A 144,179-nucleotide genomic window follows, 5' to 3' on the forward strand; every position below is an offset into this window, starting at 1 on the left:
CCGATTACAAAAACCTATCACTAGTGATTGAGACAAAAATCAATTTCCTCAACAAGTTGAGGAAAATAAAACTTTCTAAAACAACTACTCAGAATAAAACTTATTCAAGAAAGCAAAAACGTGAGCCAAAAACTTGAAACAACAAAACCCAATCTCCAGTCAACTTCGTCACGGATGTTGTCTGTAGATATTTCCAACATTCAAGGAAACACGTCCAGCACTCTTCAAAACAGCAATGTCTTTGTAGAATTATTTGTCTCTGAAATCTCGACGTGCAAAAGTGTATCAGTTATGCAATCATGAAAACCTCCAAGCGAAGAGTGAAAACCATATAAATCGAAAAAGCTCTCTCTTAAAAGTTTGCGTGAATCCTCAAACCAAGAGCTCTCTCCAAAGTGCGTGTATCAATAATCGAGAAGGCTTGTGCACAAGAGAGAGAGAAGAGAGAGTGAGAGTGAGAGCTTCAACAATGTCCTTGATCTCTTATTTATAGATGTGGACTTTTATTCTTCAAGGAAACCTATTTTACAAGGAAAGTGAGAGTTTAATTAGAAATAAACTCCTTTTAAACATTGATATCATATCTCATTAAATCATTATCATAAATATAATATCTAGAAAAGGCAAATCCAATATTCCACACAATCTATCAATAGGAAATTAAATTTAAGTAAGATATTATATCACAATAAAATCTTAACATAATTATCTAGAAAGGCAAAATCATAATTAAATATTATACTCAATCAAATCAACAAGAAAAAGATAATATTAGGGAAATCAATTTAATATAAAAATTATATTTTCCTTCACTAACCACCATCCGATGATCTACCGTTGTACCAATATTTTGATATTGGATTGGATAAAAAATAGATCTAAACAAATAAGATCTTTGATATTGTCTAATAAAAACACAATCAAAACGAGATATAATATATATACACGGTTCTGTGATTTAGTGAACGAGACTTAAATTTTGTTTAGACAAGTATTTCAAAAATGTTATTAGTAAAAAAAAAAATCAAAGTATTTGTAGGACAAGATTTTTGTAAAAAATTTATGAAAATATATTTTAAAAAATTGTTCTCGAAGTATAATTTTAAGAATAACTGAAAGATATTTTCAGATATTTTTAAAATAAAACAGGGGTTAAACAAGTAATAAATCGCAAACAAAAAAATGAGAAAAATAAAATTACAATTAAAAGATTTTTAAAGATATAGAACATTTGTTAGAACACGTATTTATTCTTAAAACAATTTTTATAATATCTTATAAATTTTTTATAAAAAATATTTTTATAAAAACATTTTATTTATAAATATTCATACTTCAGTATTTTTAAAATAATTTATTAAAAACACATAGTTTTAACAAACTAGCCCAAAGAACTAGCTGAGTTTGAGCTCGCGAACCTGAGCCTAACATCCTGAAACTCCAGCTCGGCTTAATAAGCTTAACAAACGATTTCGAACTAGCTTTCTACTGAGTCGAGCTCTGAGCAGCTCGAGAACGATTTGGTTCGTTTACATCAATAGCCGCAAAGAAGGACCAATTTCCCAATGCCTCAACCAAGAGTTGAGCACATGCCTATCGGTATACTCAGGGTCTATCTCGTAAGACTATCGAATTGAGCCGATCGAATGCTTTGTAGATTCGGCAGCTTACCTTCTTTTAGAACTGAGCATCTTCCACCATAAAATTCACATATGCATATTACAATGTTAATAAAAGAAAACAATAGAAATATGACAAATAATTAAATCTCCAAACAAGAGGATACCTCTTGTTTTTTTTATCAATAATATGTCATCTCCTCATTCTCAAACGAGCATTCCAAGTAAATTCTAACAAAAATGGCTCAAATTAGACAAGTGATTGGGTAGCCGACACCGAAACAATATACGAAATCGAAGGGCTAACCACACACTCCGATTCAGCAATACAGAAATGAAAAGCACATTTGTTTAGCCTGTTGCAAATAACAAAACACGATAGATCGAGATAAAGTCTATACAGAGATAATTTAAACCTAGAGTTGCGCATAATTTCATTGAATGCGAGACTAGTATCAGCATTGTAAAAGTAAAATATTTAGAGTGCTGATGTATATGCACGACTAAAAACATTATGAAAGATAATAAAGATATGATAAAATGGATGTGATGTGTTCACTTGTGAGCTATTTTCACCAATGCTGGCAACATCTCTAACAACATTTTCAGTCGTGAATTTTTTTTCTCTTACTGTAGTTTCTCCAAGTAAATTTTCACATCTGACAATATCATAGAGTACACGGAAAGATATAAAACTTGTTTTGTCGCTAAAAGCTTTAGACATAAAGATGACATTGATAATAAAGATAATTTTTCTGCGGTTTCTTTAAAAGACTCTTTAGGATTATAATGGCTTTGGTGACACATTTCGATCTTAAATTTAATCAGATGAATGTAAAAATGTATTTCTAAGTGGTGACATTGATGAAATGATTTATGTGATATCTTGTCGCATTGCCTAAAGGTACGAAGCTCATTTGGTTGCAAATGGATATTTAAAACTAAGAGGGATTTAAAAGGTAATATTGAAATATATAAGGTTCGTCTTGTCATTAAAAGCTTTACACAGAAAAAAGATATTGATTATAAAAAGACATTATCTCTTGTTTTTTCGAAAAACTCTTTAAGGATTATAATAGCTTTGGTGACTCATGAAGACTGCATTTCTAAATGGTGACATTGATGAAACGATTTACATGGTGCATCCAGAAAATTTTGTGTCCAAAGACACAAATAATATGGTTTACAAATTAAAGAAATTCATTTATGAGCTCAATCAGACATCTCGACGATGATATTTCAAATTTCATCAAATGATCATCTCGTTTGGTTTTGAGCTGAATTTGGTCGATGATTGTGTGTACCATAAGTTCAGTGGGAGTGAGCATATTTTTCTGATTTTATGTCTTGGTAACATTCTACTTGCTAGCAACGATATAGATTTGTTGCGTGACATCAAGAGGTTTCTAGCTAAGAATTTTGATATGAAAGATCTTGGTGATGCATCTTTTGTATCGGGTATTCAGATACATCGAGATCGCTCTCGAGGTATTCATGGATTATCTCAGAAATGATATATTGAGAAAGTTCTCAAGCTATACGAGATACAAGCACTACAAGAAAATATTGAATATACAACATTTAAAAAACAACGGGTTTACAAAAAAATCGTGTCTTTTACTTTTTAACAACGGTTTTAGTGAAAATGGTTGTATTTGAACATTTTTTTAAGCAAAGACAACGACCCCTTAGCGTTTTTTGGGGGATCAAAGACAACGATTTTATAAACCGTTGTCTATTAACTTGTTTTTTGGGACAAACGACAACGGCTGTGGATTAGCGTGTTTTTTGGACAAACAACAACGGTTTTACTTAAACCGTTGCTATATTTAGCGAGAGTTTTGCTTAAGATCTACGATAAATGTTTCTCTTAGACGATTTTAGTTTCGATTTAGGATAAAAATTTTCGCTTCAATTCTTGATAAATTTCTAAGTGTTAGTTAAGATCATGAATATTGTTAGCTTAGTGAGATTGTAAGTTTTTTTTGTAGATTTCTTAAATTATAAAAGTAATTTTTTTTTATTTTACACAAAAAATTAGCGACGGATTATGTTTAAATCGTCGTTAATTAGCGACAGTGTTTCTCTAAATCGTCGCTAATCACTGTCGCTAATTAGCGATGGCTTAGTCAAAAACCTTCGCTAATTTTAGCGACGGTATATCTTAAACTATCCCTCATTAGCGACGTTTAGTCAAAATCCGTCGCTAAAATTAGTGACAGTATATCATAAACCGTCGTAATTAGTGACAGTACGATTTTTGAAAAACCGTCGCAATGTGATAACTACGACAACGATTTTAAACCGTTGTCGTTGAACGCACTTTCAATAACACTGTCAGTTACAACGGTTTTCTGGCAGCTACGACATCGTATAATATTTGTTGTCGTTTTCTGTTTTTGTTGTAGTGAAGACTGTAAACCAACGTAGATCCATGTGGCTAAACGAGACAAATTTAGTCTCAAACAATGCCCAAAAATGATTTTGAGTGAAAAAAAATGCAGAAGATTCCCTATGCACATACAGTGGGGAGTCTTATGTATGCTCAAGTTTGTACATGTCAAGATATTGCATACGTGATAGGAATGCTGGGAAGATATCTAAGTAATTCAGGAGTAAAGTATTGGAAAGCAGTCAAACGACTCTTATGGTATTTACATAGAACAAAATATTACATGCTCATATCTCGGAGATTAGATCAGTTTGAGATTATTTGTTATACTAACTCTGATTTTATGGGATGCCAAAATAGTATGAAAAAACTACGTGACAGTAGATTTTATGGATTGTTATGTTGCATCCAATCAAGTTTCTCGTGGTTAAAACAATAGTTCATAGTGGGTAGTTGTCTATAAATCACCCCGGTTCAAACTCCATAATTGTGGATTCAATTATTAAGGGACTATCACCCAAAAAGTTTTTGTCCACATTATTTGTATGAGTGTTTGGTCAATTAAAGATATTAAGTTTCAGTGGGAGTTCGTAATTTTAAATTTATAGACATGTGGTTTATGTAAATTTATTTTCTGTAGAAATAAATTTCGAGTGAAGTCACACTCCGATTATAGTTTAAAGTTTGATCTCAATAAAGTTAAGGGAGGACTAGTTAGAAATAGGCATGTTATGATCACATTGTATGAAATTTTCATGCTACACATCCACTTCATAATTCATGTCATTCAGTCGCGTCGGCATTTGTGACTACTGATGGGTCTAGTTATCTTGAGTATAGTAAAGACTGCTCTAATCCTATGTTGATGTGATTGATGGACCAAATTGGTTATAGATATATTTCGGAATGGCAACATTTTATAACTCATAAGGTTATTTTTACAAACATAATTATAATGTTACACATATAGCTTTAGTGGGAGATTGTTAGATCAATTTTATTTATATGAGCTTATATGTGAATGATTATGCGTTGTGAGTTGTATATTAATTTAAGTTCAAAATAAATTGATCAACTAATGTTATGGGTTTGGACTTTAATGTATTTAATAGGTTGTGGGCATATAATGAGTAGAAACACAAATTTAATTTTTGTTTTATGATGAGCTAAAACAGAAAATAATAATATACATTATCTATATATAGACAATGGTCCTCAGATCGCGGGTAATCACGTTTTCAATTCTCTTTCCCATTAAGAAATTAGTTCCGAAGAGAAAACTAAACGATTTTTTCAAGAAAAGACCGTGTAGATCTGGAAGATCAAGACACGTTTTAAAGAATTCAGAATGTGGCTTTTCAGGTATACTTCCGCTTATGTTTTTAATCAAATTCTTAATGATTTAGCATGTTGGATACTATGGTTTATGAATTTTCCTCAACAATATACATAAACCCCCACGGTTACGTCTTCCTGGAAATGAAGAATAGAAAGAAAGTCAATGGGATGAGGCATGATCAATAACATATATGTATGTATAGTTAAAGAAAAACAATAAAGAGAAAGATATTGATTTTCTGTAGAAAGGAATTCATTTCTCATTGATATGCAAAAAACACGTTTACAGTATTTATGTACACAACAGTGTCACTAAGATTTTGACACCTGTAATTGAATCTAATAGTTTGTTACAACAAATTAACCAATTCCTTTGTTCTGGAATGATCCTTCGATCGTGTAGTTTATTGGATCGGGTCTACAGCTATTGTATGAGCTTGCTATCTTGGATGGGCTTGGGTTAATGGGCTCATCAATTGTTTTGGGCTTTGCTATTGTAGATCCTTTATCTTGCCCCCTCAAACTCATCGGGGAGGAAAAATCCATGTTGAGTTTGGATCGCAGGCGTTGAAAAGAAGCAGCAGAGAGTGGCTTTGTTAATATGTCTGTCGTTTGATCAATCGAGGGGACATGTCTAACTGACAGAGACTTCGATGAAACCTTTTCTCGGACAAAATGAAGATCAAGTTCAAGATGTTTGGTGCGAGCATGAAGCACCGGGTTTGCACTTAACGCAATTGTACTGAGGTTATCACACCAGAGCACAAGTGTAGTGGAGAGAGAGACATGTAAGTCTGATAACAAGGATTGGAGCCATAATAATTCAGAAGTAGCATTGGCAAGACTTCGATATTCTGCTTCTGTACTTGAACGAGAAACAATCGATTGTTTCTTAGAACTCCAAGAAATTGGAGAGGCACCAAAGAACCAGCAGTAACCTGATGTAGAGCGGCGATCATCAGGATCACTTCCCCAGTCTGCATCACAATTAAGAGTAAAATTGGAGGTAGCATTGAGGCAAATACCGCAGTCGAGTGTGCCAGCAATGTAGCGTAATATTCTCTTAACAGCTTTCCAATGAGAAGCAAGAGGATTCTGCATAAATTGGCATACTTTATTGACACTAAAGGCAATGTCAGGTCTGGTGATTGTCAAATATTGAAGAGCACCAACTGTGCTACGATACAATGTTGGATCTTCAAATACATCCCCATCTTGTGAAGATAATTTGAGACTGGTAATCATTGGTGTAGGAAACGGTTTGGCTCGAAGCATCTTGGTTTTTGAGAGCAAGTCCCGAGCATACTTGGTCTGTGTAAGCAATAGAGAACTTTTGGCAGATTTGTGTACTTCAGTACCCAAAAAATAAGAGAGTTCACCAAGTTCTTTAAGAGCAAATTTATTTCTGAGCTGTTGAATAATATCTGAATTTGTGTACCGTCACTGCCTGTAATGGGAATGTCATCGACATATATAAGGATATAAACAACAGAGTGAGCATCCTTTTTGATAAATAAGGAAGAATCAGCACGAGAGTTGGTGAACCCCATAAGATTGAGTGTTTCATGTAATCTGTCAAACCAAGCTCTGGGGGCTTGTTTCAGCCCATAGAGAGCTTTGTTAAGCTTGCAAACAAGTGGTGAAGAGGTGGTGATAACTTCGAACCCCGGCGGTTGGCACATGTAACCTACTTCAGTGAGATTGCCATGAAGAAAAGCATTGTTTACATCGATTTGAGTGATATGCCAGCCATGAGAAACTGCAATGGTAAGAACCAATCGGATAGTTGTTGGTTTGACCACAGGACTGAAAGTTTCTGTATAATCAAGGCCAGGAGTTTGAGAATAACCCTTGGCGACAAGTCGTGCTTTGTGGCGAGCAACCGAGCCATCTGGATTTGTTTTTGTTTTAAACACCCATTTGCAGCCTATTATGGGAGTATTAAGGGGGGTTTTAACAAGAGACCAGGTGTGATTTTGTAGAAGAGCCTGATATTCGTTCTCCATAGCTTTGCAACATTCGGGATGAGAGTGAGCTTCATGAAATGTAGAGGGTTCCCAAGGTAGAGAGCTCTCTGTTTGGTAGACTTTTGGTTTGAAAATACCAGCCCTGTAACGAGTAGTCATGGAATGGAAGTTCCTATCAGAGTTTGTCGAGTTGATGGGTACAGAGACAGTGGGTGATGAGTCAGGAACAATTGTGTTAGAGGCTAGAGAAGATTGTGGACTCATAGAGACAGTAGTGGATGGTAGGGAATTGGAGACAAAAGGAGATAAATCTGAGGATAGTGGAGCCGAGATTTGAGGAAGAAATAAACTAGAAACAGATTGAGATTGTAGTGTAGAGGCTGAAGAGTTATTGTTCTGAGAGAAGGGGAAGTTATGTTCGTCAAATTTTACATGGCGAGAAATGTATAATCTGTCATCAGAACTCAAACATTTATACCCCTTATGTTTGGCACTATATTCAAGAAATGTGCATGGAGTGGATCGAAGAGCAAGTTTATGCTTATTGTAATCTCTAAGACATGGGAAACACAAACATCCAAAGGTTTTGAGAAATGATAAATCTGGAAGTTTGTCATAGAGCTTATGAAGAGGGATATCGTTATCAAGAACATAAGTGGGAAGACGATTAATGAGGTAAACCGCAGTTAGGAAGGCATCATCCCAAAAGGTCAAGGGCATGGATGCATGGGCAAGAAGAGATAAGCCTACTTTAGCAATGTGTCTATGTTTACGTTCGACAACACCGTTTTGCTGTGACGTGTGAGGACAAGAGACCCGATGATTAATCCCATGGTTTTGAAGAAAAGATGTTAAGGCTTGAAACTCCCCTCCCCAATCAGTTTGAATGGCTTTGATTTTTCTATCAAGTTGAGTTTCAACATGTGTTTTGAAGTGTAAAAAGGCTTTGGTGACTTCGGATTTATATGTTAGAAAATATATCCACGTAAATCTATTAAAAGCATCAACAAAACTAACATAGAACTTGAATCCATTCCTAGAGACAGTATGTGCAGGCCCCCAAACATCAGAATAAACAAGCTCAAGAGGTGCTGTAAATTTGGTGTGTGATCTGGGAAAAAGGAGATGATGGCTTTTACCAAGAGCACACGCTGAACAAAATGTAAGTACTTCATTTCTGGGAATAGAAACATTACAACGTAATAAAAGTTGTTTCATAGCAGGTAAAGAAGGATGGCCTAGTCTAGAATGCCATTGATTTAACATGCTATTAGACACTTTGATTGAATGCTGTAAAAGAGTAGGGGACTTTGCAGATGAAAGATTTGTATTGAGGCAGGCTGTTGAGGAGGACAGGGCAGGGAGGGGCGTCCCAAGGTCGAACCTATATAGTCCATCATGTAAAATTCCTCGGAGAAGAACCGTCTGCGTTGCTAGGTCCTTCACAAGACAAAAACGTGGATGAAATTCAAAGAAGACACAATTATCATGGGCAAATTTGCTAACACTGAGAAGATTTTTGGTAATATACGGGACACAAAGTAGATTTTTCAGTAGAAATGAATGTGAAGAAAAGGGTGGTCGAAATTTAGAGTGTCCAATATGTGAGATCGACAAACCTGCACCATTTCTCATTTGAACTTTACCATTACCAGAGTACTCTGTCCCAAGGGTGAGATTTCCAAGCTCGTTTGTAACATGATGCGAGGCACCCGAATCAGGGTACCACCAATCTTCAGTTGCTGATTCAGAGGAGGTAGTGGCAAAAGCAGCTGCTGGCAAATTTGACAGAGAAGACCTGTTGAAATTTTGAGTTGGCTGTCGAGATTTTGGAACAAAATCTTTTTCAAAACGGTAGTAGCATATTTCAGCAACATGCCCTGGTATTCCACAAATTTGACATATTGGACGTCCATTGTTGTTATTCCACCCTCGTCGACCCCCTCTGGAATTTCTGCCACGGCCGCGTTCTCGAGAGTTTTGAAAAGGTTGTTGGGTTTCAGTCTTCTTTTGATGAAAAAGAGTAGCTGCATTGATGAAACTTGATGTGTTATTAGCATTGAGATTGTAGGCATCAAGTCGTCCTTCATGAGATAACAGGAGTGCGCAAACTTCTGGTAGAGATAAAGTGTCTACTCTTGAGGTGACGTGCACTACTACGGAATCATACTCCATGCCTACACCACCAAGAACGTAAAGAATCTGATCCTCGTCTGTAACGGGATGGCCACATGCAGCTAAGAGATCCATGTATCCTTTCATCTTACTGAGATAATCTTTCATGCTTAGTGTGCCTTTTTTCAGTGTTTGAAGTTGTAATTTGTACTGCATAACACGAGCTTTTGATCTGGTTGCAAAGAGTCGCGAGACTCGAGTCCATATTTGGGACGAAGTGATGCAACCAATCATCTGAGCTTGCACAGCTTCGGTCATGGAAGCTAGCAGAAACGAGAATAATTGTTGGTCATGGCGACACCAAGAAATAAAAAGAGGATTGATGGTATCGTCTGACCCATCTTCGGTGATGATGTTGGTAGGAACATGGGGATTTTCAAGGATGAATATCTCAAGTCCCAATCCTCGAATACCGGCGAGAATCTGAAGCTGCCATAGGAGGAAATTATCATCTCCTAGTTTCACCGAATTGATCTGATTAGCAGGGTTGATGATAATGGGATTATGATTTGCGGAAGCAACTGTGATATTACTTATGGAGGTAATATGGGATGTTGCGTCTGCCATTGAAGTGGCTCTTGATACCAAGTTAAAGAAAAACAATAAAGAGAAAGATATTGATTTTCTGTAGAAAGGAATTCATTTCTCATTGCTATGCAAAAAACACGTTTACAGTATTTATGTACACAACAGTGTCACTAAGATTTTGACACCTGTAATTGAATCTAATAGTTTGTTACAACAAATTAACCAATTCCTTTGTTCTGGAATGATCCTTCGATCGTGTAGTTTAATGGATCGCGTCTACAGCTATTGTATGAGCTTGCTATCTTGGATGGGCTTGGGTTAATGGGCTCATCAATTGTTTTGGGCTTTGCTATTGTAGATCCTTTATCTTGTATATTGTATATAAGTATATATATAATAAAAATATTACCAGATTTGAAGGATATATTAGCAAAAGAGGCAAGATAATCTGCCTTCTTATGTTCTTGAGCATCATTTTTAGATGATCTTTTCTGGGTTTTCTCTCCTAATAAGCAACATGAGAAACATCCCAACATTTTCTTTTCGATTCTTCGTTATTATCTCAACTCAAATTAACCATTCTACACAAAAACGCAATCAATCCATTGATCCCAGAAATATAGAATCAAGATAGGGTATAGATTTTTTTTGTTAATTCTTCAAAAATCATTCTTTTTTCGTGGAATCCCAAGAAACCAACGTTGGATTGTTTTGAGTCGTTTCCCCTTCCTTTAAAACCAATGTGTTTTTCTACTTTTCATTATCTTTTTTCCTCTTCCAGATTTAGCATATGGGATGGTGGTCGTCATATATGGATAAAAAACTAGAAAAATAAATTATATGAACTCATTGCAAGAAAAAAAACGACACATATCAATTTAAAAGGAGAATTATTAAACGTGTCGAAAATGGCGACGGTAATTGCCTACATCTTTTGACAAAATATGCATACGCCGCCTCAACTTTAGAAAATTCATACACGCATGCTCATCCTCTTTTTGACAATCAAGCTCCCGCAATCACTCATTGACGATATGAGATGCCTATAAATACCAGCGATTGAGGTCCCAAAGCACACAACTCATAAGAACAAAAAAACACAATCTACAGAGAGTTTGAGTGCTTAGAAGATTTCAATAAGAAGAATACCAAAAAGTTACAAATTATTCGATGGCCGGAAGTAATGCTCGATCCGCTTCCGCATATTGTTTATCATGATCATAGTTGTGTAGAAACATAATTTTGTTGAAAAAACTCTAACATTTTGTATCAGAGCCGTGACACCTCTGTCTTGAAAATAATTGTTTTCATTTTCTGAAATTTGAATATCATGAAATAGAAACTTGAAGTTTGAAGGTCATACATAATAATATTAAGAAACTTACCTGAGAATTTCTTCTGAATATAATTGGTAGGAAAACTTATTTCTCAATTGAAGTTCTCTATTAAACCTTGAAGTCTTGAAGATGACAATATTCAGTTTTCTGATTTTTTAAAATTTTTGAGAAAAGAAATTTTCTAGACGAAGGTATCTGAAAATTTTATAATGAACACTTTCGGAGAGGTTGAAGACGATGTTCGATATAATGTAATAGACAAATCAAATGTCTTCATATTTCAAGAATTTAATATGAATCCAACATATCACATTAAGTTAGAAGATGAATTAAATGGTCTGCAAAATTTATATCATTTTTATATTTTTTTTAAAAATATTATTATTATGAATATTATAATAATATATGGTTATGAAATGAGAAAATGTGAGATAGAAGCTGAAAATTTCAATTATGAACGCTGACATATTTATGAATGTTGATCAGAGCCCAACCATCATATTGGGTATTTGGCCAAAATGTTTTGTCGATAAATTTAGCTATAAGAAGTCCGTTGGTCTCTCCGATAACTTTGCTCTATCTAGGAGTTAGGTATTTAAAAGGCCTTAACACTACCTATCTTTCTTGATAGCATTCTTGGAAAGTGTTGATTGTATCACTAAATAATTATTATATGAAAGCTGAGTTCGTATCTTGTTTTGAGGCAACCTCACATGGTGTATAGTTGAAGAGTTTTAATTCGAGGCTTAGAATTATGGATTCTATATCTAGGTCATTAAGAATATACTGTGACACTTCAACTGCTGTTTTTATGGCTAAAAATAACAAAAATGGTAGTCGAAGCAAGCACATCGATATTAAGTATTTTGCCATACGAAAACATGTTAAAGATAAGAAATTAATCATCAAGCACATTAGCACTAAAATGATGATCTCATATCCTTTGACTAAAGACATGTCACAATTGAATTTTAAGGATCATACAGAAAGAATGAGACTTGGTTCCATTATGTAATTTTGTTGTAAGAACAAATTAATGAAACTATGATATGATATTTTCTCATATTTATTATATACACATTAATTGATTCGAGAAATATCAATAAAGTTGGACATCGGATAAACATAAGTTTTATTCATTAAGTTATATAGATTTGAGAGAAATAATGAATTGTGATACATGGAATGTAATATTTGTTTTAAGATGACATATCGCCATGATTCATGTATTTTTTTTTCTCATATGAAAAATGAGATATGATCTAAGTGGGAGAATGTAAGAAAAACAATTGCACATATCAATTCAAAATAAGAATTATTAAACGTGTCGACAATGGCGACGGCCATTGCCTACATCTTTTGAAAAAATGTGTATGTCACCTCAACTTTAGAAAATTGAGACACGCATTCTCATCCTATTTTTGACAATCAAGCTCTTGCAATCACTCATTGATGGTATGAGAAGCCTAGAAATACCAGCGATTGAGGTCCCTAAACGCACACATCATAAGAACAAAAATACACCATCTACAGAGAGTTGGAGAGCTTAGAATGCTTCAATCGAACGAAAACTGAAAATTTACAACTTATTCGATGGCTCGAGGTAACGCTCAATCTGCTTCTACATATTGTTTATCATGTTCATAGATGTGTAGAAACATGATTTTGTTGAAAAAAACTCCTACACTTAGTACTCAAGCGAGCTCGACTAAAGATATTCTTGGGAATTTGAGCTCGATCTGAATGATTTTTTTTTTACTAGTTTGAGTTTCTTGAATATCAATTATGATTCGTCTATTTTTTTTTATACTTTTTGATTGATAAAACATACAGTTGATTTCTAATAATTAAGAATAAAATATTAATTAAAATCATATTTTAAATATTAAGGAATTATATAAGGTTAATTCAAACTAGAGATTTTAATATTTAAAATACAGGATCTTATTCCACATTGTCGCAATCTCCCTCTTTTTTACCAAAAAAAAAAAAATGGCCTCGTTATATTTTTTTATTGAGAAATGTCATAAATTTTAAAAAAATTGTGTAAAAGTTATATTTCAAACTCTCACATATTCATTTTCAAAAAAAAAAAATTCAATTTCCTAAAAATATGCCTAAATATAACCTGGTGGCATTTTTAATAAAACATCATATTAACCTCAATATTGGCCAATTTTTTTTTAAAAAAAATATTATAGTTCCATGAATTTAATAGAATTGTTATATTTTTAAAACAAACTTTTTTATTTTTGAAATATTTTATTAAAATACCCCAAGACTAGCCGATTATAATCATAAATAATAAAAATATTGTCACTTGTTTCAAATAAATATTGCCACTCTCTCCATATTACTTTTTTAAGCTATTACTCAACAGATCCGACTCGCAGTTTCAGCAAAAGAAATCAGCTTTAGCATGTCTGATTTACTTTAGCTTATCAATTCCAAAATATTAATTTCATTTAATTTGATAATTGTTATAATAACCATTACATGGTAGAAACTGCAATAATCATAGTTCTCGTGCTTGTATAAATACAATACATCTCATCAAATTATCGTGAGTCCAAAGCCAAAATTCCAACATGTCTGAATGGATACATACAGTACGAAATTGTATGGGACTAACTTATGGGTAGAATCAGTCAGATTTCGGAGGGATATGGTTGCCACCATTTGCAATCTTGTAAAGATAAAATCCAGTCATGAGAAAACTGCAAACAAGAAACCAATGGTTAACAATTCTGCTTGTCTAGTTGAATCGAGATGTTTTCTACTGTATATTAGCAGCAGATAAGTTGCAAAGACAAATGCGAGAGGCGAGGGTTGACCCATTCTGTAGAACGATAAAGAAAGAACGGTGCAAATGGTATCTAGTGGAGGCGATACTTCGGCACATTCTAAAGGAAATGAGAGTAGGGTTGAACTATAATAAGGTTTGAGAACAGAACAGGGTCTCGTCCCAATAGTTTGGATAGGAAAAGAGTTCTAAATATTTACAAATGCATTTCCATCCATAGTAATCGGGTAAATGAGAATTGCACTGCAAGTCGAGGGGCAGCCATAACGGAAGACTATAACTAGAAATTATCCAGCTAAGAATTGCTAAGGTCATTAGGTGTGTGAGCTTTAATCTATTTTTAACGCACACCACTCTCTCTACGTTGGGTATCAGTGAGCCAAGAAACATAAACATCCAGAATACCATGAATAAATCAACTCAACAATGTAGGCATGCCATTGCAAATTATAAAGCAACAAGAGACAGCCAACTTCCAAGGCTGGCTAGCAAGGGCGATTTACCCAATAAAATTTTTTCTTGTAATCGAGTATATATTTTAATATAAAACATAGCCCCCGATGTCTGCCACATAAGAAATACTTGGTTAAGTCCAGTTTCTCACCAACCGGCTCATCAACTTAGGAATCACTTTCTTAGAAAGGGAATGGGCTGACATAACACTCAGCCTCTTCGAGTTCATCTATAAACTAGCTCAGATAATCATAGACGCTATTTTGTGAAACTCAATTACACTAACAATATGCACAAAGATTTTCAAATCAATACAAGTTGCAACTGCACATTTGAGTTTACTTCACCTGATCCCAGCAACCATACCAGCCGGCATTATCTTTGAAGTTTGCAGATACCTCTGGGTCATAACCCACGTTAGCAAGGCAGCAATAGCTGTTCCAAGAAACGTCAAAATGAATGAATCACTATGCAATGCAAAACCACAAGTATGATACAAAGATTGAACTCAAAAAATGACAAATATCAATATTTATTTCCTGGTTAATTAAGCATTTTCAATATGGTGACAAGAAGACTTCATATCAAAAAAGGGATATTTCTCAAAGTTGGACCATGAAGAGATTCCAAATTTAAGTCCATTCATTTTAATATGAGGCCCTTAATTTGTTATCAGATTCGTAGAACAATGGAAAATGACTTTGATACATATTTTCTTAATTTGAAATTAGAATCAGATTAGTACATAAACTATTGTTAATTATCGAGTTGGCAATTATATTATGGTTAATTATGATTACGATACATTAATAGTACAATTATCAAATGGATTCATAAATTATTGAAAATAATTAAATCCATACATATAATAATTAATTATTTATCCTCGTTTCAATATTTCACTTAAATTCAATTCACATACCAATTTTATTTTTGATCTAAAATAAATAAAATAAGTATCGATTAGAAAGAAGCATACCCGTCTCCAGAATCAACGCAAAGTAGGAATTTTTGCGCTTGTGGTAGGCTTGGAGGCTGAGAAAGCCGGCGACGACGAGCAGCAAACCGGTGCCGGCGCCACCAGCCAGCGACGCAGTGCTGCCTTTCTTCGCGTATCCAATTACGCCACCTACCACCAAAAGTAGCCCATACGGGATCGTGAAGCAAAAATCCAGCATTTTTCTGAACTGGGTTTCTGAGAATTTTAGGGTTTTCCAAATTTTTGGGATCAAATTTAAAAGATGGAGGAAATGAAGGAAGATTTTGAAAGTTTCAATGGTGACGGCTTCCTTGTTGAGTCGGTCAATTTGTTCATGCTATCAACTCCGTTGACCATAATTTTTTTAGTGTATTTTTTATTTTAATCTCGATCAACCATTTTTTTTAAAAAAAAATACTTCCATATTTAAAATATATTCGAAGAGTTCAATTTAAAAAAAAAACCTTGACTAAATTTTCTATCATGACTATCAAACATAGCCTAAGAGTATTACTTTTTATTGTGAATATTGATAAGGTTGACCCGTCTCACAGATAAAGATTCGTGAGATCGTCTCACAAGAGACCTACTCATAAATTTTCCCTAATTTGTTCATATAGAAGTTGACACAATGAAATTTTCATAGGAATTTAGTTGCTACTAAGCTTGTCTAAGATATTATTGGGCATCAAATATGTGAATGATAACCAGTATTTTGGTTTAAAGTTTTATAAGTGATGAATTATTAGTATAGTCTTCTTCATTTAAAATGTATAAGCTAGATTTATCAACAACACTTCTTCGCCAGTGCATATGATTCATTGGCTTAATTTGACCCAATGAGCCAAAAAAACAATCTCAAAAATACATTCTTCTTTTTCCCCCCTTCACCCAACTTCCATCCAAAATAATAAAAGAAATATGCATTTATTTACCACCCTAATCGGGTGTACAAATAATAACACGTCAAAGGGAAGTAATTGTCAAATACATGAAATGGGAGTTGAAATTACCCTATTTAAAAGTAGCACAAGATCGATAAGCCAAACAAACAATATGATGTGATTAGACCAATCGATTGAGGCGACTCGGCAGCATGTTTTGCAAATCCAGGGGCAGACTTACAAATTAATCATAAGATATTTAGAAAACCAAAGTTTATATTTAAAGAAATTAAATATAAATGTTGAATCTTTGAAAATTTATGAGCCCCGACTATTCTACTCATCATCTATTGAATCTGCCTCTCCTCAAGAATGCTCGATTGACAAATAATCACAACGCGAAAACATGTAACAAGAGTATTAATAAATGAAGCATACTAAGCAAGAAAACGAAATGAGGACAATCTGAAAAACATAATAAAAGTAAGAACCGGATTTCATGACAACAAAGTCTCAGCAAAGTGCACCTACAATGTAAGTAAACATTAAATTGCTTTTGACTGCAGATAAACAGAGCATACTCCTAAATCCTTTTGCTAGTGAGAAGGGTTCCCACATGTTCGCCGATATATGAACCACGAGAAAAGTAAACATACTCATTCAGCTGTCCAGAATGCCGCTCTACTCGTTCAAACACATATTTGTTGCTGTACGATCAGAAAGATTTCCGATCATGGAATGATTGTTTTGTTTTCTAAATCCATTTCAGCGGCATAAGTTTCTGGAAACTCAATCTCAGGTATGGAAATTGGTTCTTCTGCAATGTGCACCTCGTTCTCTTTCATATTTTCCTGTACAGTCTAGAGCAGGTTATGTAATCAAAGAAAGACGCGAGAAATCACCACTTCTATTGTGTTAAACAAATATATTTGCATAAGTTAAGGTTTCTTCTTACCTTTAAAAGCTCCGTCATCTTCCCGGTTTCGTAATCGAAAAAAGGTTTTGCACCAGACACATTTTGTAAGGACTCAGATGAAAAGGGATCAATGGTATTTCCCAAGTCTTGTTTTGAAATGCCATCTAAATCCTCTGATAAGCAATTTGATGTTTCCTTACTGTTCTCCGTCTGAGTATCCGATGTTTGCGAAGAGCCTGATGTATCGGTATCTATTGATTTCATTGGTTGGTCACCTTTTTCTAGTCCGCTGTCATAGACGCTGGGGGCACTTTCTTTAACAGAACTGGTGTTAATCTGCTCACTAACTATGGAAACTTGGTGGCTGTGATGAGGCGTTGTGGCCATGAACATCTGGCTAACTGGTATAGATCGATCCGGTGGTAACATGGCTAAAGGTTCAACCATATGCACATCATTGTCTCCAAATTCCAACATGTGACCAGATTGGGGTGTGTTTAAAGGTATTTGATCGGAAGGTGATATCTCATTCGAAAAATTGCCGGGTTGAAGTAAAATAGGAACCACAGTGCCTTTCACATCGACTGGAGGAACACGAGGAGCAATTTTTGGCGATGAATATTTGTGTTTTAAAGGAACTATGGCACCTGGTTGAATAGGAAGTTTCTCGCGCCGTGACCAACCTCGTTTTTCAGTAGGCATGCGGACTTCATTTCTCCTGATCATTTTCATATGCGGGGCCACATCGTTAGCTGCTGTGACCGGAATAACATGTCCAGGTTTGAAAACAACACCCCTTAAATTTGTATCTGAGTTACCAATTCGAACAGTAAGCAAATAACCAGCATCAAATGTAGCCTCAACAACGCCAGTCACTGGCTGGCCAACCATTATATCAACTCCATTGGTTTGATCAGCTCTCTGAGAAAGGTATTCTTTCGTTCCTACAAAACCAGGTGGTGTGTGAGCAGCTTTAGCATGCTTTGAACTGGGATCTTTACGTGGACGACCACGTTTCCGCTTGGCAGGAAGGACTGAAGGGCCAGCAGAGCTCTCCCCTTGATTAAGTTGATTCATTTTGGGAAATAGCTGCAAAGTTTATTTATTTCCTAGTCAATTCAAATAAAGAAAATTCTTTAAGTAATAGCTAGCGGTCAGGCCCCAAACGTAAAGAAACACTTGATTGTAGGTAAGAAAATAACAATTTGTGCATTCTTTCATGATTAATGATGATAACAACCAACAAACATAACTTAAATAACCAAAGGATATATTAATATGGAACCGTGTTTAGGCACTTTGGTACCATGAAATTTATCACATAATTAATTCTTGTCATACTTCTTCAGGGCAAGAAATTCATATGCTCAACTTAAAGACTGAACGTTATGTTAAACGAGGTTATTATCTCAATCTTTCTTCCTTAATATGGTGCTCCTAGAAACTTATTTTAGGTATATTCTCTCTTGGCATTAATTTCGTCTAGATTTTTTTCCTCTATTATAGAAGGTCCTAGAAATTCTCATATTCATCGACATACTTTCCACTTTCAGCCGTGTTGGAGAGAATAAAAATACTTACACAATTTAGACCCTTCAGCAGATTTATACGGCAGAAAAACTGATACCAAACAATGAGTACAAGGAGACTGCAGATACCAAACACATAAATCCCAATATCAGCTCGGTTGAAGTGTTGGTAATCAAGAGTTAGTCCTACCAGCCATTGCAATTCCATGCACTCACGTGAACAACTTTATTTAATCTTCTTTTATATAATATCATGTTTGAATATATAAAGTAACCATACATACCATCAAAACAAAAAAATATACTCATTCTCGACTTCACTATGAATTTGGTGGTTGACATTTCAGATGCTGGTCTTGGAGAAAACATTGAGATCAATAAGTTCATTATTAAACAAATAGCTGCAAATAATAGAGTCAACAAAAGGATTAAAAAAACTATAGTTTTATGAGTTTATGAATAAGCGCTTTAAAACAAGTGTTGCTACCAGCACAGGAGAAAAATGAATCATGAAACTTTACGCTTAAGTATGTTATAACATGGGGTGGCAAGAATTGCAGCCAAGTAAGGAATTGGGTCATTCAGGTAGCTTATTTTATTCAAAAGTTTGAACAGCCAAGAGCAAACTGCTATGAATTCCCAACGAGATAGCCTCAACAATGTTATGTTAATCAGTAATATGAGGTTTTGGATTTATATTTATAGTCTTGGCTTGGATTTAGAAATTACAACCCCTCAGACATTCATTATCCAACATGCATCTATATTTGATATGGATCAATTCCAATACAGTGCACGAGAATGACTTTCTTTCACTCTTTCTTATGAGAAAGATTATAAATTTAAGCCTCTTCCCTAATTTCATAATGGAACAAAATCCCCAGACTTTTCCTAAATTTCTCTCCATGATTTTTTCGAGAATCACCAAATCAAATGTATAAACCTGAGTGTAAGAAATGTAGATAGCTCCTGTAATCTGCAATAGCGAGAAATACTCGAGTTTTAAAGGGATCGTTAACGAGCTTATTCAGACGTGGAGTATGATGCTAATAAATATATTAACCTACTATTTCTTAAATTCTAACCTGAGGGATTGAACAATTTAGTGTTATGTTTTATTCATTGCGTAGTTATTTTCATTTGAACACTTAATAATATAGCTTAATAAATCAACTAAGTCTGCATGATTAAAGATTATTTATTTCCAAAAAACAACATTGAACAAGCTCTGAAAAATCCAGCTATGTGCCAGCACTGAGTGCCATTCATGTCATCATCTAACCACTGACTCACTTTTAACAAGATTAAGTAACTGATAAAATAAGGGGGTAATGGGGCATGCAATATGAAGACAATGATATGGAAGAAGACCAATAACACCAATTAAAATCCTCCTTTCCAAAGGCTGGTTGAGAGCATCACACCATCAGGCATCAACATTATTTTTATAATCTATCATAAGGTGGAGAAAGATTATAGATATAAGCATCTCTCCAAAGTATACAATTATACATACTTCAATGTTTAAACTTCAAAATTGTAAAACATTGATGTAAACGACCTCTCCCAGTCCTCAAAATATGGCAGATTTTCAAAGTCATTGCTAACTGTTTCTAGTAATGGAATAGAACAGTTTACAAAACTTATAATTAAACAAATCAAGTAACTGAAGGCAAACCAGCACATTAAATAAATATGGAAGAGTATACCTTGACGAGCGTCTACAAATATTTCTTCGAGAGAATAGGAAGTAAAATCAAAGAAACTAATAGAAGAAATTTGGGGATCTGAAACAAGGATTATGAAAATATTGCCATGAATAGAATGACAAAATCACAGTGAGGGCACACAAGTTTATAGCTGGAAGAGACAGACTTTTGAATTAAATTTTTCACCAGCTCAAGCGATAAAAGATGCTTTTGACACTAGAAAACAATTACTATTATGAGTAGGTCAAAAGAAAAATTAATGTGATGACGTCTCAAATAACAGATGTTGAGTGCCATATCAAATTTTTAGCCACATAGTATTTTACCGTCCTTAAAAAAATAACAGATGCTCAATGTTGTGTTTTTTTTTTATTTTATTATCAATTTATTTTGTTAGTGCATGCTAAATACACAAAAAGTTTGTCATTGAATTATTTTTGAAGCAAGTAAATTAGCTTTGAGAAACACAAAGAAAATGATAAAAAAAAACAAAAATTAGTACAGAAAAATAAAACAATAAAAAGTCGTCCTTAACAAGAAAACGGAAACTCAATGGACACATCCGTTAATACCAAACTTAAGTCATTTTGCATATTTCCATGAAACACTTACGAAAATCCATATTATATTTGATAAAATCTCGATTAGATTTTGGGAATCTTGCAATGGATTTGAGATAATTCATCCAGTGGACCTGGAAAGCTTGTGACAAGTAAAAAAAATGAGGTGGTTTATTAAAACTTGCTATTGATATTGCAAATTTCATTTTTGAACAATATTTCACTTTCATTTTAACTTATAAACATTGATATTTAATAGAATATGATTGTGAGTAACAGGACAACAACCGAAGGGTAGTAGCAAAGCATATAGATTAGCTTCCAGAATTCTGAAACATTAGAAGGGAAGGGACTCGATGTAAACAATTTATCCAATCGGATTGAGTCATTGACACATGCCGGGAAATTCAGCCTGTTTCCAACATTTTCGCTCGTGCGTTTCAAAATAAATATCAATTAATTAGCCAAATGGCAAAGCAAATGATATTCCAAACTTAGATCCCAAGTTCGAGTTGCACCAGGACCAGGTGCACATGCGGCTGAACAATTAAACTAGAATATGCCAAGCAATTGTGCTTTTTCACCTGATTTAATATCATTTTACTATATGATGATACCATGTAAGAGACTGTAACTTATATCAAATTGTGTCATCAAACTTAACCTTCGTTAATTAGAAAATGTCAATGGATATGAAGCAGCGATTTGCAAATTCACGATTCACAATTAAACTAATATCCACATTGCATTAGTATTTGCACCTCATTGCAATAAATAAAACTGATAAAGCATTAAAAAGAAATAATCAAACGAATCAGACACTAAAAAAAGTAACAAGACTCTAAAATTACACGTCAACTCTATAATAGTTATAAGCATCAAAATCCACTCTTTCCATTTTACAATTAGCCATCTTCACACAAAAGCAAACCAGAAAAAATCTCACAAAACCATGCAACAACTAAAATCAATAAGAAACAAAAAAAATTAAATCAACTAAACTAAACCAGCAACGTCGACCACATCTGATAAAAAATTTCGCAGAACAGAAAAATTATTACCCGTGTAAAACAACGAAATTTCATACAACTGATAAAATATTGTTGTGCAAAAAAAAAAATTAAAAGAAACCAATTTTGAACAAAATAAATTATGCAGGCTGGTGAAATGGCAGTACCTCTGAGCAGCATTTGGAATTATTTCTTCTGACTGAAAAATCTGAAATCCAGAATGAAATTCTGCCCGTTAAACCCTAGCGAGGGATTGAATTCAAAGTTTTTGGGGGCTTAGAGAGTATTAATTATAATTTGGCAGAAGATTATTTTTTTATTACGAGCATAATGAACAAAGCTTTCTTTGGAGCTCGGCTTATTACGACCTGACCGTGACAGGACTAAAGCACAGACGTATTGTAATGTGAAACGTGTCTTCAATGAGCCGGGTTTAATTTTCATCTGGCCCAACTATATAAAAAATGGGCTTCGTAACAGATTAGCCGAATTGAAAATATTTCGGTAGCCCAGCCCAGTTTAAATTAAACAAATAAATAAATGGATTATAATTTTAATTTTGGAGAAGTAAAAATATATATTCCTAAATATTTAAGCTAAGTTTATTTATTTTTTTCTATGAAGTTTGAGTTATTTGTTTTTAAATTTTGTTACAATTACATTAAATTACCGATTAAAGAAGTTGTATTTTGATTAATTAATTTTATTGAATAAACGAACTACATTTTATTGCTCGGAATTTTATTTTTTTAAGTTTTGTTGGGATGAAATAATTTCTTTTGCTGGTTGGCCATTGTCGAAATGTGGAATTTAAGATGTCATAAAATTTAAAATAGATAAAAACTTGTGTAAAACGGTCTCATGGATCGTATTTTGTGAGACAGATCTCTTTTTTGGGTCATCCTGAAAAAGTATTACTTTTTATGCTAAGAGTATTATTTTTATTGAAAATATCGGTAGAGTTGACATGTCTCACACATAAAGATTCGTGAGACCGTCTCACAGGAGACCTACTCTTTAAAATATTATAGATACATGTCATTATCAGTTATAGTTTTTGGTAAATTATGTCCATTCTACCCGATAGTGTGTGTATATATATATAAAGGAACTATTTATTTATTTGTATATATAATAATAAATTAGAAGATGAAGCAATAATTGAAATACCAGACGATGCACCGGCGGAATCAAATGGATCCAATGAATGTATTTAATTTATTGCATGTGCAAGCCAATGAATGTACCATATATCCTAAAATTCTTGGATGCTCTGTTTTATTTATTTAAATAATGTTTTCTTTTACCGCTATACAATAAATTATATATTAATTGCAACTTAGGACTAGTTTCTACCAAATTCATTAATTAATTTTTAATTATCTCAAATAATTTAATGAATGGATAAATTAATAAGAACTCCCAATATTATGGAAAATATTAAAGAGTATTAGTTTAGTGAAACCATAAAATAATACATATTGGTAGTCATGTACATAATTTATATTAATATAATTAATTTTTGTTTTTAATATTTTTTGGCGCTAAGTATTTTCTATTCAAAAAAATTAAGATTGTAGTAAAATCGAGACCACTACAGATAAATTTTTAATATATTTTTATAATTAAATATTTAATCATGATATTTTTTTGTTATTTTTAAATTTATTTTGCTTTATAATAATTTTTTTAATGTGATATAATATTTTTTTTTTGCTATGTGTGATAGTCATCCTTCTCATCTATTATAAAATTAAATAATAATATAAATTTTTTATTATCCGGATGTGGTATAGTCTTCTTTCGATGTTGTTTTCTCATTTTTTTTTAAATAATTATTTGGAATTAGCAGTTTTTTTTTTTTTTTTGACAAAAGAATTATTAGATTTTCTGTGTTTGATACTCACGAAAAATTTAGGGACCGATTCCAGCAAGTGTCACTAGTCCACACACAGGTTTTGAAATTACCATGAGCCTGAAATCACAAATAAAATAGTTAGGAGGAGGCCAGGAGGGTGTTCTGGCGTAGCCCCTCCGACGCTCAAGTCAGAGACTGATGATATATGAGAGGAGTAGCTATGGGTGCTGCTGAAAACAATATAGTGAATGAATCAACTGAACACTCAAACCTGATATTTATAGGAGAATACATGGGCCCTTGATGGAGCCTGTCTTCCACTTGGGCTAGGGATGGGCCAGGGGTAGTGGGCACATCTATGGGGTATAATCAGTCTCCCCCTCCCGAGTCGAACTGAATCGTAGGTTCAAAGTTCGATTAGTTGCGTTATCATCGGTTTACAACATGTGAGTTGTGCATTTTCTCCTTGCCGTTCGTCAGTCTCCAAAGATTTGGAAACAACTTAAATAAAATTCCTCCTCTGAAGAGCTAGACCTGATATAGACCTCCCCTATAAATAAGGGTAATCTTCTTGCTTCATTCTCATTTCTCCCATTCATCCTCAGCTCCAGACCATCTCGCCCATGCCTACACATCACTAGCATGCACCTACCTGCCAAGCCCTTGCCTCTCACCCTCGCCCATACACCATCTTACCAACAGCCACCCTCGCCACCTCGCCTTCGCCTCCCATGCCTCTCGCTCGCACGCCCACCTTGCGCAGCACCTCGCCTGCGCCCGCCTGCCAACCCTGTCCCTCGCCCCCTAGACAGCCCTTGCCACCTCGCCCTGACTGCCCCTCGCCGTGCACGCCCCTCACCTAGCACAGCCCCACCCTCGCCTCGCCCTGCAAGCCTGCACACACTCGCCCATAACAGTGGCGTCGCCTCGCCAGCCCAACACCAGCAAGCCCTCGCCCTCGCGCAGGTCCTCGCCCATACACCACCTCGCCGAGCCTAGCACCTTGCCTTTCGCCCTCGCCTTGCGCAAGTCCTGGCCCATACGCCACCTCGCCGAGCCCAGCCTCGCTCGTCCCGCCGAGCACCCTCGCCTCCTCGGCTCGCCACTGCGCGTTTGCCAGCGCACCTCCCTTGTCCCCACGCACAAACCCTCGCCCCTTCTCGCCTACTCTCCTGCGCCTTCGCACGCTCGCCCGCGGTCCAGCCTCTCCCACAACCTCTCCCCTCGCCCATACGCCAACCACCTCGCCACTTCTCGCCAAGCTCGCCCAAAGCTCCTCTCGCCCAAAGCTCTCTCGCCTCGCCCCTACCAGCTCTTGTGCTCGCCCAAGAACAATCTCTTGCTCGCCCAACCACCACCGCCACGCTCGCCACTCGAGCGCTCGCCCATCACTTGGAGAATTTTATTACGAATGATTGTGTGCTTTCTGAAAAGCTTTTGGGGGCGTTGCCCCCAAACCCCCACGACCTGACCGGGCAGGTCGATCCCCGTAATTTTCGCAGCGGCAAACGTTGTTCGTTATCGAAAAACCAAATATATTTTTCTAACACGGTATTCCCTCGTAGCCCCCATCTTCAAGGTCCTCTACAAAGCTTTTGAAGGAAAATAATTCTCATTTCCCCGTACCCTTGACTCCTCTGCTAGAGTAGTCTTTAGCAGGAAAAATAAAACTTCAACCTCCTCACCCTCTAATTCCACTGCTAGGCGATGCCTTAGCGGGAAAATAAAACTCTCACCTCATCATCTCGTAACTCCTCTGCTAAGCCGAACCATAGCAGGAAAAATCAAACTCTCACCTCATCATCTCCCAACTCCTCTGCTAAGCCGGGTCTTAGCAGGAAAATAAAAATTCTCCACCCTCACACTCTAACTCCTCTGCTAGACGACGCCTTAGCAGGAAAATAAAAATTCTTTTCCCTCTGACTCCTCTGTTAGGCGACGCCATAGTAGGAAAATAACATTTTTCTCCTCCCAAACTCTGCTCCTAGAAAATAAAATTTTTCTCCTCCCCAACTCTGCTCCTCTGCTAGGCGATGCCTTAGCAGGAAAATAAAATTTTTCTCCTTCCTCACTCTACTAGGCGATGCCTTAGCAGGAAAATAGAATTTTTCTCCTCCCCAACTCTGCTCCTCTACTAGGCGGTGCCTTAGTAGGAAAAATAAAATTTAATTCTCCTCCCTAACTCTGCTCTTCTGCTAGGCGATGCCTTAGCAGGAAAATAAAATTCTTCTCCTCCACTCTGCTCCTCTACTAGGCGACGCCTTAGCAGAAAAATTTAATTTTTCTCCGGCCAAACTCTGCTCATCTACTAGGCGATGCCTTAGCAGGAAAATTTAATTCTCCTCCTCCACTCTGCTCCTCTGCTAGGGGATGCCTTAGAAGAAAAATAGATTTTTTCTTCTCCCAAACTCTGCTCATCTGCTAGGCGATGCCTTAGCATGAAAATTTAATTCATTTCATCCTCACAATACAACAACATCCACAAATTTAATATAAGAACTTGGTTTTATTAAAGTTCAACTGATAACATAAGATAAATCCAGAAACGAAATACAGCAAAATTCAAGTCAAGATTAATATTCTCTAAGGTGGTAAGCGTTCCCGAGCCTATTTAGAGCCTTGCCCGGCGCATTCTCCGACTTTCATCTCTGCTCTTCTTGTAACTCCACAGGACAAAGTTACCCGCTTCTTCCTTTCCTAATCATGTTAAGCTCCACACGCACTCTTTTTCCCTCCTCGCTCACTACCCCTTCATAACACCGACGCGCGATTTTTTTGTCCCCGCACAAGACTCCAACTCCTTTTCCCACAGGAAACTTAAGCTTCTGATGATAAGTGGAAGCTATGGCTCTGAAAGCCTTCAGGGCTGGCCATCCTAGAATTCCATTATACGCTGAAAGGATATCCACCACGGTGAACGCTATCATTTTTGTTACCCGCCGAGGATCAGTCCCCAAGGATAGGGGAAGCACAATCTGATCCAAAGGCGGGATGGCGTGTCCTGCAAACCCATACAGCAGGGTGGAGACCGGGTCAAACTCAAATCCTTCCACCTTCATTTGATCCAACGTGCTTTTGAACAAGACGTTCACAGAGCTTCTATTATCAATAAATATCATTACCACATCATAATTGGCAATGGTGGCCGTCACCACCAATGCATCGTTATGTGGAGTCACAACGCCTCGGAGGTCTTCCGACCCAAAGCTGATGATGGGGTCTTGTGGTAAGTCTGCACCCCTAGATATCTCAAAGTTCTCCAACCTTCTCCCATGTGCTTTCCGAGCTCGCCCAGAGTCTCCATCAGTAGCACCGCCCGAGATCATATGAATCATTCCTCTCGTAGGGTGGTTATCCTCATTTGTTCCCCTCTTCGGCTCGACGGGCTCCTGAAGGATATCTTGACCTCGACCTTCCCCTCTCTGCTCCCAAACCCCCTGATCTATCCATGGAGGGCCTTGACCACGTCTAGGGGACGGGCGAGACCTCAGTCGACTCCCGGATGCGGATCCTTCTCGTCTGTCCCGCGAAGGCAATCTAGCACTGCACTCAACCCTTCGTGACTTCTCCCACCTCCCCGCGGGCTCCCTCACCTGCATCACCTCGTCACGACTCCTATCCAGGGGAACATTTGATGAGAATTGTCATCTACTTCTAGTTCTGTCCTCCTCTCTTTCCCCCGCACCTCTTTTCCTTCCTCTTTTTTCCGCTCCCTCAACTTTACTTCCTTCGGGCCGGTTCTCCATCCTTCTGTACCGTTGGGCATCTTCCAAGTTTACATATTTCTCAGCTCGAGCCAATAGATCATCATAGCTCGACGGAGGCTTCTTGACCAGCGACTTGAAAAACTCTCCTCCCCTCAGTCCTTGTGTGAAGGCACTTATCATGATGTAAGGGGTAACCGCTGGTATTTCCAGTGCTGCATTGTTGAAACGCTGGACAAATTCTCGCAAAATTTCATTCTCTTGTTGTTTCATCACGAACATGCTCAAATAATTTTTCCGGTGCCTCTTGCTGCTAGCAAATCGGTGCAAGAAGGCAGCTGAGAAGTCCTCAAAAGAACGTATAGAGTTGGGCTGCAAGATGTTAAACCACTGTTGGGCTGACCTCACCAACGTGCTCAGAAACACCCTGCACCTGACTCCATCCGAATATTGGTGCAACAGAGCCGCATTCTCAAATCTCTCCAAGTATTCTTCAGGGTCAGTATGTCCGTCATATTCTCCCACGTTTGACTGTCAGAAATTTGGAGGAAGTCCTTCTTCCAAGATGACCAATGAAAAAGGACTTCCTCTCTTGGGTACCGGCGCTCGGCTTTCTACCTGCTGCCTCAACATCCATATCTCCTTCCACATCTCATCTATCTAACTAACTTCCCCACTTTGGAGGGGATGCGTCTCTTCAACCCGGCTCTGGTGGCCCTCCACATTCTCCTCTTGCTCCTGGCGAGCGGCCTGCTCTTCTGCAAACATAGACTCTTGATTTTTTTTCATGGCCTCATCCACTGTCCGGGTGATAAATTGGCCCAACTGTTCTAGGGTCACTCATTGGGACGGGTTTGCTCGACCCTTGTCTCGTGAAGGGGCTGCTCGGCTCTTGTCTCTTGACGAAGTTGTTCCTGTCTCGTTTCAAGATGCAGTTGTTCTTGTCTTTTCTCAACATGAGATTGTTCGGGTCCCCTCTGATGACGCGATGATGCTGAGATAGCTCTTCTACTCCCTCTCTTGCCTACCATCTCTACGTCTCAACTCAAAGTTCCCACAGACGGCCAAGTGATACTCACGAAAAATTTAGGATCCGATTCCAGCAAGTGTCACTAGTCCAGACGCAGGTTTTGAAATTACCATGAGCCTGAAATCACAAATAAGATCGTTAGGAGGGGGCCAGGAGGGTGTCCTTGCGTAGCCCCTCCGACGCTCAAGTCAGAGACTAAAGATATATTGGGGGAGCAGCTAAGGGTGCTGCTGAAAACAATATAGTAAATGAATCAACTGAACACTCAAACCTGGTATTTGTAGAAGAATATCTGGGCCCTTGATGGACCTGTCTTCCACTTGAACTAGAAATGAGCCAGAGATAGTGGGCCCATCTATGAGGTATCATTGTTATTAGTAAAGTATTAGTTTATTATTTCATAATATTTTTTAAATAGACAAAATTAAAGATACATTATTTATTTATTTATTTCAGTTATTTTATAATATATTTCTATTTCATTTCACGTGTGTTTCCATGACCTTTTGTCATTCTCGATGTATGCATTTTCAAACTTTAAAATCCCTCACTAATTAATCAAAGTCGACTTGACACTTTATTACTTCCATACTAATTTTCAGGGGTGTTACGAATCTGAACTAAACTATAAAATCAAATCAAATTATATGATTTGGATGATTTTTTTTTGGATTGATTTTAAAATCATTCAAATCGTAAAAAATAGTTTGGTTAAAGTTTTGGATTAAAATAAATCTAACAAACCCAACATTAATTTTTTAAATATATGTAATAAATTTTTAAAAATTTATTGTGAGTTTTCTTGGATATATGTATGTTTTATTTGATTTTTTGTTTGTATTCTATTATTAATGACATTTATAACAATCCAGTTATACTGAAAATTTATTTATTGCAAATTTTAGTCCAAATAAATATAACCACCCTAAATGTTTAAGATTTTTTATAAGTCTTAAAATTTTGTGACATACATAAATATTTTAATGTATAGTTTTTACTTATAATTATTTTAGTTCACAATAAAATAAAATATTTATTTCACTTCTGTGATGCAACTTTTTTCGAAGTGCGATATATCATATGCTTTAATTCACCAGGAAACTTAAAACTCAATATTAGTCATACAAACCAAACCAAAATTCAAGATTTTAGGATGGATTGTCTGTAAAAGTTTAATGGTTTGGTTTGGATCGAATTTTTATCTATAATCGAATTAAACCGTAGTTGAATACCCTACTGACTTTATTTAATTATTTAAATGTAACTTCTCATAACCACATTTTTTCAATTTTTTTCAAATTAAAATTTGAGAATATACATTGTCTTATTGTGTAGAGAAAATATCATATATATTTTTAATTATCAAGTAAAAGATTCCGTTTCTTCCAAATTTAGATCAATAAATTAAATAAAATTTGTTTGTTATTGTTATAGTATAATACGATGCTATAATATATATTATTTGTGTTATGCATACATAACGACAACATGTGTTACTCGATGACTAGTGTTATTGAAATTTTAATATAGGCAAAACTCGTGTGAGACGGTTTCACGGGTCGTCTCCTGTGAGACGAATCTCTTATTTGGGTCATCCATGAAAAATTATTACTTTTTATGCTAAGAATATTACTTTTTATTGTGAATATCGGTAGGGTTGACCCGTCTCATAGATAAATATTTGTGAGACCGTTTCACAAGAGACCTACTCTTTAATATACTATTATTAAATTAATATTAATTGCAACAAGTGAGACCAGCGCACTAGCCCATTGATTCTCCCTTGTACTCCCCATGAAAATGGCAAGGATTCGATCTCTCATCCACTCCTAGATTAAAGTTTAAAATAAAAAAGCAAATGAATTTAACACTAACATTGATCGTGTTACTTCAACTATGATAAAAAAATAAATTAAATTAAAGAAGTAGTAATAATTTATCAAATTTCAAATTTATATTATAAATTGTATGCAAAAACAATTGTATACAATGAAGTGGATTAGAAGAATTTCATTCGTAGTTTTTAAGAGATGCAGTGTTGTTTCATGGATAGGCTAGCAAACGATGCAACCGCATTGCGTACGTAAAATAATGACCACAATGCATATGAATCATATTATTAGATAAATTAATTTTTGGTGGTTTAACAAAAGATCAACCGAATATCTTAACAAAAAGACAACTGAACGTAATTAACTGTCTCTCGATGTCTACCAAACTGAAATACATTTATCTTCAGAGACCTACTAAAATTAAGAGGATGATTTATTTACGAAGCCTGTCGTATTATAAACTAATCAATCAAACTTCTCATACAAACATTATCTGAAATTCATCGGCTCACTATGTGTTAAAGATCAGAACACAGCTGGATTGTTGGATAAAGTTTTTGTATTTTAGCACTCTTTGTTTTCTTATAGATTGTCAGAATTCTACAACCACTACTCTCAGTATACTATTGTCAGAAAGGATAATGACATGACCAATGACTACTCTATTTAGAACGGATATCAGATTTGATTTTACTGACTGGTGGATCAAAATATATAAATAGATGAAGATATCAGTCAGTTTATGTAAGGCCCGAGAATTTGATTATCATAATCTGATATGATTTGTGAATAATTGAGATGTGATTATAGACAGAACGGATCAGACCGGGGAAGCCGGAAAGAAGTTGGAATTATGTGCGAGGAAAAGACCTCGCGCATATGCGCGAGGCAGGCAGAGGACCTCGCGCATATGCGCGACATGGATCCGCGCATGTGCGCGAGGGTACCCCGAGAGTTGTGAAGAATGGTGAAGGACCTCGCGCATATGCGCCGAATGAGGGCGCGCATATGCGCGAGCTACCGTGCTAGGAACGCACCGAGACATATTGTCTCGCGCATATGCCCCGATGAAGGTCGCGCATATGCGCGAGACGTGCTGCCTTTAGGATGAGCCACCTCTTCTTACATGCATGAGAATTATATATAATATATTCCTTCCTCAGCATTCAAAAAGGAAAAACGAAGAAACGAGGGGAGAAGCTCCAAGTTTTTTACGTACAAGAATTTGAAGGTTACGCAAAATCCGTCTGTCTGATTTGTAATCCGACTTCAGTACTGTGTTTCTATCGACGCAGGCTTCAACTGGGCGTAATTTTTCTTATGTTCTGATATGATTTGAAATTATGATACTGCCAGAATCAGATATGATTGATATATGTTGTTCTTGACATAGTAGACATCGTATAATCGAAACCGGATCGAAGAACAGATACCGTATGAAATTGTTATGATTTTCGGAAGTGATATGATTGAGATTGCGCAGATTTGATATTACGATATGTTATTATTGAGATTATGAGTGTATTGATATCGATTAAGAGTTGTGATATTATATTTGTGATGTTGAGATCGACAGGATTATCAAGACTGTATTGTTATGCCGTCGAAACATCAGTAGATTGATTTTGATCAGATTCAGTATTGACTGAGATTGTATCATGATATCGTTGATATGGATCAGATTATATTTGATTAGAGTATTGATCAGAACAGGTCTTGAATTGAGTTATACATTGATACAATATATTCGATATTGTTATTTCCAGATTGATTTGACAGGCAGTGAGTTCGAGACTTCGATAGAGTCAGATCGACAGAACGAAACGAAATGTATAAATTGATGTTGATGCGGGATTGCACAACTCGAGTGTGATTCGACTTGAGTTTCCCAAAATCACATACTTTACCTTATTGCATTGATATTTGCAATTGAATGAGATTGATATCTTTGGTCTATTGATTTATGTATTGAGTCATAGGCGGATGCGCCTAGTCGTAGACGATTGATATCGTGACAGAGGTGCCCGATAGTGATGGAATCGTCATTGGGCCATTGCACATTGTCACAGAGGTTTGGCAGCTATTCCAGGGCGGAGGTGCCTAGTCTGTGGCTGATTCGCCAAGACGCCGGACGTTTGGTCGTATCGATATATTGGGGAGTAAAGCAGCTCCTATCGCTGAGATTCGATACGGAAAGGGCCAAAGTCCGTGAATGAGAACGTACCACCACCCCGATCGGGAGTGTAGGTGGGTGTATGTTCTTATTCAGATCGGGATCCCTAGATTAGGATGAGTCGAGTCAGAGTCATAGAGTGTGATTCAGAGTTTGTATTGATACATGTTTCTGATTTTGATACAGGTTACGAATATTTATTTCATGCTGTTATATCTGTTTATATGAAATGCATGTATACATGATTTATACTGGGAATGTAATTCTCACCGGAGTTATCCGGCTGTTGTCTTGTTTGTATGTGTGCATGACAACAGGTGGGACAGAATCAGGATCCGGAAGAGGATGAGAGATTATAGTTAGCGTGGATATCCGGGCCCAGAAGCAGAATAGGATTCAGCACTGGATGTATAGTCGTTGAACCTAGTTGAGATAGAGAAATGTAATACATGATTTGTACTTTAATTTTGACATGTATATCAGATAGATTACTGTTATGTTTCCACATTTATAATTTAAAAAGGAAAAAAAATTTAGTCTCACTTTTCTTAATTGTTATATTTGACATTAATAATGATTAAGACATGAATTAGCGTCCGGGTCCCCACAGCAGGTGGTATCAGAGCGATAGATTCTTTAGATTGAGATAGAAGCTAGTGAGCGGGGTAGATTGAGTTTTCTTTCCTTGTTTTAATTGCTAGCATGATTTACTGCTTTGTAATACATGTTACTTGATTTATCTGATTTTATTTGGTAATATGTATTATTTAAAGTGAATCAGAATCGATTCTTGATCAGCAGTAAGATGATCAGAGGAGGACTGAAATAGGTTTGTTGTATCTGGTTACTAACCCTTTTGAAAATCAGATTTATCTCCTCGAAGAATCCCAGAACAGGGATAATATCTTGATTGATCAGATGGATGTGTCAGAAACTCCGATGGAAATACAGTTGAAGAGGTTTCAATCATTGACAGCGCCGATTCTGAGGGGTACTGAGACGACTGTTGATTGTGAGAGCTGGATAGATGATATAGAGATATTGTTTGATTCACTTGAATACTCGGATGAATGTAGAGTTAAACTGATTGGGCATCAGTTACAGGAAGTCGCAAAGAGCTGGTGGATTGCAACCAAAGAAGCCTTAGGACAGCGTGGTACGATGATTACGTGGGAAATCTTCAAAGTGGAATTTTATCGAAGATTTTTCCCAGTTTCGTACCAGGAAGATAAGAGGGCAGAATTTGAAAATTTGAAACAGGGTCAGCTAAACATTGAAGAATATGTTGCTCAATTTTCTACCTTGCTACGTTTTGCTCCTCAAGTGACTGCGAATGATGAAGCTGTGACTGATCAGTTTGTTAAGGGATTGAATCCTGAGATATTGACATTGGTAAACACAGGCCGACCCTATAATTTTGCTGATGTTCTGAGTAGAGCCAAGAGAGCCGAAGCCAGTCTGATGAGACAGAAAGGAGCTTCGTTTGTGCCTCCAGCATCGAAACCCCAGCAACCATCTCTCGGACTTGAGACTGGTAGTAGAAGTGGTGGAAAGAAAGACTATTTGAAAGCCCGAATAAAACAGTTCAAGAAGTTAGGAAGCGGTTCGTCTAGTTCCAGTGGTTCTTGTCAGAATTACACCGGGGTCTATTGTAGCACTTGCGGAGGGAGACATCCCACTGAGCAATGCCAAGGAGTAACTGGTAGTTGCCGTATCTGCAAACGATCAGGATATTTTGCAAGAGTATGTCCACAGAGAGGTTCCCGAAGATTCCAGGGAGCAGAATCATCTGGATCAGTGACTCAGACTGATAGACCATCATCTGTTGTTCTCTCTTTCCAACCACCCCCTACTCAAACACAACCAGGGCCAGAAGGAAGGCAGAGTAGTGGCAGTGACCGAGGAACAGACCCAGGATGCACTTGATGATATATTGTCAGGTAACTGTTCTTTTATTATTATTCCGTGTATGTATTGAGAGATTCTCGTACATCCTATGTATGATTTCTGAATGAACTGCATTGATGTATGCTTTATCTGTTGAGTCAGTGTCTGCTGTAGTATTTTATTTCTTTACCGTTTGGGGAGAGTTTTGATATCAGTGAACTCTGTGAAACATCGTATACTACAGTGAGATGAGAATGAGACTGAGTTAGCTTGTATTGTACTTGTGTTGTCTGAGTATGACTGCATTATTGATATTGATATACTGAGCAAGTACAGAGTTACGATAGACTGATTCCGGAAGATGGTAAGATTCGGACCTGAAATAGCCGAAGAAGGAATATTGTACGGTAAGGATTCTAAATTTAGAATTCCTTTGATATTCGTATTAGTTATGACTCGATCATTACAGAAAAGAGCAGAGGGACTCCTTATGTATTCAGTTGATTTACTGAAGTTGAGTCCATCATTGGCTGATTTGCCAGTGACATGAGAGTTACTGATGTTTTCCCCATATGAGACTCCGGGTTTGATTCCAGTCAGGGAGATTGATTCAGCCTTGACTTGATACCAGGTACTGTTTTAATTTAAAAGACCCTACCGAATGATACCGATTGAATTGAAGGATTTGAAAAATTAGGTAGAAGATTTACTAGCCGAGAGTTACATCTGATTGAGTGAGTGTTTCTCTTTGGGATGTATCAGCTATGGTTGTGAGTTGATAAACTCTGTGTTCAGAATATTTTGATGATTCTCTGATTAGTTGATCTATGATATTCTGGTATATTCGAAAAATATGACTGATTTTGTTAAATATCTGAGTATTGTATTGAATATTCTGAGAACTGGAAAGTGGTATATAGAAACTATTGAGATGTGAATCTTGACTGAGACAGATTGTATTCAGGGCACATTACATCCAAAGATAGTATATCGGTTAATCTTAGCACAGTTGAAGTCGTGATCAGTTGGCTGAGACCGATAGCATTGTCAGAAATTACAGTTTTATGAGTTTAGCAGATCAGTATCGATGAGTGATGTTTCGAATCTGATTGAATATTGCTGCTGTCCTAAATCCGTGTTTGAAACAGATAGTAGACCGTGGAGAATGTATATTGTGCAGGCTGAATCAGAACTGATTTTGAAAATTTAAGCGGCTCATAAATTTGATCCGAATGTTCAGAATTTGCTATCGATAGTCAGAGCAGGGTATCGATCAGAATATCAGGTATGTGATACTGTATTATATATGAATAACTGATTTAGTGTGCCAGATATTTCAGATTTGAAACGACATATATTGTCTGAAGCGCACAGTAGTCGATTCAGTATTCGTTCTGGTGGCAGAAAGATGTATAATAGTCTGAAAGGACAGTTTTGATAGAAACAGATGAGATCAGATGTGGCAGAGTTTGTAGTGAAATGTCTGAATTGCCGACAGATGAAGACAGAAAGAATAAAACCAGGAGATTGGTTATATAGCTTATCGATTTCTGAATGGAAATGGGATCACATTTCCAAGGATATCGTGATGAAGCAACTGCAATACTCCCGAGACTGAGTATCAATTTGAGTTGAGAGTAACAGACTAACCAAGTCTGCGGGTTTTATTTCGTATATAAAAACGTACAGATATGACTAGACTACTGAGATATCTGTCAGAAAAGTGATCAGATTACAACGACTGCCGAGAGTTGATTATATCAGATCATGATTTTAGTTAGCCTTACACGTTTGGCAGAGTGTATAGCAGGTTCTTCCATATATCACCCACAGAGTGAGGGATAGTCAGAGCGGACTATCTAGATACTGGAAGATATAGTTAGAGCTGTAGTGCTTGATTTTAGCACTAGTTGACAAGATTCGTTATCATTGTGAGAATTATCGTACAACAACTGTTATTAAACGAGTACTGAAATAACATCGTTTGAAGTATTGTACGACAAGAAGTGCAGATTACCTTCTTTATTATAATAGTATCTCTGAGGTACCTGAGATTGGACCTGATATGATCTGAGATATGACCAAGAAAGTACCGCTGGTTCAGAAAAAAATGAAAACAACACAAGATAGACAAACCAAATATGCCAACGTCAGACGACGACTGTTGATATTTGTAACAAGAATTTGAATATTGAATTGATTTAGAGTAAACCAATTTGGTGGCCGGTAATGGTATTGACTTGCTATGAGCTTTGGATTGGTATATACGGATATGGTATAGCCAACATTCTGAGATTGATTCTATTAAAGTTACTTCGAGTTGTATTATGACATTATACTTCTTGAATTATTATTCCAGATGGGAATCAGAATCAATAGAAGAAAGATAATTCAGAATGAAGACTATTCTGTTGTTGAAAGTTCAGGGGAATTGTTATCGCATCGAAGAAGTTATCTGGGAGACTGAGTCAGACATGTGACAGAGATTCCCAGAATTATTTTATTGATGTGAGTATTCTTATTTTGCTTCTATTCTCCATTCCTTATTGTATCTGGTGGATATTTGATTTGATATCTGATTGAAGTGCCTGTGATTTCGGGGACGAAATCAAATCTTAGGGGGAGAGAAATGTAAGGCCCGAGAATTTGATTATCATAATCTGATATGATTTGTGAATAATTGAGATGTGATTATAGACAGAACGGATCAGACCGGAGAAGCCGGAAAGAAGTTGGAATTATGTGCGAGGAAAAGACCTCGCGCATATGCGTGACCCCGCCGGGCGCATATGCGCGAGGCAGGCAGAGGACCTCGCGCATATGCGCGACATGGATCCGCGCATGTGCGCGAGGGTACCCGAGAGTTGTGAAGAATGGTGAAGGACCTCGCGCATATGCGCCGAATGAGGGCGTGTATATGCGCGAGCTGCCGTGCTAGGAACGCGCCGAGACATATTGTCTCGCGCATATGCGCCGATGAAGGTCGCGCATATGCGCGAGACGTGCTGCCTTTAGGATGAGCCACCTCTTCTTACATGCATGAGATATATATAATATATTCCTTCTAACATATTTACTCAAGTGTGAAGTTGCAAACACAAGAAGCAAGCTGAAACTGAATTTTGCACAAACTGAATTTCTGGCGAGCTTCGGTATTTTGATGATATCTCTCAACTAGATTATCCAAATGATAATCTGCAAATTGGACTGATTAGTAAACTCAATTTGGAACAAATCGTATTTCACGTCAGTTGGGCAAAATCGGATGTTATCATGGTCTAACTTATCGCTCAATTACCAAACTGATCACACAAAAACAGCAATCAGTTGAGTTTGAGCAGCTGCGGTATTTTGGTCATATCTCTCAGCTCGGTTATCGAAATGAAGCGATTCAGTATGGGTTGGAAAGATAAGACGATGATCTACAAATCATCTTCAGAAATCAAAGTCTGAATCAAAGCTTAAGATGCTGATAAATGACGATAAAGTTACTGGTTCTGCACAAATTGGAATCAGCTAGGCGGATTTCAGCACATCAGCTGAAACTGAACCAACTGAACCAACTGCTGACCAGCTGACCAACCAACTGAACTGAACCAGCTGCTGACCAACTGAAACTGAACTAGACCAGCTGAAGACCAGTTGAACCAGACCAGCTGAAACTGAACCAGACCAGCTGAAGACCAGTTGAACCAGTCCAATTGAACCAGTTGAACTGATTGACCAGTTGAGTTGACTAGTTGACCAGAGTTGACCAGTCGAGAAAATGTCCCGGAAGACGAATTTGACCGTTGCAATTCCAGAAACAGTACAGAAATTTTCCAACGGTCATATTCTTGTGTCTAACGTATATATCAGTATTGGAGCCTATAAATACAATATATTGAAGATCAAACAAAAGCTTTGGAGTGGATTCAAAGCATGGGCAGTTAGCATGAAGATATCAGCTAGTTGAGAGCACAAGCCCTTGTGTGAGGATACATTTGAGATGTGCACTGTAAAAGATAAATTCCTCACACACACAATCACTCACACATATACGAGAGAGTTGAGCTTACAAGTTTAGTTGAGTGAGTCTTTACACAAAGACGTAAAACATTGTGTTTGTAGTCTTTGCATATGAGACATTAAACAATATGCTGATTGTGAGGTGCTGCCTACAATCTTGAGTGCTAGAAGTTCTAGTTGAGTGATGCCCTTCCGGAATGGGTTTGTACAAGTAGTTGTATAAATCAAAGTCTTCTAGTGGATCCTTCCCAAGGGGAAGAAGGGGTGACATAGGAGTGTTTGAAATCTCCGAACATCCATAAACAAATTCGTGTATATTTCTTTATTGCATTTGCTTATCATTTTCACTGTTTTTAAATATGCATTGTTGAAGCATTTTATGTGTTCTTCAAATACCAAAATGTTGCATACCAAGTCTTTGATAAAATGCTTCAACCAAAATATTTTTACTCATTCAACGTGCATATATTTTAAATGGTTTACAAAATATTTATTCGGTTTCTACGAAGGATTATTTCGAGTATTTTCCGCTTGGTTTGAACACCAAACTCGATTTAATTCATCGCTGTTCAATATTTCAAGAACCGAGCTATTGTAGCTCAACGATTACCCCCCTAATCGATCCCATCATGCCAGAATCAGATATGATTGATATATGTTGTTCTTGACATAGTAGACATCGTATAATCGAAACCGGATCGAAGAACAGATACCGTGAAATTGTTATGATTTTCGGAAGTGATATGATTGAGATTGCGCAGATTTGATATTACGATCTGTTATTATTGAGATTATGAGTGTATTGATATCGATTATGAGTTGTGATATTATATCACTGATGTTGAGATCGACGGGGTTATCAAGACTGTATTGTTATGCCGTCGAAATATCAGTAGATTGATTTTGATCAGATTCAGTATTGACTGAGATTGTATCATGATATTGTTGATATGGATCATATTATGTTTGATTAGAGTATTGATCAGAACAGGTCTTGAATTGAGTTATACATTGATACAGTGTATTCGATATTGTTATTTCCAGATTGATTTGACAGGCAGTGAGTTCGAGACTTCGATAGAGTCAGATCGACAGAACAAAACGAAAGGTATAAATTGATGTTGATGCGGGATTGCACAACTCGAGTGTGATTCGACTTGAGTTTTCCAAAATCACATAATTTACCTTATTGCATTGATATTTGCAATTGAATGAGATTGATATCTTTGGTCTATTGATTTATGTATTGAGTCATAGGCGGATGCGCCTAGTCGTAGACGATTGATATCGTGACAGAGGTGCCCGATAGTGATGGAATCGTCATTGGGCCATTGCACATTGTCACAGAGATTTGGCAGCTATGCCAAGGCGGAGGTGCCTAGTCTGTGGCTGGTTCGCCAAAACGCCGGACGTTTGGTCGTATCGATATGTTGGGGAGTGAAGCAGCTCCTATCGCTGAGATTCGATACGGAAAGGGTCAAAGTCCGTGAATGAGAACGTACCACCACCCCGATCGGGAGTGTAGGTGGGTGTATGTTCTTATTCAGATCGGGATCCCTAGATTAGGATGAGTCGAGTCAGAGTCATAGAGTGTGATTCAGAGTTTGTATTGATTCATGTTTCTGATTTTGATACAGGTTACGAATATTTATTTCATGCTGTTATATCTGTTTATATGAAATGCATGTATACATGATTTATACTGGGAATGTAATTCTCACCGGAGTTATCCGGCTGTTGTCTTGTTTGTATGTGTGCATGACAACATGTGGGACAGAATCAGGATCAGGAAGAGGATGAGAGATTATAGTTAGCGTGGAGATCCGGGCCCAGAAGCAGAATAGGATTCAGCACTGGATGTATAGTCGTTGAACCTAGTTGAGATAGAGAAATGTAATACATGATTTGTACTTTAATTTTGACATGTATATCAGATAGATTACTGTTATGTTTTCGCATTTATAATTTAAAAAGGAAAAAAAATTTAGTCCCACTTTTCTTAATTGTTATATTTGACATTAATAATGATTAAGACATGAATTAGTTTCCGGGTCCCCACAGTTTACCTCTCTCGCAATCTTTCATAAGTTAAAGCTTTTAAAAGCATAACTGGTCAAAGTTTCCTAACACACATTTGAGTTATTTTATCAAATCATTAAGGATATTTTGTGTAATATTTTAGTTTTGAAATACTTTTATTATGACATTAAAGGGTACTAAGCAGTTTATTGAGTGAGCTACCAAAAGTTTCAGTTAAACTGAAATGGACGGTTGTTGTAATTGTCAAAATTTTTCAGTGAAAACTTTCTGCGATGAAGAATAGATGTTGTCTCTGTTCAATATCTGATAGCCAAACTATTATTATCTTAAGCCATTTTTTTGTTCAACTGTAATCGGTGAGCTTTTTTTCTGAAGAGTAACCAACTGCAGATTTATTGATATCTTACCGAGGAGAGTTACAATTTCAGTGTTGTCAACTCAACCGAAATATTTTTAAAATTTGTTGAAATTATTTTTTCATCATCCTCCGAATCAATGTCTGATCTAACAAAACAATACGAGGAAACAATTCTTTTTAATAATAAACCAATAGTTTTTTGAGAAATTTCAGTCTTGCACTGTATTCAAATGAATTTCTTTTAAGCCGATGAATAACTTTCTCCTTTAATACCACCGGAAAAGTTCTCCGGTCCAAAATATATAAACGCTGAATGGAAAGTCATACACAGCTACAAACAACACTGCAAAGAAATATCTAAAAAAACTCAAAAAAATGTGAAATTAATGATATATTATAGTTAAAAGTCTTGGAAGTATCTGCCACCAATAATTAATTTAAAAAATGTCTTAAAACCAAGTTTTTTTTAAAAAAAATATTAAAGACCAATCCAGTTTTCAAGTATTCGGAAGTTCATTTTTTTTGAAAAAAAAATATTGGATAAATAAATTCGATTCAGTTTTAAAAAATCGGTTAAACCGATTAAGGTTTTCATTAAAAAAAAATAAAATTGTGAAGGCTTGAAATATAAAATTTATGTGGACCTTGTCTTAAAATTTTGGTACGACCCAAATCTGATGACTAAAAAGCCTACAAGTTTCATTTATACTAGTAAAAGATGCACATGCATTGCATGTGCTATTATTATTTTTAATTTGATAATTTGATCAAATAATACTAAATAATTAACACAAAATTATTTTCGATTTAGAAAAGTTGTTCGATTTGAAAGGGAAGTTTTGTTTTGATTTTTTTCTATTTAAAATATGGAGTGACTTGAAAAGATTTTTAGTAGAATAAGAAGGGTAATTATGGAATTAAATATTTTGGTGTCCTCAAAGATAGTTATTCTAAGGTCCTCACACTTAATATAATAGTATAGATTAATAAAAGATGCATATGTTGTATTTTTTTTTTAATTTGATTAAATAATACTAAACAATTAAAATGAAATTATTTTCAATTTAGAATAGTTGTTTGATTTAAAAAGAAATTTTTGTTTAAATTTTTTAAAATTTTAAAAAAAATAGAGTGATTTGATGATATTTTTAGTAAATGATAATTATGAAATTAAATATTTTGGTTTCTTCTAACGTGGTTCCTCTAAAGATCTCACACTGAATAATATATTATATATTCATATGTTCTGTGATCCAAAATTTATTATATAACAAAAAGACTGAAAATCCTTAATGTTAAAAACCTTGAAAAGCCTAAATATTTTTTTATGAGTTCGATTTTGGTCGGTTCGATTTATCGGAAAAAAATTCAATCAGTGTAATTTTCTATAATTGTGGTTTGATCTTATAATAACTGTGGTCACTTTGTAAATATATCTACGATTTTTTAAAATAATAAATAGTTGAATAAAATTTTAAAAAAATTAGCAAATTTTCTTTATTATTGTTATTATTACCTTATTAATTTATTACCTTATTGACGGTGCAGTACGACATCGTTCCTAAACAAACGCAATCCAAGGTTTAGATTGATTCCGATGCAGTAATGACTGGAACCTTGACCGTACAAATCGTCTCTCACGCAACGTATACTTTCCCCACCCCTCTATTCTCTTCCCCAGAGACATCTCCGGCCCCCCACCTCCAGTCTTGCGCTTCACACATGATTATATGTGAAAGTGAAACCAGACTGTAATGGCGGAGCCTGGACAGGGAAAACTATGAAGATCACCGTTGAAAGAGCAACTTTTACACGCAAGCAGCGTCGCCGGAAAGCGAGGATTCCCGGCGTCCGCGTGTTGTTGAGGAGGGAGGTCGGGGTTTCGTCGGTCAAACGGAGTAGTCGCCCGGAGACTCCTTTGCTTAAATGGAAGGTTGATGAAGGGAAGGAGAAGAGTGAGTCGGTGGAGAACGAGAAGTCGTCGCCTAAAGTTGGCCACAGGGCTGGGGAGGTAGTGTCGGCGAGGAAGCTCGCCTCCGGGCTGTGGAGGCTGCATTTACCCGAGTTTCAGATCAATGGCGGCCGAAGCTCAGGGCTTCAGGTAGTGTTCCTCGGTAAAGATTGGATTTTTCATGTTTTTTCTTAATTTTGATTCAATTGTTTTGAGCTCAAGTTCTTTCAAATGAATGAATGGGCGGATCATGCGGAGGGCGAGCTCCGTTGCTCATACTTATTTGAGAAAAAAGATTGAAATTTCATATATAATTCTTAAAAATCAGTATTTCTATTCCCAAATTTATCATGTTGCCCCTTGGTCCGTGCCGTAGAGGCAACCATGCATTACAGTTCAGGAATCACTGAATGCATTTGGGATTTCCTGTTTAACTTGTTTTGGATGGGATCGAGGTTGTCATAAACAATTTTTCAGTGTTAATGCGAACACAAATGTGGAAGAAGATTATGAACCATTTTCATGAGTTTGGTCACTGTAAACTTTGTTATATAATTACTTCGCATTTTTAATTTTGCCATTTATTTCTCACTCGAAGTCAGGAGATGTCGAGTTTAAGTCCGCAAAACGTGATCATCACCTTGCTAAAGATCATGCTTCTCCTCGAAAAGAGTTGGTTCATAGTCTGCATTCTGTGTCTGGCCAAAAAACTGGACTATTGCACAAGGTATACCATACTGTGTTTTCTATGAGTTTCTTTGCCATTGTTACTTTCACATGTGATTTACGGATCGAAACTTAGAAGTAATAGAATGAAAATAAAATAGCTAATTTCCATCAATTTCTCCGGAAAAAAACATTGATATATTTTAATTCAAGCCATAAAGTTTCATTGCAAGATACATGGCTTATTACATGATTTCAGATATCCTGATATTCTTGTTACTATATTTTTAACTATTAGCAATTAGTTATATCAAATTAATATATATGTGGCACATACTGAACCACCAATCAATACAATTAACTAATAAAGAAGTTTCACAATGCATCACCACTGTATTTGAATTGTAAACTTTTGATATTTTCTCGAATTTTCTTTTTCCTTTATTTTTGGTGTTGGCTTACCTCTATTTCAATCTTCCCTCTTTTTTTAGCTCGAGCCATCATATCAATATTCCAACTATGAAATGGAGGGTGTTACAAAGTGGGATCCTATTGGTTCGAAAACATCCAATGCATCAATGCAGGTATTTGGCCAACCAAGGCACCACGACCAACAAGCAAGTGCCGCCTTGTCCACCCTCAAGTCCGAACTTGAACAAGCAAGAGCCCGAATCAATGAACTTGAAACAGAGCGTCGATCTTACAAAAAGAAACTTGAACAGTTTTTGCGCAAACTCAGTGAGGAAAGAGCTTCATGGCGAAGTAGAGAACATGAAAAAATCCGTGCTATTATAGAGGATATGAAAGCTGATTTAAGCGTAGAGAAAAAAAATCGTCAGAGGCTGGAGATGGTCAATTCTAAGCTGGTCAATGGATTGTCGGATGCCAAGCTATTAGCAAAGAGATATAAGCATGCATATGAAAAAGAACAAGAGGCGAGGGAATTAATAGAGGAGGTATGCAATGAACTTGCTAAAGAAATTGGAGATGATAGGGTAGAAGTGGAAACGGCGAAAAGGGAGTCGTTGAAACTCCAAGAGGAAGTTGAAGAAGAGAGGAAGATGTTGCAGATGGCTGAGGTTTGGCGTGAAGAACGAGTGCAAATGAAGTTGGTTGATGCTAAAGTAATGCTTGAAGAGAAGTATTCTTATATGAACGCTCTTGTCACAGATATTGAGTTGTTTTTGAATTCGAGAAGTACAACATTTGATAGGGAGGAGTTGACGAGGGCGGAGTTCCTTCGACAGGCGGCCAAATCTGTCGATATACAAGATACCAGGGAATTGACGTACGAGCCTGCGAATCCTGATGATTTTTTCTGTGTCTTTGAAGATGTTAATTTTAGCAAATCCGACAACAGGGAGGAGGCTGAACCATGTGTTGGATACAGTCCAGCCAGCCGTGCACGAGAGCCTTCTGACATATCTATGGATCAGAACAGTGAACGTGAAGAAGACGCTAGTGAGTGGGAAACTGTAAGCCATGCTGAGGATCAGGGCTCAAGCTATTCACCTGGTGGAAGTGATCTTTCTGTGACCAAAAACTTTCGGGGCAGCAACGTCTCAAGAAATAGAGGGGAGTGGGAAAAAGACGGAGGAGAGGAAATGCCAATCGGGGAAATAAGCAAAGTTGGTCAGATGCCACCACAAAATTTGAAGAAGGTTTCATCTATTTCTAAGCTATGGAGATCATACCCGAGTAACGGTGATAATTACAATATTGTGTCAATTGATGGAATTAAGGGAAGGCTTTTGAATGGGACTAATATGTCTCCCGATCATGGTTTGGGAAAAAGTGGGACTTATCCCACGGATTTGACTGGACAATGCAGCTCGCCTGACTTGGGGGTTCCACAGGCAAATCGAGGGATGAAAGGATGTATTGAGTGGCCACGTGGCGCACATAAGAGTAATTTGAAGTCCCGACTTTTGGAAGCGAGGATGGAATGCCCAAAGATCCAGTTGCGCCAGGTTTTGAAACAGAAGTTTTAGAGGCAACAAGCACCCATTCTGCTCTCCCTTTGCTGGCTGGATCATCTTGAAACTCATGACAAACCTTGTAGATACACGCTTATAACCAGGCTTGGCAAGTGCTTCAACCATAAACTACGTGGAGCCAAGTCGTGTATGGGGCGAATTCAATGTTGCAGCAACAGAGGAGGCCGGAAAAACGTGTAACATCTCAATTCCTTATGACATTATTGAGATTCGTCTGTATTTGTAATATGAATTTTAGAGAGCCACTTCAAATGAAACATTTCTTCTCTGTCCCTAAATAACATTGTTGCCTGCTATAGTTAACAACCATGTTTGTTAAACGGTGAAAGACTACTTTGCGGGATAAAACACATCACTGCCCTTGACAGATTTGTGCCTCCCTCACTTGTATGTTACACAATCCAAAAAAACAATCAGCCCAGTTGGGTAAAAGAAAATTGGGAAAGACCAAGGATGTTGGACTGCTCTGCAAATCACGAGTAATCAAATATTCAATTTCTGTTAAATTGAATATGTCAAGCTTTGAAAATATTGTAAATGAATCATAAGAAAAACCTCTGAATATTCTTTGTTGACTTCACTTTTTTTCGATTTTGGTTGGGAGTCTTGAGACTGCAAGAAAATGACGAGAATTCAGTATTTAGTCCCAAAAACGAAGCACTAATTTAGGACACAATTGCCGAATTATAATATCAATAACTCAGTTCGAAATATTTGAGGTGTTTTAATATTATTTTTGGCAGCACAAATCTTTATCTTCTCTATGCAGAGAGTTTTCAGAGCTGATGTAGACCAGATTTCACATCAGTTCGTAAAAATTTGACAAAATGAATTATAGATGAACGTTCAAAACAGTATAATTGTTCATTAAAGTTCAATGTTTTGTGATGAAACGATCAACACTCATTTCACACACTAAAATAATGCATTATGAGGTAGGTTAGATGATTACAACTGGTGTGATGGTTTGAATATTCTCAGTAATCCTAGCTTCAAAATACAAATCACCATCTTGTTTTTATTCGTCAATCAGCAAACCAAACTACTCATACTTTAGCTAGAGCAATTGGTTCTTGAACTGATTGGGAAGGCCGAGTTATACCTTCGCCTTCCTTTATTTCTCAGGTAATTGTATCTGATCTTATGTAATGATATTTATGATTATGTTTAAAAAAAAAAAAGACTTGCTAGTAAAGACCTAGGACAATCTGTAATGCGAGAAGAGCTGATAATAGTACAGTTGTCGAAGTCGAAATGAAACAAGAAACGCCCTTCGAAGTACAGAACATTTGATCCCAAAAAAAAAAAAAAGAGTACAGAAGAACAATTAGGAAAGTTCTTTTCTAAATCAACCAAATTCTTCATCAGTCTATCCACCCCCTCTTGCTTCTTTCTTGTCTGAAAATGGATCGTAAAGCCAAAATTTAACATATCATATACGTCAAACTACACGACGCGTGCAGTTATCATGCAATATGCGTAGATAATTTTAGAACAAAGAAAGATCTAAAACATGTCTGTTCTACTCCATACGAAAAATACAACTTGTATTAATTCAATTATCTTGCACCTTTCCACAAAGAACTCTTGAACATCAAACCAAGTTTTCGACTAAGTTCTTGAAATGACAAATCTAAAAAAATAACAAGTGATGAACAACTCGATGGATCACAAGCGGCAGAAACAACATTCTCAGCATAAAATAACTTCACTCTCTGAGGAACATTGCTATTGCATAATGTGCAAAAATCCACCACTTATCCTCCGCTTCACATTGCTGCTTACAACAAATATTTGCTACACCGCAAATACATGTTTTACATCTTCAACCTACTCTAATGCAACACAAACAACAAGAAACGCCATACCAGTCAAAAATCCACGTATTATGACAGACGCTCTTCATGTCACTTGGTGGTTAGTCTACAAGTCCAGATATATTTGCCATCCCAAAATCTCATTGGGCTACTACCCTGCGAGAGAATAACATATGGAAACATGTTATCATTCACTCTGGACATGACTCTGGATGCCATTTGAAAAAAATTGTCCAAGTTCGGAACCAAGTTACTTCGAAAAATGTAAGCTGTGAAACAAATAGAACAGCCTTCTTTTGGAGTCGAAATGTCAGTGTCTCAGAGTTGCAAAGCCAAATCAGGCTGCTGCGACTCAACCAGGCCACCTGAAGAGGGATTTTTTCCGGGAGACCCTGGTGACTGAAAACCAACGTTTAAATCAGGGGGAAGGGACTCCAACATCTGTTTTGAGTTAGGAGGAAAAGGTGGAAACGCCATTGGTTGGTTTTGAAAGTTCACATCATTTCCAACTCTCATAGGTTGTGCGCCGCCTCGAGATACAAAAACATTGAATGGAAAATTGTTTCTATCTGGCCGATAGTGGATTACAGAAGCTGGGGACTCTTCGCGAAATCGTGATCCTTGAGAATGCATATCACGGGTAGAAATGTTGAGGAAATTAGCATGTTGGTTCTTGAAAGGATTAGTGTTTTCACCACTTGGTCTAAATCCACCGGCTCCAACAGACCTCAGTGCATGAGAGACAGCTGTGATAGTGTTATTCAAATTATCTTTATTCGGATCTGGAGATAAAACGCTAGGAGCATCAGTGGAAGGTTGATAAAACGATTTTTGTTGATTTTGAGCCTTTTCAGCCAGCATTCTCATCAGATGAACAGGGTCACTAAGACCCTGTCCTTGTTCCTGGGGATAATACCCTACTCCTTTTGCCAAATTAGAGGATGAATTCACAATTGTATTGCTATTGATCCTATCACCACTAACTTTGCCATTAGGCAATCCTCCAACAGCAACTTCTTTAATATCAGGCTGCTTAACAGATCCAGAAGATGTGAAGTTGATGTTTCTTGAAGTGAAGATTGACCTCGTAACTTCCACTTCTGAACCCTTTGAAACATGCCCTTGACCGATAAAATCAACTACATTTTTATTGAATATAGGTGGTCCATTCAATTCAACCTGTTTCTCATATTCGCCAGCATTCTTGGATTTTGATTTTTCATGGTGGTGATTAAGATTAGAAGTACCAGGTTTGCTACAAGGATCCAAAAAGAAAGATGCTTTCACTTTTGAAACATTCTCCCTATCTGGTTGTGCCTTCATTGGAAAAGTGATAGGAGCAGATGCTGATCTGATTTTGGTAGGACCAACAGACTGCGGATTCTTCTCTATGAAAGGCATAGTTCCCTGGATTTCCTTGGAAGAAATTGAAACAGTAGGTATCTTCTCAAACTTCCTAGTATCAACAGGTAATTTTTTCGTGAAAAATGGTGGCTCCTTCACAACGCAATTTTCCAGCATTAATACAGGAGTTGAAAGTGGCTCATACTCTCCAACCCAACCCCGCCCGTACTTTACTTCTTGAGGCAGTGCTTGTTCAATTCTCTTGGAAGAAATTTTCCAGGCAACAGGTCCAAGAGCAGCAGCAAAACGAGCCAGGCTTCTAGCATATGAATGCTCAGCATAAGCCCCAACCTGAGGAAAACTGCAACCATTGAGAAAGATAATCCCAAATAAGAAACAGCAAGATACACATTCCAAAACTATGTACCGGAACCAGCTGCTTGCTTTCTCCATCAAAAGTTGAGAATAGAGATTCCGAGCAGGCAAAAGGATGAGTTAAAGAAATGTCATAAGTCGCACGACGGTTTTCTTCATGTGCTGACAATTTTCTACCAGGTTTAGACAGAGAACTGTTTCCTGCAAAGAGAAGGCTAACAAGTTAAACGTACTAAATACCCACTAAAAAATTCATTTTGCTGTCAGTGAAACCACAACAAGCACATATGAAAGGCAAAAAGTCTGTTTCCTTGAGAATTTAGTACGTGAAAGAAAGGGTTTTCAACGGTGCATTACCGAACCATAGAAAATCAGTTAGAAACACTTTTTTTAAAAAAAATCAATTGAAAAAACTGAAAGATATGTGAGTTTTGAGTTAGCCAGCCAAACTCTGTCCTAACAGGAGTCAAGGAATACCTGGCAGTAATGCTTCTCCCTTGTCAAGATTGTTGTAATTTAAGAATGAGTTTCTCTCGACAAGTCGATCAACACTGCAAGGTCTTGAAGATCCAACAGCTAGGATCGCATTTGAGACTTGGTGGATATCTACCGCAGCCCCAACAGTGACTCCATATGAGAAATCAGAGCCGAGAGAGTCTTGCAGAGTCTGGCTAACTGGGTTTTTTACTTGCCTATTTAGAATGGAGCTAGATCTTATATTCTGCTCGCACTTGCTCTCCTTTTCTGAACTGCGACTATCCAAACATAACTCATAAAATTTCCTTTTCGCCAGCTCATGCATGACGCGTGCCTTTTGCAAATGAATAAATAAATTAACAATCGCTCAAACAAATTGGAATAGCGAAGAAGGAAAGTGCAGGCTTTTTACCTGCTTGTAGTATATGGTATCGGGTGCATTGTATTGCATTGCATTTGAGCATATGAGATAAACATCACTCTGCACGACCGCATGCACGAAATTCGCACAGGAAAAAAGGATATAATCAGTGGCTCTCCATGTCAACCAATTCAACCTCAACAGGTTAAATATCAAAAATAGCATTTTATAGTTCTTGCCAGTCATAATATTAGCTTACAGTATTCAAAATTACAGGTACCAAATTGCACAAGATGTGTTTTGTGTCAATATTGCACAAGAAGTGTTTTGAGCACACTTCATAAAGAAGACAATGAACATGTGCCAGCGATGAAAGAATTTTATCATTCAAATTTCAACGTGGAAAAAATATTAGCCAGCCACAACTGAATATTAGAAAGACTAAAAGTGGACCCAGAACAAAGATAACTACATTATTCTATGATAAACTACCGCATGTTTCAGAATAACACGGCGAGACAAGTAACTTAAAAAATACTGTACCAATTAGAGCAGTCAGATTCAACCTTTCTTTCACAGAGTTCTAAAAACAACTGTACAGTGTCCGGCTAGGAGCTACGGATATTAGATTCGAAGTGACTAACTCGTGTCGATCTTCAGATATGATAATCAAAAAATTCAGCAAAACCCATGTTGTCTTCAAGGGCATTGGGTGATGTACAGAACGTAGTCTGCTACGGTGCTACCACAAGCACAAGTTGAATTCAATGTTTAAGTACCTTGAAATTTTAATTCACCTACATCTTCTCTATAGTTTATTTTAATATGCATCAGGATCTATCATTGCCATTACTCAATGAATCCAGCCATACACGGGAAAATGAAGATTATGTTTGAAAATGTTGCCAATTTTTAAAGCTAAAATATTGTGAAGCTCGACCCTGATTCCATAATATATATCAACATAACTATGCATGCAGGTAAGATATCAGAACAAAAACATTTCAATGAAGATTTTACAACAGCGGAACAATTAAATACACTAACATGACAAAGTCAAGCATTGGTACAGCTTACAGGTAGAAGAAGTCCAACACTAATGCAGCAAACCCCACAAACTACCATGATTTACAAGAAACTAAAAAAAGAAAATTAATATATATATTAAAAAAAAAGTACTTCACCATACATCATATACTGGACAGTAACAAGGACCAAGCCCACACTGAGAGAAACTAAACTCACCTCAATTTGTTCCAAAGTTGTATATAACCCATTACTCAGCTTGTTCCTCACAGTACCAAAGTCCATAGGATTCTTTATCACTCCGTGATAATCGGGAAGCTATACAAAGCACCAACCAACCACTTAAGAAATTTTAACCTTGACAAGCTAAATTTAAGCCACACATTATCGCTATTACCTCTTCAGGATCAACAGGTTCTGCAAAGACACCATAAATATCTTTCCTGCTCAAAAATGAAACAAAACACTTCAAAATTTAAATTTTAAAAAGAAAATCCATTCGCATGCAATCTAATCAGTCAATTTATATATAACACGTACCTTTGAATTATGTTCAAAATCAACTCCAATGTCTTCTTGGCAGGCAACGGTAGCCCAGATGGAGCAGCCCTTGTCTGTGGCCCTGAACCATAATAATCATTTAAATTCAACAAATATCCGACCTATAGCATCAAAAAACTAAAATATGGGAACTCATTAAAAAGCCATCACAAATTTAAAAAAAAAAAAAAAAAACAGGCCTGGAGTCAAGATTTTGGCTTTGAATTCTGACTTCCTTTCCCGGACCTGTCAAAACCAAAGAACTCATTCAAACTTTCAAAAATAACACGAAACTTTCAAAAATAACACGAAACCCAAAAATAACGAGAGATTCAAAATCAAAAACAAACTTATAAATGACTACTCCATTTATACACAACCCCATTCCACCTCACTCCGTAATCTAGGAGAAACGAACAGAGACGGCGTGTTTATATGGCATGCGTGTGTGTATGAGTGCACTTCTATCACATTGGATGTGTGTGAGTGTGACGCTGCAAGAAAGAAAGGTGTGAATGAGAGAGAGGGTGGCATAATTAAATTCTGTGGGGGTTAGTTTATTTTGACAGTTACATATCCATACATATACACGCAAAGAAAAACAACTATGCCCCTCATTCGCCAACAAACACGCGGCTATACATACACCCACACCTCAATTTATAGACCCTTCTCTCATAACATACTATAAATATATGCACATAAATATAACAAAATCACTTCCCAGTAGTTTCAGTATATTTGTTTTCTTTTTACTTTATTACCATTTTCGCAAGTTTCCATTCAAGAATGAAATAATGGTCACCTCTACACGGTCGTCGTTACAGTCATCCCCGTAGCTGGCTTCACCATTTTCGTCATCAGTCCCCTCGTTCATTTTTCGCTTTTTAGACGGAAGGTCAACGTCGGAAGAGAACGACGATGACGGGCTCGCAGGGTGGTTAACGCGCCGCCCAGGGCGGCCCGGCTTAGGACCTGCTGACTCTGGTTGGGCGCCGCCGCCAGTGCCCTTGCCTTCCACCTTGAGCAATAGCTTGAGCTCCTTCTCTCTCCTCTGCTGGTCCTCGTCATCCTCGAAGAGCCCTAATTCGTCGAAGTAATCGTCAAGCTCGAACATGTACTTCACACTCCGACGGCGGTTGCTCCGCCTAGGCTCCCTTTGCGACGGGGGCGTGCCGCGGCCTCCGGGATCTACCTTTGCTGGCCTACCTTTCTTCTTCCTCACGATATGGCCCATGTCTTTCAGGATTTTTGCTACTTTGCACCTTTCTCTCTCTACACCAAACCCTCGGCTTCTCTCCCCTCCCCGGATGATAAATGATTTGCTTCGGGTGCCTTAGAAAATTTTCCCTTCGGCTAACATCGACCGTGCCTAGGTCAATACCTGAGGCTTGGGTGTTCTTTTATAGTGGGGTCTGGTCCCATCCGTAATGAATTTTGCACGGCCTCACTTGTCAAATCATTAATATTAATAATATCAAAGACCCACTATAATTCATAATAATAATAATTATTGTTGAAAAATATATTTAAAATGTGTGTATTGAATATTTGAATGTTGAATATTTGAATGTTGAAAATAAGAGTTGTAAATATTGAAAATTAGTGTGTGATGATGTAGGTAATGATGTATTTTATTTTTGGATTATTGAGTAGAGAGAAAAATATTATAAAGTGTGTAGTTTGGTAAATTTTGAGAGTTTGAGATTTTTACTTTTTACCATAAATTTTTACTTTTTCACAACACGTTATCAGCACGAAGCTCTAAAAGTCCTCCATCCTTTTCCAAGCTCCAAACAGAAGAAAAAGGTAACAAAAGTAATAATATTTATTTTACTGTTATTTATTTATTGTGTATATATTTAATATATAATATAATGTTATTATTAGAAATAATAAAAATAAATTTTTCAAAAACTTGTTATAAATCCTGGGAGGATGTTAAGACGACATCCCACACTCCCGGTAAGGGATACGACAAGTATAAAAGCCTATAAGGTTTTTAAAAAAAATAACTTACGACACCTCATTATAATAATGTGATATGATATACATAATTATTTAAACATGATTAATATTATATTCACCATATTATTACCATAAAATTATACAAATACATACATTTATTTTTTTGTACACCAACGGTAACAAAACGGCTAGTTTTTACCCTATAAATATCATCTCACAAACACATTCAATCACTCCAACTTTCTCTTCTTCTCTAAAAATTATTCTTCATCAAATTTTTCGAAGAAAAAAGAAGATGACTTTCTCAAAGTTATTTTTAATTATTTTGGTTATCATACTCACGAGTCTTGTATTTATCGGAGAATATCCTCCTCGTGCGTTTTCTTTATTTTTACAAATACTTGTACTTGTTGTTTATCCGTTACTTTGTATTGCAATAATTATTAACTAATAAAATGCATCGTAATTTTTTTTAGTACCACCATGTCAAATTTAACAAAGCTCGAATTTGTTGCGCTCGACATCACGGGAAAGAATTATATGCCATGGACTCTAGATGTAGAAATGCATCTTGAGTCATTGGGTCTAAGCGAGACCATTAAAGAAAATGGCATATGCACGTCACAAGAAAAGGCAAGAGCCATGATATTTTTGCGTCGACATCTCGACGATGGATTGAAATGTGAATATCTGACTGAAAAAAATCATATGGCTTTGTGGAAGGGATTAAAAGAAAGATTCGAACATATAAGAGAAGTTATACTTCCGACCGCCCGGGATGAATGGAATACATTGAGATTCCAAGACTTTAAAAAAGTCAGTGATTACAATTCGGCGATGTATAGAATAATCTCGCAGTTAAAATTTTGTGGACATGAGGTCACAGAATCTGAGATGCTTGAAAAAACATTTTCCACGTTTCATGCATCAAATATTACTCTACAGCAACAATATAGAGTACGTGGATTCGCGAGATATTCTGAACTCATCGCCTGTCTTCTTGTGGCGGAAAAAAACAACGAGCTATTAATGAGAAATCATCAGTCCCGACCCACTGGATCAACAGCATTTCCAGAAGTAAATGCTGTAAATAAAAATGAATTTAAACCTGGAAACCAAAATCAAATTCAAAGACAAGGTTTTGGTCGAGGTCGAGGTCGTGGACGCGGACGTGGACGTGGACGTGGACGTGGAATTGGCCGTGGTCGTGGTCAAGGCCGTGGTTTTGAAAATAATCGAGATAGTTATTTTTATAACTCATCTCAAAAGAACGTCCCAAACCATCCACAGAAAAGGCATCATGAGAATACAAGTGTTAATGAGAAGCACTCAAAAAGATATGAAAGTTCTTGTTACAGATGTGGTACTCCAGGACATTGGTCCAAAGTTTGTCGAGCCCCTGAGCACCTTTGTAAACTTTATAAAGAATCATTAAAGGGAAAAGAAAAGGAGACCAACTTCACTGAACGCAGTGACCGTTTGAGTGATTCAACTCATTTTGATGCTGGTGATTTTATGAATGATTTCTCTGGAAATGATCAATATGTTGGTGGGATAGAAATGAACAATATTGATGCTGCAGATTTTCTCAACGATTTCTCTGAAAATGAACAATATAATGGTAGAATATAAATGTACAATAATCTATTTTTCATGTATTCATAGAATAATGTTTTATTGTATAATTATGATTTGTGTTATATTTAAATATATATTGCAAGTAATTTATTTCATTGCATATTTTTTTTGAAGTTCAAATATGAAAAATGCTATGAGCAAAGCTGAAGTTTGCATACCCGATAGTGGTACAACGCACACTATCCTCCGAGATAAAAGATATTTCTTGGAACTAAAACCAACAAAAACAACGGTGAATACAATATCAGGTCCTGTAGACTTGATTAAAGGATGTGGTAAAGCACAATTTTTGTTACCTAATGGTACAAAATTTTTTATCAATGATGCTTTATATTCACCACAATCGAAAAGAAATTTGTTGAGTTTTAATGATATATATTCCCATGGGTATGATACTCAAACAATGAATGAAGGGAATGAGAAATATATGTGTCTTATCACATATAAATCAGGAAAGAAATATGTGATTGAAAAACTACCAATGCTCCCTACTGGATTGCATTATACACATATAAGTCCCGTTGAATCAAACATGGTAGTTGATAATTCTTCGATATTAACCAATTGGCATGATCGATTGGGACATCCTGGTTCAACAATGATGCGAAGAATTATAGAAAATACACATGGTCATCCACTGAAAGACCAGAAGATCTTTCAGAATAATAAGTTTCAATGTAAAGCATGTTCTCTTGGAAAAATTATTATAAGACCATCACCAGTCAAAATCCAAACTGAATCACCAATGTTTCTTGAACGTATTCAGGGTGATATTTGTGGACCAATCCATCCACCATGTGGACCATTCAGATACTTTATGGTATTGATTGATGCCTCAAGCAGATGGTCACATGTATGTTTATTATCAACTCGAAATGTTGCATTTGCAAGATTACTTGCTCAAATAATAAAATTGAGGAATCAATTTCCCGATTATACAATCAAGAAAATTAGACTTGATAATGCTGGTGAATTTACTTCCCAAACTTTCAATGATTATTGTATGTCTATGGGAATCATTGTTGAGCATCCTGTTGCTCATGTACATACACAGAATGGATTGGCTGAATCATTGATTAAACGTCTGCAAATGATTGCTAGACCAATGATTATGAAAACAAAGCTCCCTATTTCTATATGGGGACATGCAATTTTACACGCCGCTTCATTAATTCGCATCAGACCAAGTGCATATCATAAATACTCCCCATTGCAGCTTGCATTTGGTAAAGAACCAGACATTTCTCATTTGAGAATTTTTGGATGTATGGTGTATGTGCCTATTGCACCACCGCAACGAAAGAAAATGGGACCTCAAAGAAAGGTTGGAATTTATATCGGTTATGATAGTCCATCAATCATTCGATATCTTGAACCTCAGACAGGCGACGTGTTCACAGCACGTTTTGCTGATTGTCATTTTAATGAGGAAATCTTCCCAATGTTAGGGGGAGAACAGAAACATACCGAAAAAGAAATTACATGGTATGTATCATCATTGTTACACCTGGATCCAAGAACAAAACAATGTGAAAAAGATGTACAACAAATTGTACACTTGCAAAGAATAGCAAATCAAATATCAGATGCATTTGCAGACACAAAAGGGGTAACTAAATCATACATACATGCTGCAAATGCCCCTGCTCGAATTGAAATTCCAAAGAAACAAATGGAAGATACTCATGATGTCATTAAACGCCTGAAGCGTGGAAGGCCAGTCGGTTCCAAGGATAAAAATCCTCGAAAAAGAAAATTCATAGAGAAACACGATGATCACAAAATAAAGAATGACGTTTCTGAAGAAACACATGATGATCACAAAATAGAGAATGGTGTTCCTGAAGAAACACATGATGATGAAAATGTTCTGTCAGAACCACAAACTGACGAGAATCATGAAATCTCTATCAATTATATTAATACTGGAAAAATATGGAACCGAAAAGATATAGATGAAATTGATGATATATTTTCTTATAATGTGGCAATCGACATCATAAATGATAACGAAGATCATGAACCAAAATCTTTTGGTGAATGTAAAAATCGGCAGGATTGGATAAAATGGAAAGATGCCATCCAGGTTGAATTAAATTCGCTAAATAAACGTAATGTTTTTGGACCTATAGTCCTTACACCTGAAGGTGTAAAACCTGTTGGATACAAATGGGTTTTTATTCGAAAGCGAAATGAGAAAAATGAAATAGTAAGATATAAAGCTCGACTTGTTGCACAAGGTTTTTCTCAAAGGCCTGGAATTGATTATGAAGAAACGTATTCTCCTGTGATGGATGCAATTACGTTTCGGTATTTGATTAGCTTGGCGGTATCTGAAAATTTAGAAATGCGTCTTATGGATGTTGTTACAGCTTACTTATATGGATCACTTGATAGTAATATATATATGAAAATCCCTTAAGGATTTAAGATGCCTGAAGCACAAAGTTCAAAACCCAGGGAATGTTATTCTGTGAAATTACAAAGATCATTATATGGGTTAAAGCAATCAGGTCGAATGTGGTATAATCGACTAAGTGATCACTTGATGAAAAAGGGATATGTAAATAATTCAATATGCCCTTGTGTTTTCATTAAGAAAACAACATCCGGATGCGTAATTATTGCTGTATATGTTGATGATTTAAACATCATTGGAACGAATAAGGAAATTCAAGAAGTTGTGTGATACTTGAAGGAAGAATTTGAAATGAAGGATCTTGGAAAAACCAAGTATTGTCTGGGTTTACAAATTGAACAAAAAGAATGTGGAATGTTTGTTCACCAGACAAATTATACAGAAAAGATCCTTAAACGTTTTAATATGGATAAAGCAAATCCTTTAAGTACTCCAATGGTTGTTAGATCATTAAACATAGAAAAAGATCCATTCCGTCCATGTGAAGATGATGAAGATATTTTTGGTCCAGAAGTACCATATCTAAGTGCCATCGGTGCCCTCATGTACCTTACAAATTGTACAAGGCCTGATATATCTTTTGCCGTGAATCTGTTGGCAAGATTTAGCACATATCCAACAAAGAGACACTGGAACGGAATTAAACATATATTCCGTTATCTACGAGGAACGACAGACTTGGGACTTTTGTATTCAAAAGATGCTAATCCAAGTATAATTGGTTATGCTGATGCTGGATACTTATCTGATCCACACAAGGCACGTTCCCAAACTGGATATGTATTTACTCGTGGAGGCACTGCAATATCTTGGCGTTCTCAGAAACAAACGCTCGTAACAACTTCATCAAATCATGCCGAGATTATTGCACTACATGAAGCAAGTCGTGAATGTGTGTGGTTAAAATCAATGACCCAACATATCCAAATTTCATGCGGATTATCATCTGATGAGAAGCCTGTGATACTATATGAAGATAATGCTGCATGTGTTGCTCAAATGAAAGAAGGATACATAAAAAGCGACAGAACTAAACATATTCCTCCTAAGTTCTTCGCATTCACCAAGGAGCTTGAAAAGAATAGATGTATTGATGTTCGTCACATTCAATCAAGTGAAAACTCATCAGATCTCTTCACAAAGGCACTTCCTACGTCAATATTCAGAAAGCACATATATAATATTGGGATGCGCAATCTACGAAATTTGTGAAGAATTGTTCATGTCAACATCAGGGAGAGTTTACGTGACTGCACTCTTTTTCCCTTACTATGGTTTTTATCCCAATGGGTTTTTCCAAGTAAGGTTTTTAACGAGGCAGTATAAAAACACGTAATTAAGACAATCATTATGATCATCATCACAAGGGGGAGTGTTGAAAAATATATTTAAAATGTGTGTATTGAATATTTGAATGTTGAATATTTGAATGTTGAAAATAAGAGTTGTAAATATTGAAAATTAGTGTGTGATGATGTAGGTAATGATGTATTTTATTTTTGGATTATTTGTAAAGATTTCCTATAAATAGATCTCTCATTTGTGAAGAAAATCACAATTGAGTAGAGAGAAAAATATTATAAAGTGTGTAGTTTGGTAAATTTTGAGAGTTTGAGATTTTTACTTTTTACCATAAATTTTTACTTTTTCACAACAATTATTAATATATTGAAATGAAATGATTTTAAAAAAATTATTACATTTTTAAATTATTATTTGAATAAAAATGATATAAATAATTATTAGTAAATTATATAAAAAATGTTATTGGATATTTTTGTAAAAAATAACTGGTGTCACAAAATAGAAATACTAAAAACATTAGCATTTATATATGAGTAGGTCTCTTGTGAGACGGTCTCACGAATCTTTATTTGTGAGGCGGGTCAATCCTACCGATATTCACAATAAAAAGTAATACTCTTAACATTAAAAGTAGTACTTTTTCATGCAAGACCCAAATAAGATATCCGTCTCACAAAATACGACTCGTGACACCGTCTTACACAAGTTTTTGCATTTATATATAATTAAATTTGCATTTAAGTACTTGGTAAGATATGATTATTTTACTCGGCAACCGACATACTTAATGGTGAGATGAAGTTTGTAACGATATCAAATAATTTTATCTCATGTTCCGGTGAAAACATCTTGTTATCGAAATATTAATTTTTTGTTTCATTAAATAATTTTATATTTTAAAAAAATCTGTACATAATTAAAAAAATTATAATTACACATAATTAAATTTTAAATCTTATAAGCAATTTAAAAAATAAGCATAAATAAAAATGATACATAATTAAGAATGTTAATTAAATTGTACCGTAGAATGTGTAAAAAAAAAATACTGAAGATTGTGTGTGTAAAAGTGTGTGTAAAATGAAGGAAGAATGTGATTTGTTGATGGACAAATGTGGTAGGATTTTATAAAATATAGTAAATGGTATTTTTTTATATAATTATTCTATTTTTTATTTATATAACTTTTTTGGATTTCTTACAATTTTTTATGTATTAATTTAAACTATTTTTTTTATTTATTAAAAATTAATAGCAACCATATTTAAAAAAAAAAATGTGAAAACTTCATCGTGCAGAGGAGATTCGATATTCATCGACCATTGGAGGCCGAGGATTACAGGCTCGATAGTCATCGGCCCATGTACATGCCCTTACTCGACGAGTCTATGTTGATTGTATATACCAGCCAAATTCGGAATTCATATATGTGCGTGCCCCTTTTTGTGTATTTTGAGTTACAAAGTCAATGTACTTTTTATATCTGGTAAACCTCAAAAAGGATAGGAATTGCAGGTCATGGATACCCGGATTGTAGAAATCCAAATTTTCGAGGGACTTAAATTGCAATTGTTGTAATGTTGTTGATTGTTGCTCCAATTCAATTACCGGTGATACAAATAAATATGTACCAAACTATAAAAAAATATAAATTTAACAAACAACCAAATTATTCAAAATTTAACATATAAATTTAAGATTTAATTATCATCATGATATCAAATTATAAACTGTTATTAGGAAAAAAAAATAGAAAAATATATTTAGAAAATCATATATTATTTTTTCTATTAAAATTTTACAAAATAAATAAACATCTTTCAAAAATTCAAAATTATCTTAATCTATTAGATAATTGAATTTAAATTAGATAATGTGAGAATTTTGATTACGTAATTAAAACACAAATACAAACTCAATTGACAGTGAGTAATATATTTAATATTTAAGATTATGGTATACGCAAGTGGCCCCTGCACTGAAAACTGACCGGTAACTGGCGACCGGATAATAAAATGCTCCCATGACCGGTAACTGGCGACCGGGTAAAATAGTAAACGTCTGATCAGACTATGCCACAGTATACTGGGTGGTACAAATTGAACTGACCGGTAACTGGCGACCGGATTTAGCAATAATCCCATGATAGTGAAACGGCCACAAGCAATATCGCAAAATCTCAAAAATGAACATTGTATATTTTTATGCACGTAATATAATTAAATGGCACAATTAAATATCATGTAATAATTTACTGCTTGGATTGGATCGCTCCCAGGCTCGCTGCAACCTAAATATGCCATGAAAAATATGCAATAGATGTATGGGACCAAACTATGCACTAACATTCGAAAATGTGACAATTACGCCTAACGACTTCGTATTTAATCATGACTCCGAACCAACCCGAACCAACACCGAACCATCATGTAGTCATGATTAAAATACGCCTAAAATGATGAAATAATGCTCCTAAAATAGTGAGGGCCGAAATCTAAGTGAATGGAGGCCAAAACATGAAACGCTCTTTCGAGAGTCAATTTGACACATCGCACCGTAAATTCTTGTACGACCTCAAAAATGATCCGAATCACAAACGGCCAAAAACATGACCTTCCTAACTCGATGAGGCACTGTCCAGTCCAAGGCCATGGGCTAAAAGCCAACCGAGAACTCGAACAAGCCACTGAACCGTCACAGCAAGTTGCTGTCCAAAAATACAGCAGCTGTGCTTTGGTTTCCTTGCGTCGTTTGCGAGGTTAATGGCCATTGGGGCTTGAACCACCGACCAGAACCTCTTACCAACATCCTAAGGAATGATTTGAACCATGGCTAAGGGCCCTAGGCCAGCCACAATCCGAACCACACCAGAAACAAGACCACACTCATAGCCGAGAACGTAATCTGCGCACTTGGGGAGTTTTGCTTCGTTTGCTGTCATGGACCTTTCCAGTGGCCATTTGATTGACCATGGCACGATCCAGACATCTTGGGATATGGTATGAACCGTGGCTAAGGGCCATAGGCCAACCAAGATCCACACCAATCCACCAAAATTCGAAACACACATGCTGTACAAATGAAGAGCCGAAATGGGGAAGGGGCTGTTCTTGAGTTATTTTGTAAAAACCGATTCACCATGGACCAAGCCACCAAAAGGACGACTTAGTCACGTCTTAGAAATTCTAGGGAAGTGATCTAAGCATGGCTATAGGCCTTGTAGCAGCCATGATCAGATTCACTTCCTATATGACAGCAACACAGAATTTCGAACAAGACTCAAATGGACAACCGGTGTGTTGTTGTCATTGTCGTGTTTTCCAGCGTGCATGGGGTTGAATGAGTGGACCAACATGGTCCTAATGCATCCTAATACATGTCCAGATGTCGCCTTGGGAGCCTGGAACCAAACCAATACCTGAAACCACAACACAAAAGAAAATCGTGAAGCTTGAAAAGGGAGGGCCGAAAATCTGCATGTGCATTTTCTGAATTTTCTTGATGTGTTTCGGTTTTTACATGAAAGGATGATCATGAAACATAAAAATAATGATAGTATGACTTGATTGAAGAGTCAAGGAAGAATATATGCATGCCTGGTTTCGTTTTGAAAGAAAACGAAAGAATGAGACGATCCGGCGCGAAGGAGGTGGAGTGCTTTCTTTTCTACCTTTCTTGCTCTCGATTTTCTCTCTTGTTTTTCCCTTAGCACCTCACGATTTTTGTCTCTAAAATCCTCTAAATTTCGGTGATGGAGGGGGGAGAATGATGGTTGGAAAGGTGAGGGGGAAGATCCACTAATAAAGAGATTCAAATGCAAGACCAAGTCTACCACTCATTTAAATTTTGAATTTGATTGAACAAGTCTTCTTGGGGGAAGCATGGCCGATTTATCCATGATAATTAGACTAGGATATTGCTTACTAATAAATTAATTAAGGTTGATTAATAATTAAAAAGGTTATCATGCTAAAAATGACAAAGAATGGGTCAAAGGTGAGTTGGCATGTCCTAGCTTAATCTACTAAGGGGTGGCCGAATTCTTGGAATAAAATGAAGGGAAATGTTGATTATTTACTAAATTTATAACCCTTAAAAGCCTTACCTATCCTTTAAATAATTTAGTGAACTAACCCCTCATTTAAGGAACTTAAATGAATTTATTTTCTACTCACCTCAAGTAACTAAAATAATTCCTTAAACTTCCATTTAACTTAAATTAACTTATTAATTAGCTAAAATAAGTTCTGGGAATGTTTTCCTAAATCTTAAATTTTATCTCTAAACTCCAACTCCAGTCCGGCCTCTCTGAATTAACTGAAATGATAAAAATCTAAAAGACTACATAAAATAATAAAATAATTAAATTTAAATACTCATGCAATAAAATTATTTTAATTTAAATACTAGAATTATGCATGGCTTATACGTAGTCTAAGTTACGGGTTCTACAGTTGTGCGGTTGCCTCGGGACAAAAGGTTCATAAGAGAAATATGTCAGTTTACAAAATCAATAGAGTAAATAAAGAAAAACTAGCTCTCTTAACAAAGTGAGGGAGTAAAGTGTGTCCAAAACACTTCTCAAACTTAATAACCAAAACTACGGATGCAGTATTTGTGAAGCCGAAATTCTGCTTAATATACAAAACTAATCAATACAGTGATTAGATGTTGTGTATGAATATCTTTAACACTTCACAAAAACAATTCAATACGCTTTGGTTTGAGCACTTGATTTCTTCAATGTAAATCATCAATTCTAGTGTTTGCTCTCCTGCGGCGCCTCTCAATCTATTCTTCTCTATTATTTATAAGCTTCTTTTGTACTAGAGTTTATTACATAAAAATAATTCTACAAAATATGTAAACAAGAGTACAACCAAAAAATATTCACGAAGATGAAGAAATCGATTGCTATCTTCGTGAATATTTGTTGCTAAGCTTTTTGTAGTTTAGAGGTGAATATCACAAACCATTTATTGTTTGAAAAAGATCGGGACAACACAACGTTCTTCGTTTCATAGAATCGAGAGCGTGACTCCGTTTTTGATCCCGTTTGCTTTTCGTGATTGAAGAATCACATCATTTGGTATCAGAGCTTTAAGGTTCCCTTTGATTCAAATAGGTTTATCGTTTTTATTATCAGATCTGTGTTTATCATTCGTTTGTTTCCAAATCTGCTTTGTTCAATCGTTCTTATCTTTCGTGAATCTTGTGATTCTCAAAAATTTCGTGAGTCGTGTTGTGTTTTTTTTGAGTTGCAATATAATTGAAATTTCTGATGTATTGTCTTGTAACTACGTTTCCATAAATCATGTGGCTTATGAATTTATTTCTGAAAACATCTCAACGTTCTTTAAAGTTGACTTGCAAAGTGTCGTGCTGCTGCTGTATTGTGCATCTTTTTAAAATGTATGTTGGTTGCATTTGCTAATCCATGTCATTTTCGTGTTATTTCTCAATTAGCTCTATATTCTTAACGATGCTACACTATCTATGATGGGCTCTGCTTATGCAGGATCCATGTACACTGGAGTAGACTTTTGTAAGAGATTATGTGGTGTCTCTGTAATCAGAAGGTGGAATGATGATCCTTCTACTTGTTTCAATTTTGTTTTTCTGTGAGGATTTTCTTGTATTGCCTATTTGATGGTTAATGGATTCCATTCACGCCTTGAGTATTTATGGTTTTAGCTTTTGAAGTAATTTTTAACTTTAACAACGGGGAGAGCATGGAAAATGCACTGCGAGCATGCTGCAAAGGGATCAAGATCGGCAAAATTCTGATTCACAGGGAAGGCGACAATGGGCAATAAGTTGGTGAAAAGTCACTTATACTTGTGTGATGCCTGTGTTTTTGTTTTGGTTACACTAAATTTACTCTCTTTTCCATTCAAATGCTTTGCTTTTTTTGCGGCTGATCTATGAAAAATTACCAACAGATATTTCGGATAGACACCTCTTGTTATTGGATCCTATATTAGGCACAGGTTAGCCCATTTGTGTTGTAAAACCATTTAGTGTGCTAGTATATTTCATTGTGCTATCGATTTTGCATTTATCTCTAATTTGTATTTTTTATCAGTAGAAACTTATAAAGTTTTAGTGCACATGCGCAATTTTTCTACACACATGTTTCTCTCTCAAAGTGGCCTAAATATCCCACTCAACAAAATTCACACATCCTTCAGTACTCGTTTTTATCTGGTTTTTTGTGATACTGTTTGTTTATGTATATTCTCTTTATCATTCTGAATAATTGAATCATCATCCATTTGCAGGAAATTCTGCAATTCGAGCTATTACTCTGATTATTAAGAAGGGTGTACCAGAGTCCAACATCATATTCCTTAATCTCATATATGTAAGTTCAATGGATCTTATTCTGTTTGAGCTTTCCCTCTCTCCCTAGCTTTTTTCATTTTCCTTTTTTGCTCAATTTTCATCATGTAGCTATAGAGAGCTTTGTAGCTATTTTGTTGTTGGTTCGTGCAAGTACTGAGTTTGGCCGATCGAGTATGATGAACGATCTTTCCAAATTACTTTGTATATGCAGGCACCTAAAGGAGTACACGAAGTCTGCAAACGTTTTCCGCGACTAAAGATAGTGACGTCCGAGATTGAACTAGGTTTGAATGAAGAATTCCTTGTTATCCTTGGTATGGGTGAGTTTGGTGACTGGTACTTTGGCACTGACGATGAGTGAAATACAAATGATTCGTCTTGAATGAGATTGCACGGGCGAAAAGTCTAATAGAACGGTTTTCTTTAAAAAAAATTAAATTTTGACTCACATAAAATATTTAATCCATTTCGGCATCATTATAGTGTTTGGATCCTTATTTTTCATATAAATTTTCCGCACGTTGTATTCTATTGTACCCTAGATGATTGATTATCATTGATCACAAATATAATATGAGATTTGATCTATCCCAGATGTTAATAAGTTTCTCAAAGCTTGGTCCTACCAATGGAAGAGATTTTCTTCTGTGAATTTGTGGGCTTGGCAATAACACACAAATGGGCCGGAAGAAAGATGACTTGATCCATTAGGTAACATATAAGTATGTGAAGGATACAAGGGCCAGAGGGAATAATCTAACAAACACAACAGAAAGCAAGAACCGAGAGAAAGAGATACAACGGAAGGAAGCAGGAACTCTCTGAAGAATCAAGGAAGAAAGCTTGGCAGAAGAGTTTGTTTTCTGAAGAATTATTGCTTGTATTGTAACTCTCTTGTTCTTGGAAATTGAATACAAGGTGTCTAATTTCTCCGTGGATGTAGGCTGACATAAGGCCGAACCACGTTATCTTCTTGAGTACTTTTCATACGAATAAAGAAATCTGGAAACAAATAAGCAAACACCATTGAACCGAAGAACCAACAAGTGGCGCCGTCTGTGGGAAACGAATACAGAATCTCACAAGAATCAATGGGATCAATGAAGAGTGAAATAGAGAAATTCACAGGCAAGAATGATTTCTCGCTGTGGAGAATCAAGATGTGAGCGGTCTTAATCCAACAGGGCCTGGTCGAAGCTCTCAAGAAAAAGGAAGAGATGTCAAGTACTATCAAAGACAGGGATGAAATTCTGGAAAAGGCACATAGCGCAATAATACTTTGTCTGGGAGACAAACCTCTTCGAGAAGTGGCGAGGGAGAAATCAGCAGCTGCCGTGTGGGCAAAGGTGGAAAGTCTATACATGACCAAGTCATTGGCGAATCGGCTATACATGAAACAGAGACTATATTCATTTAAAATACACGACGATTCCAATCTTGAAGATCAGATTGAAGGATATACAAAAATAGTAGATGATCTTGAAAACATTGAAGTAAAGCTCGAGGATGAAGATAAGGCTCTGATATTGTTAAATGCTCTCCCAAGATCCTATGAGAACTTCCGAGACGCGATGTTGTATGGGAGAGAACAAACGATCACCCTCGAAGAGGTACAATCGGCTTTAAAATCCAAGGAGTTGCAGAAAAGAATTCAACCAAATGGAGATAAACTTGGTGAAAGTTTAAATGTCAGAGGAAGAACCGAGAAAAGAGCATCAAGAAACTTCAAGAATAGACCAAGATCTCGAAGCCAAGGGAAACTTAACTGCTTCATATGTCATAAGGAGGGCCACTTCATTAGAGATTGCCCCGAGAAAAGTAATAAGCATCCTGAAAAACCTGTAGGTATGGGGGAAGTATCAATAGCCTACGACGGTTATGAATCAGCAGAGGTATTGGCAATCACAGATCAAGGCCCAAGCGATGGATGGATATTAGACTCTGGTTGTTCGTTCCACATGTGCCCGATAAAATCCTGGTTTGAAGATCTTCAAGAATCAGAAAGTGGTTTGGTTCTCCTGGGAAATAATAAGGCCTGTAAAATTAAAGGAATAGGCTCGATACGAATCAGGATGTATGATGGGGTGGATAGACTTCTCAGAAACGTGAGATATGTGCCTGAACTAAAGAGAAATATGATATCTCTAGGCACCTTGGATTCAAATGGACATACCTTTAAATCCGAGAATGGACATATGAAAGTACTAAAGGGATCCATGGTGGTTATGAAAGCCATCAAAACAAATTCACTATACTTCCTCGAAGGTTACACAATAGTTGGCGGGTCAGCTGTAGCTCAAATGAATCAAGATAAAACCAAATTGTGGCACCTTCGTCTTGGCCACGTAAGTGAAAAGGGATTAGAGGAATTGGCAAAGCAAGGTCTTCTGTGCGGAGACAAGATAAATGAGCTTGACTTCTGCGAACAATGTGCTATTGGAAAATCAAAAAGGGTAAAGTTCACTCAAGCCAAGCACACAACCACTAAGCCACTAGAGTATATACACTCCGATCTATGGGGACCCTCCAAGACAGAAACTCATGGAGGCGGTAAGTACTTCATGTCAATTATCGACGACTACTCAAGGAGAGTTTGGATTCTCATCCTAAAAAGCAAAGACGAGGCAGCAACCAAGTTTCAAGAATGGCTGCTGAAGGTTGAGAACAAATGGGACAGAAAAGTGAAACACTTGAGGACAGATAATGGATTAGAGTACCTATCAGAAAAATTCAATGAGCTCTGTAGAGTAAGGGGTATCACGAGACATAGAACCGTGGCAGGGACTCCCCAAAAAAATGGATTGGCAGAAAGGATGAATCACACCTTACTGGAAAGGGTGAGATGCATGATAATCAATGCTGGTCTACCAAAACCATTTTGGGGTGAAACATTATCAACGGCATGCTATCTGGTAAATAGATGCCTGTCAAGTGCCATTGAATTCAAGACCCCGATGGAGCTCTGGAGTGGTAAGCCAGCAGACTACTCGAATTTGAGAATATTCGGGTGTTTGGCCTATGCTCACATTAGGCAAGATAAACTAAAACCAAGAGCTCTAAGATGCATTTTCATTGGTTACCCCGAGGGAGTGAAGGGATACAAAGTATGGAACCTGGAAGAAAAAGGGCCAAGATGTTTCAATACGAGAGATGATGTCTTTGATGAATCAAAAATGGGATACTCACTTAAAGAAGGCTGCTCAAAGGTTGACAAACTGAGAGACATGGAAACACAAGTCGAGGTGGAGCTACCAAGAGAAAATCAAACACAAGAAATTGAGAAGAAAGATGGATCAGACACTGATCCCCATATCCAAGACAAAAACTCATATAATCTGGTACGAGACAGAGAGAAAAGAGAAATCAGGCCTCCCCAAAGATATGGACATGCTGATCTAATCTGGTATGCTCTAAATGTTGCTGAACTGGTAGAACAATCAGAACCTTCCTCATACAAGGAGGCACTTGCCAGCAAAGATAAGAAAAGACGGATTGAAGCAATGAATGAAGAAATGAACTCTTTAATAAGAAACAACACCTGGCAACTTGTAGAAAAACCAAGGGATAGGAAAACGCTTGGATGCAAATGGATTTACAGGCTGAAAGAAGTGACCCCAGAAAATGAGAAGGTTAAATACAAGGCAAGATTAGTTGCTAAGGGATATGCTCAACTAGAAGGGATAGACTTCAACGAAGTATACTCACCGGTTGTTAAACATTGCTCAATAAGACTTTTACTGGCCTTAGTCACACAACTCGATCTTGAGTTGGAACAACTCGATGTGAAGACTGCTTTCCTACATGGCGATCTTGAGGATACTATTTTTATGGATCAACCAGAGGGATATGTCAAACCAGAAAGTAAAGAAAAGGTGTGTCTACTGAAGAAATTACTGTATGGGCTCAAACAAAGCCCACGACAATGGAACAAGAGGTTTGATGAGTTTATGGAAAGCATAAAATTTTCAAGGAGCAACTATGACAGCTGTGTCTATATTAAGAGGGAAGGAGAACAAGTAAAGACATACCTCCTTCTATATGTAGACGACATACTCATTGCCAGCAGCCACAAGTCTGCACAAGTCTGAAATAGCAAGCCTTAAAGAAAAACTCAGCCTAGAGTTCGAAATGAAAAATCTAGGAGAAGCAAAGAGGATACTAGGAATGGATATAACCAGAGATCGATTGAAAAAGACTTTAAGCTTAAGTCAAGGTACGTATCTAAGGAAGGTTCTAATAAAGTTTAACACGCAGAACTCGAAAGCAGTAACCACTCCCATTGGACAACACCTAAGGCTCTCAAATGAGCAGTCACCGAAGGATGAAAAGGAAAAGGAGGAAATGCAGTATAAGCCTTATGCTAGTGGTGTTAGGAGTATCATGTATGGCATGGTATGTAGCCGTCCGGACTTGGCATATGCCATAAATATAATCTCCAGGTTTATGGCCAACCCAGGATCTTCTCATTGGGAAGCATTAAAGTGGACGTTAAGGTACCTAAATGGAACAAAAGATGTGGGGTTAATATTCAAGAAACAAAGGGAAGACTCATGCCCAGTAGTAGGATACGTAGATGCTGACTACGCAGGGAACTTAGACACGAGGAAGTCAATAACAGGTTACATATTCACGTTGTATGGGACTGCAATCAGTTGGAAGGCTGTACTGCAGTCGGTGGTGGCACTCTCCACAACCGAAGCTGAATTTATAGCCGTTTCAGAAGCTGTCAAAGAGGCAATATGGCTAAAAGGAATTACGTCTGAGCTCGGTCTTAAACAAGAACAAGTGAAAGTTCATTGTGATAATCAAAGTGCCATACACTTGGCAAAACATCAAGTGTACCATGAGAGGTCCAAGCATATAGATGTGAAGCTACACTTTGTGAGGGATATGACATCAAGAGGCGAGGTGATACTTGAGAAAATATCCTCGGAACATAACCCTGCGGATATGTTAACTAAAGCACTGCCACATGCCAAATTCAAGTACTGTCTGAATTTGGTGAATGCAGTGGAAATAGAATAGTTCAAGACTATTGGAGAAAGGGGACAACCTTGGAGAAAAGGTAGAGATTGTTAATAAGTTTCTCAAAGCTTGGTCCTACCAATGGAAGAGATTTTCTTCTGTGAATTTGTGGGCTTGGCAATAACACACAAATGGGTCGGAAGAAAGATGACTTGATCCATTAGGAAACATATAAGTATGTGAAGGATACAAGGGCCAGAGGGAATAATCTAACAAACACAACAGAAAGCAAGAACCGAGAGAAAGAGATACAACGGAAGGAAGCAGGAACTCTCTGAAGAATCAAGGAAGAAAGCTTGGCAGAAGAGTTTGTTTTCTGAAGAATTATTGCTTGTATTGTAACTCTCTTGTTCTTGGAAATTGAATACAAGGTGTCTAATTTCTCCGTGGATGTAGGCTGACATAAGGCCGAACCACGTTATCTTCTTGAGTACTTTTCATACGAATAAAGAAATCTGGAAACAAATAAGCAAACACCGTTGAACCGAAGAACCAACACCAGATAATTCCATTTTGTATTTCTGTGTTCGGCCGGTGTCTATAAAATATGTGTATGCATTATCAAATAAAAAATTTCAAAGCTGGAAAATATCAGTGCTCCTGGAGAATACAATGTAACGACCAAGAGTCTGTCGATCTTTTGGGTTTGCGATCACATTCTTACGCATCTCATTATCATTATTCACGGTGATATCCAACTCCTGACACAGTGTTTTTTTTGTGCTGAGTGATGTAGAAAATTTTAATTTTAACAACATGTTGCTTCTGGATCTCTAGAACAGCAACATTAACATATTTTGTGTATCGTGCAAGCTCATCAAGATATGCTTAGTTTCAACGTCTGTATTTGATAAGATAAGAAATATTCCGTATGTTAATTGAACTACTAAAATCGACAAAATTGATGACACTATATAACTAAGCATGTCAAACAAATTTTACTCACCAAAACATATAAATTTCTTCCCTATTTACTTATTCCCACAATAACATTGTTTTGTAGAAACTACACAACAGAAAAAAGGCTCAAATATAAAGTTTATAAGCCATGGATTGTGGGACAACTGCACATCAATTTATAAATGAGTAATGTTACATGTATAATCAAATAAAATTTTTTACAATATAAAAAATTCAATACAAAATTTTTTTTATCAAATCACATTGTACGCTACTTGAAAGGGAATCTTGGACAAAGAATTCTATCGCGATCAGATTGTGATTTACATCTTTATGCTTGGTGCGACTCTAATGGGGGGCATGATGTCCACTTGTCGTTCTTTGACGAGATGTTTTGTCCTACTAGGGTTCACCGATTTCATGGAAGACTAAGAAACACCATGCAGTGTCGCAATCATATGCTGAGGCGGAATATCGGTCCATGACAACGAGTCTTTCCAAATTGAAATGGTTAAAAGAGAGTTATTATCGGCACTAGATGTGGATCACTCGCAACCCATGAGGCTGAATTGTGATAGCCAAGAATCCCTTCGCAATGCTGCGAATCCAATGTTTCATGAGCTGACTAAACATATTGAGATCGACTGCTGCTTCGTTTGGAATGAGATACACAATATTAACGTACAATCAGATTATGTCTCGCCTCCTGAACAACTGGCATATATCATCACAAAAGCATTTAGAAAATAACAATTTAAGTATTTAATTGGCAAGTTTGGCATCGGAAACTGCATGCTCCAACTTGAGAGGTATTGAGATATGGAATGAAATATTGTGTTAGTTACGTGGACAATTGATTATTGTGTATATCTTTTATTAGAGGGAATGATATAGACAAGATTGACTTCATAATTTTATGAAATAATTCTTGTATATATTGTACTCAGTTTATTAAGAATATGCCATCATTTTCACATCTGAAAGTTCCAACAATATCCCTGCAGATGGTTGTCTCTCCTAGATTATTAAAGAATTTAAAGAAAACTCTACTGCTCTTATTAAAATTTAGTTTCTATTATTGAGGTGGTATAAAGAATTTTATGGATATACATTGTACTTTCTCTCAATAACACAATAATTTGACAACGAATAATAAAAAAAATTGAGTGCTTAAATTCCTCATTCTTCATTCCCAGTTTTTATGAAGGACCTCTATATTATTATAGATTTGCTTCATATCAATTTTCAAAAAGTCATTATTATTCGAAACTAATATTTTATTTTCACGCAAGAATTGCCAAATTTCACATTTTATTTTGTAAAACACTATCTCTCTAATAGACATAAGCAAACACGATGCTTGAACATTGAATTTAAGCCTGCAGCTATGGAAAAAAAGATCCACAATTTTGTTGATAATCTTATTGGCAACATTTTTGATTGTTTCCTCCATTAATTCCATCATGAATTTCTTTTGGATAAACTAATTTCCTGATTCATATACTCTACTGAAAAATTTAAATTTGATTTTTTTCTTATCACGAAAAGCTTTCTACACTTGCAAGTTGATGAGACATATCTCTCTGTCGGTAAATATATTGGACGTGGCCAAATCTAAGTCATTCCCCTCTAGTGTGAGCAATCGACCCAACAATGGTGGTGGTAGTACTCCCACCACATGAGAATGGTCTATATTTGGCCACAAATAAATTTTATGTGATGCTCACATAAATCATGTGAGTCTCATATGAAATTTTATGATCATGTGTGACAGCGATTAGTATTATATAATATAATAGATACTAGTAGGGATGACAATTTTTCCCATGGATTTGGAAAACTGAGGGGAAAACCCGAAACGGAGACGAAGATTCTTTAAAATCTCCGAAATAGTTCGGAACGGGAATGAGGATATCATCTCCATCCTCGAACCCACCTCGAAAATATTATTAATAATAATATTAGTATTAATATTAATATTATCAATAATAATAATATATAATAATAAATTTTGGTTCAGAGAATCCTCGTACTCGTCCCCGTCTTGTCCCATTAATATTTTTGAAATGGAGATGATGACATGGATGAAGATTTGATCCCATAATTTCGGGTTTGGGAAATTTTCGAACCTGAATAAACGGGAATCGAGATAGATATGAGGATTTAGATGAAATTCGAAGACAGAGACGAAGATGACAAACCGCCCCCACCTCTTCCCGTCCCATTGTCATCCTTAGATACTAGTTGCTTGGTTACTTGTAAAACTCTGGAAAATTTAAAAATAAAGGTTAGGTTTGTCTTGAGGTCAATAAAAAATATATGACTCATTCAAAATCTAATTAAATAGAAGGGAGTTTGATTTTTTTAAATCGAAAAAAAAGAGTTGAGTTTGTTAAGTATGTGAGATAATTAATTAACTTCATTAATTAGTTAGATTTAACTTTTGAATTTTAAAAAAATAGTTTTTAATTGCTCTCATTCACACGTTCAGTTAAGTTGTTTATCTCTTTTCATTCTAGCTATTTTTCTTTCCAATCTCGCTATTTCTGTGTTCCCTCAAAGGATACAAAACAAAATATAATCAAATATCATTTGAAAGTTTGTAAGAGAAGTAAGTACTATAAAATTTGTATACTAGTAATATTGAAACAATTTTACAGAAATAAGTTTCTTTCGAGATTGTGATTCGTTTATTGGGTAGAAGTGTGAGTGGGTCGAGCAGTGGGCTTAATGGGTCGAGCATGGGTGTAATGGGTCGAGCATGATGCGATTTTTCAATCACGAAAATCAAACACGATAAAAAACAGAGTCACGCTCTCGAATCGATGAAACAAAGAACGTCGTGTTGTCCTGATCTTTTTGAAACAAGTAATTGTTGTGATATTCACCTCTAAGCTACGAAAAGCCTAGCAACAAATATTCACCAAGATAACAATCGATCTCAAACGAACTTTCAAATAACTCGTCTTTGACAACCCGACTGAAGAACAATCGACAAACGCCACAAAGTGTTAAACGTTGATAAGTTTGATTCGAGAAACACACAAAGGTGTATACAAAATCAAGCTTTGAATTTGAGAGAAAACTCAATGTTAATTGTTTATAATGATAAAATTCGTGTATATGTTGTTTACAAATCTAAAATATATGAAAATATAGTTACCAAATAATTTATGATTTTAAATTAGGTAAAGATAAATTTTTCCGCAGGTGGGCTCGCTCGGGCGGGAGATTCTACTGCTCGGGCGCGAGGGGTTCTGGAAATCGTCGTCTTGTGCAGTAACTGTGGCGGTCGGGCGTGACATTTTACCGCCCTAGCGCCAGGCACGCGCTCGGGGGCGCTATTTTACCGCCCTAGCGCGGAGCTCTCGGGTCCAGGGTCTTGATTTGGCATCATCTTCATAATTTAACACTTGAATAACATTGAAATGTCTTTCAACTGCATTGTTATGCATGCCGATTTCTTTGAAGTTTCGAATCTTGTTTATACGATCTTGACAACGCAGCTGTCTGGCTCTACTCCCAAGTTTTGTCACGTAATGCCCGACAAGATTCATATCATACTCCCTCTCTTCAAAAAAATTTGTCCTCAAATCTTGGCTACCTACGCAAAAATGAAGCACGTTAGTAATAAAAAGAATTATATTATCAACCTACTTACCTTTCAACACTAGATTGTAGGCGCTATCTTTGGCTCTATCAAACCGACTTGAAATCATAACGTCGTGGTTTCCTTTACTATCGACTCATCAACTTGAACATACACCAAATAACAAATGAAACCAAATGATAAAATATCATTAAGTATCACAAATATCATATTCCTTCCTTTCTTAGACCTAGTTAACACGAGGATAAAATCCATACACTTGTACAACCATAGTTCACTAGGAATAAGATATAGTTCATGCACGATATACGACTCTAGCCAAAATGTCAATCTCTTATATGCAATGGATGTTTCACAATTTAACTCAAAATGCCTCTTCATAAGAAACCAACACATATAATCATGCATTTTATCAAAGATAAAACCACCATAATACTCCTCACTATCACGTAGCTCATGCAATGAAGATAGAATGAAAAATTTATTCTCTTGAAACATATATTCATCATGAATGAAGAAATTATCATATTCAAACAGCAATATATCAAAACCATCACCAACCAAATATAAATCATGCAAATAGAACACACTAAATGTACTATTCATGCATCCATTTAACACATCACAAAGGTTTGAGCATAATGCATACAATTCATGACTATAACTAAGTTTTATCAATTTGACAGCTTTTGAGAAATCAAAATCAATAACATTTGAGCGTAACTCAATCAATGACTCACCACTCTCACCTCCATGACTCCTCGACAAAAACGTTAATTCACAGTTAGACCCTTTAGACATCACATTTTCAACACTCATTCCAAATTCTTGATTACAACACAACAACAAACTAAGGTAAGGAAGCATACCATACCTCTCAGATGTTGTGTTTGCAACTAACTTTACCTCATCGCGATTGCACTTGCATATTTTTGCGGCTCAAACCATTGGGTTCTCCCTTCAACAAGACCCGTTTGTCTACTCGTCATGACAACTCCAAAATCCTGTAAAGAAGAAATAACAGTACTCGAGATTGAACCGACCATATCATCACAATGAGTATAAACCACTTTGTACAAAGGTACATGAAAAGGTTTATGCAAGGCTAAACAATTCTCTATCACTCTTTTGGGTCTTCAATTTTTTTTTTCTTTGGCCTCTTTTTTTTCTCTCATCTCATTTTTTTTTTCCTTTTGATGACCATCTCACTCTTTTGTTCTCTATTTCTTTCGACCATTTTGAATTCTTTTTCACCCACTTTAAGGAAATTCAATTGATCCTCAAGAACAACATTTGAATTCAATAGAACCAATGAAGCATTTTGTTCCTCAAGAAATTGATGTACTTTAATTGCTCCTTGCCTACTCTCATCCTCCATAATAGAAAAATTAAGTATTTCTTCTCCATCTAATGATTTAGCCTCCACTGTATATCGTTTAACATCATTCGACTCATCAACTAGTGGAATACTATCATCAACAACTTTCCCAACTATAACCTCAGATTCAGGTTCCAATAATCTCAACTACAGGTTCAAGTACAACAACAACCTCAACTTCAGATTCATGTTCAACTACAACCTCAACATCAATTTGAGATTTAAGCTCAACTGACGATTTTATTACTGCCATCTCCTCACGTGTACGTTGGCTAATACTAAGACCAAATTTTAGACACCAACAACATTTAATATCAACTGTATGATGACTAGAATTTTTATATATACCTCGATGTTCATGCCTTGACTCAACCACTGACATTTCCACGATTTTCTCGTTTATGTTGGACCGCCAGGTGGGTGCCAACGAATCATCGTACAAGCCACGCTCATCTCTCCTACCGCCTCTCCTATTATCATGATTTGGAACAAATTGCTTCCTCATCACCTTTTTCATCTCATCCCACGTAACTATAGGGTTATGCCTACATCGTCTCCTACTCAGTACCAACTGATCCCACCAAGTAGTAGTATCGTTAGTAAACTCACTAAAAGCTCGTCTTACCTTCATTGCATCTGTATAATCTCGGCTCTCAAAAACACACTTCATCCTTTCCTCCCAATCAAGATACTCATTCGGATCTGCTCCCCCATGGAAATATGGAATTGTCATCTTAGTATCACTTCTCCTATACTCTCCCCAACTTCTAAATCCACTATTCTCGTCACGTCGCCTATCATCATAATGATTTAGACATAACTTCTCATTCCCTTTGGCTCTCCGCCCTCTACTATTCTCATCAACCTTTCTATCACACAACTCCTCTTCTTCCCATCGCCTATACTCCTCACGTAAAGGCCTAAATGACTTCATCAACATCCTATCAAACTGTCTAAGAAATGTTTGAAAGTGTCTACCGTCAGACATGTGTATCTGCAAGAAAAGTTAGTAGAAAAGAATACAGACTAGAGTTTTGTCACCACAAATCATCACTAGTCATTCCAACGAAAGCCACTCAATTATCACTTTTTTTTTTTTATTTTTTGTCCTCACTACAAAACCTCACACGTCACTTGAAGAAAACGCTCGCACTCAATTGTTTCACTCAATTTGTGAGTTCTCTCGTAGGGCATGTTTTCAGGTTTTGCAGCTTGTGTACATCAAATTTACAAGTTCAAACTTTACGACACTTGCAAACTGACTTACACAAACTGCGTAAAACAAGAAATTTGATTTTTTTAATTGTGAGAGGCACTTGAATATGGCTTCCACAAGAGAATAGAACAAAATTCCAAAACTAAACAATGGAAAATTTTCGAATTTTTGGTACTTTTTTTTTTCTTGGATTGCACAAGAATTCTTTGTGGACTCGAAAAGGGAAAAAATAAAATAATCACAACTCAAAAATTTCGAGAATCGCAAGATTCACGAAAGAATGATAGAACAAACAGATCTGTAAACAAAACGAAAGAATAAACATATCTGATAATAACAATGATAAACTTACTTGAATCAAAGAGAACCAAAAGCTCCGATACCAAATGATGCGATTCTTCAATCACAGAAAGCAAACGCGCTAAAAAACGGAGTCATGCCCTCGATTCGATGAAACAAAGAACACCGTGTTATCCCGATATTTTTAAAACAAGTAATTGTTGCGATATTCACCTCTAATCTACGAAAAACCTAGCAACAGATATTCACGAAGCTAACAATCGATCTCAAACGAACTTTCAAAGAACTCGTCTTTGACAACCCGAGTGAAGAACAATCGACAAACGCCACAAAGGTGTATACAAAGCCAACTTTGAATTTGAGAGAAAAACTCAAAACAATTGTATTAAAACTCAATGTTAATTGTTTACAATGATAAAATTCATGTATATATTGTTTACAAATTTAAAAGATATGAAAATCTAGTTACCAAATAATTTAAGATTCTAAATTAGGTAAAGATAAATTTTTCCACGGGTGGGTGTGCTCGGGCAAAGAGGGTTCTGGAAATCATCGTCTTGTGTAGTAAGTGTGGCGCTCGGGCATGACATTTTACCGCCCTAGTGCCAGGCACGCGCTCGGGCTTGATATTTTACAGACCTAGCGCGGAGCTCTGGGGTCCGAGGTCTTGATTTGGCATCTTCTTCATAATTTAGCACTTGAATAACATTCAAATGTCTTTCAACTTCATTGCTATGCATGCCGAATTCTTTGAAGCTTCGAATCTTGCTTGTATAATCTTGTCAACGCAGCTGTCTGGCTCTACTCTCAAGATTTAACATGTCATGCCCGGCTGGACTCGTATCAGCGCAAGGGTAGAATCTAGTTGCATATTTAAAATGGGCCGTCAGTTGAGTGAGTCGAGCATGTTGCATATGTTAGTATTGCCCCCTATGATGAAGAGAAGACGTGGAATATAAAAACAAAATAGATTTCTTTCTATTGTAGAATTTGGTAGAGGATCTGGTTGAATGATAGTAATTTGTTTGAATTTAAAGACAATCGATTTTATTAATGTGTTGAGTTTTTTGTTTTTCTTGACAGAGATTGTAATGAGTTTGTGGTGGAGTTTGGGTGGAAAGAATTATTGTAATATGTTTGTGGTAGAGTTTGGGTGGAGTAAGTAATTGTAATGTGCTTGTGGTGGATTGGGTGGAGTTTGAGTTGAGTGAGTTTTTTGTTTTTCTTGACAAAGATTGTAATATTTTTGTGTTGAGTTTTATTGTTTGGATCGAGTGTGTACATTTTGGGTGGTGTGGGTCGAGTGGGTCGAGTTTGAGGTTTGAGGTTTAGGGTTTGGGTCGAGTTTGAGTTAATTTTAATTCGAGTAAATAATTTGAGTCGATGTTTAGTTTAATTGTTAAACATGTTAACACATAAATAATTTATATTCATTTTAAACATTTTAATATGAGATAATTAAAAGATACAAATTGATACTCAAAAGACACTAATTGAGTTAAACATAAAAATTGATATGTTGTAATATATAATTGATATCTTATGATGATAACGTGAAATATAATTAGAATGTATCTCAAATATATAAATAATTTATAATAATGTAAAAATTTTAATATGATATATATTATAATTTAAATAAGTTGTTAAAAGATATTCATAAAAATGATAATGTTATAACATCATCAGAAATGTCACCAAATGTTAAGTTGTTTAGTCGAGCCTAAATTAAGAATCTATCATTTAGTCGAGGCTAATGTTAAGAATGTAATGCAAAGCCACTCACTCGACCAATCAGATATAATGTTTAGTCAACCAATGTTAACTCGAACCATATTTAATATGAGTTGAATTTTTAATGTATCAATGAGTCGAGCCTCAATGTTTAGTCGTGCGAGCGTGGGTCGATGAGTCTCATTTTTAGTCATGTAAACGTGCGTTGAGCATGAGTCGTAAAGTTAACTTAGAATCAAAGAATTGACCGCTTCCAATTTCGTGGAAAACAAAATCTGAAAAAAAATATTATTAATTATAAAAAATTAAAATTATTTTGTGTTTTAATAAAAAAATTTGACCGAGGCTCAACCCAGTGTTAAGTTTCTACCCAAAATTCCCTTTTATAAAACAAACACTTTCCACGCTCCCAATTTCCTCATTTTCCCTCGTCGTATTCTACTACCGCTCACAATATCATATTGATGGGTTTGAAAATTGTTTCTATTCGGTGGTACTCGTTCTTGATTTTTTCTATGTTAATTTCAAGGGAAACTGGTGGTTTATCAATAGAAGCGATTTGCCTTTCTTAAATTCTTTTGTGTTTGGAATCATCTCGATAAAAATGGTACATATACAATCATGGAGCCTCTAGCTTCAGGGATTTTCCATGAAGTTAAATTAAAGAGTCGCAATTTGCAAGCGGTAACATCAGTATGAGTTTACTGTGGTGGAGCTCTAAGACAACCGCAAAATTTTGTCTTGACGGCAAAAAATTACCGAAAACCAGAGCTTTCTCCCGTCTGGGCTTCCACAAAGGTTTCCGAAAAAAATTGTGGGATGATGACAAATGCATGGCACCAGACAACACGCGAAAGCTGCCTGGTATTTGTCTCTCTTTCTTTTTTATGTTTATGCCTATCTTCATCTGTAATCTTACCCATTGCTCTTCATGCGAGCTTGTTCTTGCTACAGTACAGCTACGTCAATAATTGTGATTGTTTGGTGATTTTTGGAAACAGGTGAAGAAATGGTTAGTAGTATATATAGAATTCTCACAATTGGTCGTTGGGAGTCGTTGAATTTCATGAAATATAAAATGAGGCCGTTGAGGCCTGTTCATGGAAGGTTGGCTTTGAGATTCTTGGAGTGGGTTGTGAGGCGTCAAGATTTGGAGTTCTCTCAAATAACTTACTTGTACTGCATGACGGTCCACATTCTTGTTAGAGCGAGAATGTACGATTGTGCAAGATCCATATTAATGAATTTATTGGGAAGGTGTTCTATATCAAGCTCAGTTTTTTCCGCTCTATTGGACACTTATTGTATGTGTGATTCTAACCCTGGAGTATTTGACCTCTTAATAAGGGTTTATGTAAGGAAGGGAGCAACTAAAGATGCTCTAAATATTTTTCGTTTGATGGGTTTTAGGGGATTTCTGGCATCTGTATTTACCTGTAATATGATCCTTGCAGCTATGGCAAAAATGCGGCTGGCTGCGCCCGTGTGGTTGTTTTTTGGGGAAATGCTTGCGAAAGGCATATGTCCAAATACTGGAACTTTCAATATATTGCTAAATGCCCTTTGTTTGGAAGGGAAACTGAAGAAGGCTGGCTATTTACTTAAGAAGATGGAGCAGAGTGGTTATGCTCCCAGTGTGGTTAGTTACAATACAGTGCTCAGCTGGTATTGTAAGAATGGTAGGTATAAAGAAGCTATTGAGTTGTTGAATCGCATGAATTGCAAGGGTATGAAATCAGATTTGTGTACTTATAATATTCTTATAGACAATTTATGTAAAAATAATAGGAGCGCCAAAGGGTATATACTGTCGAAAAAGATGCAGAAGAGGATGATAATTCCAAATGAAGTAACATATAATATTCTTATAAATGGGTTCGTCAAAGAGGATAAAATTGCAGTTGCCAGAAAGATCTTTAACCAAATGCGTAAGGTTAACATTTTACCAAATTGCATCACTTACAATGCTTTGATCCATGGACATTGTCGTTCAGGCAATTTTGTTGTAGCGTTGGAACTTTTGGAAGAAATGCGTGAAATGGGATTGAAACCTAGTGAGGTTACTTACGGAGCGATTATAAATGGATTCTGCAAGCATGCTAAGTTTAATTTGGCAAAAGATCTTTTTGATTGGATAAAGCTGGAAGGAATGGATGTTAATTGTATGATGTACACCATGCTAATAGATGGAGCATGCAGAAATGGGGCGCTGACAGAAACTGTACATTTACTTGGTAAAATGTTCAATGATGGGTTAAATCCTGACATTGTTACATATTCAGCACTTGTAAATGGATTTTGTAGGGCAGGAAAAATAAATATCGTGAAGGAAATAATCTGTAAACTGTGCAAATCAGGAAACAGACCCAACGACATTGTATATTCTACTTTAATTTACAACTTTTGCAAACACGGTGAGATAATTGAAGCAATCAAAGTGTACACAGCCATGCATCAGAGTGGTCATTGTGCTGATCTTTTCATCTGTAACTTACTGATATCCTCTCTTTGCAGAAGGGGATATGTACGACAGGCTGAGGTTTTTAGGCATCACATCCATAAAATTGGTCTAATTCCCTGTTCCATCACTTATGATGTAATTATTGGTGGCTATGCAAACATAGGAGAAGGATTAAAAGCATTTGAATTGTTCGATGAAATGGCTTGTTTAGGTCATCAGCCTAGCTTCTACACGTATGGAAATCTATTGAAAGGATTGTGTAGAGGAGGAAATGTTAAAGAGGCAGTACAATTCTTCTGTAAACTTCGAAACATTCCTTATGCTGTGGACATTGTTGTCTACAACACATTGCTGGCTGAGATATGTAGTATCGGTAAATTCAAATTAGCTCTAACCCTTTTATCTGAGATGATTGAAAATAATGTGCTTCCTGACAGTTACACGTATGGCTGTCTTATTTCTGGTTTATGTAGAGCTGGAAGAGTTGTTACTGCAATTCTTCTGTTGGAAAGGGGACTAAAAGGAGTAAATGTCTCTCCAAACCAGTTTATTTATTCATGTATCATCAATGGTCTTGTTAAAATTGGACATCCACAAGTGGGTATTGGACTCTTTAAAGATATGGTGGCACGGGGTCTCAGTCCTGATATAATTACGTTCAATGCAGTTTTAGATGCGCACTCGAAAGTGGGACTGGTGGTTAAGTCAGACAATGTCTTATCAATGATTGATGGTAGAGGTTTGTGCCCTAATTTGGCAACATTCAATATCCTCCTACATGGGCAATCAAAGGGCCATAATATATCTGAGTGCTTTGCATTATACAAAAGCATATTAAGACATGGTTTTCTTCCTGATAAGTTCACATGCCACTCTTTAATTCTCCTGCTATGTGAATCTGGTATGCTGGATGTTGGGGCCAAATTTTTGAAAATGATGATCACTCAGGGGATTCCAGCAGATCAATTAACGTTAAACTTGTTGATTACTGCGTATAGTGAGAGAGTTGAAGTAGCGAAGGCCTTTGACTTGTTAAATGTCATGAACTCTGTTGGGGTTTCACCAAATGCAGATATTTTCTCCTCTATTTTGAGTGGGCTTAAGAAAGTATCTCGTTTCCAAGAGTGTCGTACACTTCTTTATGAGATGCTGAATAATGGTTTTATTCCTTCTTCTAGACAATGCTGCAGTTTGATCAAAAGTATGTGTAAATCTGGAGATATAAAAGGAGCACTGAAACTGAAAGATGAGCTGGAAGAACTTGGTCTCATTTCTTGCCGTTTGTCACAGAGTGCCATTGTTCGAGGGCTTGTGCTGCGTGGAAAGACAGAGGAGGGAGTTCTTTTTCTTAATTGTATGCTGAAGGGTCTACTCGTTCCTACAGTTTCAACTTTCACCACCTTACTTCATCAGTTATGCAAAGATTGTAAATTTTCCGAGGCACTGAATGTGAAATACTTAATGGAACTTCATGGAGCAAATCCCGACATTGTTGCTTACAATGTTCTCATAACGGGCCTCTGTAAAATACATGATACTTCTCATGCCTTTAAATTGTATGAGGAGATGAGACAAAGAGGCATCTGTCCCAATATCACAACATTTTCTGTTCTCGTCCCTGCCATTTATTCTGAAAATAATACTGCGATGGGTGAAAGCATATTGACAGATTTGGAGGAAAGAGGATTAGTCAGTCAGAAGTCAACTACCCAAGGATGGCAAGGAAAATTGATCGACGTCATGAAAACAATACACCTCATAGAACGAAGACCAAAGAAAGTGCTGTGCCATTAATACTGGCTACAATTGTTACTTCTTATGGCTTATTTGAAAGACAGGGATTTTGTGGATTTCCAAAAACTAGACTGGTTTTACTGCTGAAACTAGGTTTGTTGTGTATTTCCAGCTTGAATCTTGTCTATATGACATATGCAAGTGAATGGAAAACAAACAAACACACACACACACACACACACACACAACATATAATTTTATTTTGGGGTTCCTAGTTAATTTTTTAATCTCAGTCCTTAATGCAGTTATCAGCGAATGCATGAAACAAATGGACATTTGGCTGGGGGCAGAGCCTCATTTTCTAGGTTTGGTCACTGATAAGCTTGTGGCTCTTTAAAATATGTTCAATAGTTTAGTATTTCATGCACTCAATCTTTTCATGTGATTATGTTATTATTCATGCAGTTCAGAGAGGACCTTGATCTACTTTGACTACGGTCTACGAGCGGGAGATCAGGCTTTACATTTGCATATTGGTTTAAGGGGCTTCTTTGGTTGCTATTTGTATGTGAGAAAAATCTAGAAGCTAAAACCTGGTAAGCTACTAAGTTGCACATGATCTTTCACCTTATAAATGTTTTTATGAATTTCATATGATATAATATAATATATTTTAATATTTTGTGTTTGCAAGAGGAAAACAGGTTGGGGAGAGGGCAAAGATGATAGAGAATTCAGGTTATAAGTCATGCCATGGTATACAAGAGAGAGTGAAACGAGAAATTGAGTAGGTATCAAATGTAGATAGTTCGTGAAGGATGGAGTAGCAGGAGTACTTAGGAAGGGAGAAAGGATTATAGCTCTCAAGATAGTAGGAGTAGCAACAGAAAATATTAACATGATTAGCAAATAAACACTTCAAGTAGGATTAGATAAAGACACCAACTATAGGTTTTGAGAAGATCTAGATGAGGTAGTACAAAAAAACGGCCGAGATGATTTTAACAGGAGGAGATCTAAATGGGCATGTAGGAGTAAGAGATGATGAATGTGATAGTGTACATTTTGGTCCCCTGACTTTGATTTGATGTAAAAATCAATAAAAGACGGCCAAAATGGTTTTCATATCAATAATTGGAATGAAATATGTAATTATAATGTTCAGAGAAGTACCCAATCTTTATTTTTATTTTTTGGAAACATGCCTTTTTAGGTCGAAAACCAAAGAGTTTAAAATTCATAAATCAAAGGATTTTTTTTCGTACATTGCCAATAAAAGGAACCAAAATAATTTGAGGTTCAAACAATATAAGCAAAAAATTAATAATCCCTACAAAATATCAAATTTGATGAGTATTTACAAATTGATTATTGACAATTATCCTTAACCTGTTTAGAATTTAGCATAACATAATTCACATATCAATTTGTCCGTGGATAGCATAAGAAACAATTTAATTTATCAAGGCATTATATGTATGGAGAGGTGGACGACCATTTGGCTGAAATTTTGGCTGACCTAATGGCTGAAGAAAATAAATATGGACATAATTGGGATCCCCCAAACCTAGCAGGTCGATGTCACATATTTAAATTTAAAGTTACATATCAATTTGACAAAAGAAAATATAAAATTAGACTCAAATGCTTGGAATAAATACTATAGTGTTGTAGAGATGTTCAAAAGCTGAGTATCTTTCTGGGATGAAGAACTGAAAATGATTGATGTTACATTAGATGAGTACAAACCGTGGAATGAATATATTGAGATAAGTATATAAAATATCTATATATCTATAAAAGTGTGGATAGATGTCATTGTTTTCCAATTATGCATTGTCGAAATTAGACTTTTATACTCACTTTTATGTTATATCATGAGACTCAATATGAGTATTTTCGGAAAGTTTATTATTTGTTATGGATAGACGAGGGAAAAACAAATTATTTAATTGGCCTACCAATTTCTAACGACATTGGGGTAAAATAAATTTATAACTTAAAGATTTAATATAAAATTAAATTATACCCATTATATTATGAGGAAAAAATTTCAAATTTCAAGTTCAAATATAATAGCTGTATAAAAAAGTATTGGGGCATCTTTGAATTTTTTAGTCACATACATATGCTGAATTTTTAATTTAATTGAATTTATATTGCTCTAATGGACAATTGAATTTAGTCACATAATATAATAAAAACTAAGATTGAAGATGATGACTAATTGCTACTTTTATAAAACGAAAAAACACTAAACGGAGTCTACGTCCAAGTCTCGAAGCCAATAAAACAAAAAGAAATTAACTTGTAATGTCAAAAGAGGTACACAAATCCTTATTGAAAAGGATAAAAAGATTTCTTTCACAAAGAGAAAGAGATAAATCAAAACTAGAAATGATACACAAAATATCAAAACGATCACGCCATTCGAGCTCAAGAAATTTAATATCTAACAACAGGAAAAAAAACAAAAAGGTGTTCTAGCTCAGGTCTTTGGGATGATTGCTACTTCCTTTTAATAGTTTGTAACAAGTAAAAAAGAAGCAAGAAGAAAACTTACCAACATTGATATACATGAGTTTAATTCAAGCGTAGTTGGATTTAAAGGCACTCAAGTGTTCAAGGTTATTAAAAAACCAATCAATGATGATGTTGAAAAATTGAAGTAATTGGAATTACTTCTAGAAGAGAAGAAGAGAATGAGTATATTTTCTTACCAACTCTTATCATCATGGAATTCGAGTTACAGACTAACAAGCGAAAAATCAAGTGTTACTTTTTTTATATTTCGGCGAACAAATATTACTCTGTAGATTTTGTTATTTCAACATAACATCTTGAATTGGATGCTGCATTCTATAGATAATTCTTTTCTTTTTAGAAATTATTTGTGGTTTGTTGGACGTTTATTTGATATAAATATTAAAGTATTTTATATTATGATTTTGGATTTGCTATCATTAACTACCATGTGTTTATGTAGTTGTGTTGAAATTAACTTCTCATATAATTTGAATCCATATGAATCTTTTGTTTAAAATAAGTTGAAAAATACAAAATGGTAATTATCTAATTATTTTTTTGCACATTTTTCCTCAAAGTGAAATTATTTTTATCTCAATTTTAAGAATTTGAAAATATACTCTGGCCACCAAACCCTGTAATAAAACCTGTAATAGTTTTAATTGAACATGATAATTCCATTAAAATAATACTTGCTTTATTTTTAATGGATATATAACAATAGAGGAGGTTTTTTTTTTTTTAAACATGGATTTGAAATACAAGTTTTATGAAATTCTTTTTTAGGCTGGACATGGATTTTCAAACAGGATTATTTTAAAATACCTTGTATATGGTGAAACACTTGAAGGATTTCAATTTTTAAAAAAACTCAGTTATTGTTATATATACATTTTAAAATAAAATAAAATAAAATAATTTTTATTCTAACAAAGTAATTATATTTGATTAAAGATATAAATAACTGGGTTAACATTTCTATTTATTTAATTTAGACAAATACATTTTCAAATAATTGGAGGTGAGACTAGAACACTTATCAAAGAAACATCCAACAACGCACATTTATTTTTGAAGATAGCAAATCCTATATCACAATTTTGTCTCGTTTTTTGTACTTTCTGATCGAAGCCACGGATCTGGTATGAAACACTATTGCAGAATGAGAAAAAGTCCTTAAGGAGGGAAGTGATTTGCATCCAATGTGTATTGTGAAGGTGACTTGCCCCAAAACAAACCTATAATATCGCTACTGTGAGGAAGATCATCTGCCAGCAACAAAGAGAGATGAAGTGCGCGGTTTTCATAGCTGATGTAATTGAAAGCCGGCAACATTTCCAGATGGGTAAAAAATGGAAGCAAACTCACCGGCGACAAACCAAGAGGATCTCCTACTATAAAAGTGGACTGGATGGAAATATAAGTATATTGATGTATCTACATCTTCATTCCCACCACCTTATTTTGGGTTTGGTTTTTTTTTTTTTCCACTCCTTCACTTGCTTACTTGCGTGTTTGCAGTGCATACTCTGGTTGCTGTCCTCTTTGGTGAAAGGATTGATTTTTGTTGCATGCCTTGATTCCTTGAAGATGGTTAAAAAAGATTCTTTATTGCTTGTCTGAAATGGCATGTCGTGCATGTACTTATAGCTTGCTGCGTGAAAATTTATCTGGCTCAAATTCACGGTGACACAAAGTTCCAAGCTCAACAGTTTTGGGACTACCTGTGAACTGCAATTAATCAATTATTCGAATGAGAGAAGTGGCACACTGAATCATTGGTCATGACCACCAAGGCGGTGTAATAGCGTCACAGCACTATCATTTTCCACAAGTCCAGAATCAGACATGTTAAATTTACAAAACGTTGTGTGTTTTGACTTGCAATACCTGGAATTCATTTTCCGTCATATCGACGAATGTAGGTAGTCATTGTAGGTGTTTTGTGTATGTATGTATATATATCTATATCCTTATAAATATAGCAGTTTTAATTGTGTTTTTACCTTATTGTCTTTTTCTTCTTCCAACTTTTTAAGTATTATTATTTATTTATTGTCCTTTTCCTCTTCCAACTTTTTAAGTATTATTATTTATTTATTAACTTATAAATATAGCACCTCATTGCCCTTTTAGTAATTGTGTTTTTACTTCATTTTCCTTTTCTTCCAAAATATTCCAACACTTTAATATCCCAATATTTTAAGTATTTACGTATTATTATTTATTAATGCACTTTTACTTTTTAAGTATTATTATTTAATTATTATCCAATATTTTATTTTAAGTATTTAAATATTATTATTATTATTTATTAATTTAATATTCGAATATTTTAAGTATTTACGTATTATTATTTATTAATGCAGTTTTACTCTTTTCCTCTTCCAATTTTTTAAGTTAATATTCCAACACTTTAATATCCCAATATTTTAAGTATTTACGTATTATTATTTATTAATGTAGTTTTACTTTTTAAGTATTATTATTTAATTATTATTAATATTCCAACATTTTAATATTCCAATATTTTAAGTATTTAAATATTATTATTTATTAATTGTGTTTTAATAATAATAGTAATTATTAATTAATTATTATGTAATTATCCGAATTTAATAATAGTAATTATTAATTAATTATTATGTAATTATCCGACTTGTTGGCTTCCCTTCACTGTAAGAGCTTTCTGTTTTCCCTACAGTTTCAGTATTACTAATTAATATTATTAATACCCATATTAATTATTAATCAATAAATAATATTTGTGTGATAATGAGTAATTAATATTTTTGTTTAAGTCCTGACTCTTTATTCTCGTTATGTTGGTTGTACGTGTATTTGCCTCCCGTGTTTCCCCAGCACATCATACATAAATTCGTTTTGTTCCTTGGCTGCATGTGGCTTCTTCTTCTTTGCCGTCACTCCACCCCGTTTCACGCTTGTCTTTTGTTGCCAGTCATGGCTCGTGGTCGAAAGCCTAGACCGACTTCTGCTTTCGTCTCCAGGTATTGCTCTCGTTTACTTTGTTTCATTCATTTTTATGGCTTCCCGTTGTTTTCGATTTTTAGAACCAGCAGTTGGTGTGTTACTTTCTCCCATTCTCTTGCTCATCTTCCTTGGTGTTGTACTGGTTTTTATTCTTTAGTTCTTCCTTACTCATTCCCTCGTGTTTTGGCAGTGAAATGTTGGACAGTTCGTCGAGTTGCGAGAACACACTTTCTACTACGACTGGTTAACTTCTGTAATTATAGTTCTTAAAATTCGAAATGGATTCATGGGTTTTACAAATGCTTTCATCTCTGTTATCTGCAAATCACAGGTTGTGCAATTGGTATTTCGTCTATTGGTCAGGGATGCTTAAGCCATTGTATGTTTTGTTTTCGTATTCTTGGTATTGGTTGATTTCCTTGTTTTTTCAGATGAAGGCTGTTTTTCTAGAAACCCTCCTTGTATATTTTATCACTTTTTTGTTTTCCTCAAGTTACCGAGCAGGACATCGATCACTTGCAGAATTTTCCCGTGGTTCCAAAATGTCGCTATTGTGGAGCATGGAGGTTTTCACATTAATCCCCTACATTTTGTTGTGGTTCTGGAAAAATTCAGCTCACTTCCCCTATTATCCCGTCGCGTCTTCGTGATTTATTTACTGATATATCGTGTCCTTCATCTATTTCGTTTCGCCGAAAAATTCGGTTGTATAATAGTTTGTTTTCATTCACATCATTCGTAGTTCGCCTTGATAAAGATCTTGCGTCTCTTAATCGTGGAGTGTATACATTTCGTGTATCGGGACAGGTGTTTCATTCTTTGCCACCTCTTGTGCCCAGCGATGATGGTCCTAAATATTTCCAACTTTATTTTTGGGACAGTGACAATGAGCTGCGTAATAGAATATCTGTTGTTGGTGAAGAAGCCGTCAATGAATCTACCATGGCTTTGTTGATGGATATATTAAAAGTGAATCCCTATGCTCAGCTCCTAAAGAGGATTAAGCAATATCCTTCTGTAAAGAATCTGAGGTTGCATATTTGCAAAGATGTATCTATCGATCATAGGCGTTATAATAGCCCATCCGCCGATCAGGTTGCTGCTATATGGGTGGAGGGTAATGACAATGCTAATATTCCTTATGACCGAGATATTGTTGTTCACGCATATGATGGACATATGCATATGATAAAACCTTACTTTGGCTGCTATGATCCACTACAATATCCGTTGTTTTTCCCCTATGGTGATGTTGGTTGGCAACAACACATTTTGAAATCTGGAATTGATCATAGTCCTGCTTCTTTTGGCAATAACTTGGCATCTACTTCTAGATTTCCTTCTCTTCCTCAGTATGTTGGCGGTGAAAGCCGAGGTGAGTTTATGAGAAATTTAATATAAAGTAGAAAATATTTAAAATTACGTCATTATATGGTGTAGTTGATAATTATTATAAATCAAATTTTCAATTGTGCTTTTTAAACAACTGAAATTGAATAATTACTTGAACAAATTACATCTGCATATTAACGTGTAAATTAATTTACTTATGTCATAATGTGAATAATTACCTCCGCAAATTTTATTCTAATAAAATAGTTCAGCATATCAATTTGTTTCCCAATATTTGTTCTTTGAACAATGGAGTTACCCTTAAATTTTTTAGGTATATAGAATGCAACTAAAATTTCAATTTTTTAAAATATGACCAACATTTAAAATTACATAGAAAAACCAATCCTTTAATATATTTAAAAAAACGAGAAGAAATTAGTTGGCCATTAATTAGACAAACAAGTAGGTGTATTGCGAAACAATTATATTATTAAAATAAAATATAATATGACATATTAATAGAGATATTAGCAAAATAGAAAGATCAGCATGAAGTATTTCTATCATTTTCAAGATTGAAATATATGTGAAGTAATCTAGGATGCAAAATAGGTAGCCCTGTATTTTTATATAATTTCCAAGATTAAAATATATTATCATGACATAAAAGACAATTATAAGTTCCCTATTTTAGCCAACAATTTTTTACAGTATAAATTTAGCCCAAAAGAAATATAAATGAGTTGCCAAACACCGAGGTAAAAAACTGCGCTCGTCCTTGATAAATTAAGTTATTTACATATTTGCTTATACTAATTGAATATGTTGTTCAACGATTGATATCTTCTCTCTTTTTCCAAACATACTTTCATTTTGCAATTTTAATATGTGTTCTTTTGATCGTAGCGATTATTCGTGGCAAAAACGATCGAATGGTGTCATGCAGGGAGTATTATTGCTATCAGATACAAATCAGAGATAATGATTCATCTATTCTGTTATATGGTGGTAGACTGTTGCAACAATATATTGTTGATATGTACATTAAATTGGAGACAACTCGCCTCGACTACTATAGACGAAATCAAACAGAAATCAGATCAGAGATGTATCAAGGGATAGTCGACAGCGTTGTTGGTGGAGAGACCCGCGGTAGCGAGATTGGTCACCGTATTGTTCTCCCTACATCGTTTATTGGAGGCCCAAGAGATATGCGCAAAAGATATCTTGATGCTATTGCCTTGGTCAAAGCGTTTGGGAAACCAGACTTGTTTCTTACGATTACTTGCAATCCCGAATGGAAAGAAATTAAAGAAAATCTATTTGATGGTCAAGTTGCCCATGATCGGCCGGATCTTGTTTCGCGAGTTTTTCGTTCGAAGTTGATTGATCTAAAAGACCAAGTCCTCAAAAAATGTATATTCGGCCGCGTTGCTGCATATGTTTATGTTATTGAATTCCAGAAACGAGGTCTGCCACATTGCCACATGCTTCTTATCTTATCCACTGATTCCAAGATTAGTTCGCCTGAAATGTTTGATTCATATGTTGTTGCTGAGATTCCGGATGAGAATCGTTTCCCAAAGCTCTTTTATTTGGTGACGAGGCATATGATGCATGGCCCGTGTGGCTTGCTGGACAAAAAATGTCCTTGTATGATAAATGGAAAATGCAAAAGCCATTATCCTCGTCCTTTTTCAGATCAATCAATGCAAGGGAGAGATGGGTATCCAATATACCGAAGAAGAAACGATGGAAGAATTATTGAAGTCCGCCGTCGCACATTGAATTCACAGTGGGTTGTTCCATATAATCCATTTTTGTTGTATAGGTATGACTGTCATATAAACGTTGAGATTTGTTCCGGACTCACAGCTGTTAAATACCTTTACAAGTATATATATAAAGGTCATGACAAGATATATGTTAATATTTCATCGCACGATTCTGGAACATACATTGACGAGATCAAGGCGTATCAAGATGGTCGGTGGGTCTCGGCTCCAGAGGTGCTTTGGAGAATTTACGAGTTTGATTTGAATGAAATATCTCCGCCGGTCATAAATTTACCCCTTCACTTACCTAACAAACAATGTGTTACTTTCTGGAACAATCAAGATTTACAGACAGTTTTGGAATCTGACAAAATTGGCAAAACTATGTTGACCGAGTATTTTGAAACATGCTGCCGTGATGTGGAGGCAAGAAAATATTTGTATTCAGAATTTCCGCAGCATTATGTCTGGGATAGAAAAACAAAGGCTTGGAATGAAAGAAGGCAGAGACAAGTTATCGGCCGTGTTAATTCTGCGAATCCAATTGAAGGAGAAAGGTATTATTTGCGTGTATTGTTGCTTAATATTTGTGGGCCAATTTCATATGATGATTTGCTCACAGTTGGTGAGCGAAAGTGTTTTTCCTTCAAGGAAGCAGCACAATGTAGACGATTATTGGAATCTGACAATACTAATTTCGAGTGTTTAAATGAGGCTATAAGCTTTCATATGCCATATGCCTTGCGTCGATTGTTTGCGACAATTTTAGTGTATTGTGAGCCATCTGATGTTAGGAGCTTGTGGGATAAATTTTACAATCATTTATCTGAAGACTTCACAAGACATGGTACCGCTGGTGATGTAGAGGTGTTGAGTGAGACACTTGTATCTGTGAATTCTTTTCTTGAGAGTATGGGCAAGGATATTTGTATGTATGATTTGCCTAGAATCACAACCATACCGGAATGCTCCGCACTGAAATGCTCTAGAGAAATTCTAGACGAATTATCAATTAGTGTTTCATCAGACGATTTGGTTGGGCCCCTGCAACTTAATGCTGGTCAGCATATGGCTTATGATTTGATTATGGAGCATCTAGATAACAATAGGAGTGGTGTATTCTTTATCAGTGGTCCCGGTGGTACTGGGAAAACATTTTTATATCGTGCTCTTCTTTCAACAGTTCGCTCACGGTCCATGATCGCTCTAGCAACAGCAACGTCAGGTGTTTCCGCATCTATTCTACCAGGTGGCCGGACAGCGCATTCGCGGTTTAAAATTCCCATTGAACTACATGAGAACAGCTTTTGTGCTATTTCAAAGCAGAGTTGCTTAGCAGAGTTGTTACGCCAGGCAAAACTTATTATTTGGGACGAGGCTCCTATGTGTAAAAGATTTGCCATCGAGGCGGTTGATCGTACTTTACAAGATCTTGTTGGGAATAACGAAGCTTTTGGTGGAAAAGTAGTTGTTTTAGGAGGTGATTTCATGCAAGTCTTGTCTGTTATTCCAAAAGCAACTGTTCGAGAAACCATCGATGGGAGCTTGATTAAATCGTACTTGTACCAATCGTTGCAGATAATAACATTGACCGAAAACATGCGTGCAAGGAGTGATCCTCAATTCTGCGAGTTTTTGTTGCGCATAGGTAAAGGTGTTGAACCAGTAGACGAAAATGGGAATATTCGTCTTCCAAGCGAGATGCTGATTAATTTTAGTACCGAATCTCCCGAGTTGTCCGAGCAAAGATTGATTGATTACGTTTATTCAGAACTTGCTGTTAGTTATTCCTCGGCTTCATATTTGACAGAGCGAGCCATTCTTGCAACAAAGAATACTCATGTTGACAAGTTAAACGACAAAATAATTTCATTGTTTCCTGGAGTTGCAAAAACTTTTCTAAGTTTTGATGATGCTACTGACGATACGCAAAATTTTTACCCGGTTGAGTTTTTGAATAGCTTAACACCCAACGGCTTACCTCCTCATACTTTGATGTTGAAAAAAAACTGTCCTAACATGCTCCTTCGAAATCTAGATCCATCTAATGGTATGTGTAATGGCACAAGAATGGTCTGTAGAGACTTCAAAGACAATGTGATACAAGCAGAGATAACGATTGGTCATCATGCCGGAAAGATGGTATTAATACCTCGAATACCTTTGTCTCCGGCCGAGAACGAAGGATATCCATTTCAATTTAGACGAAAGCAATTCCCAATCCGGCTGTGTTTTGCCATGACCATTAACAAGTCTCAAGGCCAAACTATTCCAATTGTTGGTGTATATTTGCCCGAACCTGTTTTCTCACATGGTCAGTTATATGTTGCGCTGTCAAGAGGTGTTTCTATGAAATTTACACAAGTATTGGTTAAACCAGATGTTAACAACGGAGATGATGGCACACTAACAAGAAACGTCGTATACAAAGAAGTACTTGCTGGCCTTGTTTGAACTTGAAATCAACTTTATTTGATGTCGTTAAACTGCAGATTCCAGTAAATTCCGATGGTATAATCTTTTTCTCCAAACCTTTTCTTTATAAAAATAAAATAAAATAAAGCACCTTTTGTTTTTGTTTACTCCATTATTTTCTTATGTGGTTGTTTCGCCTCAAACAATTAAGTTTTTCATTATCACCTAATGTTTATTATATTTTATTAATATATTTTACTTCCCAGTTATCTTGTTTGTTCACTATGAATAATTACATTGAATTCGGTGATATATAATCTATTTATATTTTCAAACAAACTAGAAAATAATCATTCAAACTTTGGCTGATGTTTATTCATACGACTTTGAAAAACACTATTTTTACTCAATTCTCCAAAATAATTAAGAATTCAAATATCAAATGGCTATTAAAACACATTTGTTTAATAAATAATTCGCCCAATAAAAAAATATTAACAAATAAATTCATAGGTGAACAATCAAAGATAAAACTTCTGATCGAAATGACGACAAATCTTTCAGTTTTATTCATCAAAAATGATTTTTCGGCGTTGGTTGAATCAAGATATACATGACTTGTGCTTACAAAATTCTACAATTTCTATTATTCAATATTTTCTCCAAAGTTATTATCAAATTTTACAATTAAGTACTCAACTCTTTCCTTTTGGCTGTGCACTAAAATACAAATTACCAAAATAAATCAAGGCTAAAAAAACAGTTTCTAAATAAAAATAATCAAACATTGAACCATAAAATATTTGAGATATGCATTTCAATTTCACCCAAATACGGAAAAAACTTATGAGCTTTGACGAACAAATTTCACATGTTAGATTTTTAATTTGACCTACCATACATAAATATATAAATATATAAACAAAACCAATACATGAATACTACGATGAATCGGTTAATTCATTTTGACGAATAACGATATAACTTGATCCATTCGTTATAAAGTGCATAAATCTGTCATGGGGAAAAAATAGCATTACAAGAATCAAGCGTTTGAATAATCATTATCTCGTAAATCATAACATCATTATTATATTTTTTTTAGATAAAATATTATATTTTATATAAACATATTATCAATTAAATTTAAGTGAACAATATCATATTTATATTCAAAAAAAATTCCATATGTGAATGTAATATTGTTATATTCATACGATATTAGATTAAAAATACCAAATACATAAAATAAAAAACTGGCGAAAAAATATAAATGTATATCCTGGTAAGTCTTTTCCTCTACTCTCAACATACATGTATTTGTAAACCTTCTCAATTATCATTTACACCAATATAAATAATTCAATACAATGGAGTCTTTTTTCCCGTACGTTATATGAATATACATAATTTATACATTGTACATTAAATAGAAAGAGTAAATACGCATAATGCTTTTAATCACACAATCAATTACGGAGAATGTGAAAAGTGGCAACTTTTGGAGTGGTTCAGTTAAGTTATAAATTACACATTCCACACTTCAAGAAACCAAAAGTTTTTCATAGCATGTGCACGTGGTTTCACATATCACCTACATATTATTATTTGCTTATCTAAACTACAACAATAAGATGGAAAAAGTTAAGCACACGTCACTCAAAGAACTCAAGCTAAACAACAGTGCAATTGCTGTTAAGGTTCTTATTCTTCGACAAGGATCCGAAATCACAACCAAACAAGGAAAGGTGATCCGAAAAATGATTCTCGTCGACGAAGAGGTTCATACTTTGATTTGCTACTGTTGCTTTACAATTTCACATTTTCACTTGTGATTTACATTGGTTTTTCCTCATTGTGTTACGTTATATCTCATTCTGAATTATCTCATTATACTCTAACAGTAATCTGCATAATATTTATTTACTTCACTCTACGGTATTTTTGTAGGGGACATTTATTCATGGGCTGATATTCTCGAATGTTATAAAGCAATTTCAAGGAATAATGGAGACAGATAAATCTTATATTATCTATAATGCGTTTGTTAAGGTCATCAACTCGAATTACGAAAATGTTCACTCAAGTTTTGAACTCTTATTCCAACGAGGTACCGTCGTTACAGAGCTACCAGAAAAACTAGCAATACAGCAACTGCACTTGGCTTTCAGGTGATTTACTGAAATAACACCTCAACTAAGCGATAAAGAAAATCAACGTAAGCAATTATACGTATATTATTCTTACTTTTCATAGCTTTAAAATAATTTATCCTTGTGAAAATCACCTTTTGCCTACAGATGTAATAGGTGTGCTGAAAAAGGTCAAGCAACTGATTGTTTTTACAAAACCAGAAGGTATCATGGTATACAAAAGAGACATTGTTTTATTGGATACGACGTAAGCACAATTACATTATTTGTGTATGTAAAAACCTTTTGCGATCAAGCTAAGTATGTTTTCAATGCTAGGCTAACATCCATTAATATTAATCTATGGGACGACCTTGCTTTGAATGAGGCACAAATGATGAAGCATATGGAATCGAAGAACCCAATAATCATTTTTACCAACCTGAGGATGCAAGAATACAACAGTAAAATTCATTATGTTAATTGTTTATTTGTTTGTTATGAACAAACCCAATCAATTTTCCCATCTAATATCAAACAGGAGTATATCAGTTGAAATCAACGCAAAATACATCTGTTTTTTTCAACCCTCCATGCACCCAGACAGATGCTGCAAACTCATGGTAAATTACAACTTCTCTATATCAACTATCATGGATCTGATAACTCGTCAAAAAAAATAAATTTCTTCTCATTTTAACAGTTTCAAATTTGGCGTTTAAATCTCCGCATTAACATTAATATATGTGTCAAAAGATATTAATCATCATTTTTGTCTATCACCAATAATTATGAATTTAATTTCCTCGTATATTCAGACTACTCCATCTCTTTTTCCTAAAAAAATCTATTACTTGTTTTCAAACAAATATTAATCAACAGGTTGGACGCAGAAGAGAGGCGAGAAAAATTATTTACTATTTGGATGAAGAAAATGTTTGTTGACTCTAAGTGTGTAACAATTGACGAAGTGATTAAAAAGGAGGCAACTTTAATAGAGGTTTGAATATTTATTTCTACACGTCTTATTGAATTTAGTCTGCTTATTCCAGTTGTAGAGAACTCATATTTATTAATCGGTGTTAATGATCATCCTTAAATAAAACAAAAAACATTACAATTTCAAATTATCATTAATGATCGAACTTTTTTTCAAATATAGAATGCATATTACTATTTGCAAGGAACTATCAAGGAGATTGAGAATGGTTCTTTACCATACTACGAAGCTTGTGATCATTGTCTCAAAGCGGGTACAAAAATGTCAAGTGGCCTTGCGTGTCTAAATTGCTTAAAATTACAAGTCCAGATAGTTCCCGGGTAATACTATGTATTCAAATTTTTACATCTGCCATATATTTATTTATCTAACATTGATATTGAACACTACAAATTCAATCTTCCAGGTATAGATTATCATTTTTGTTGGATGATGGAACAAATATTGCTAGGATTACAATCTTTGAAGAAGTTGTTGAGGCATTAATTGGATATCCTGTTGAAGACTACATAAAGATTCATAATCAAGTAAAAACAAAATATTACAATTTATTTCATATAGGTAATAATTCTTATCATCACAATAAATCTAAACATTTTTGTTTCTTATTGCCTTCAGCTTGCCCCTGATACCACAATTACAAATCTCGTTGATGTATTGCTGAATGAAAACTACAAAGTCTTGTTTAAATTAAATCACTTCATCGACAAACGTGGTCCTATATGTTCTATAGAAGCTGAAGGTGTTGACAAAATCGATGACACTTTGAACAGAGAAAGGAAGATCAGCAAACGGAAATTGACGAAGAAAAGTAAGCAAGAATCTCGATCTATCATCATAGAAGACAAGAAGGGAACAAATGCATCATCAATAAAACTCGCCAAAACCACCAAAGGAAATAAGAAGCAAATAGAGATCAACGACGATGAACCATTGAGAGATTATACCAAAAGGATAAGATCGCAAGCTACGTCAAATTCAAGGGATTTGCTAAGAAAATTTCAAATCAAACAAGAAAAATAGGAAAAATAACTTTTGGAGCATTACATATGTATGTATGCAAATTATATGGAGGATACCAATCAAGCCATTTGCAAATTATATTGAGCATATCAATCAAGCCATTTGTAAGAGCCTCTTTCAACTTTTGTTGCTTAAAAAAACATAATTGCTCATAATCCAACGTTCCTAATATATTACATGAAATTTCATTATCATTAAGAAAAAAGTTAATATTACTCAAACTCGGAAAATACACATATTTATGTATACTCCTTTCAAATAAATCACCGACAATTACATTTCACGTGCAACGCACGTGCACCATCCTAGTATATATATATATATATATATATATATATATATATATATATATATATATATACACTCCTAAGTGTACTGTGATACACGGGTTGGATGTGCTTCTTCTCGTTTCAATGTACTGAGATAGAGTCACTAGTCCAGACGCATGTTTTGAAATTGACCATGGATATCACTTGCCATTCAAGAATCACCATGTGATTTATTATACTTTCGTGAGCAAAAATCTTAATTATGAACATCCACAAAAATATAATAGCAAGTGTTTTTTTAATTATGAAATATTATGTAAGCGTTCTGGGCTTGGAAAATGAGCTAGAGAATGAATGAACTCTCTTTGGTTCGGGCCATCCACTCGTACGCCACCGCTCACCCGCTCCATCTGCTCCGCGCGCCCTCGGCTTCACCGGCTTCGAACACGGGGCTGAAGAATGTGACGAAGTCGAACTTCGAACCGGCTCTAGCCGAGCTGCGGCGCCACGTGAAGGAAGCAGACTTCATGTCTATCGACTTGGAGATGACGGGGCTCACCAGCGCACCGTGGCGGGAGTCGTTCGAGTTTGACCGAGCCGACATACAGTACCTGAAAGTCAAAGACTCCGCCGAGAAATTCGCCGTCGTTCAGTTTGGGGTGTGTCCCTTTCGCTGGGACCCTTTTGCCCACTCCTTCGTCGCCCATCCGTAAGTTTTTCGGGATTTAATTTGGAAATTTGGTTTTGCTGTAAAGTAAATTGATGTTAATTTATGAAATTATCAAAGTATTGGAGGTTAATTTTCTTCAAGGAAGTATCTTTGAATTTTAGAATATTAGTTTTCACATTTGTCCCGAATAGATTGAGTAATATATGTATACAATCACGGGTATTAGAGGCTGACATTTTGTTTAATTCAATTTGTTTAAATGCATTTGGTTGGTTTGGTTTCTGTCCTTAGCAAATTGATACCGCATGGATCCCAAATGTTCAGTTGGCTTTGATCTAAGATCAAATGCACCAGTTGCCGTCGGATTGTTTTGAAAAGACTAAAGATAGAAAGTGGGCAAAAGTTTCGTTAGAAATTTGTATGAGCTTGTAGTATATGCCTCTTTAGGAGTAGCAGGTAAAGAAATAACAAGAAGGGAGAATCCATTTCAGCGACCATTTACTTCTAGCGATAACCAATTGCTTTTAGCTCCGGCAATTGACTTTTTACACACACACATTGGTGCAATATCTAGTGGTGGGCATTATGTCAACTGATCCTGCATTCCTGCCAATCTACATCTGCATAACATTCAACACTTCTTTGCTCATTCTCTCTAGAGAGTTGTAAACCTTTCCCTGGAGTACCTTTTTTGCACCGTAGAATTTGATTCACTGCTTATAGTTGTCTCAAGGTGGAAGAATGCATAAATTGTCTCGCAATGTTGACATTGTAATCTATAACAGTCAGAGTAGGATCAAGCTTGCTAGTAGATGTTGATATCTCTCCGTATGTGCAGGGGTATCTAGTTGTGTCCTTGAGGGGCTGCAATCTGATTTTACCATTTCTCTCATTTCTCTCAATAATGAAGAGTGTACATTAATTGACGAACGAAATTCCTTTGACGTTTCTAGTTATTCCCTTTAGCAATTATTGAAGGTGGCCCAAATATTTTACTCCCCCTATCTACTATTTACTTTTAAGGCTGTCAATTCCATGAGAAACATCACATATAATAACAATATCATCCACTGTGCAAAACTTTTGAGTCCTCACAATGTTGGTGTTACAAGTGCATATTAATGCTGAGTGACATGCAATAGCATTTGTAGCCATTTTGGGGAAGAGAATATCCCAAGAATACGCCCTTAATTGCTATTGGATGAAATTTTACTTTATCGGGATTGGAATTATAAACAAACACATCACACCAAAGTAGTTTAGGAGGAAGGAGTAAAGGAAGCTTACATGTTGTGATCATCTTAAGGAATGGAGAGGGTTTTTGAATTAAAGAGTTGATAAGATACTTTGAGTTGAAGAATTTTGGTCGGAATTCCATCGATAAGATACATAGCAGTTACAGTTCCTCGCCCGGTTATTATTATTTTTTTTTTGAATATCAATAGTAAATGTGCTACACAAAGTACTTCAACAATGTGACTATCTTTTCTATAAGAAATCCCATTTTCTTGCCACATGGCTATAGAGGTTTCTTGATTCAGCATTGGATTCTACGTTATTTGGTGAATGGTTTTCCTTTCTTTGACTTTTCACGTGAATTTTCCAGCAGCTCTACGTGGTGTGAGAGGCTCACCAGTCACACCATAGCTTATATCTTGGTTCTCATCATCTTTGCAATATAGACTGATATTTATTAATTTTACTGCCGGTCAATAGTTTGGACAATGCGTGGTGATATGTGATGAAATTTCTTTAAATATGTAGATCCTTGTGTATCAATCATCCTTTCATGCATCTCTCTACAACAAGACGTGTTTTCCATCTTGTGCCTCTGACGACTATGATGTTTCCTTTTTCGTATGAATTTTTTGTTTTAGAATTGTAAAATACCGACTGGATGGAATATATTTCACTTGCATCGAGATGGTAGTTAAAACCACATTTTTGCTGCTTTGACAGGTACAATTTTTACATATTTCCTCAGCAGGAAACTCCAGGTGAATGTTCATCTTTTGAGTTCTTGTGCCAGACATCCTCGCTGGATTCTTGGCAAAATACCAGTTTAATTTCAATGCATGTATATATGAAGGTGAGTTGGATTCTCTTCTTATTACTCTTGAACTTGGTGACAAGCTTTTATTCTATATTGACATATGATTTGTTAAATGATTATGTCTACTGATTGAAATTCTTTGATGAAAATAGTGAAGCTTCCATAAGCAGCTCGAATGCTATGTTTTGAAGTTTATTGTAGATGTGCTTCCTAACAATTGTTCCGAATCTCTTCTGTCCTTTATTTCTTTCCCATTCTTACTGAAAGAAGATGATATTGTAATTTTCAATTTAATAAATTAAAAGCAATTTGTAGAAGGCGTGTTGATTTTGAGCTAAAAATTATCATATGCAGATTAAGTTTTTTTGGAAGATATATGTAAAATGAAATTTGAAATAGAAACGAGGATTTAATGGATGCATTAGTTGTTTGCTTTTGATAGATCTTTAACTTGGACAAGGAACAGCCACTTTATTTTACAGCTGCTCTTCCAGAACTTAAAGTCCAACTTCTAATTTTATACAAAAGTGATCATCCTGGAGAATCTTCCTTCGCGTCTTGGTAAATTTCTTTTCTTTTTTAAATAATCTCAGGAATATCTTATTTATCCAGAAGCCAAGATGAGGAAGGATTGAGAAGGTTTGATTCAGTACACCAGAATGACGTTTCTGATTCGCCATCCATCTTGAGAGATGTAACTGATACACAGTTGGTTAGGGTGTCATATACTATTTATTGAGAGAATGAAGATAAACTCGGTGAATGGCGAACTAAATTATTACATAATAAAAATGGAGCATCTGACACTTTGGCGAGTTCGAACAACCTGATTCAGAAATTTCAAACTACTTTCTTCCAGATGCGACCAGCATTTATGGTGAATGGTTTAACTTCTCGGAAGCTGAGGTTGATTAAATTGGTAATGCACACATATTCGCTCGGATATATATTGTGTACATGTTTTCCACGTATTCTCATTTAGGTTTGGTTTGCTATCATTTGTCTGAAGTGTGTCAGTGTTTTTTGTCTTTCAATGGCTGATGTAACCCTTGTTGAAGTTTTAATTTAGTAATAGCTTGTCTAAAACATGCAGCAGGTCACTGAAAAGAATTTCAAAGATCTTGTTTATGTCCAAGTGACTGATGAGACTTCTGGTCCACAACACTTGATAGTCTATACGGATTCTACAACAGATAGGGATAACTTAATGATGAGATTAAGTTTTAAGATAAACAAGAGGTATCTATGTTAGGTTTCTTGCATGTATTTGATCAATGCTGCCATATGGTTCTGTTATTGAGAATGAGAAGGATTGGCTTTATTTACTCTTTCTTTTCAAGCTGTTCTTCGAGTTTATGTATTATTTTATTATTTGACATTTGAGAATCTTAATATTTAAAATTCTTAGTCATTTAAAGAGCTTACAGTTGCTGTGAAATTTATAATTCCAATGCAGTATAAAAAATACTGTCTGTGAAGCTCCGTAAATTTTGCACATAAGATTCTCCCTTACTAGCATTTTGTTGATTGCATTTCTCGGGAATTAATCCTGTTTTACCTTTGTGGTGTAGAGGGAAGTTAAAGCTTGTCACAGAAAAGTTGCAGAAACGAAGATTGAAGCTGCAATTGGGTTTCGACATGTCACTGATCTCCTTTCTGTGGAGAGAAAGTTGATTGTTGGTCACAATTGCTTTCTTGGTACACGACTACGAGTGTTGTATTGAGTTCTATATTATTTTCACTTTAAATCATTTATTTCTCATACTTGGTTTGCTAATGACATGCAGATATTGCACATGTTTACCGCAAATTTGTCAGTCCTCTTCCTTCATCGGCTGACGAATTTTTCTCAGCTGTTCATATGTATTTCCCATACATAGTTGACACTAAAGTGTTTCTGGATGCGGATGATGCTTTGTTTCATATCATGAAGAAAGGCAGCACATCTCTTTCCAAAGCATTTACCTTACTCTGTCCACAAATTGCTTTTAGTGTCCCAGTCAGTGGTGTGGCTGACAAATCACGCATTAGAGTGGAAGTAAGTTGACGATCAGAGGTTTGCTTTCCTTCAGTTTTTAACATTTGAGGCAAATATTGTGTATCTATTTTGATAGTTAGTAACTGTTTATCCTTGCTTGAGAAGAAATTATATTCAACAGTCAACAACTAGGGTTTGAGAGTAATTAGATTCATGCATTTGCCTAAACAAGAGTAGAATGAACAGATCTTTGAAGGCAAGTTAACACTGCCAAGTTTGTGAAATTTCTAGATACATACCCCAAGGGGAAATAATGAGGGAGCATAAGGAAATCTTAGCACGATGACATCAACTAATGACTATGATTTAAAAAAAACCCATTTTGAATATTTGTCCAAATATCTTTGTTTAGAACACGAACAGACTACAGATAAGTGTAATTCACCTTTTAGTATTTTTAATGGTTTTTTGTCATTTGATGGGTCAACGTATATATTGCATTCACAATTGAGTTGTCATATATTCTCATTGGTTCCATGTAATGTGAAATTGTCTTCGGATTGTGTAGTGTTGTGACACCCCAATCTACCGGAATCCCAAAACAGAGGAGTTGGTTCACTAACCGTGACCATTGCTGTCACTAGATTCTTAACACCATTAGAATTCAATCAAAAGCTGAAATGATAATAGAAATCAGAATTCTCAATTCCACTTTTCCAAAAAAAAAATTGTCTCGTTGATTATATTTAAATGGAACAGAAATTAGCACAAAAACGGAATGGGCTCTCTCAGCAGGATGGACAACCGAGGCAAGTTCATTAAATTTGGAAGAAACATTAGAAACATTGATTACATTGATTAAATAGGAAAACATATATAAGAAGTTGTGAACAGGCACTCAATAATAAATCTCTCAATTGAAAACATACATGCTAGAGGAATTACCTGAAGAATTCAAATGAACAGATAAAAGAATCCTGCTCGAGGATTAAATATAACCAGATAATAATGATCAGTGATGTTGGTTTTGGAAACCTTCTGTGACTAATAAGTTGAAGACTAATTGACAGGTTCTCAAATTGGAACTCTGGGGCCAAGCATGAAGCAGGATATGATGCTTTTATGACAAGATGTGTTTTTGCTCAAGCATGCTGTCATCTAGGAATTTATTTTAACAACAAAGCACCCCCTGTAGATTTACCAGGAAATGAAAAGCTCCAAAAGTACCTCAACCACCTCTCTCTCAGCAAATTGGAACTCTGGGGCCAAGCACGAAGCAGGATATGATGCTTTTATGACAGGATGTGTTTTTGCTCAAGCATGCTGTCATCTAGGAATTGATTTTAACAACAAAGCACCCCTTGTAGATTCCAGGAAATGAAAAGCTCCGAAAGTACCTCAACCACCTCTCTCTCAGCTGGGTGAACGGAGATGTTATTAATCTTAAAACAGGAAAGTCAGATGCAGAATCTTTAGGCTCTAATTATCATAAAATGAATAAGAAGATTTTGTTTCCGAATATGGTATTATTGTGGGGCCTGACTTCGAAACTTAGAGCAGGAGATATTAGAGACTGTACACATAAAGTTTTTGGTAAGGACTCTATAACTTCCATTTTCCATTTGGATGACACTGCTGTCTTTGTTCATTGCAACGAAGCGAAACTAGTTTCTGATTTTCTTGAATTGAAGGACAGCTTAGATAGAGAAAATAATCCGCCAACTGTTTTGCATCCTTCGTGGATAATTTTAGAAGGATGGTCTTCTCTATATATACATTGTGTCATTCAATGGAAAATGATATCAAATGAAAGAAAATAATTTTCTTTCAATTTTTCTCATGGTATCAGAGCCATATACCCGCAGGCTGTAATATCATTCAACCAAACCAAAAATGTCTAGCTTAATTAAACTCAGGAGCCACAATTGAGCATCCAAGCATTTCACCAATGCTCTAGCTTAGTATCAGCAAAATTAACCTCCAACAATTATTTGTTATGGCGTTCTCAAATCATCCCTCTTGTTCGCAGCTTAGGAATACTTCATCATCTTCACTCTGATGAAAAACCATCTGCTGAACTTGAAAATGACAAAGGAGATACAGTGGTAAATCCGAACTATTCTCCATGGATTGTCAATGGTGGTCTTCTTCTCTCTTGGCTTCTTGGCACAATGAGAGAAGATACCCTTGGCCTAAATCTTGACGCTGAAACAGTGTATGAGCTATGGTCTTCTCTTGAAGAACGCTTACTGCCGGTAACCATTGAAAAAGAAGGACATCTAAAAAATCTACTGATGACGCTAAAGAAAGGGTCACTAACAGTAGATGAGTATCTAAGAGAATTCAAGGCAATATGTGACATGCTTGCTGCGATCAAGAAGCCTGTTAGTGACATTGACAAAAAATTTCAATTTGCTAGAGGTTTGGGGCCAAGGTATGAGAACTTTCGCTTAGCTATGCTTTCTAAACCACCTTACCCGTCTTTTGGTCTGTTTGTGCTAGCACTTTAGGGACATGAACAAGCCTTGGCTGCTTAAAAAGAAGAAGAAAAAGTATTTCTTGAACATGCCCAAGCCTATTTTAGTCAACGCGGACGAGGACAAAATGGAAGAGGTGCTAGAGGTCAATTCAACTCCAAAGGAAGGGGCTTTACTCCAGCTGGTCGTTACAATCCACAAGATAGACGAAACAACAACCAGAAACAAATAGGGCACTTCAACCATTCTCAAGCCAAGGATAAAAAATCAAATCGGACAATCAACACAGCTTTCAAATAACTCCAACAACAATGAAAGAGAACCATGTCAGATTTGTGGCTGATCCAACCATGTTGCAATTGATTGTTGGCATAGATTTGATTACTCCTATCAATCTGATGATCTACAACAAGCATTAGCAGCTTTAGCTGTTAATGGATCAAATGACGAAACCTTTTATGTTGACTCAGGTGCCACTTCTCATATGACTAATGATCCAGGTAAACTCTTATTTGCAAAATCATATAGAGGTGGTGACGTCATTTATGTTGGAAATAGAGAAAGTTTGCATGTTACTCATACAGGAAACATATGTCTCAATACTAAGATGGGCAGCTTAAATTTGAAAGATGTTCTAGGTGTCCCTGAATTGAAAAAGAATTTATTATCGATTGGTAAACTTGCTTTAGATAATTTATGTACTCTTGAATTCACTGTATCTGATTTGTTGTTAAGGATCGATTCCAAAGAACAATAGTGAGAGGGCATAAGAAAGGGCAACTCTATGCTTTGGAAGAAACTTCTCAAGAGGCTTTAAGTGCAATAAGGAAAGGCGGGTCTTCTGCTAGTATATGACATCAACGTCTTGGACACCCCAGCTCTAAAGTTTTACATATCTTGAAAGAAAAGAAAATTATAGATATTGTCCATTGGATATCTAAACCTACAATATGTGTTAGTTGTCAAATGGGAAAGAGTTGTAAATTGCCATTTCAAAAATTAAATAAAACATTGACGTATCCTCTTGAGAAGATTCATTGTGATTTATGGGGTCCTGCACCTTTGTCTTCTAATCAAAGTTGTCGTTATTACGTGATCTTTGTGGATGATTTCTCACGATTTACATGGCTTTATCCTTTAAAGAAGAAATCATACATTTTTGATTGTTTCATAAAGTTCAAGAAATTGGTTAATTTCACAGAAAAATTAAAGTCTTTCAATGCGATGGTGGAGGTGAATTTAGCTCTAAAAAGTTTATAGCTTCTCTATATGATTGTGGAATTGATGTTCATGTCTCCTGTCCTGGAACTCCTGAACAAAATGGAGTCGCCGAACGTAAACATCGCCATATTGTTGAGATGGGTCTAACAATGATATTTCATGCCAACATGCCTCTATCTCTTTGGGTTGAAGCTTTTCTTGCAGCAGTTTATTTAATCAATCGATTGCCATCTCCAGTCTTGCAAAATGACACTCCATACTACAAAATTTACAAGCAGCATCCAAATTATAGCAGCTTGCGGGTGTTAGGATGCCAATGTTTCCTATCACTTCGATATCGGGGTGGATCAAAATTTGCCAAGAAGACTTATTCTTGTGTCTTTGTTGGTTACAACTCCATTCATAAAGGTTATCGTTGTTTAGAACCTCGGACTCGACAAGTTTTTATATCACGAAGTGATTTTTAATGAAGAAGTGTTTCCTTACAAGCCTTCCAGCTCTTCACTTACTTCTTCGGAGCTTATTTTATCTGAATTTCCTTCTATGGATGAATGGATTGGAGTTGATCAAAAGGAACTACCAGAAACCAATATTCCAAAATCAATTTCAGAAAGTACTATGCCTATTAAAAATATAGATTGTTATGATCCTATTTTTCTTGCAGGGGCATCTCAATCTAATAATTCTTGTGCAACAAATATGGAATCACAATCTCTTGACAACTCATTCGATAAATGCCAAAATGACGAAATCAATTCTCTTGAAGTCTCATGTTCAAGAAATGACACATCTCAACCCGAATCGGTTTCTAATCCTTTATCTTCTATGCCTCATGATGAGCAGATTGGAATGCATCCTTCATCATCAAACAATGCTACTTCTACACGACCGTTGCATGATCGTTGTTTGTCAAGTCATCTAAAAGACTATGTTCTTCTAGCTACCAGTCAAGACTCTGAACCAAAAACTCTCAAAAGGCGCTCAAAGATCCAAAATGGGTTGCTGCCATGAATGAGGAGTTGCAAGCCTTATATTCAAACGAGACTTGGCAGCTTGTCCCTCGACCACCAAATGCTAATGTTGTTGGCTCAAAGTGGGTCTTTCGCATCAAATATCATGACAACGGGTCGATTGATCGCTATAAAGCTAGATTAGTAGCAAAAGGGTTCACACAAATGGATGGAATTGATTTCACTGAAACTTTCAGTTCGTTGGTTAAACCAACCACAATTCGACTTGTTATTGCTCTTTCTATCTCTCTCAGATGGGACATGAGACAACTTGATATGAAAAATGCTTTTCTACATGGACATTTTAAGGAGACAGTTTACATGGAACAACCGCCAAGTTGTCTTGATGCGCAACATCCAAGTCATGTATGCTTGCTGAAAAAGTCCTTACATGGACTCAAACAAGCATCTCGTGCCTGGTTTGATCGCTTGTCACAGTTCCTTCTCCATCTTGGATTTTCTTGCAGCAAATCTGATTCATCATTATTCATACTCCACTGTGCCACAGTTACAATCATTCTTCTTATTTATGTTGATGATGTTCTTGTTGCTGGAAATGATAGCTCACTTATACAAATGTTAATTAGTAAATTGGCACATGAATTTGCGATAAAGGATTTAGGTCCTTTACATTATTTTCTCGGCATTGAGGTCAAGCCTTTCCCTGGTGGTCTGTTTTTGTCACAAACAAAATATATTAAGGATTTACTTCAACGAACCAAAATGCTTGACAGCTCTCCGAACAAAACGCCAATGGTGCTCAAAGATCGGCCAACCACTCAAGATGATGAGTCAGTAGATGCTTTTACATATCGCAATATAGTTGGTGCGCTTCAATATCTTACATTCACAAGGCCTGATATTATTCATTTTGTCAACCGTGTTTGTCAAAGCTTTAGTCATCCCAATATGGCTGATTTCAAGGCTGTAAAACGTATATTAAGGTACCTCAAAGGAAATCAATCTATTGGTATTCGTTATCTCTCTCAAAGCCCGATTTCACTCTATGGATTTAGTGATGTTGATTGGGTGGTTGTCCTACAACTAGAAGAAGCACAACTGGTTTTTGTGTGTTTCTTGGTGCAAACTGTGTTTCTTGGTGCTCTAAGAAACAACCAACTGTTTCGAGATCAAGTTCGGAGGCTGAATATCGCTCGATGGCAGTCACCACAGCTGAGTTAACATGGTCGGTTTCATTATTGTTAGATTGTCTCAAAATTAAAATAAAACCTTATGCGTCTGTAGTTCCATCGGTTATGCTATTCAATGGTAAATGTTTGAGAGGTGATTAGAAGTTGGTGCCCCGTTGTTTTATATTTTAGTTTTTGCTTTACATTTTACTCTTCTAATCTGTATCCTCGATTTGGAATCTATTGGTCACTAAATTGTGATGACAATTACAAGGGTGGGGGTAATGGGCATCATGGGCCAGATTATGCGAAACCTCCGAGTTGTACATCTTTAATTAGTAGTTTTTAAGGCCAAGAATCTTGGCTTGAAAACATGACTTCTCTCATTTAGGAGACTAGGTTCTAATCCTCAATATTTTTTTTTATTAAAAAAATAGTAGATTTTAGCACGTGATGTATGTATATATGTAGAAATATGCACATACTGCATAAAAACTTATATGAAATATATTAATTTCTTTTTTCTTTTTATTTATTGTGTTTTTTAATGATAAAAATATGAGAAATGTGAGAAAGGAATATTTTGGGAAAGATTTTTTATGTATTTTAAAAACCAAAGTTAATTGCTATTTGTCTATTTACTTAATGGTATAGGTTAAATTTCAATCCATGAGCTTAATACAAGTTCACAAGTTAGAGCCCGACTTAGAGCATTTGCTTAAGGGAGTTTGATGGTTAAGTTAGAATCCCAGATTTGAGTCGAGCCATAAGGAATAAACTGAACTTCGAGATAGCTAAAAAGTTGGCGCTTGAATATAGAAAACTAGCTAGTACTCAACTCTATCATGTCCATATATTACCATTGAGAATAGTGAGCATGAATCTACCTTGTCTCTTACAGTAACAAAAAGTGTCACAAGTACAGTGGTTTCAGTTTCCAACTCCAGGTTTTACCAAAAACAATAGATTAAAATCTTGTGCCAGGTCCATTCTGAATTTATTCTTTAGCTTCAGATTGTACAATTCGATATAGGAATTGAAAGAGAACATAACTTCAAGCAACACATAAGCATTCGATGGTATAGACATGGATGTGTTTAGGACTCTCTTCATCTTCTTCCAACATCAAAGTGTATGTCGAACAAACCTGTAATTCCAGCTTCAATCTTTTGACCGATCTTAACCGGACCAACACCTTCAGGAGTGCCTGCATCAGCCGATATGCGAATGATAAGTGGATGCGTGTGCATAAATATTGATTGAACGAGAAGAACTGTAGAAATGGTTGAACTGGAAAAGATTAAAAACAAAACCAGAAGTACGACTGACATTCATTGTTAAAGGTGCTTGCAGGAAAGTAGTAGAATATACAAATAGTATAATCAAAGAGAATGTCAGGATGCCAAGTTAACTTGGTTCGATGTTATTGGACAAAACTCAGATGATTCATGGATCATCAAGATGTTTTTTCAAACATAGCACAAGGGAGAAACACGATCTATTTAACCAAATCTTGCTCGCTTGAGATTAAGTAACTCGTGTTTCATACATAGTTGTCAAAGGCGCGCCTTAGACGCTAGGCGGAGCTTCAGCGCCTTAGTTGACAACCAGGCGACGTGCATGGCTGGGCGAGCGCCTTTGGCGCCTTGAAACCGCCTTTCTCCAGGCGATGGGCGTTCCAGGCGAATCGCCTCTTTGCAGCAGCCTGTGCGCATCGCATAAGCAGGCTTCTCCTTTATTTTTTAATGACCCAAAGCCCAACTAAATAAGCCCATAACTAATTTCAGCCCATAAGTAATTTATTTTAAAAAAATAGCCTAGTTTTGCATGTCGATACGTATTCTATTATCAACCCCTGCCGATTGAAGCTTCTGCGCACCATGCTCTGTCTGCCGATTGAAGATTGAAGCTTCCTGGACCTGTTATTCTCTGCCGATTGAAGGCTCCTGGACCAGTTATTCTCTGCGCAGGCTTCTGTTTCAAGTAACTTGGAGTTGTTCTTGTCTGCAGCAGATATCTAATTATGGCTTCTCATCCTCAATCAGAAAACACACAACCAGATGGGGATAATAAGAGAGACCCCGGTTGGAAGCATTGTTATTTGAAAAATCCAAATGATACTAATAGTGTGACGTGTAGGTTTTGTGGCTTCACGTCCAATGGAGGAATTTTTCGAGCCAAACAACATATTGCTGGGAATTCAAAAAATGTCAGAAAATGCAAAGAGTGTCCTCAAAGTGTCCGTGATGAGATGTTGAATTATATGAATGAAAAGAAGAAGCAAACATTGAGAGCTTGCGGTGGAATGAAGCAAGATTTTTGCTTTCTTGATATCGATGAAGATGAAGACGATGAAGAAGATGTACAACCAAGCAAAAAGAGAAGTTTGACTTCCATACACGAGACTGGAAGTGGAAGTGGCAGTGTTAAAGGGCCGTCTGGGCCGATGGATCTCTTTATCACGAAGAAGAAAACCAAAGGGGGGAAATTGAGGCAAACAAACATAAACGATGCCTTGTGATAAAGAGCTTAGAAATCGAACAGTTCAAAAGATAGCTCGTTTCATGTATCAAGCTGCGATTTCTTTCAATGCTGCCCATTTAGATAGCTTCAAGGAAATGATTGAAGCCATAGGTCAGTACGGGCCGAATTTGAAACCACCAAGTTATCATGAATTGAGGGTACCACTTTTACAGAAAAAAATTGCCTACACAAATGAGTTGTTGAAAGAAAACAGAGATGAATGTGAGAAATATGGTTGCTCAATTATGTCTGATGGGTGGACTGATAGGAAGCATAGAACATTGATCAACTTTTTGGTTAATTCACCCAAAGGAACAATGTTCTTGGAATCTGTGGATGCATCCGCCCATGTCAAGACTGGAACCCTGTTATATGAGTTGCTTGATAGATTTGTAGAGCGTGTGGGAGAGAAAAATGTCGTGCAAGTGATTACAGACAATGGCAGCTATTATGTTTTAGCTGGTAAGTGAAGTATTGAAATTTTATTTCCTTGGATATTATATTACATATTACATATAACATAATTTGATTCTTTTTTGTTTTGTACTCTTTTTTTTGTAGGTAAACTTCTACAAGCAAAAAGACCGAATTTGTTTTGGACTCCATGTGCTGCTCATTGCATTGATTTGATGCTAGAGGATATTGGCAAAATTGAGGTGGTTCGGAAGACTATTTCTAGAGCAATTGCTCTTGTTGGTTACATTTACAATCATGGAGGTGTTTTGCACATGATGAGAGAATTTACTGGAAACAAAGAGCTGGCAAGACATGGAGTCACCCATTTTGCTACTACATTTCTCATTTTGCAAAGCCTCCACAAACGACAAAAGGCTTTGAAGAGAATGTTCATATCAACATAGTGGATAGAAAGTAAATGGTCAAATGATATAAAGGGTAAGAAGGCAAATGATACTGTTTTCAAGCCTTCATTTTGGAATAATGTGACATACACCCTTAAAGTGATGTGTCCTCTAGTGATGGTTCTTCGCATTGCCGACAATGAAACAAGGCCAGCGATGGGTTATATCTATGAAGCTATGGACAGAGCAAAAGAAACAATTCTCAAGTCTTTTGATAACAACAGAGAGAAATGTAAAAAAGTGTTAGAATTTATTGATGCTAGATGGGATAATCAGCTTCATCATCCTTTGCACGCGGCAGGATACTACTTAAACCCATATTTTTACTATCACAATCCGAAAGTTGAGACGGATGCAGAAGTCACAAATGGGTTGTTTGCATGCATACAAAGATTGATTCCAAGCCATGACGTGAGGGATAAGATTATTATGGAGGAGTTGCCGGTATATAAGAACTCGGAGTCATTGTTCGGCAACGAATTTGCCATTAGAGCAAGGAATAATAAAGACCAACCAATGGTGCCTGGTATGTGTTTTTTTTGCAAGAAGTTAAATAGTTAAATACTTAAATATCAAATGAAAATGATGAGATACATTTTTTTTCAGTGGATTGGTGAAAAATGTTTGGCAATGGTACTCCAAATTTGAAAGAATTTGCTATTAAAGTTTTTAGCCTCACATGTAGTGCTTCGGGTTGTGAAAGGAATTGGAGCATATTTGAGCATGTGAGTAAATACTATTACGGTATTACACGACTTCTTTCACTTTTCTTTTCAATTTATAGTTTATGATGGTTTCGTGTCACAGATACATTCAAAGAAAAGGAATAGACTTGATCACAAGAAACTAAGAGATTTGGTATATGTGAAGTACAATCAAACACTCAAGGCTCGTGCGGCTAAGAAGGATAAAAGAGATCCTATAGTTTTGAGGAATATTGATGATTGTAATAATGAGTGGTTGATTGGAATGATGGAAGCTGGAGAGGAACCTGTTTTTGATGATGATGATGATACTTTGACATGGAACGTTGTAGCAGAGGCTGCTGGAGTAGAAGAAGAAACCAGACATACTAGACAACAACGGACCTCGAACCCTATTTATAGGGGAGCTTCAACTTCTAGAGGCAAAGGTAGGGGAGGACGAAGAGGTCGGATGACAAGCCAAACTACTCATGCTCTACAATCACCAATGGATGTAGATGAAGAATCTACTGACGAGGGAGAGTTTGATGATGATGTGTTGAAAGATGATTATTCAGACATTGATGAAAATGTGGAGGATGGTGATGTAGATGAAATGATTGAATTAGAAAGTGATTGATCTGAGTCTAGATTGTTTTGGAAAAATTAAATTGTCTAGCATAAGAATTAAGATTTGAATGTGTTGATTTATCGACAATATTGAGATATTTTTGTTTTTTGTTACTTGAAGCTTTATATATTTAGGTTTTCATATAGTTCATTATTATTAATAGTTGATTTTTAGTAGAACATAAATATATAATACATTCTCTCTATATTATCGCCTCGTGGCTAGGCGATCGCCTTTTGTCGCCTAGGCGTTCGGGCGCTAGGCAGTGGCTCGTCGCCTTGACGTCGCCTAGCGCCTTGACAACTATGGTTTCATAATGATTATGCTGATGATAATATAACAATCGTGAAGCTAGATGGATGCGACATTATTTTGCATGCCATTTTGTAGTGGAGTGTTTCTCAACGGGATAAACAAGTCTACTTGCCGTTGGTTTAGCAAGTAGAACAAGAGGAGCAATATGCCAAAACAAGATTCGCGAGTCTTACAGAGTTGAAGATAGTAGTAATATATATTTAAGCTGATCATGGCCTCTAATGTGCTTGATTTTCAGCACCATCAAAATGATAAAATAGCTCAAGTAAAAGGTAAATAAATAGTTTGGAAAGAGACAAATCACTTGAAAAGCATAACGTCAAATATTTAATCTAAGCAGGCATAATTTAACATTTCCGTACCTGTCAGAATGACATCTCCCTCAAAAAGCGTAAAGAGAGAACTGATGTGGCTGATCAACAACGGGATCTTAAATATCATATCACTCGTGGAGCCTTTCTGTCGTATTTCTCCATCAACCTTCATCAGAAAAATTTCATTTGCATAAGCCCCAGGATGTGTAGCATGTTAAAAATAAAAGAATTGTCATACCTTTAACCATAATTCTAAACTATGAGGGTCTGGCACCTTCGAAGGGGGCAACTGCATCGATAAAAAAGAAAATCCTAAAAATGATGCTTTAATGTTTCAGAAGCAAAAGGTCATAACAACAGATCGTTGTCAATTTGTCACAAAAAACGAAAATACATGTAGCATTATTGCGGGATTTATGAAGATAATGATGAGGTGAGGAATTCTTATTCACTTCACTTGAAAAAATGAATACAGTGCTACACTAATATATACTGCAAAAGTGCAAGCTAACAACCTAACCTATCCAAATATTTAAATTACAGCTAAAGGATAAAAGCTGATAAAAGATATAAATGGAGAAACCAACTTATCCAATATGATCTCATCGGATCTTCAACAATTATCGTTTAAATAGTTTCTCCCATGGATCTATGGCCTATGGGACTAAAACACACTACTCGGTTTAACTATCACTAGAACAACCGTGATGTAGCAACATGACAAGAATTGTCTCCAGGACGATTACAAAAGAAGAATTCAGCAATGCATTTCATATGGGCATGTCAAAGAACTTTGACAATCACTAAACAAAAGTAGCTGTCTGGTTAAGTTCTTTTGTGTAAAAATAAGTTAAAACCGAAACGTATGGTGATACCCCTGGGCTATAGTCATAGTGGACCTTAAAGATAAGTGGCACCATTCATCACGTAATATAAGGTGATATTGTATACTGATAGCAGCCTTACAACAGAGCTGATAGGCGTGAAGGTATCTCGGCCCTTAGCTGTGGTCCAAGGAAGACCTGCAGACTTTAGAATGAATCTAAATAGGTAAAAATACTTCAACAATGTGCATAGGGACAAGAAAGATGGCACCAAAAAGAGTAAAACAGCACTATGAGAATAATTCAAAATTATTTCATATACAACTGATTAGGAATGGATTACTGCAGCTGAAAATATAACGCAAACCTTTGCAGCCGATTGGATCTCCCTTGCAGTCATATCCAAAGCAAGAGCATAACCTGGAATTGCAAAAGTTCAGCAAGTTCATCATGTGAAAATCCATACACAAATTAAAAGTATGCTAGCGGACACAATTGCCCACTCATACAAAAATAAATCTGGATTTTTACATTTAATTTTTCAAAACTGAATTTTTACTTCCATAAATCCATTAAGCTACCTCCTCACCTCATCTTGCCCTCTTCTTTAATTTCATAGATTCGTCCTTGCATTATAGGCCTTATAATCAACACTTTTCTTCTGGATGCAACGTAAGGATACAGTCCAGGACTATTTCGGTATATATCTAATACTTTTTTCACCTATAGTACCTTTTGGGTGCTTAAAATTTGATAAGCAGTCACATACATATTTTTCAAGTAGTTTCACAGCTTATATTGTATTTGCAGTTTCAGCCTTCAAAATTGGAAAGAACAAAAACTAACAGAAGCCTAATGCTAAACAACATAATCTCAGCTGGGAACAACGATTTCAGCTATTGACATGGGATTTTCCAAAACGGTACCTCCAACATAATTCATGGCCACTGCTTCAGATACATTGCGGGCACGCTGACCAATGACCACAGCCAGCTCAACCTCGTGATCCAGTGCCTCCAGCGGCTCCGGCACTTCAATTTTCCCACCATTTTCCAGATACGATGATGTTGGCTTCATAAAGAGCACTGGTTCCTTCAAAAGACAACATTAATCAAATTTAGCTGGTCAAACATATCCCACAAAAGCTGCAACGGCTTACAAAGTAAATTTTAAATTTTACTTTAGGAATGGCATTTCCAAGTTCTTTCGCATGTGCGGCATAGTTGCGTCCAACAGCAATGATTTTTGTGCTGACAGCAAGGAGATTCTGATATGCTGATGCTGAGCTGGCCATTTTCAGTGATCTCGACAATGTTTTAGAAACTCTATACCTCCCGGTCAGAAGGTTACTCAACGGCGATGAAACTTGGATCAGAGCAAACATACGTGCATCAGCTTGTCTGTATGGGTTTTGTAAGAGTCGCGCTGGTGAATACTATTCCATACTTAAGACTACGGAAGCACACAAAGAACATACACTTTTGGGGACATTGAATTATTAGTAAACTTTTGAATGGAATAGGGTCTCATGGTTTTCACCTTCCTACATTATTTTCTACTTTAACAAATTGTTAATATGAGGACTCTAAGTGTTTACTTCTTCAATTCTTCATATATAGCTATCTGAATCAAATTGGTTTGTTGAAATAACTCTTTTAAACGGAACCAGTCAAAAAATTCAGTTCGAATCTGTTCGAACCAGCTCAGAAACATCCCTGATCAAAACTTGTTTATTTCTTAAGTTGGGAAAATTATACAAATCTAATTCTTTTAAAGTACAAAAACAATTTTAACAAAATACATAAGCATTTGAGAGAGTGTTCAAAACTTAGAACCCACTATACATAATTCAGTCCAATTTCACCAAACTCTCAACCCCACAAATTCCCTGAATCGGTCATCGATCATCATTCGTTTTTTATCTTAATTTTTTGGGTCAAAACAGATATTAAATGATAATTGGCCAGTAAAAAACAATAAACTCCAGAAACAGCAGACGAATTAAAATAGAAGTATGATATGCAAGCAAGAAGAAATTTCAAATTGAGACGTACCCCTTGAAAACCCGAAAATCTGAAGGAGAAATCCAAATAGCTAAGTAGCCTTGTTCACGAGTCCACCGAAAATTGGCTTCGGAGTGGCAGATTTGCTCTGATCTGACATGTATGTTATTTGAAATTATATATATATATATATATATTTATTTATTTATTTATTTATTTTAAATGTTCTGTTTTAGAAAAAATCTAATTGATAACATAAATGATCATATTTTATTGATCAGGAGGAATTGCTTTTATAAAAATGTTAAAGGCTAAAAAAAATTAAGTAATTATTAATTTCTAAACAGTTGAAGACACAAGATATGTTATTGATGTTCGGAGACTTCAACTGCTATGATATTACCCTTTCTACCACATCGGGTAGGATCCACTAGAAGACTTTGATTTATACAACACCTTGTACAAACTCACTCATCTTAGGCTCATGCTACTGCCTAACTGAACTCCTAGTCTAGACTGAAGGTAGCATCTTCTAGCCAACACTTTGTTTAACGTTTACGTGTTAAAGACTATATATATAAGTTTAAGGTTTTTGTGCAAGACTCACTCAACTAATCTTTGAATTCAACTCTCTTATATATATGAGTGATTGTGTGTGCGTATGTGAGAACTGATCTATGAATACAACACGAAATTATTCTCACACACTGAGGGAATTGTGCTTTTAATGTAATCTGATAACACATTGAAGTGTTCCTTCGAATCTGAGCTGGCTGCTTCTTTTAAGCTGATATGAATTGAGCGTGCCCTCTCTTATCTATGTTCATCCGTACACACTTGTTTTTCCACACCCCTCTTATTTGTTGATGGTCTTGATCTTGTATATATAGGGGCAATGTAACCGCACATCAAGACTTATCAAATATGTTCGTTGCAGTCTAAATCTGTTCCTCGAAATTTTTGTCTTGTACTTTGACAGTCATTCAAGAACGTCTTGACTTTAAGCTCTACTGTAACGTTCATTATTGTCCTTTGATTGGACATTTTCTTTCCTTAATGCGCACAGCTGGATTCTACTTAGATAAGTTTGTCTTGTTATGCAAACTGGTTGGCTCCTAACTGATGCTTTGAACTAGTCGACTGAACTGGTCTTGAACTGGTGTGGTGAAATCAGTTGGCTCGTCAGCTGAACTGATTTTACTGATTCAGTTGAACTGGTCAGCTGGGCTCTTCATCAGTTGAACTCTTTATCAGCTGGCCGAGCTTTTGAAGGTCTTCTACTGAACCACCTATCAGCTGAACAATCAGTTGAACCTTTCTTTGATATATCAGTTGGGCTGGTTCAGTTCGGTCAATCAGTTGGTACTTTCAGTTGGCGTCTCGATAGCTTCTGTTTTGGCTCGTAAACTGATCAGTTCGAATCCTGATCAGTTTCAGCTTTCTGCGCACTTAGGTAAATTCGTTAGAAATAAAATAACAAGTTTTGTTAAAATCAAAATCAAGATTGCGAACTTGAAATGTTCCAACATATTTGTTACTATGAATTTTTAATGAAACAACTCTATACTAAACGGTTGAAATTCTATATAAAAATAAATTAAAGATTGACGAATATATATTTGTGAATCTAATGCTTGAATTATCAATTATATTGTATTTTTAGGAATTTATTTGACTTATGGACTAGCAACCGAGCTTAAACAGTAAGTTAAAATGTGAGGGTTACTACAATTTTTTTTAATAAAACCTTTGGCATTTGACCTGGAATTAACGGTAAATATTTATCAACTACTGCTCCGTTCATATATAATGCATCATATTGTGCATTTCTCATTTAATTTGGTCATATTGTTCGGCATATTCGATTTTTTTAATTGTTATTGATTTTTGATTGGTTATCGATAAGCTACTCACTGAATAACTGATGAATGATGAATTATCGGAGCCTTGAACAACGGTCAATGTATCATATTATAAACCACTAGACAACATGGTTTTGGTCCGAAAAATGAGTCTAATGAGCAACGAGTTTAAACATGGGCACGTGACTCATCTGAACAGCGTGACTTGAGTCCGAAAATATGAGTTCACATTCGCTCTTATATGATCGATTGCACTAATTCTATGTGAGTACATGATGAAAAACACCACATCGAAATTTGGTGGAAGTCACCTATGTAGCTCACAATATCACTTTAGAACAATAAACATTCAATGCATTATATTTGACATGATATTTCATGAAAATATGTTAGTTATATTGAAATAATGCATTGACATACTAACGTTTGACTTGTTATAATATATAATCTTAATTTATTATCTCACTAAGGTCTCAAAAACTTAATATCTATTTTTTTACTTTAAATTTTAGATTCAGAAATTAAGAAGTCGAGACCAAAAAAAAAAATTGAAATATTGGATAAATTAGAAAAAGATAGTGCTCTCCTTCCTCGAGTGATCAGAGTGTCATATAATTACTTCTAGATTGTATTTTTTTTTTGGAAAGTCAATCTTGTAAATGCTTCCACTACCATAAAATTAAGGATTGTCCGCTATTGTAAGTTAAGTGGTTATTTTAATGTAAGTTGTGTTATATTTATTATGTGGTATTTTCGAAAAGGGCAACTTTTTTGTAAGAAACATCCATAAGAAATGTGGTACCAGATAAGGGATAAACAAGCACCTCCCGATTGGGATGGCACAATAACATTACTTCGCAAAATCTTAATGTTGTTGCTACTGATGTACTATATTCGCATATTGCCACTAGCAACATCGTATATTCGGGCAATATTTTTTAAAATGTTAATAATTTTAGCAAAGCAATTGAGTGGATTTTTCCGGAATGAGAGAAGAGATAAGCTGAAGAATTTAACATTTGAATATCTATAAATTTAGATGTCATTTATACTGAAAATTTGAATTAAACTTAAAGTTTGAATGAGCATTATGGTTTATGAATGTAAGAGTGTCTTTTGGCTCTCTATATTATTGAGTTAATTGGAAACTTTTGGCTCTTCATATTCTTGAGTTAATAATTTCAAGATCAATTGTGTTAATTAGTCTTGCATGAATTTCGGTGTATATTTGAAGCTTAAAAATAGCGTGTTCATTTGCCAAATCCATTACAAAAACACTAAAAATTTCACTCAAATATTCCATTGCATTTCATATTGCTAGCATCTCATTTGGCATCAGTTAAGTTTTTGATGATAAAGTGAATTTATGTTTTCAGTTCACCGGTATAGTTACTTTCGTTCTAATTTGTTGTATGGTTTTATCGTTGTATCATTGGAAACAATTATACGTCATGATCCTCGAAGCACATTCGGAGGAGACAAATATATTTTAAGAAAACCGTATTTCATACGGAACTCAGTTTAATTTACTGATTATCTATTGTTTTACATGGCCGGTATTTATACTTCCAGTTGCATAATGCTTTTGTTTAATGTTATGTCCATATCTATATGATTATGCTTTCGTTTATTGTTCTATAACTGTTGTTTTCGTACTTGCAATTTTAGAATTTTGACTAACAATTTACATTCCTTAAATTTTGATTTATTCCAAATCTGCACAACTACAATTTTAATCCAATATTTTTTGACATATACTAATAAAAAAACTTAATATAGTGATCTAATCATGTGACTTTTGGTCTTTCAATTGATAAAACTTTAAAATTTATTATATAGCTTTATATATGATATAATAATATATCTTATTTCTTGGAAGTATTGAAATCCAGTTAAAAATAATTACTATCCGGGGAAATGTAAAAATTGTCTCGCATTTATTGACTCCATCTCAAAAATCGTTCCAAAAAAAAAAAAAGGGCAGAGTGGGAGGCCACCACCTTTTACTTTTTCATAAATAATTAGACAAGGAGTTGGTGTCCCCCTTCTAAAAAAAAAAAAACAGTATAACATGATATACAAAAACTCATGTAAAATCGTCAAACAAATAAAATTTGTGATACATATCTATTAAATGATTCGATTCAAGAAAAAAATTATTTTTATGTCAAAAATATTAATTTTCATGAAATATGAATCGAACCGACCCATCTCAGAAAAACCTATCCATATTCGTATTCTCTTATCTTAAATTGTAGGATCATATGTTATTCGTGAAATTATAATTTATCAATGGAAAAAAAAAATTTATAATTTATCAATAAATGTTCCACTCAAATTTTCGAAAATATAAACAACATTTCAAAGAGAATTAACACATGCCGAATTAAACATAAATAAAAAAGTAGTAAGAGCATATACAAATGCTAAAAGCAATCGTTATTATTAAAGGACACAACAAACATAAACAATATGATTCGATTGCATATTATAAATTAATTAATGGGAAAATATATATATTTTGCCAGTAATTTGTAAGTTTGCATTTTTTGTATCATGTTATTAATCAATTCACAGTCTTAGTCAACTAACTTACAATTTTTTTTAAATTTTAGTTCATTTTTAATCGGAGTACTGACATGATGTCAAACACATTAACAATGTTCGTTACCCGTTTTCCAATGATATGTCATAGTTTCGGGATCACGTCATGATTTTGATGAGAATGATTAAAATCGAAAATATAAATTAGTGGATTCAAACCATAAATTGGCCAATGACATGACCCGGAATAAGAAAACATCCAAATTAGGTATAATATGGGTTGTATGTCAATGACATCCTCTTGGTTTACGACATCTAAACTAACCAATCGAGAAACAGTTTGTTTTCCCAAAAGACAACCAACACATGAAGGTCCATGTATAACTTCGTGCGACTTGGGCTCAAAGAGCAACGAGGTGGATCCGATATTGGCATATTAAAGAAGAGTATGTCTCTTGTGAGATTGTCTCACGAATCTTTATCTGTGAGATAGGTCAACCTTACCGATATTAACAATAAAAAGTAATAATTTTTTATGGATGACCTAGAAAAGAGATCCGTCTCACAAAATACGACCTGTGAGACCGTCTCACATAAGTTTTGTCATTAAAGAAACTAATTTTTTAATTTATTTTTTGATTATATACTTTTCGAAATAACTAATAGCATCGTTTTCAAAACCGAATAGGATCGGCATGTTCAATTGAGAACTGGTCACTGATATGGTCCGAAACACGTTAAAAGACTTTTTTGATAGTCAAATCGATCGAATCCGATCAAAAACAGATCGGATTGGCTATGAACCGAAATTTTAGACATATTATTTTTTAAATATTTAATATTTAATATTATGTTATATATATATATACATGATTATTTAAAATTTAGACTTCAAAAAAATAATATTTATTAATTTATTTTTTAAAAAATATATAATTATAATTGATATTTTGAATATATATATATATATATAATATTTAATTTTAAAAGTTGCTTTATTATTATAGTTGCTTTTTGGGAGAAGATAAAATTTTATTTGGAACACCGTGGGCCCCAGGAGAGAGTTTGCGCGTTGGGATAATGGGATCCTGCTGGCTGTGGACAGAGTAGCGCTGACCATGTTGTGGTCTCCATATAGCTCTCACGGCTTACAAAGCGACGGCTCAAGCCCCACTTAGCCCAACATCAAACATGCAATTAAAATTTTATATTATTAAAATATACAAAAAATCCCATTTGAGAAAAAAAGTAAATAATTAAAAACTCATGAACGGATAAAAAGATAGAAATAAATAAAAAAACAAATTTATAACGTAAATATTAAAATATAAGTAATAAATGAACTTATCAAACTATGATAAATCAAATTAAAACAACGCAACAACACATCTTACCACAATGAGTTACATAAGACAAAAATTAACGCATCCCGTCATCATCGATCATTGAGATTCGTAACATTTTTAATAGCTTGCTTAACTTGTATCAAAAATAAAAATTACAATCACAGAGTATTTTATAGTCAAATTCGAATCCGATTGAAAAATATCATATCTGATTGATAAGTTATTTATGAGTATCATACAAACGTGATGATTCAAATACGATTACAAGGTGATACTAGAAACAACAAAAGTAACGTCTTGGTCTTCTTAAGCCAAATTGAGCAATAACGTTTCAGTGGGAAGTATTTAATGTTGCCAATTTAATGCAAAGGAGATCATTAATTAATAAACAAGATTAGATTAAGATAATAAACAAAAGATTTAGAGTATTCATTGTCGTTTTTTGACCAATTCAGCGCGCCGCGGCTCGGAAGAGGACAGCTGGCAGCCAAATGCAGCGGCTTCAGACAAAACACGCTGACAACTCAGTCTTGTTATTTTAATAATGACAAAAACTTACGTGAGATTAATGTATTTTGTAAGATGTATGTTTTATTTAGATTTTTATAAAAAAATATTAATTTTTATACTAAAAATATTATTTTTTTATCGTCAAAGAACTTCCACAAATAAATAAATACATATCCATGATCTCAAGAAGCCCACTCAACGTGCAAGCTGGGCATTAAACAAATTTCAACCCTCCACCTGAATTTTTGTTCTCTGTTTTTTTTTCCTGCCATTGTCGGAGCTAGAATCCGTAGATTTACTGCCAATCATCGTTGTTCTGCTTCGATTTCTGCAGTTGACGGTGTCCCGAAGTTCCGGTGAGTCGTCGCACCTGGGATTTTGCAGGAGATATTAACCGGAGGGAGTTGCGTAGACAATGTGGGAGCTCCGGTCAGTTGCTTGCTTGTTTTCGGTTCTCCTGGTTTTCTCTTCTGCGGCGTTGGTTGCTGCTCAGAGATCTAAATGGAAAACTCTAAGAGGTATGAGATCTCCATTGTCTGTCACTGTCCTTTTGTTTATGTGAGCTTTATTTTTTTGTCCTCTTAACGTGAAGGAGCGAGGCTAGAGTGAATCCAGGTGTTTGTGGAGTTTTTGTTCTTGTTTCTGATGAAACGAGGGGAAATTTGTTAGTTGAGCTGGGGATTTGATTCATATATCGATTGCTGTTGTTGTTGGTGTGCGTGTGCTTTTGTGTGTGTGTGTGTGTGTGTGTTTTTTTTTTTTTTTGCCCCATTTGTTTCCACCATTATAGGTACGATTAAAAAACATGGACTTTAAATTTATCTTCATTTTCTGCTTCATAAATAAATCCTTTTTTCCGTCAACTTGAGAATGGTTGATATTAAGTTTATTTCTTTATGCGGGCATTAGTTTTGTCATTGTCACATCTATAATTGGAAACTGGAACAAAATTTGTGACGCTTCAGAAAATTATTTTTTTATGTTAGTATAGATAGTTTTCCGAGGCAGATAAATTTCGACCTGAATAAAAGTCACCTTCAAATTAACGAATTCCGTTAATTCAGATAATCATATTTTGATTCCAATGTCCTCTTTCTATGATTCATAAAATGGAGGGTCCTCAAGTCAGATAAGTGAAACTTGTCTTCATGGAGTCCGGCGGATTGTCTGCGAAATGTAATTATTCTGTTAGTGTGCGAATTAAAAATTCAACGCATCTTTCTTTCATGGACAAATAAAATTAAAAAATCGATGATTTCAAGATTCGGATTTGGTTCCAGGGTAACTGGGAGTATGTATATTAGTAAACTAGCTGTGGCAGCTTGTAAAATCTCTGTTCTCCCCAGTCTCTCATCTTTGCTATTTGATCATCCTCTTATAGATGTTAGTTTGCACTAACTTATGTATCGGCTATGTTGTGGCAGGAGATCAACCTTTGGTCATTGCAAGAGGTGGATTTTCTGGGATACTCCCAGATTCCAGTTATTCTGCGTATACACTTGCGGTGCAAACTGGGTTACCGAATGTGCATGTATGGTGTGATGTCCAACTTACAAAAGATGGATTTGGAATCTGCTTTCCAGATATTATGCTACAAAATGGTTCGGACATTGTAGATGTTTACCCAAAAAGTGTTAATACCTACACTGTTAATGGGAACTCCATGAAAGGATGGTTTTCTGTTGATTTCACCCTTAATGAATTAGCGTCTGTCAATCGTAAGTTCGATTAGTCAGTCACCTATATGTTTTACATTGTCTATTTATTACTGCTGATGTTTTGGGCTATTTTTTTTTTATGTTCTACGCCAAAATATTATGCCAAGAATAAAGTACCAATTAATAGATTTGTAAGTTAGATGTTGTGAAGTTATAACTTATAAAGACTCTTTGATGCATGGGACAGTGGTACAAAGGATTTATTCTCGGCCGCCAAATTTCGATGGTACACAAATGCCAATGCTTACAGTTGATAAGGTGGTTAACCTTACAGCTCCACCAGGATTGTGGTTAAATATTCAGGTAGATGAAATTGAATCATTCTTGATTGCAAGCCTAATTTATATTATTTTTATTTTGAAAGTTCTAATTTTTGTTACTTCACATCAAAACCTTGTGCAGCATGATATATTTTTCAGCCAGCGTAATCTGAGTATGAGAAGCTTTGTTATTTCTCTTTCCAGAAGCTTGATCATTAATTATATTTCGTCTCCGGAGGTGAATTTCCTGAGAAATATTGCAACGAGATTCAGAACTCCGCCACCGAAGCTCATATTTCAACTTCTGGGGCGTGATGATGTGGAGCCTTCAACTAATCAAACATATGGCTCCTTCTTGAATAATCTTACATTTATTAAAACCTTTGCCTCTGGAATTCTTGTTCCTAAGTCTTACATATGGCCAGTGGACAACAGTCTATACTTGTTGGAATCTGACCCTCTCGTGCTGGAGGCTCATAAAGCAGGTCTCGAAGTTTATGCATCCAATTTTGCGAATGATGCATATTTGCCTTACAATTACAGCTACGATCCTGTGGCTGAGTATCTTTCCTATGTTGACAACGGCCAATTTTCGGTTGATGGTGTGCTGTCTGACTATCCGATTACTCCATCTGCTACCATAGGTAAGAAATAGTCTCAAATAAAATGTGTGATGTTCTCAAAGAGAAGGTGCATTAAGCAAAGACTCTCAAAAGATCCATATTCTTTTGGTTTGCTTAATTTCACATGTTAAACATTAGGACAATTTTTACGTGATCATAATCTGCTATCTCAACTTCTGCATCATGGCCCATGGTCCTGCTTTTCGAAGTGCATCTCTTATACATTGTGATCAGCTATTTGGAAACAATTTTTTTCCTGGTTCTCCACTTATATTTTGTCTGATCTAACTGGGGATTTATTTTGAAGTTTCTTATTGTGCTCTTTTAGCAATTTCACTTGGGACGAACTGCAATTTTCCTATTCTTCAATTGGTAGTAAAACAAACCAAAAAAATCGAATAGAAAAAAGAGATTTTAGAATCCAATATATGCTTCTTGACTCGATTGCATACCATTTCTATCTCGTACAATTCTTTGATTAGCTGATATTTTCCGGGTTGATGAACCGCAACTTGATGCTAATTATGACACAGAGTGAAACTTTAGTAAATGTGATCTGCACCATGAACAATGGAAAAAATAATATACAACCATTCAAGAACTTCAATACTTTTGGATTGGAAGAAATCAATGCCATGTAATATCAATTTACATAGAGATAAAGCGAGCTCGAGATTTAAAGTTAGGGTTTGAAATTCAAATTAAATAATTCATGAACTGTGTAATAAATAATGTATTTCATTGATGGCCTAATTAAGTTATTTTATGACTCTCATTCTTGCTTGTTTCTTGTAAAGTTTTCGGATTTAATTATTTAGTATATGTTATGGGTGCAATTAATTAGCTCGAAAATTGAAAGATTTGGGTTTGAAATTCAAACTATTTAATTAATGGACTATGTGTAATTATTTCAATCAGGGGCTAATTTAGTTATTTATGGCCCTCATTCCTGATTATTTTCAGATGTAATTATTTAGTAAATGTTATGCGCTTGATTAAATCTTATTTTAAGCTCATTTAGCAGCTACACATAGAGTTCTATACCTGTGGAAGGCGCTTAGGTGAGAATTATGAAAGATCATATTTTATGATTCTCTTATGTTAAAGAATTTAGAAAAGGTTAAAACCTTCATTAATTCCATCGATACCTAAGGTTTGTGCTTTTAATCGAATTTAAAGTTTCGGGTCCTACTTCAACTCTATCCTATATTTTTGTTCTTGTTTGTTTTGCTTGATTTTTAAGCCCTACGCAAATAATGTTTTGAAATATGTTTCTTGTGATTTATTAAATTGAATTTACAAAATAAACTTCAAATCGATGTTGCTTGTGGCTCGTACTGTTTAGAACATTAAATTTGCATCTCCCAATTTAGCAATCTTATTATTTTCTCTTTTGGTGTTTGGATTTTTCATTGCAGATTGTTTCTCACACACGGGCAAAAGTGCTGCAGTGCAAGGTATGCATTTATACTTGCATTTCTCTGGTATCCAGTTGAAAATGTCCTTTAGATTTCACTAGGTTTCTGCATAATTCATGTGCAACTTTTGAGCTGTCATTATTGATAACATTGCTTTACCCTGCCATTATTTCAGCAAATATTTCGATTATCTCATCTGAGGGAGCAAGTGGGGACTATCCTGGTTGTACTGACAAGGCATATAACAAAGCTGTATCAGATGGTGTAGATATACTTGATTGTCCTGTTCAAATAACGAATGATGGGATACCTTTCTGTTTGGGATCTATCAACCTCAGAGACAGGACAAATGTTGCTGAGTCGACCTTCAGTAGCTTTGCAACAACTAACCCAGCACTTGGTATTACGAATGGAATTTTTGCTTATAATCTCACATGGAGCGAAATCAAGGGCTTGAAGCGTAAGTGAACTCGTGACTGATTTAGTGTCACTGCAAGTTAGCTAGAGATAATATACATACTTGCATACGGGATGGCGGACTTCAAAAGTTACCAAGTTATTTAGCTTGTGGGTTGTTTTCAAACCGTCAGTTATGTAAATGTTTCCCATGAATCGAAAATAGGTAGAACTTAGTTACAACCTTGAAAACGGCAATCATTTTGTTTGATGTTTGCACCAGATTTGAGATCCAAGGAGCATATGATGCTTCATCAAGAAAATTGTCCACTTTTTAGTTGGATTAACTTCTACTAATTATAAGATTTATCAGTTACTAGAATATCCAAAGATATCGGCCTGTCTTAGTTTTCATAGAAGGACGCATGTGTGAATTTTCTCAAAGGCATGTTTTCTTTGAATTGCAGCTGCTATATTCAATCCTTACACAAATTTCTCGCTGTTCCGAAATCCAAGAGCCAAGAATGATGGGAACTTGATGCAGCTGTCTGATTTTCTGGCATTTGCAAGTAATGCATCTTCTCTATCGGGAGTCTTGATCAGCATAGAGGTGAGTGTGATAAAATAAATGGTGCTGGATCTGGATCCGTGTTTTAACGCTTCTATCGGATTCAATTTTTGAAATACAAAAATAATCTCTTGTGAGCAAGTTAATATTCTTCTTATTAGATGTTTTATTAACCCGCGTTGAATTTGGAAAATGCAGTCGCTAAGCAATGTATTCCATAATGATGCTTAACATAGGCTATACTCTATAGTAATATCAGATCTTTATCGATGAGTATATAGAGAGATTATGCGAAATAAATTTATCATTAATTAAATAAATAATGTTCCATCCAGTAATCTTACAAATTCACAGCCACAGATTGACTTGTAAGTTGTAAGGCATTCACTCCTAACATAGCCAATATGTGCACAATGTTTTGTGAAACTTTAATGCGCCGAAGAGTCCTGACTTTTTCCAAAAAATAACTACTGTCTCAACGTCTTTGTTCTTTTGCCCATGCCTATCTGAATTTGTTAAGTTTGTAAACTATCATTCTTGTGGGTTTATAACTTGATTTATTTGGAGGGGTACAATGACTTCAATTTTTACTATTTTTCTTATTTAATTAACTCCGACTCTCCACTCTAAGCAGAAAACTTTTCTGTTTTGACTATAATTCTGAGAAAGATGGCATTTCATTTGTATTCCTTCGAGCAGAATGCTGCATATCTAGCTGAGAACCTGGGACTAAGTGTAACAGATGCAGTTTTGGATACTTTGAGCAAATCTGGTTACACCAATCAGACAGGCAAGAAGATCATGATAAAATCTAGCGATAGTGCAGTGCTAAAGAAGTTCAAAAGCAGCAGTGATTATGAACTTGTTTACCACGTTGACGAGGATGTTCGCGACATTTTGAACTCAACTATTTTGGAGATAAAGAAATTTGCTAGCTCTGTGGTCATTAGTAAAAGATCTGTCTTTCCAACCGATCAGGCCTTCCTCACGGGTGAAACAAATGTTGTTCCGACATTGCAGGCCTTTGGTCTCCCCGTCTATGTCCAATTATTCCGAAACGAGTTTGTATCTCAACCATGGGACTTCTTCTCTGATGCATACGTGGAGACTAACCAATATGTTTCTTATATGGGGATTAATGGTGTCATCTCCGACTACCCTGGTACCGCTGCTAAATACAGAAGTAAGTTCAACATTTTATGCGTATATTTCTTCTTCTTGTTTGTTAGAGGTCGTGATTTTATCATGTTACATTTTCTCGAGTTCAAGAAAACAAATCACTTTTCATATCCATCATATTTATACCGGATACATATATTGCTAGTAAATGCTTGTGTTTCTTCATGTTCATTAGCATTTGCATACAACCATTATGATTAACATTATTCTGGCTTTTTTAATGAAATTGAATTCATTGACGGACATAGACAAAAGTATATATCATCGTGGCATTCAAGAGTTTAATGGTTAAAATAAATAAAGCGATTATATTATACAGCAATTGTGAGTTTGTATGTATGATCCCTTCTGCGAATATTTGACATCAGTCGAATCGTGATCCTGTGCAAAACTTGTTATTGCTTCTCCTGCTGTTAGAGAATCTGTCATGCTCTGGCTCAACTGAGTGGGGACCCATCTATGTGAGATCGCATACAGTAGACTCTGTTAGTATATCTCGCGTTTGTTCTCGCATAACCCAGGTTAATAAAATGGCCTACTGTACATACTTAAAGTCCTTTATTATTGCCTTACCAATTTTATTTTATTTGACTATGGCAATCACTTTAGAGTTTCTTCCACTTTGAATTGAACTTTTTTGTCTGGTTTACAGGAAACAGATGTTTAGGGTATAAAGATTTACCCGTGTACATGACTCCAGTCCAGCCGGGAGGCCTTATCCCACTTATGGCAACTTTACCTCCAGCTGAGGCTCCAAATCCAGTCCTTACCGAGGGTGACATCGCAGAGCCTCCTCTAACTCCTGCCATAAAGCCCCGGGTCGTGAACAATGGTGATGGTTCTACGGCACCTGGACCGACACCCCCACAAAATGGGCAGTCTTCTGTGGTGGCCAGCATGGTCTTGAGTGTCATTGCTATTCTTCTTGCAGCTACTGTGCTATCCTGAGATTATGAACGACTATGGAGCATCGAGCCCTGCCTATTTTATGTTTGATGCTGTTGAGCTTTTCACATGGCTAGTGAACTCAGTTGATCGTTTCACCTGTCGATCGATCTTGTAGGTATTATGGTTTTTGGCCAACATATTTGATTTAATTGGATATCTTCTTAGGTAGGGAACGAAGTTGTTTAATGTGTGATCATGGATGTTAATTGTTCTTCCTCTGTGGATCTTGTTACCCCCTTTGTAAATTTTGTATTAATAATTGATACTGTTGTCGTTTGGAGTATATTCTACATTCTATCTTTTTTTACCCTCCTTCACAATTTCTTCATAAAAAAAATTCGAAATTTCTTCATAAAAAACTAGAATAATAATAAATAGGATTAAGTCCCCAACACCATATATTAGAATTTGAACTTTCCGGCTCACTGTTGATTGTCCCACATCGGTTAGATAAATAACCTGGGAGTTGTATATATGGGCTTGGACAATCCTCCCCCCTTGAACTAGTTTTTGGGGTTGAGTTAGATCCAAGTTCCAATCTTAACACTCACATGTTTTGACATTTCAATTTTCAACTCCTTGACCTTTATAAGTAAAAAATAGGTATATATTGTTGAAAAGATGACATAAATTTAGGGATCATAGATTCATAGGTATCAATAAATTTAGATTTGGTATTATTTATGGATTATGTCTCTTGTGAGACGGTCTCGCGAATCTTTATCTGTGAGACGTGTCAATCCTACTTATATGCACAATAAAAATTAATACTCCTAGCATAAAAAGTAATATTTTTCATGGATGACTAAAATAAGATATATGTCTCCAGAATATGACCCGTGAGACCGTCTCACACAAGTTTTTGCCTTATTTCACAGAATATGACCCGTGAGACCGTCTCACACAAGTTTTTGCCTTATTTATGAATATGTAAGACATGAAAATTACAATGAGAAATATAGGTACATATCATTGAAATTATATCACAAATTTAAAATACCAAGTAAATCAATTTAAATACGTAACTATAATTTTCGGGTACACAATGTCACAGTATTTATTTCGATATTTACATATCGTTGAAATTATGGTATAAGTATACTTACCAAATTACTCAGATTGAGTATGCACTGATATTTTTGGGTACAAAATTACAATAACTATTTTGGATATTGAAGTAAAAAAGCATTCTGCAGTACTAAAATTACAAATGCGGGCATACAAGATTCAAATTAAAATACAAATTTAACAAATAATAGTATCAATAGATTCAATTGTGTATGAACTGTGATTTTCAAATCTCCAAGTCCAGGAACTGAAATTAAAAAACACGTGGAACCAGATAGTTGATACTAAGTTTTTCCGACATGGGAATTGAATCTTAAATTACGTTTATTGTTAGGGATTAAATCCTAATTAACGGAAAATAATATTGTGAAAGTTATGAGGCCAACAGTAGATGATATATTTTTTTTTGAAAGGACAGTAGATGATTTTACACATAACACACTTGACTTATTTATGGACATGGAAGGATTTCTTGTTTCTTTTTTCTAGTAAATGTGAATGATGTTATCCGGGCAAATCGGGTGAGCAAAGTCGGGGCGATCAACCGGATGGTGATATAGTGTTTAAGGAAAATGAGTAAGGAAATGATATATCTTGTGAGATAAATATATCTCTGTGATCTTGGGCTTCTACCGTGACTTTCAAACAATGAAATGAACTCGTGAATGGGCGCTGTAGGAGTGTCCGGCGTATCCACTCCAATACTTAAGTCAGCAGGTGAAGAAGAAAGGTGAAATGACTTGTATATGTGTGAATATACGTGAGTGCTTGAGAATTCAAAGTTCTAAAATCTGTAAATGAGATTGATACATGCTATTTATAAAAGAAAATCCCACGATTATCTTGTTTTCAGTGCCCACCTGCTAAGTATGGTAAAACGGCTGCCCATACCCTGCTTCTGATGAATTCTCTGACACGACAAAACCATGTTGTCATGACAGAAATGATTGCCAAGCATAAGGTAGCCCATACTGGTATACTTGAGTGTGGCACACTTCTCGAGGTAGCCCGAGTAAAAAGTTCCCTGGAGCTGGCATGAGAGCCTGAGCTCCTGATTGTCCGGGGAGAAAATATCCCTGGCTCCCCCATACCCGGCTGATGAAGAAAGTAATTTTCATACTGACTCTGATTCTAGGCTATCCATTTAGTTTTCCGGGTCATCCGTGACCCAGACTCTTACGGGGGGTATCATTGAATATAGCACCATTGCTCCATCAGCTTTCTGAACCTTAAGAAGTATTTATTCCCCCACTAATTTGGATACCACGATGCAGTTAGGATTTCTTGGACTCTTCAAGAGTGTACCCTTGATCAACCAAACCGTGCAAGTGTTTGTCGAGCTACTGTACCAGTTCGGCAGGTGGGTGGAGCCTTACATTTACCAATTCTCAACTCCATATCTCGCGCTTAGCTTAGTAGCTTGGGATCTCAATCAATGTATTACACTTATTCAAGAATGCCGAGACGCCATTTATGAGAAGCCAAATGAGAGTTGCAGAATCAGATTATGGCTAACCCAATCAGGTGACTGCATGCTGATGTGTACCCGTGGAGGTATAGTTAAGTATCGATGTAGATATCTGATCAGACAGTCATTTAGTATATCAGTGGTTTCCTTGTTCAAATCGGGTTGACATGTGAAAGAGAAGGCTCGTGGTGGTTACCCTCTTACGTCCACTTTTGCCATTTTATGACCCTCAAAGAGCTGTTTCTTTGCTCTTACTCATATTGCCTTCATTATCACTACTTGAAAACATCATAAATCTTCAAGAAACTAGGGATGTTGAACTGCCAAGTGTTTTTCCAAAGCATACAATGAAGTGGGGTAACTGATGACCTTGTTAATCAATGAATAATACTTGCATTACTTCCCATGTTTCTTTTGTTAAACGCCCTTTGACAAAGTCATTCCAAGCTTTGATCCTAGCTTGTTGAGAAGCAACATTTACATATGACAAATGCAAGTGATACCCCCATAAGGAGCCATGTCATCATTAACCCAGTTTATCACTTGGATAGCCCAGATCAGAGCCAATATTCCGGGCACTTTCGTCGAAGACCCGGGCACTTCTTCTCTTACCGGGTGATCACCCAATAACCCGGGCCCTCAGATAGATACCCGAGTACCATATCACCCGGGCTACCTCGAGAATTGCACCACACTCGAGTATGATTGATACAGGCTATCTATTCTGTCAAAAACACTTGGGCTTGGAGTGTCCTAGAAGTCATCAGAAGCTATAGTATGGGCGGCCGACTTGTCATACTTAGTAGGTGGCACGGGAATCGAGGTATCTACCCCATTTTCTACTATAAATAGCATGTATGCATCTCATTTAAAGGATTCTGAATTCTTGAACTCTCAAGCATTTACATATATTCTCTCATATATTTGCTTGTGTTTATCCTCAACCTGCTAACTTAAGCATCAGAGTGGCTACGCCGGACACTCCTCCGGTGCCCATTCACGAGTTCCTTTCTTGTTTGCAGGTGTTGTTGCAGCCATTATCTTCACTCAAACTCCCAAACACTAAAAATTACTGGTTTGATCCGTTGGAGCCCCTTACCCGGCTCATCCATTTCAGCGAGATCACATCATTGGCGTCGTCTGTGGGAAACTTGAGATTAAGGCGTTGATATGGCTCGAACAAGAAGAACTAACCAGGACAATTCTCGGGCCCCTGGAGATGGTGCACAGACTTCGGGACATGGTGGTGTTCATACCACCGGACCCAATCTTATTACCATGTCTCAGTGGAATTGGCCAGAATTGTATTCGAGGCAGTAAAACAAGCGATGGCCAGGAAAGAAGATTCTCATCAAGTTACACCACCTGAGGGGGGGTGGGGGAGGACATGAGAATGAGCAGGAGCAGCAGCAGGAGTTGAGGGAAGAGGAGGAGATGAGAAGGGGAGACGAGGAGTCTAGCACTGGGTCCAAATCTCCAACTGTGGCGGAAGAATTGTTGGAACTAAGACAAAAGATAAAGGTATTCGAAGAGCAGTTGGAGAGCCGGAGTACTTCCCGGGAAATCGCGAAAGGATGCCCATTTGCTGATATTATTGTCCGGGAGCCTCTTCCCAGGAACTTCAAATCTGCCAAAGTAAAAGATTATGATGGCAATCAGATCCCGAGGAACACCTGCCCAAGTTTGAGAATATGGCCATGTTACATTGTTACACTGATCGAATCAAGTGTAAGGTGTTCTTAACAACATTGGTCGATTCTGCTCAGAGATGGTTCGAGGGATTGGCTCTCCAAAGTATCCATTCCTTCAAAGACTTTCAGAAGGTGTTTTCACACCATTTCAGCAGTAGCAAGAAATACAAGAAGATTGCTTTTAGTCTTTTTGAAGTCAGACAGAGCCCGGAGGAAAGTCTAAGGGCTTACATCAGAAGATTTAATAGAGTGGCTCTGGACGTTCCTACTTGTGTCACTGAGACAAAAACGACTGCATTCACCCAAGGCTTGAGGGATGATGAATTTTTCAAGTCATTAACCAAAAAAGTGCTCGGAGACTTCGAGGACTTATTATCCCGGGTAGAAAATACATCAATATGGAGGAAGCCCAGAAGCAGAAGAGGGAGGCCGTAAGGAAGGAGAGTGGGGACCGTCTGTCTAAGCCCGAGGAGAAAGGACAAAGGAGGGGTAATCCAGGGCACTTTTCTCACCATGTGCCTCTAAAGATTGCCCGAGAAAGGGAGGTTCAGGAATGCAGTAGAGATCTGGTCCCGGATTATCAACTATCCCGAGGATTTTGCACTCTCCACAAAGTATGTTATCACAACACTGAGGACTGCAATATGTTGAAGGGAGACTACGCCTTACCTTCTGCCCCGGGACCTAGTCAAGCCAACAAGAGACCGAGATTGCCACCTTGGACATCTCGGCAGCCAGAGTCCAGTTCTAGGGGAGGAGGTTTGAGGAGTAATCCCAGGAATGAGCCCGAAAGAAGGAGAGAAACCAAGCACGAGAGAAAAAAGAGTTCACCCCCGGCTATGAGGGTAATCAAAATGATTTCTGGGGGATCCAATGATGGTGACTCTATCCGGGCGAGAAAATCCATGAGTATGAGGGATTGCATGGAGGTGGAGGGGATGAGGAGGAATGAGGCGGTGATTAGTTTTGGCCCGGAGGATTTGAAGGGAGTAAATCTGCCCCACAATGATGCCCTTGTCATCCAAGCCCAGGTGGCCAACTGTGATGTCAAGATGGTCTTTATTGACTCGGGCAGTTCTATGAATGTAATCTTTAAAGAGGCCCTGGTGTAGATGGACTTGCAGGGTTATCATTTGGAAGCTGTGGAGACCGTCTTTTTTGGCTTTGCTGGCCATGTGGTTTACCTGGAAGGAGAGATTGTCTTGCCACTAACTTTGGGCTCCCAAGATCTTAAAAAGACGGTGATGACCTCTTTCACTGTGGTGGACTCCCCATCATCATATAACATCATTCTGGGGAGGCCGGCCATGAATGAGATGAGGGCTGTGGCATCCACCTACCACCAAAAGATAAAATTTCCTGTGGGAGCCCGGGTAGGAGAAGTCCGGGGTAGATCAGCATTCTTCTCGGAAATGCTATGTGGAAGCAGTCCGGGCTGATCAAAGCAAAACTAGGAGGGAGGGAAAGAAAGCAAGGGTTGATGAAGTGGGAGAGGGAGTAGTGGAGAAGGGGGGAGTACATTTTGTGGCTGAGGAAGAGCAGGAGGTGATAGAAGTCGGACCAGGCCAGCAAATCCAGGTGGCTCGGGATCTCAGTGCATCCACCCAGGTTAGTTTGATTAACTGTTTGAAAACTAATATTTATACTTTTGCCTGGTCCCAACAGGATTTGGCAGGGATCTCACCCCTGATATCTGAGCATCATTTGAACATTCTCCCGGGATCTCACCCGGTGAAGCAGAAGAAAAGACACTTTGGTCCGGAAAAGGACAAAGTTATTAATGAACAGGTGAGAGATCTGATGAAGGCCGGCCACATTCGGGAAATTCAATTTCCTACATGGCTCTCGAATGTGGTGTTGGTACCTAAGTCCACCGGGAAGTGGAGGATGTGTGTGGACTTCCGTGATCTCAACAAAGATTGTCCCAAAGACCATTATCCCCTGCCCAGGATTGACCAACTGGTGGATTCCACCTCAGACTTCGAGCTGCTGAGTTTCATGGATGCTTACCAGGGGTATCATCAAATCCCCCTGGCCAATAATGATCAAGACAAAGCCAGCTTCATCACCTCGAGAGGTACATTTTGTTATGTTGTAATGCCTTTCGGGTTGAAGAATGCAGGGGCCACTTACCAACGTCTCATGAACAAAGTCTTTGAGAAGCAATTGGACCGGAATGTGGAGATATATGTGGACATGGTTCGCCGGAACGACCGTTAAACGGTCAGAACGGCCGTTGCGGAACGGGAACGGTGACCGCCGTTCCAAAGTTCCATGGTAAAGCGATGATTGTTTTGTAGCGCTGTTCTTCGACGTTTTAGCGGCGATTAAACGGCGATGCGGAACGAAACGGCAGAGCGGAACGGGAAATGTGGCAGTAGTTGTGGTTTTTAGTATAATGTCTTGTGTATTGATCCAATTGTTGTGAGGTCAATTCCATTAGAAAGATAAGATATAAGGCTATAACTTTCATGTTTTGAGTTTTGTTCAAATCATTAGGGAAGACGAGCCAAAAGTGGCCCGAAGTTTATCAAAATTATTATGCAACACAAGATACTGATCATGGTTACCGTCCTGGAATTGAGGAACAACGTCGTTTCTTGGAAAGTTTATCAGAATTCTCTAGTGCTAGTGATAAAGAACATTCAGCTAATTCTACTCAACCATACATGGGTGTCGAAGAACATATAAGATGTCTTCGATTCAGGGGAAATCGACAAATTCAAATGACAGATAATTATGGATCGATGAGTTACAATTGTGACTCTCAGCATGTTGGGTATGATCCGACAGCATATCAATCAGGTGGATATGGATATCAGGGTAATTATAATTCTAGACACGATTTTTTTGATAGATCATTTGATTTTTCAACATCTGGTACACAAGGAATTAGACATCGTGGATTTGATTATGGGTCGTCTCAATATATTGGTGATAGATACAATGAATCTTCATCATCTATATGGCGTGGTGTTGGACGTCATGGTCCTGAGTATAGATCTTCAAGTACAGCTGATAGTTCTACTGTGTATCGTGGATTCAGATACTATAATCATCGTGACGAAACACTATTACAAAATCAGTCATCTCATTCTAATGATCTTTCGTCATCTCAATCTAATCAATATCCCTATGGACAATCACATCAATATCCAAATGTTCGAAATCAATTTAATCTACGAGATACTGATGAAGAATATAACAATGATTTCGCTCCTCCGCGTCACTCTTCATGGTATTAGCTTTGGTATGTTATAATTTTTAGTGTGTATTTCTTATTGTGCTATTATTGTAAAATAGTTTTGTATTGATATATTAATTTGTAATAACTTCATATATTTTATTTTTTAGTATGATGTAATTTATATTTAAAATTTTTTACCAATTTTTTGAATTTATTAATTTTTTATACAAGCGTTCCGCAACCGTTCCGCAACATAATATTGGAACTGGAACGCTAGTTGCCGTTCCAAGCACCGCAACCGTTCCGGCGAACCATGTATGTGGATGATATTTTGGGCAAGTCTAAAGAGGTTGCGGATTTCATTACTGATTTGGAGGAAACTTTTGCCGCTCTGATGCATTACGAGATCAAGCTTAACCCTACCAAGTGTATTTTTGGCGTAAAGACTGGCAAGTTCTTGGGATTCATAGTGACAGATCGGGGGATTGAGGTGAATCAGGAGAAAGTCAAATATGTGTTATGCATGTCATTTCCCCAATCTGTCAAAGAAGTACAGAAGCTGACCGGGAGGATTGCTTCTCTTTCTCGATTTAAATCCTGGTCAGCACACAAGAGTTATCCTTTCTTTCAGGTCCTAAGGAAGGCCCAACAATTCGGGTGGGATGAGAAGTGTGAACAGGCCTTCTAGGACTTGAAGATCCATCTTGCAGAGCTTCCTGTATTGGTGAAGCCGGAGCCCGGGGAGAAACTATTCGTTTATCTATTTACTACAGAGTATGCTGTCAGCTCAGTTCTGATAAAAGAAGAAGGCTCTGATCAAAAGCCTGTCTATTATGTCAGCCATGCTCTAAGAGGCCCCGAGAAGTAGAGGATCGCTTTGGCCTTGATCATGGCCGTCCGAAAGCTGTGACCTTACTTTCTGTCGCATCAAATTGTTGTTCTCACCAATAGTCCTCTTGGGAGGATTATGACTCACTCAGAAGTGTTCGGACGGATGATCAAGTGGACATTGGAATTGGGCGAGTATGACATTGAATATAAGCCCCGGGTTGCCATCAAAGCACAAGCCTTGTTAGATTTTTTATCTGAAATGGTTCAGCCCAACGAAGAGGAAGTATGGAGAGTTTTTGTGGATGGGGCATCTAGCTTTGCTGGGTGTGGAGTAGGGGTTGTAATAATATCTCCCATGGGAGAAAAGATTAAATTAGCAATAATGAGGCCGAGTATGAAGCTGTTCTTGCTGGTATCCGAGCTGCCCGGGAGGTTGGAGCATCCCGGATTATTCTGTACTCTGATTCACAGCTAATCACTCAACAGATAAAGGGCGTTTATGAAGCTAAGGATGACAAGATGCTCAAATATTTACAGCTCATTCAAGCCCAAGCGGAAATATTTGTGGATTGGAGTATTGAACAAATATCCCGGGAGGAGAATGGAGAGGCAGATGCTCTGGTGAAAATAGCTTCTTCTTTGTCAGAAGTCAGCACCCGGGAAGTCTTGCATGTTTCTCGGTTGGTCCTTTCCGCCGAGGAAGAAATATTACCAGTGCCCGAGGACTTCTGGATGACACTACTGATCAACTTCATTATAAATAATGAACTATCCGAGGACAAAGCCCGATCTCAAAAGATTAAGAGACAAGCTCTTAGGTTTGTTCTCTTAAATAATGTCTTGTACAGGAGATCATTTCAGGGGCCTCTATTAAAATGCTTATCTGAGGAGAAGTGGATTATGTCCTCCGGGAGATCCATAAAGAATGTTGTGCTGAGCATCTCGGAGGAATATCTTTGGCCCGAAAGACAATGCTTGTCAGGTTCTGGTGGCCAACTCTTAGCCAAGATTCTGCGCGAGTGGTCCAGGCTTGTGAACACCACTCAAATTTTCAACATAGCCCGACCACTCTTAAGAAGCCTATTTGGGCATCTTGCCCCTTTGATCAGTGGGGCATGGATATTGTGGGTCCCTTCTCAATTGTCCGGGCTCAGAAAAAATTCTCACTGGTGATTGTAGATTATTTTTCTAAATGGGTGGAAGCTGAGCCCTTGGCCAAGATCACTGAGCAGAAAGTTTTGAAATTTCTGTGGAAGAACATAGTATGCCGATTTGGAGTATCCAGAAGACTGATCTCAGATAATGGAAGACAGTTTTAGGGCAAAGAGATTACATCCTGGTGTCAGGAAATGAAGATCACTCAGTCTTTCACCTCTGTTGCCTATCCTCAAGCTAATGGCCAAACAGAAGTTGTGAATAGAATTATTGTACAAGCACTGAAGACCAGGCTACAAGGCAAAGGAAAGGACTGGGTGGAAGAATTACCCAGTGTTCTCTGGGCGTACAGAAGAACTCCCCGAACACCAACTCAAAAAACTCCCTTCAACTTGGTATACGGTTCTGAAGCAGTCCTCCCAGTTGAAATAGGGAAAACCTCTTCTCGGGTAGATTCTTACCCGGATGACAATGATCAAAGCCGAGCCATGGAGCTGGACTTGGTAGAATAGAAGAGAGATCGAGCATTTATTCGAATGGAAACATACCGGAGCTGAGTTATGAAATCATATAACAGGAAGGTCCGGATCAGAGACTTCCAAGTAGGAGATCTAGTCATGAAGAAAGTCAATCCTGCCGGGGATGTTGGGAAGCTGGAAGCTCGATGGAAAGGACCTTATAAAATCATCCGGAGGGTCAGCTCGGGATCTTTTTATCTAAAAGATTTCCAAGGACGTTCTCTCAAAAGGCCCTGAAATATATTTAATTTAAAGAATTATTATGCTTAACAGATGTAATTATTTGATGAAAGATATAATGAAAGATCTATTTTTCTCAGAAAAAAGTGTTATGTATGTTTCTTGTATCTTAACCCGGGAGGGACAAAGCCTCGGTTACTTAAAAAGCCCAGGGCACTACACCCTGGCTCGGGGAACCACACCTCGACCATTCCCAAGTCCCGGGACATGCTTCCCGGCCCAAGGCTCCGTAACTTGGTTCTTACAAAGCCCAGGGCACTACACCCTGGCTCGGGGAACCACACCTCGACCATTCCCAAGTCCCGGGACATGCTCCCCGGCCCAAGGCTCCGTACCTTGGTTCTTACAAAGCCCAGGGCACTACACCCTGGCTCGGGGAACCACACCTCGACCATTCCCAAGTCCCGGGACATGCTCCCTGGCCCAAGGCTCCGTACTTTGGTTCTTACAAAGCCCAGGGCACTACACCCTGGCTCGGGGAACCACACCTCGACCATTCCCAAGTCCCGGGACATGCTCCCCGGGCCAAGGCTCCGTAACTTGGTTCTTAAAATGCCCACGGCACTACACCCTGGCTCGGGGCACCACACCTCGATCAGTCTAAATCCCGAGATATGCTCTCTTGCTCAGTTTTCTCATTTTAGTTATAAACATTCAAGAGCTTTAAGCCCATGTTTAAATTTTCTACATCTCGGTTGTTTCTTGAAGTATGTGATTCTTTATTTATTATATGAACCGGAATCCCGACTACTTATTTGAAGTTACCGGTTAATTCTTAACACTTAGAAAATTTTCTGAGTATTTCGCATATAAGCAATTATATTACCCGGGTTTCTTGAAGACTTATCAGAATATTATTAAGAGCAGTTGAAGGAAATTAAAAAATTCATTAAAAAGCCCGAAGGCAGGAATTACAAGAAAAAGGTAAAAAAGAGAGTACAATCCTAATCTATATCTACGGGCTCGGACTTTGGCTGTTCTTCTGGAGCCTCCTTCTTCTCTTCTTCCCCATCCTTTGGAAGGGATGCTATAGCACGTCCAAAGTCCGGAGAATCTCCCCTATCCTCAGGTAAAAGCCCTGCCTCTTCAAATTGTTCCCTGCACTTTTCAAAACCGGTCTGGAAAAGGGGATAAGCCCGGTCTTCAACGGCTTTCTTGAACTCGGGAGATTGAAGGAAGGAGGCCTGCCATTTGTCTTTGTTATACTCAGCCAGGACCAAGGCGCTCTTGGCTTTCTCGGCCCGAAATAATTGCACCTCTACCTGCTCGGAAAGAGAATGGTTCCTCGATTCTGAGACAGACTGGGTACCTCACAGGTTTTCCTCCCGAACAAGGCCTTCATTGATGTCATCTCGGGCTTTGTCCAGGGCCGAGCGCAAGCTAGCCACTTCTTCCTCGTAAATGGCTCGAGCCCGAGACAATTCCTCTTGAAGTTTTGATCGAGTATCTTGGAATTGCCGGGCTCGATTAGTGAAAATGATGGCAGCCGCAGCAACCTCCTCGAAGGCCGAGATCATCAGTTGAGCAGCCTGTCCAAAAGCAAGTTAGTAAAAGATAAATAATAATCGAGCAAGAAAGAAAAGTAGAAAAGCTTACCGCCAAGAGCTTGTTCGATCCTTCGAAGATTTAGGTAGCAGGCCGGGAGTTCTTCAAGCAAGCCTCCTCATCAAGAGTCAGGAGCTGTTTAAAGATCTTAAGCCCCGTTGCCGAGGATCCTTCCTCAACAATGTTGACCCGGGGAGGCTGCTCGGTTAGGAGGGGCTGTTGGTTGGATTGTTGACGAGGAGGGGTGGTTGATTGAGCTGCTTGAGACGAACCCTGGCCCCCCTCCTGATTACCCTCGACCAGGATCAGCTCCGGGCTTGTGACAGCCTTTCGTTTCCTCCGGGTGAGAGGGACGTGGTCTTCAGAATCCTCTCGGGATTCATCTCGGGTCGCCTCCTCTTCCTGTTGAGTCTCGGCCCAAGTCAACTCAACTTGCCGGGCCGCCTCCTCGGCCTATTTTTTCTTCTCAGCCGCAGCTATCCGGGCTGCCAGCTTCTTCTCTTTAGCCTCCTTTTCAGCCGTCCATTTCTTGGCGAAGGCCTCCTACATTTTTGAGTTATCTGTACAGAAATAAAAAGAAAGGTCAGTACAATTGGCAAGTATTAATAAGCTTTGAAAACAAGACCAGGATATCAAGAACTACCGGGTTGAGCGCCCGAGTAAGCAACCTCGTCAATCACCCGGTCCAGAGGGTCCTCAGCCCTGGCACTCAACCCATAGGCAATCAAGTTCTCATTTGAAATAAGAACAGAGGAGGAGAATTTTTTGCCCTCCACCAAATCTTGGCTTCGGGTATAAAATTCCTCGAATTTGTAAGACCTGGGAAGGGCAGGTTGTGAAGGAAGGGAAGGAAGAAACCCGGTCAGACAGGAAAGAGGACCCGGGAGTTGAATATAAAAGAATCGTCCTTTCCACCCCTTCTGGGAAGAAGGAATATCATCAAGGAATTGGGAGTTAAGGCGGGCAGTCAGGGAGAAGGCATTGTTTCCGAGTCTGCAAGAGAAAAAATAGTGGAGGATGATGGGGTTGATGACAAGATTGTTCATCCCAAAAAGAACGAAGACCGAAGCCATTATACGGAAGGAATTGAGGTGGAGTTGGTTGACGGGCACGCCAAAAAACTTGGCGACTGCAATATAGAAATGAGGGATAGGAAACCGGAGACCATTTCTAACTTGGTCCCGGAAGAAAGTAGTATACCTGGGAGGAGGATGGCCAGCCCGATCAGAGGGGCCGGGTATGAGAATAGAGAAGGAAGAGGGGATGGAGC

General features: G+C 36.4%; 11 protein-coding genes and 1 pseudogene across 27 annotated transcripts; 8 read left to right on the top strand and 4 right to left on the bottom strand.

Annotated features, from left to right (window-relative positions):
• Positions 1-13,853: 13,853 nt before the first annotated feature.
• Positions 13,854-15,929, bottom strand: LOC142549030 (protein FATTY ACID EXPORT 5-like). Its single transcript, XM_075657757.1, has 3 exons — positions 15,592-15,929; positions 14,960-15,047; positions 13,854-14,073 (listed from the first exon to the last, which is right to left on the bottom strand). The coding sequence occupies exons 1-3, from the start codon at positions 15,788-15,790 to the stop codon at positions 14,001-14,003; spliced, it is 360 nt and encodes a 119-aa protein (XP_075513872.1). The 5' UTR covers positions 15,791-15,929; the 3' UTR covers positions 13,854-14,000.
• A 1,001-nt stretch (positions 15,930-16,930) lies between these two features.
• LOC142549031 (uncharacterized) lies at positions 16,931-22,539 on the bottom strand. Of its 5 annotated transcripts, none has more exons than XM_075657762.1 (4): positions 22,367-22,539; positions 18,973-19,039; positions 17,431-18,480; positions 16,931-17,335 (listed from the first exon to the last, which is right to left on the bottom strand). In XM_075657762.1, exons 3-4 carry the CDS (start codon positions 18,466-18,468, stop codon positions 17,207-17,209), a joined length of 1,167 nt encoding a protein of 388 aa, XP_075513877.1. In that variant the 5' UTR covers positions 18,469-18,480; positions 18,973-19,039; positions 22,367-22,539; the 3' UTR covers positions 16,931-17,206. The 5 variants fall into 5 exon arrangements, with proteins under 5 accessions (XP_075513877.1, XP_075513873.1, XP_075513875.1 ...); XM_075657758.1 differs by lacking the exon at positions 18,973-19,039 and adding an exon at positions 19,205-19,270; XM_075657760.1 differs by lacking the exon at positions 18,973-19,039 and having other exon boundaries at positions 22,367-22,538.
• Positions 22,540-42,651: 20,112 nt separating this feature from the next.
• Positions 42,652-45,984, top strand: LOC142549032 (uncharacterized). Its single transcript, XM_075657763.1, has 3 exons — positions 42,652-43,190; positions 43,639-43,767; positions 44,198-45,984. Exons 1-3 carry the CDS (start codon positions 42,870-42,872, stop codon positions 45,695-45,697), a joined length of 1,950 nt encoding a protein of 649 aa, XP_075513878.1. The 5' UTR covers positions 42,652-42,869; the 3' UTR covers positions 45,698-45,984.
• Positions 45,985-46,905: 921 nt separating this feature from the next.
• On the bottom strand, positions 46,906-53,101 carry LOC142549033 (uncharacterized). Of its 4 annotated transcripts, XR_012821046.1 has the most exons (11): positions 52,449-53,101; positions 51,844-51,889; positions 51,644-51,725; positions 51,501-51,546; positions 51,323-51,421; positions 50,129-50,197; positions 49,717-50,050; positions 49,292-49,440; positions 47,775-49,215; positions 47,572-47,676; positions 46,906-47,101 (listed from the first exon to the last, which is right to left on the bottom strand). XR_012821046.1 is itself a non-coding variant. In XM_075657764.1 (9 exons), the coding sequence occupies exons 1-9, from the start codon at positions 52,878-52,880 to the stop codon at positions 47,839-47,841; spliced, it is 2,634 nt and encodes an 877-aa protein (XP_075513879.1). In that variant the 5' UTR covers positions 52,881-53,101; the 3' UTR covers positions 47,258-47,838. The 4 variants fall into 4 exon arrangements, 1 of the variants encoding a protein (XP_075513879.1); XR_012821044.1 differs by having other exon boundaries at positions 47,572-49,215; XR_012821045.1 differs by lacking the exon at positions 46,906-47,101 and having other exon boundaries at positions 47,258-47,676.
• An 11,371-nt stretch (positions 53,102-64,472) lies between these two features.
• On the top strand, positions 64,473-65,906 carry LOC142549973 (uridine kinase-like protein 3). The gene is made up of 5 exons (XM_075659218.1): positions 64,473-64,575; positions 64,668-64,782; positions 64,851-64,963; positions 65,255-65,337; positions 65,530-65,906. Exons 1-5 carry the CDS (start codon positions 64,473-64,475, stop codon positions 65,677-65,679), a joined length of 564 nt encoding a protein of 187 aa, XP_075515333.1. The 3' UTR covers positions 65,680-65,906.
• A 13,971-nt stretch (positions 65,907-79,877) lies between these two features.
• LOC142549035 (uncharacterized) lies at positions 79,878-103,563 on the top strand. 8 transcript variants are annotated; one of them, XM_075657766.1, is made up of 6 exons: positions 79,878-80,345; positions 80,483-83,829; positions 83,982-84,041; positions 84,142-84,272; positions 87,364-87,635; positions 87,724-88,271. In XM_075657766.1, exons 1-2 carry the CDS (start codon positions 80,177-80,179, stop codon positions 83,734-83,736), a joined length of 3,423 nt encoding a protein of 1,140 aa, XP_075513881.1. In that variant the 5' UTR covers positions 79,878-80,176; the 3' UTR covers positions 83,737-83,829; positions 83,982-84,041; positions 84,142-84,272; positions 87,364-87,635; positions 87,724-88,271. The 8 variants fall into 8 exon arrangements, with proteins under 8 accessions (XP_075513881.1, XP_075513882.1, XP_075513884.1 ...); XM_075657767.1 differs by lacking the exons at positions 87,364-87,635; positions 87,724-88,271 and adding an exon at positions 103,437-103,458; XM_075657769.1 differs by lacking the exons at positions 87,364-87,635; positions 87,724-88,271 and adding an exon at positions 99,464-99,487.
• On the top strand, positions 90,136-94,757 carry LOC142549974 (uncharacterized). Its single transcript, XM_075659219.1, has 2 exons — positions 90,136-90,568; positions 91,435-94,757. The coding sequence occupies exons 1-2, from the start codon at positions 90,136-90,138 to the stop codon at positions 94,755-94,757; spliced, it is 3,756 nt and encodes a 1,251-aa protein (XP_075515334.1).
• LOC142549037 (poly(A)-specific ribonuclease PARN-like) lies at positions 99,473-105,243 on the top strand (annotated as a pseudogene).
• A 5,269-nt stretch (positions 105,244-110,512) lies between these two features.
• Positions 110,513-118,015, bottom strand: LOC142549039 (oxaloacetate tautomerase FAHD1, mitochondrial-like). 3 transcript variants are annotated; one of them, XM_075657778.1, is made up of 8 exons: positions 117,886-118,015; positions 117,012-117,196; positions 116,758-116,923; positions 116,199-116,251; positions 115,974-116,036; positions 115,246-115,296; positions 115,056-115,173; positions 110,513-110,888 (listed from the first exon to the last, which is right to left on the bottom strand). In XM_075657778.1, exons 2-8 carry the CDS (start codon positions 117,123-117,125, stop codon positions 110,791-110,793), a joined length of 663 nt encoding a protein of 220 aa, XP_075513893.1. In that variant the 5' UTR covers positions 117,126-117,196; positions 117,886-118,015; the 3' UTR covers positions 110,513-110,790. The 3 variants fall into 3 exon arrangements, with proteins under 3 accessions (XP_075513893.1, XP_075513892.1, XP_075513891.1); XM_075657777.1 differs by having other exon boundaries at positions 117,012-117,231; positions 117,886-118,006; XM_075657776.1 differs by having other exon boundaries at positions 117,012-117,226; positions 117,882-118,001.
• On the top strand, positions 110,905-113,584 carry LOC142549038 (uncharacterized). The gene is made up of 2 exons (XM_075657774.1): positions 110,905-112,666; positions 112,766-113,584. Exons 1-2 carry the CDS (start codon positions 112,192-112,194, stop codon positions 113,062-113,064), a joined length of 774 nt encoding a protein of 257 aa, XP_075513889.1. The 5' UTR covers positions 110,905-112,191; the 3' UTR covers positions 113,065-113,584.
• Positions 113,167-115,049, top strand: LOC142548312 (uncharacterized). Its single transcript, XM_075656620.1, has 3 exons — positions 113,167-113,590; positions 113,716-113,789; positions 113,872-115,049. Exons 1-3 carry the CDS (start codon positions 113,167-113,169, stop codon positions 114,385-114,387), a joined length of 1,014 nt encoding a protein of 337 aa, XP_075512735.1. The 3' UTR covers positions 114,388-115,049.
• Positions 118,016-124,286: 6,271 nt separating the features above from the next.
• On the top strand, positions 124,287-131,513 carry LOC142549040 (glycerophosphodiester phosphodiesterase GDPDL3-like). The gene is made up of 9 exons (XM_075657779.1): positions 124,287-124,614; positions 125,521-125,814; positions 126,002-126,117; positions 126,217-126,718; positions 128,116-128,154; positions 128,291-128,575; positions 128,979-129,121; positions 129,779-130,262; positions 130,911-131,513. Exons 1-9 carry the CDS (start codon positions 124,512-124,514, stop codon positions 131,204-131,206), a joined length of 2,262 nt encoding a protein of 753 aa, XP_075513894.1. The 5' UTR covers positions 124,287-124,511; the 3' UTR covers positions 131,207-131,513.
• The last annotated feature ends 12,666 nt before the right edge of the window (positions 131,514-144,179 follow it).

Source organism: Primulina tabacum, chromosome 6 (assembly GCF_025594145.1).
Source record: "Primulina tabacum isolate GXHZ01 chromosome 6, ASM2559414v2, whole genome shotgun sequence".
NCBI lineage: Eukaryota > Viridiplantae > Streptophyta > Magnoliopsida > Lamiales > Gesneriaceae > Primulina > Primulina tabacum.

What these genes read in the sequence shown, in the direction of transcription:
- LOC142549030 (XM_075657757.1), bottom strand. Translation starts at nt 15,790, where the DNA reads ATGCTGGATTTTTGCTTCACGATCCCGTATGGGCTACTTTTGGTGGTA. An exon ending in TGCGTTGATTCTGGAGACGG is followed by an intron (nt 15,048 to 15,591) that starts GTATGCTTCTTT and finishes TTCTTGGAACAG; the next exon opens with CTATTGCTGCCTTGCTAACG. An exon ending in GGTATGGTTGCTGGGATCAG is followed by an intron (nt 14,074 to 14,959) that starts GTGAAGTAAACT and finishes TCTTGTTTGCAG; the next exon opens with TTTTCTCATGACTGGATTTT.
- LOC142549031 (XM_075657758.1), bottom strand. An exon ending in AGATGACGGAGCTTTTAAAG is followed by an intron (nt 17,336 to 17,430) that starts GTAAGAAGAAAC and finishes AACCTGCTCTAG; the next exon opens with ACTGTACAGGAAAATATGAA.
- LOC142549032 (XM_075657763.1), top strand. Translation starts at nt 42,870, where the DNA reads ATGAAGATCACCGTTGAAAGAGCAACTTTTACACGCAAGCAGCGTCGC. An exon ending in GCCGAAGCTCAGGGCTTCAG is followed by an intron (nt 43,191 to 43,638) that starts GTAGTGTTCCTC and finishes TCTCACTCGAAG; the next exon opens with TCAGGAGATGTCGAGTTTAA. An exon ending in AAACTGGACTATTGCACAAG is followed by an intron (nt 43,768 to 44,197) that starts GTATACCATACT and finishes CTCTTTTTTTAG; the next exon opens with CTCGAGCCATCATATCAATA.
- LOC142549033 (XM_075657764.1), bottom strand. Translation starts at nt 52,880, where the DNA reads ATGGGCCATATCGTGAGGAAGAAGAAAGGTAGGCCAGCAAAGGTAGAT. An exon ending in ATTTTGAACATAATTCAAAG is followed by an intron (nt 51,547 to 51,643) that starts GTACGTGTTATA and finishes ATTTTTGAGCAG; the next exon opens with GAAAGATATTTATGGTGTCT. An exon ending in AAAGCAAGCAGCTGGTTCCG is followed by an intron (nt 49,216 to 49,291) that starts GTACATAGTTTT and finishes AGTTTTCCTCAG; the next exon opens with GTTGGGGCTTATGCTGAGCA.
- LOC142549973 (XM_075659218.1), top strand. Translation starts at nt 64,473, where the DNA reads ATGGGCTCTGCTTATGCAGGATCCATGTACACTGGAGTAGACTTTTGT. An exon ending in CACAGGGAAGGCGACAATGG is followed by an intron (nt 64,783 to 64,850) that starts GCAATAAGTTGG and finishes GTTACACTAAAT; the next exon opens with TTACTCTCTTTTCCATTCAA. An exon ending in GGATCCTATATTAGGCACAG is followed by an intron (nt 64,964 to 65,254) that starts GTTAGCCCATTT and finishes ATCCATTTGCAG; the next exon opens with GAAATTCTGCAATTCGAGCT.
- LOC142549035 (XM_075657773.1), top strand. Translation starts at nt 80,177, where the DNA reads ATGAGTTTACTGTGGTGGAGCTCTAAGACAACCGCAAAATTTTGTCTT. An exon ending in CAACACGCGAAAGCTGCCTG is followed by an intron (nt 80,346 to 80,482) that starts GTATTTGTCTCT and finishes TTTTGGAAACAG; the next exon opens with GTGAAGAAATGGTTAGTAGT.
- LOC142549974 (XM_075659219.1), top strand. Translation starts at nt 90,136, where the DNA reads ATGGCTTTGTTGATGGATATATTAAAAGTGAATCCCTATGCTCAGCTC. An exon ending in TGTTGGCGGTGAAAGCCGAG is followed by an intron (nt 90,569 to 91,434) that starts GTGAGTTTATGA and finishes TTTTGATCGTAG; the next exon opens with CGATTATTCGTGGCAAAAAC.
- LOC142549038 (XM_075657774.1), top strand. Translation starts at nt 112,192, where the DNA reads ATGCCTTGTGATAAAGAGCTTAGAAATCGAACAGTTCAAAAGATAGCT. An exon ending in CAGCTATTATGTTTTAGCTG is followed by an intron (nt 112,667 to 112,765) that starts GTAAGTGAAGTA and finishes TTTTTTTTGTAG; the next exon opens with GTAAACTTCTACAAGCAAAA.
- LOC142548312 (XM_075656620.1), top strand. Translation starts at nt 113,167, where the DNA reads ATGTGTCCTCTAGTGATGGTTCTTCGCATTGCCGACAATGAAACAAGG. An exon ending in AGACCAACCAATGGTGCCTG is followed by an intron (nt 113,591 to 113,715) that starts GTATGTGTTTTT and finishes CAAATTTGAAAG; the next exon opens with AATTTGCTATTAAAGTTTTT. An exon ending in ATTGGAGCATATTTGAGCAT is followed by an intron (nt 113,790 to 113,871) that starts GTGAGTAAATAC and finishes TTCGTGTCACAG; the next exon opens with ATACATTCAAAGAAAAGGAA.
- LOC142549039 (XM_075657777.1), bottom strand. Translation starts at nt 117,215, where the DNA reads ATGTTTGCTCTGATCCAAGTTTCATCGCCGTTGAGTAACCTTCTGACC. An exon ending in TTGGAAATGCCATTCCTAAA is followed by an intron (nt 116,924 to 117,011) that starts GTAAAATTTAAA and finishes TGTCTTTTGAAG; the next exon opens with GAACCAGTGCTCTTTATGAA. An exon ending in GGCCATGAATTATGTTGGAG is followed by an intron (nt 116,252 to 116,757) that starts GTACCGTTTTGG and finishes TTGCAATTCCAG; the next exon opens with GTTATGCTCTTGCTTTGGAT.
- LOC142549040 (XM_075657779.1), top strand. Translation starts at nt 124,512, where the DNA reads ATGTGGGAGCTCCGGTCAGTTGCTTGCTTGTTTTCGGTTCTCCTGGTT. An exon ending in TAAATGGAAAACTCTAAGAG is followed by an intron (nt 124,615 to 125,520) that starts GTATGAGATCTC and finishes ATGTTGTGGCAG; the next exon opens with GAGATCAACCTTTGGTCATT. An exon ending in TGAATTAGCGTCTGTCAATC is followed by an intron (nt 125,815 to 126,001) that starts GTAAGTTCGATT and finishes TGCATGGGACAG; the next exon opens with TGGTACAAAGGATTTATTCT.